We start from the raw sequence: 144179 nt of genomic DNA on the forward strand, positions 1-144179 counted from the left end.
CTCAGACAGCTACTGCCTCTAATGTAGAAAATATTGAATTGTGCAGGAGGAGAAAGTTGAAGCTGCATTTTCAGTTCTCATCAAGATTTATATTTACATAAATTTGGAAACAGGTTGAAATGCTAGTTGATAATAGATATGGTTGAGTACACATGCTTCCCACAACTTCTTTTCAGGACTTCACCAGATAATGCTGTATAAAAACTGAGAACTGTATTTGAAATTAAGGCTGCAATCCTATACACACTTAAAGAAGCATTCTGCATATCACGGAATTACTCAAAGATTTTATATGCAAACATATGTGAGAGCCAGCGTGGTGTAGTGGTTAGAGTGCTGGACTAGGACCAGGGAGACCCAGGTAAAATCCCCATTCACCCCTTGCTGGGTGGCTCTGGGCCAGTCACCTCTCTCTCAGCCTAACCTACTTCACAAGGTTGTTGTGAGGAGAAACCTAAGTATGTAGTACTGGGCTACTTGGAGGAAGAGCAGGATATGAAATAATAATAATATGTGGGTGTTTTTTTCCAATGGGACTTCAGTTCCCAGAAGTGTCCACTTGTGACTGGAGCATTAAGTGGACTTGCATGTGTTTGAATCTTGCCAGATCGTTGCTAGACAGTGTCTGTATTCATACCTGTCAACTAAAAAGTTAATTTAAAAAAACACCAAATATATTTTGAACAAATACTTTCCAAATGTCCACATATGACAGAGCAGGAATGAACTAGCCCTACTTCCACAGGAACTGTACTTAAATTATGGTGTGGTAATACAATCTCTGCTTGGACCATAGAGTGTCTTAAAACAACTAACTCTTTGGGGAAAATAGCAATGCTGTTCTGCCTCATCTCATGTAGCCCAGTGGCTCCTAGTAGTTGCTGGAAGGAAAACACAGGAAGTTCTGCATGTTCTCTCTCTCTCCTTCCCTAGCTCTGTCTCATACACATCACTCTTATCTATGAAAAAGGAAGCGGAACTACTTTCCTTGCTTATACTAACCATTTCTAGCCTGGTTTATAATTGTTTTTCTAAAGTAATCAGCCATTCTTTCTGATCTCCAGTCCTCTATCTCTACGTTTTTAAATGTTTGTTTGCCAAAGAGGGCAGTAACCCTGCCCTCACATAAGGACATTTTGTTTGAATGGAGAGAGGCAACTTGAACCTGTTTCTTCTTGCTTCCCTTTACTGCCCCCCAAAATGTCCCTGAGGGTCCCTCAAGCACATTTGGGGAGGATCAGCAGAAGGAGTGGGGTCAAGAAAAATAATCCCTTCCCATTGTGCGAATGAAATGTTCTTACAGAAGGGCAACATTATGTTGGATGCTGTCCAATACAGTAAATATAGAGAACTGTAGCCTAGAAGTCTTAGAACTGGATTGTGTCTCTCCCTCCCCCCACCCCCGGTATAAGTCTTAAGAACATTGGAGCATGTGAAGTATTATAAAGAATTGCAGTACATACATTATCTATATTACATTTGATTGGTTTGTTTTGAATAAAGGAGATAATACAGAGTTACAAACACGGTTTAGCAAATGCTATTTTTCAGATTAGATATATGGCATTGGAGAAGCTAAATCTTTTAAAGTTGTAGACATGCTTCTCTACAGTGCAATCAGTTAGGAAAAACTGGATATTGCATAAAACTACAAACAACTTCCTCTCCATTTACTTTTTCTTTCCTACAGTAGAGGCAAATTTGTAGTTAGTACTGAGTGGCACTTTGTTCCATTTACAAGGTTGCCATAAAGCATTTATGCAATAGGCTCATAGGTGGCCCTTGTACTTTTACATCTCCTTGCATATGGATGGAATTATCCTCTCATGCAACAAATCTGCAACAGTGCTATGTAAGCTAGTATTCTCAAAGTGGATAACTTGGTGCCAGTTCAAAATGAGAATCAGTATGTGATAGTTTTTCCTGTACTGCATTACAGACTGCAGGTGATACACATTTCACAGATGAATAAAAGCTTCCTACCCTCCCCCCCCCGTCGCTTTATTAAAATAACCCTGAAACATCAGAGAAAGGGCTAGGCTAAAATACTACTGTTGTCTGTTAGCATTATCTGACTTTTGCATAAGTATAACTTAAGTAGCACATTTTAACATAGAATCACTATATTACTTTAAGTGTGGCAATGTTTTTCATATATATCATTTGAGACAGGCTATCAGTAAGTACTGAACTAATGCAATACCATAAAAAGTCTTTAGTATGCTAACAGTATACTTTTAATAGGGGAGGAGGGATACCAGAGTTACCAGGGGTGGAGGCACCCCATGCACACACTTTCTCCATGTCTGAACAAAAGTTGAGCCAATCTTCTCAATATCAAGTGCATATTACCCATTAAACTTTGGGCTGGTTCAGACAATACAATCCTCAGCATATATGATTAGGGGTGGGATGCACCAAGAGCACACTCATCAGGACATCACCCATGGATGTCCCAATGCCATCCTGGCATGTCTCCATTGCATTGGTTGGGCGGTGGGGGGGTGTCCAAATGGCCCTTGTACACACACTCCAGATAGTTGTTTAAAGTAGTATTTGTAGCTTGTGTAAAAGGCCATCTGGATTAATAGAACCTACCTACCCCCACAATAAAAGGATGCCAGGAAGAGGACCCTGGGATATCCCAACAGGTGTGCTCTTGGTGCATCCCCTTCCTAATCACATGTATCACTCAAACTGGTCCAGTTTAAAAATCAACCAAGAGTAAAAGATTTCTTGAGCATTTGAGAAAGCTCAATGTCTAGCTCATATATTTGGCCTTAGCCTTATCTCAGATACTGAGAGAATAAAAGAAAGTGGAGGCTTCCAAATAAACCAAGTCCACAGAAGTCACTTGAATGTCTTAGCACTATCCCAAAATATTCTTGATGATCTGAAACAGCATTTGTAAAACTGTACAAGAAAATAAGGATGCAGCATTCAAGGACTGTGGAGTGGTAACTGCTACATTGTTCCTCTAGAACAGGGTTGCACAACTTTGGACCTCCAGCTGTTTTTAGATCTCCCATTATCACCAGTAGGAATGGGCTAAAACTGTCATTTGAGCACCTTTTGGGAGTGAGGAGAGCAGGTCCTGTTCTCCACTACCCCATACAGCTTCCTGCTGGGGCAGCGCATGTCCCAAGTATCCCCACCACCACCACAGCACCAGCATGCACATAGTGCCCACACTGATGTCATGTGCATGCTGGTGCCATGTAGGGCATCATCCAAGAAGCTTAGGGGCTGGAATACTCAATTGGCATGTTAGCAGCTTTGTCCAGGTTAGCAGCTTGTCCAAGATGCTTAGAACCTTATGCAACTCACCACTACTGCAGCAAAGTGATTTTATCTGTGAAGCATAGGGAAAGGCCAACTGCTACTTGAGAAGCACCTTGAAAACTAGGCATCCTAAGTGCCAGGTTGGGTATATCCATAGACTTGGTAAAATTTGAGACAAGACTTGACAGAGCTCTTGAGATGAATGTAGCTAAGAGCAAAGCTTTAGCAAGGTAATGAGCTAGTTTCCCCAAATGGCAGAATCAAATGTGCCCTGAAGTCTTGTCAGATCTCTTATATGGGTACTGATGGAATAAGTTTGTGTCCACTCTTAAAATGGAATTTAGACTAAGAATTTCACATCTGCAACCAGTGAGACCTTTTTAAAAGTTTGAGGAAATTAATTTAGTAGTGGATTTGTATTACCAAAATGGCACCATTGACCATCAGATATGAAGGCAAACACCCTATTACTACTATAACAAAGCAACTGAAATGAATGAGGGGCAATGGATCTGAGCTGCAAATTCAGTTCACTTAAGTATCCTCACACTGACCAATTGGCCTTTATTGGACACTCAAATATAATCAGAATTAGTTGGTTTTCCTGAATTAACTTAAGCTGTAATTGAATAAGTTTGATTATAAATCTCAATTGCTGTATTTTGTTTAGTTGCTATGTGTGTATATATGTAACAGAAGATATATAATGAACAAGTTCATAACTATAGCAATCTGTGTTTTCTTTAATTTTTTTCATCTCACTCCGAATGAGTTTTGTTTTGTGTGGCAGTATCAAGGCAGTGTGTGTGGCCTTCCTGATTCAACTTGAGCAGCATAGAAAATAAACTAAGCAGACATCAAAACTTGTGAGCACACACACGTCTTAGAGGGAAGACTGATAACAATTATCCCAAATTTGGAGAGATAGTGGGAAGTGAAAAGAAGTCCTCAGTAATAAAGTGAAGCTGAAGAGTTTCTTTCAAGACAAGCAAGGAACTTATACCTACTTTACCAGTAATTATTATTTTTACATTTATATCCCACTCTTCCTCCAAGGAGCCCAGAGCGGTGTACTACATACTTGAGTTTCTCTTTCACAACAACCCTGTGAAGTAGGTTAGGCTGAGAGAGAAGTGACTGGCCCAGAGTCACCCAGCTAGTTTCATGGCTGAATGGGGATTTGAACTCGGGTCTCCCCGGTCCTAGTCCAGCACTCTAACCACTACCCCACACTGACTCTACTAAATAAATTATTATTTTATTTTAGGGTACTGGGATTACCCTACAGTGAGAAAAGTTATTGCTCCAGAGCCTCTCCTTTTTTCACTGTCTTGGTGGTCCACATAGGATCTCAAGCCATTTAAGCAAGCCTGATATGTAGTGATAATGGAATGAACACATAACTTTTAGGTACCCTTGTTCGTCAGATCAAATTATAATCATGATTCTACTTCTCCCTTAATTCAGGGAGGGGTATTTGATATCACATTGAGATTTGGAGGTGTTCCAACCACTTTTGAGCACAGTTGAAGACTAGAGATAACTTTTTTTCTTATTCAACTCCAAGCTGAAAACAGGATTCTCAAGGGGACACCTGCAGTGACAGCACATTTGTGGATTCCTGGATCTGGGCCTACTACATCTATCCTTTGACATTTGTTAGTGTTTATTATAGAGACTAAGTGGTCTTGCCATGAATATTGGGTTTAATGTTCAATGAAGTCTGCACCTTTATATGTTGTGGGTTATAGTTGGGTAGGATTTGTAATCAAAAATATACTAAAGCAACATCTGTACTCTTTGTATACTGCATGCATGAGTAGCTATAGAAAAATTATTAAAGAAAGTATTATTTAATTTAAATATTCTATTACAAAAAACAAAGGCATATATGTAGTGGATCCTTACGAGAATTAACTTTGACATAATACAATGCCAAGATACAGTGTTACTGCAGAGGCTTTTGAGAACCTTCAGTTTTTACATATGCACCTCCTGAATGAGTTTAAAAATCTATTTTTACTTATAGAAAGGAAGATGTCCAATGGTCCTTTTACCAGTGTAGTCAAAAGGCTTTCACAAACACACACTATTAGTTTCCTATAACACTACATCTGATGTCATTTAGAAATGGTTTCTTCTAGAAAATTCTATGAATTGTAACTGAAATATACTATGAAGAATAACTAAAGAGTTAAAGTGTTCTTTTTTACTGGCAGTTCAAATATGATACGCTAGCCTTAAATCAGTGAACATATTCAGGCTGAAACTCATTTTTTCAAGGCACTTATGGACTCTCCCGTAATGATGATGAAAACGAGGACAAATTAGGACTGAAAGTTAAACAGTATATAATATAAAAATAACCTTTTGCTTGCAATTTACAAAATCTATTACAATCTTCATCTCTGCTATCTTGTAACTCTGGATGTGCGCCCAACATTTTTAAAAAAACAATTTATTAAAACATTAGGGCAAATAATTTACATAAGGTACACAAAAATTTGTCATGCAGAGATTTCTTACACCTTCTGTTAATACTTTGATTGCAGCTTTATCAAATTATATACCTGCTTGCCCTGTACATATACAAAATAAAGTGTACATGGTAATCAAATGTTAGCAAAAAAGTTGTCCATAAACTCAATTTGTCAAAGTTTCACCATATTAACATGTCTATAAACAGTGTGTAACAGGGTTAAAAGACATTAAGGCAATAATACTTGAAGTAACAAAATAAACCATATGCAATACTTTCTCCTAAGTGTAATAAGGCAGATTGGCCCCAGCAAAAAAATTAGATTGCAATACTAGAATCCACTGTCATGAATGTTTAAGGTTTGTGTGGATGTATAGCACGAGTGTACCATTGTGTAGTCATATCTACACTGTTAGTCCCCAAAAATGAGGGTGGAATACTATTGAACTGATTCAGTGGCACTTGAATATTCCAGTATAATCTATTGTCCATTTGTTCTTATATCATGTCCATTCTGAAGGGGGCTCTCTTGGTCCTCTTGGTTTTCCGCAGCGGGTACCAAAACCTAAAAAGGTCAAAAGTATATAACTGAATATAACTCTGTATATAACTGAAAAATGCAAAGGCTTAAAACCACTCCAGCAAACCCATTCATTTTCTAAGTGTCCTAGGGTGGGATCCAATTTACACAACATTTTAGGTTTAGGGACCATGGTACTTTTCAGACTGCTTTGGGCTAGAAGTAAAAGTGGAAAGAGAGGCCCAAGAGAAGCAACTTTCTCCATCTACCAACTGATCAAACACAGTTCAGAAAGCTTCTCATACAGCCATGAGAATGGTAAACTATGCTCTTTTTAAAAGTATTAAAGTATATTTCATGCTCTAGAGCACTAAGCCTTAAATTAAGAGTAACAATATATAGCTTGTAGTTATCGTGTAAAGTGTGGTTTTCTTCACTGTATATTTAATGTTATCTTTTCTCATGGAGAAAAATGGTCCTAAATTACTAGCTGTTGCAATTACTATATATAGTCTCTCTTCTGGTAGACAAGGGATAACACAAAGGGATAATAAACAAGGGATAATATGTACATTGTATTTATAATTCACCCTGAAGTTAATATCTATATCTCTACAATAAATACTTTTGACACTTCTATTAAATAATGTAATAGATAATAGGGATGTGCAAATCGATTTGAGTACAAATCGGCTTGTACCCAGATCTAGTTGATTCAGGTGACGAGACAGAACAAATCACCACTGTGGTCTATTGGCTAAATTCGGGTCCAAATCGAATTGTGCCAGTTTCCATTTGAATAGCTTCAAGATTCGGATTCCTCCTATGAATTTCCCCAGATTCTCAGCTTTCATTTTTTTAAAAAGGTTAAGCTCTAGCTTTTACATTGCTCTTGTAGAAATTGAGTTATGGAGCAAAATGTGTGGTGTCTATTTTTCAAGTGTTTGGATTGCTTGATGTCTAATAAGTTCCTCGTAATGAATCCCTATGAGGATTAGGTTTGTGACACACCTTTATTTCTATTCATTTTGACTGTCTTTGGACAGTGCCAGCTGTCAACTGTCATGTGTCAACTACACACACACCCCACCCACCTATAAGGCAGCAGGGTATTACTCAGTTTATGTTCTAGGATTTCCCCCCCAGGTATTTTCAAGAATCCCTATGAGGATTCATTACACACCAAAGAGTCTAATACACCTCAAAAATTCCTAAAATATAAACTGAGTACCCAGTGGCTTGTGGGGTAGTTGGCACATGAGATGCCACTAATTCCCCACCTGCAAAGCAGTGGGGTCAAAATGAACAGAAGAACCAAAGAATCTAAACACTACAAAAATTCCTAAAAATTAAATTAAGTACCCTATTGCCTTGAAATGGGGTTGGCACATGGCAGTTAGTAGTTGGCACTGTACAATGACAAAATGAACAGAAGAAATGAAGGTGTGCAATGAATCCCCATAGGGATTCATTATGAGGAAAAGTTATTAGACACCAAAGAATCTAACTATTTGAAAAAGTGACTGCACATTTTGCTCCATAACTCCACTTCTACAAGGGCTAGAGCTTAGCTTTATTTAAAAAATTAAAGCTGGGGATCCATGTTAGGGTCAAGATAGGGAGACTGAATACCCATTATTCCCTATGGCGGAGATCTAAAAAATCAGTTAAAAAAAATTTAAGAATCATCAACCAAGTGGCCCACTGCCTCGAAATTTGGGTGGCACCCATGGGGACCTACCACTACCCAAATGTGATGCCTCTAGGACCTTTATAAGTGGTCTAAAGCAATCCAAATAAAAAATGGGGTGATTCAGGGGGGACAAATTTGGACACAAAACAAATCTGGTGTGATTCAATTTGGGCACAAATCGAATCAAAAAAGTGATTTGTGCACATGCCTAATAAGTAGAGTAAATTGTTTACCAATTTCTGTAGTCTCAACTGGAACTCCTGGTACTGAATTTCTTTTAGCAGTGGGACTGGAAAGGGGAGGCTGAGGTATTGTTTCTATCTGTGATTTGTCTCCCTCAGGATGATCTGAAAAAATAACTCACTGTAAAATAGAGGGTTTCTGCAATTCTGAACATTTTGCTTAGGTTTTTAGTTTAATTTTCATAGTCCAACAAAAGGACCTGACATATAACAAAGAGCTTGGTTTCCCTATCAAGCCGAAATATACAATAATGTTGACAAATTGTATCATGCACTTTTGAAATACTTTAATAAAAATTTGAGAAGAAACAGTTCTACATAATTTTCAAAGAAAATGTTTGTTATATCTGTTTTGTGGTCTGAGTTCAAAAAGGACAATTGGCCTTGTGACTACTCATGTATTTTGAGAATGATAAAGTTTCAAGTTGGAATGCAAATAAAGATACCTTGAGCCTGCTGCATGGTATCCCTTCCAATCAATGCACAAAACTTCCAGCAAGCAAAGGCTTATAATTAATTCCCTGCCATGTTATGGCCATTTGCATGACATTTATTGTGGTGAAAAGGTACATACTTGCACAGAGGTCAATATGCACACTGTAGTGAATCACCTATGTACACAAGCAGCTTTGGATCAAGGCAATAATCTTTACAAGGCCTGAACAGTAAAATTCTGTTTAAATTTCAGTATACGGGAGCCATAAAGTCCAACAACAAAACATTGGGTGTAGAAGTCACTTTCATATTCTGACCCAGAAAATACCTTGCTACGTTATTCTGCTACATTATTCACAACATTGCAAGCCAGCATGCTCTGAATGGGACATAAGCCACAGCTCACTACTATTTGAAGACAAATATTTGTTGGAAGCCACAATAATAAGCAAAGTTGCTCTGCTTCTCAAGACTCCTTCCTTCCAGCAGAAGCAGGCTCCCCTTCTGGCAGTGGGCTGTTCTGAGCAGAGTCTCATAAGATATCTGGGGTATCATGGTCTGGTCCCATGCATGCGTGAAAGCACTTTCTACTTTCAGACTGGGGCAGAGGGGAGCTTTACCCATAACTTATTTAAGAAATTAAGATTTAAGGTTATTTTTTAACATTTAAGAATTTAAATCTTGTCTTAAGAGTTTAAGATTATTTAAGAAATGAATTGCTTACCAAGCTGTGCAGGCTCAGCAGTTTTCAATCCCTGTGAACATGAAATATTTCAAGAAGTTGATTCAAAGTACTTACTAATTTTTTTAGCTAGTTATGCCAGTTTAATGCCAATGGTAGGTAGCACAATAGACTGCACATGAAGATCCACATTCAAAACTAAGAAACGTGGAGGTAACTCTTCATCCACCTAATAAATGCTAAAATACACCTTGTAATGCAGTACAACCTTCTGTTACTTGCAAAAGAAGAGAGTTGTGTATACATTAAAATCATGTAATAAGAGAGAAATCTTTGGTTCCACCTTTGGCTTTTTGTCACTACATCTCACACATTTCTGCAGTCATGAGGTCTAGGTACTCAAAATCTGGGATTCTTCAGATGCCACTCAGAACTCATATTACATAAGGTAGCTTGGGCTACATGTAACCCATCAATGAGCTAGAACATGCCAGTGTATATGATCGACAATGAGTCATAATTGACTCATGAGTAGAATAATTTCAATTAGAAGTGAAATAGGGCAATCTGGAAAAGAGATGCTGTTCTCACACTACTATTTCCTCCTTACTACACTCAACCAAGGGTAGTACCCTCTACAATCAGTGTGCGGGGATAAGGTGGCTCATCAACAGGAGAAGCAATTCCTTCAGTATGCAAGACCTTCCTTCTATGCAAGCAATTTGGATTGGTTTCAGAAGCCAGCTGATTGCCAGGGAAGTTGCCAAAACAATGGCAACAGAGTTATGTCTACTAAGATGTTTTTTGATTAACCTTTTATTCATGGGGAACATCCCTCACTTTAGATACTCTACTATACAGAAATGAAAAGCTCAAGAGTGTATGTGCAGAAGTTCTATTCCCCAAAGAACAATAAAGTATGGTATAATTCTATTATTGTACTCTGTTGCTTTTTATTCAAACTCCTTCATACTTACTGGACACTTTATTTGTTCAGAAGTTTTCTGTTCCTGTAACAAACTCCATTCAGCAGATTGTGGAAGGATAACCGCTTTGGGCAAAGTTGTGACTGAAATTTAAATATATATATATGCAATAGGCATCCTGCTATATCCACCACAGTATAAATGTGAAACAGTTGTTCAAATTAACATTTAGGGAAGATTAATAGTTACAACATTTGCAGTATACAGGGTTGCAATACAGAGGCTGTGTTTTGGAGGCTCTCTTTTCCATTCTAAAAACCAGTATCTCTAGGCCTAGAAGAGTGAATGAGACAACTGTGCATTCAGACACAGTCCTGAATCAATGCAACACAACACTATAGTGGCCATACATATGGTTCTGTCCCACACTGCAGCACTGGAAACAAATTAGCTCAAGGATCCAGGGTAATTTAACTCTGATATATGGGATAACACATTACGGCTGTGGCTTACAGTATATGTAAACAAACTAAAATATATTTCATGAACATGTCCGAGTCATGAGTCTCATGCAGCTTGTAAAATGAAACTCACTCTGCTCACCTGCAAGAACAAGAGATTCTGGAGTTCTTTCTGGTAAGGGTGGAGAAGAATCTTCAGAAGCACCAGTATCTAAAGTCACACAAAATTATCAATATTGTTGAACCACTATAAACATGGTTGAATACCTGAACACTTAAATGATAAAGCGTTGTGCAAGGAGTACCTAGAACTAAGATTATAAAAATTTACAGTAGAATGTTTAATTGAACATTTCAGTTGAGAAAAAACATGCTGAAGATGTGACACATCTCTGCTGCAAAGCCTCAGACTTTCAGCTATCTCCCTTCCAATCACAGTGCTTTGAGGTAAGGGATGTAGAGCCAGAACTCCAGCCTTCTGTAAGTAATTCTTTAGAGGAGTGTTGGGAACCTACTGTTTAACAAGGGAAGATGCACCTGAATATTGTTGACCTCATCTGAATGTATACAATCAAAGCAAAAGTGTGAATTGGTTGTGGAGAAGGTTTGCCTGCTTTGAAACCCTGCCACTTCTGCATGAAATGGGAGTGGTATCAAGCCCTGAAAAGCTCAACATTCAACTCTAGGAGAGGTCTATCATGCCTGAAAGTTGTATCCTATTCTGATTTACAAAACATAATGCATCAAACCATTAGATCCAGGCCAATAGTTATTGAATGCACAGTTTGATAATCACGTGCGTCATACTGAATCTTATCATTCCAGTTGTGCACAGCCTAGTGCTCACCCTTAAGTAAGCTAACAGTTAGCTAATTATGAATGTGGCAGTTCAAGACTGCTTTTCTAGGAAAACGCACAGCGGCGGCAGTAACAGTAGCTGATGAAATGCTCTTACAGTATCAAAACCAGGCAGTTTCCAAAGCTTTGCTGACAGTATCTAGCATCTACTTTGGCACAGGGGCTTAATGCAAAGACTTCATTTCTAGCTTCCAGCTACATGTTGCACATGAAAATGATCATATGCAATTTTACAAGTCACTGCGAAGATATGCAGAATAAACACTAAGAGGCAGTAAGGTCAATGGGACAGTCAAGAGGAAAGTATGCATCGTATCTTTGTTGTGAATTACCTGAACTGGGGATAATTATGTCTTTCCAAAGTATTCTTGCTGCACAGGCTGGGTATATCCCATCACCAATGGCATTATTTTCACAGCCATTGTATATTCTCTTTAAATAGGACACAACCTCTTAGTATTTATCCTCATGAAGACCTGGGCAAATGCAAGAAGCTGCAGGCATGTTTTGTTGCTTTTTACATCCCCAAATCCAAACCTTTGGACACAACCATGAATTAGTTTGACACAGTACAATAACCTAATGGTAGAAGTTGTTCGGCTTGACCAGCTTGCTACAAATTAACCCATTAACATTTCAAGGACTGTTTTCTATATTTGATTCTGGTTTGCACTTCTCACCAACGTTAAGAGTTCCAGGAGAATTGGAAGACATTCTGTACCAACCGAGATGAGTAACCAGAACTAGGCTCTTCCAGTGGATGGTCCGCTGCCATTTTGACAAGAATTGCCACTGCAGGCTCCACAAGCCAGTCCTCCATAGAGAGAAGAATGCCAATCACTGCCCCAAGAAAAAGATGTGAAGGAATAGTGGTAGCTCCCTACTCAGGGGGACAGCTCTTATTAAAGATATTAAACAAAGCCCTGCTGGATCAGGCCCAAGGCCTATCGAGTCTAGCCCACCAGATGCCTCTGAGAAGCCCACAAGCAGGGGGTGAGGGCTTGCCCTCTCTCCTGCTGTTGCTCCCTTATATTTAGAGGCATTTTGCCTCCTAGGCTGAAGATATAACCCTCAGTCTAGTCTATCAGTGGATACTTGTCCTCCATTAATTTATCTAAGCCCTGCTTAATGCCATCCAGACTGGTGGCTGTCACCACATTTTGTGGCAGAGAATTCCATAGGTTAATTATCACTGTAGTTATTTAAAGGAAGAGAAAGCATAATCCTGGAAGTAAGCAACTGGCTATGAAGATGGTCAAATATTGAAAGTTTTGGATTCTTGCACCATGGCCTATGGTGCTCAAGTAAAGGAATGCTGGCAAGAGGGGGATTGCACTACATGAGGACAGAAAATAATGTGTTCTGTAAAAACCTCACTAACGACTTCAAGAACTGGTTCTATGGCCTCCCCAAACAGTTTCCCACCAGAAAAGGTGTAGGAAGTCATGTTAGACCTAGGGCTGGGTCTCACGATCCGTGAGACCCAGTTTGGGGAAGTGAGTGGGAAGAGCGGGCTAAGCCCTCTCTCCTCGCTCACAAGCGGGGAGGGAGCCCTGGGCAGCCAGATCGGCCACCCACACGATTGCCGGCTGCAAGACGGAGCCGGTGGAGGCTGGGGAGCTCAGGGGCCGCACAGCCCCCAGAAGCCCTAGTATGCCCTGCACGACCGTGCAGGGCATACTGGGGAGACCCCCAAGCTGGGAGGATGCTTCTAAGCCTTCCAGCTGGGGTCTACTCATGAGTAGCCATGGCGCGGAGCTGTGCCGCGGCTACTCACGAGCAGATAGCCCGGGTTTGCGGAGCGCTCGGGCTAAGGGGCGGGTAGCCCAGGCTAAGGGGCGGGCTACAGGAGCAGGTTAGCCGCTCCAGAACCACCGGGCTCAGCTGCGAGCCCAGTGGTTCTGATGACCCGCAAAAATTGGGCTAGGTTTTCCTAGCCCGATTTTTGTGAGTGTCAGAATAGCCCCCTAGACTTCTGATAGACTCTCTAATTTAACCAGAGGGACCTCCTGACAGGGACATCAGCAACAAGCACCCTTGCTGAGAATTGAAGAGAGTCCAAACTGGCATCGACCATGAAAGAAGAAGCCTTCATTAACTTGTTCAGACCTTGCTTCAACCTTGGGTGACCTTGTGATACAAGTTAGTAGTGTGCATGGTTTTGGTCTGGCGCAATGGAAAAGCCCTCCGGACCGGTCCGGAATTCCAGCGGTCCGGAGGTTCAGATGGGCGGGGGACTGTCACTTTAAGTGGGGGGTGGTGGTAGTACTTCCCCCCCACACACACCGCTCTTCCCCCTCCGGCGCTGGTGATTTAAAAAATCTTCTTGGGGCGGCAGAGTTCCTCCCTGCCGCCCCTGCCCCCATCGTCGTCCTAAGCTGGTTTCGATGAAGAGCTAGCGGCGCGCATGCGCTCTTTGTGGCACGCACGCGCCAGCGGCAGAGACGAGCGCACGCACCATGAAGGGCGCATGTGCGCCACTAGCTCTTCATCAAAACCAGCTTAGAAGGACAACAACGGGGGCAGGGGCGGCAGGGAGGAACTCTGCCGTCCCAAGGAGATTTTTAAAATCACCAGCGCCGGAGGGGGAAGAGCGGTGGGAGGGGGTGTAAGTACTCCCCCCCCCGCTTAGACAGTCCCCTCAGTGCCAGACCACACTTCTGTGGTTCCGTGCACATCCCTAATACAAGTTCAATCAGCTCCTTGGAGCTCCAATGTCCAAGGGTTGTCCTTGTGAGACCTGCATAGTATGGACTTACAACGCTTATCTTATTAATCCTGAAGAGGCTCATCCCATCCTTTTATAACACAATGCTACTAATCAGAGTGGCCATGGAGGTATCAATCAGAGGAACTTTTACTAACTCGAACACTTTGTGGCTAACCCCATAAAGATATTTAGTGCATATCCAAGGGTTGTTAGTTCCTGGTGCTTTCCACTCCTCCAGAAATACCTTTTTGAAGAATTTTGGGCATAGAATATGAAGAACTGACTCCTGGGTGGAAGGAAAAACCTCAGATTCACCCTCCACTGAAGCCAATTTTACAACTCTGCGTACAACTTTGCACAGCAGAACTGCAGTTCCTGTCTTAAAACTATGCCCCTCAGCCATCACTGATGTTGTTGGGCAGTGGTCTATCTCCCACAAAAGGCACACATCACCATCCTCACCAAGGACTGAAGTAAGGGGCACATATCTCCTACCTCAGAGGAGCTCTCAATGACGCCCTCTGAAATCAGAAGAGAAGCAGCACTTGCCAAAGGTAAGCCTTTGTCTCTCTGTCTGCCTGATCGCGCACTCACTCTAGTAGCAACAGAGCGCGAGGTTCTAGTTCCTTCACCTGTCTTGTTTCTTTTGGGACAGAGCAGCCTCTAAAGCTGCAGCATGAGCCTCTCTTGGGACAAAGGCAGCACAGGATCCGCAGGAGAACAGTTGATATCAGGGGCCTGGATGACATGCTCAAACGAAGGAAGAGACAGCTCAATCGCCCTTTCTCCTTTAAATAAAGGTGAAAATAAAGCCTGGAAAGGCAAAATAAGGTGAAAATAAAGCCTGGAAAGGCAAAATAAAAAACCAAAACAAAGGGTTTCCTAAAATAAGGCAATAAATGAAAGCTCAAAGAGCACTGACTACCAGGTGCCAGGAAGGGCAGAACTGGGAATCCAAGGATGGCTCCTAACCCCTGCAAAGGAGGGAGTAGCTGGATTCCTGTCTGTTTATTTAGCCCTGTCTAGGTGCAAGTAGAGAGGAGCAACCTGATGTCTGGATGCACTCTGACAAGCTGAGATTGGACACTTCAGGTAAGTACAATGTTCTGTTCTTGCACCATAGCCTATGGTACTCACATGAAGGACTTATGGAAAGAGGGGGATTGCACTACATGAGGACAGAAAATAATATGTTTCATGAAAACCTCACTAACCACTTCAAAAGGACTTTAAATAAATTTCTGATGCAAGGGAAACAAGAGCCCACACCAGATATAAAGGCAGGTATTAGTGCCAAGATATGTGACTAAGATAGAAACAAGATGGCAGAGGGTATGCTCATTCACAAGAAACAACAATAGAAAACCGTATGCCCATGGTCTATACATTATCATACAGAGTATGGGAACAAACAGGAAGAACCTGAAACCTAAACATGGCAAATTGGAACGATAGGTGTCACTGACACTTAGTGGGATGAGACTCGTGATTGGAATATAGTGCTTGGAAGGTATAATTTGACCAGAAGGAACAAACCCAAAGAGAAGTCCACTCAGAAATCCATGAATCTGACCATGGAAGTCCTTGACAAAAATGACTGGGTAAAAATAAAGGCAGAGAGATATAAAAGCAATACCATCATGGGAATTTAATATAGACCACCTGGCCATGCAAGTGACATGCATGATGCTTCCTTGTATCAGATCACCAAACTTTCAAAGAGGCAAATAAATTAGTATTCAGGACTTCAACTATCTGACATCTGCTGGATGTCTAACTCTGCCAAGAGTGGGAGGTCCTATACATTCTTGACCTGCCTTGCTGACCACTTCATCTTTCAGAAGGTGGAAGAAACAAAGGGGTCAGCTTTCCTGGATTTAATCTTTACCAAAAGCAAAAATGAGAATTTTAAAAGTGGCAGGAACTTTTAGAAGAAACCAGGTCATGCTGGAATTCATGACATCAAAGGGAGGGAAAACAGAGAAGTTTGACATGTATCCTGGATTTCAGAAAAGCTGGATTTTAATGAGTTCAGAGAAAAGTTGGACAGGATTCCAATGGCTAGAAATCCTAAAGTAGAAAAGAGACCAAGAGGGAAAGGGGATTTTGAAAAGCCGTATACTGAAGGCATGATCAATTTCTATGAGAAGGAAAAACAGGAGACCTCTAAAGAAACCAGTATGAATGCCAAAGAGCTCTCTGAAAAGCAAAAAGGGCATGTATAGGAAATGGAAAGAGGACAACCATGCAAGAGTACCCAAATTTTGTAGAGATAATGTCACAGCAAAGCTGCTTATCTCCTGTTTTGCATCTGTCCTCCTCAACAAGGGGAAGGTGGCCCAAACTGGCAATAGCTGCACTAAAGAAAAAGGATATTGTACCTGTTGAGGTAAAAAGATGAGAACACCTAGTTTCTTTAAATACATTTGTCTCCAGAGCCAGATAAGTTACATCTCAGGATACATTTGACGGAGCTTGCAGAGGTCCACTGCCTGTCATCTTTGAGAAATCTTGAAGAATGGGTGAGGTGCTAGAAGACTGGAAACGAGTAAATGTCACCATCAAGAAGAAAAGGCTGAAACCAGGAAGCTACAGACCAGTCAGCTTGACACCAATAACTAGCAAGATTCTAGAACAAATTATTCAGCAGACAGTGAGCATTTACAAAATAATGTGATGATTATTAGAAGCCAACATGGATTTGTCAAGAACAAATAATGCCAGAATGATCTTATCTTCATTTTTGACAGCATTACTAGTTTAGCATATCACGGAATCTACTAAACTATGCTACAGGTTTTAGCCCTATTCAGACATTACTGAAAAGATGCTGTACAGCATCTTTGCAGTAATCTCTGAATAAGGCTATAGTTTACCTTGACTTCAGCAAACTATTTGACAAATCTCCCATGATATCCTTGTTGACAAAATGGTAAAGTGTGAGCTAAATGTTACTGCTGTCAGGTGGATTCACAGTGGTTGAACAACCAAGTGGTTGAACAACCAAGTGGTTGAACAACCATACTCGGCAAGTGCTCCATGTCAACATGCAAGAAGGTATCAAGTGGATCCCCACAGGGATCTGTCCTGGGCCCTGAGCTGTTCAACATTTTTATAAATGACTTGGATGAGGAAGTAGAATGCTCATCAAATTGCAGATACAAAACAGTGTATATGTATGGCTAATACCTTAACACTAGGATTCCAAACAGGGGATACCTGAAAGCCTCCCAGGGGAAGACAGAGTCCTCCTGCCTCTCCACACTGCAGCCATGCTATCAGTTCCCAGTCTAAGGGTTGCCAGCTTGAATTCAATGTGTCCTCAGCAGTGTCCCTGATGCAGAAGCGGAAAGAGCAGAGTGAATGACCACCTGCAGCACAGCATTCCTCCAGTGGCTGTTGCTGGTGTCTTTTTTAGAATGTAAGCCCTTTGGGGATTGGGAACCCTTTATTAATTGATTGCTATGTAAACTGCTTTGGGAACTTTGGTTGAAAAGTGGTATATAGATATTCATCCTCCTCCTCTGCTCCTGGCTGGCTGGCTACATAAGAACATAAGAACAGCCCTGCTGGATCAGGCCCAAGGCCCATCTAGTCCAGCATCCCGTTTTGCACAATAGCCCACCAGATGCCGCTGGAAGCCACAGGCAGGAGTTGAGGGCATGCCCTCTCTCCTGTTGTTACTCCCCTGCAACTGGTACCCAGAGGCACCCGCCTCTGAGGCTGGAGGTGGCCTACAGCCCTCCGACTAGTAGCCGTCAATAGACCTCTCCTCCATGAAGTTATCCAAACCCCTCTTAAAGCAATCCAGGTTGTTGGCTGTCACCACATCTTGTGGAACAGAATTCCACAAGTTGATTATGCGTTGTGTGAAAAAGTACTTCCGTTTTCTGGTCCTAGATTTCCTGGCAATCAGTTTCATGGGATGACCCCTGGTTCTAGTGTTATGGGAGAGGGAGAAGAATTTCTCTCTATCCACTTTCTCCACACCATACATGATTTTATAGACCTCTATCATGTCTCCCCGCAGTCGTCTTTCTTCTAAACTAAATAGCCCCAGGTGTTGTAGCCTAGCCTCATAAGAAAGGTGCTCTAGGCCCTTGATCATCTTGGTTGCCCTTTTCTGTAACTTTTCCAGTTCTACAATGTCCTTTTTTAGATGTGGTGACCAGAACTGTACATGCTGAAGCTCAGCGTACCCTTCCCCTCAGTTTGACTGACAGGCTTCAGAAAAGTAGTGCTGAATACTCTCATTGAAATTAATAGGACAAGTAAGCTTATCTCATTAATTATAATAAGACTGCTTATGAGTAACTTAGTGTGGATGTGAACCAGTGCCTGTAGTAGCCTGTCTTCCTAACACTTAAATTTGTGTGTTTGTGTATGCATACATACACAAATTTAGATGTTACATTATGAGACAGGCTACTCCAGTAACTGACTTGCATCCAGATTAAGTTACTCATAAGCAGTCTTGTTGAAGTTAATGGGACAAGTAAACTTGTTTCATTAATTTGAATGGGAATACTCATGAGTAGCTTAGTCTAGATGTAAGCTAGTGACTGCAGTAGGCTGACTCATAATGTAACATTTAAGAGTGAGTGAATATCACAGAAATGCACTAAAAATCTTTATGGGGTATCTGAGCTCAAGGTTTGCCACAGAACAGGTACTCTTGTTAAAAAGTTGGGAACCCCTGCCTTAACACACGGCTATGAATCAGCACTCTTCTCTTTGTGAAAAAGCAGTGTTAGCCATACATCTATATACATACCTATGCACCCCTAAATACACAGAATCAAGCTACCATACAATCTTGGCAGGCTCAAACACTGGGCCAAAGCCAACAAAACAAGAGTTAACGGAGACCAGTTTAAAACCCTGCATTCAGGTTAGAGAAATAGAATGCGCCAATATAAGATATGGGAGAGGGAAACCTGGTTTGGCAAGAGTATCTGTGAAAACAATCAAGGCATTTTAGTGGACAAGATGCTACTGAACATGAGTCAATAGTTGATGCAGTTAAAAAGAGATTCCACTCTATTCTAATCTGAATAGGCCTCATTTGGAATAGTATGTTCAGTTCTGGGCATTGCATTTTAAGAAAGGCATTGGTAAACTAGAATGGATTCAGAGAGGAGAGCAGAGAAGATAAGCAGTCTAGAAACTGTTGGGACAAATGTACGGGCACATGTACCCCAACCTTAGACTTAAAGGTACCAACTCAGAAGTATGTGAGAAGTATGTGACTCTGGAATGCTCTCCCAGTGGCCATTCATTCCTCGGACTCCATCACAGTTTTTAGAAAGCTTGTAAAGACTTGGCTTTTTACCCGGGCTTTTACATAATCGTTTTTACTGCTGCTTCTGTGTGTTTTTATCTGTTGTATTGTTTTTATGCCTGTTTTTATACTTTTTAGCTTGATGTTTTATTGTCTTTTTCCTATATGTTTTAACTTTTGTAAACCACCTTTTATTGAAAGGTGGTATATAAATGCAAAAATAAAGAAATAAATAAATAAGTGGAATTGAGGCCTGTGTCTGATTTTATTTTATATTAAGAAATGAATTAATGCCTGGGCTCAGGGTGAATTGACACCCCAGATCTCAACTGGTCTGTGAGGGAAAAGGCGATCCAGCATTGTATTGTGAAATGGATACTCAAGGGAGTACAAAAGCCAGGCCAGAACAATCCAAATGCTAAAATGTGACTCACTACCAGATAATGTCTATGGAAGAGGACAGAGGCTGATCTCCCCTCTCCTGTTGCAAGAAGTCCATGTTAATCCTTGTCAATGATTGACTCAATTGCTCTCTACAGAAATTCAACATAGGTAGATGCAAACAAAGAAAACACCTATAGACTATAATTCTTACTTTACTAACACTTTAACACCTTTTTGGGACAAGGGAAGATGCCCATTTGCAGCTCAGAGATGCAGATTTGCTTTGGGCAATCTCCCCCTCCCCTTCTAAGCTCACAGTTTACAGAAGATGAGATTCAGATCTCTCTGGACTGGCCAATATCCTGAATAATTAAAAGACATTATCCAGAAGGTAACAGCATTGTCACCCCTTTTTGGGGACCCAGGAAAAGATGGGATTTGAATAGACTCTATGAGAGATCAAAGGAAAATATAGCTATAAAGAACAGGCTTACTGGACAGAGAGCTAGCAATCTTGTGCCTACATGCAAGACCTGCTAACAAGCAATCCCAGAGTTTGCTGCTAAGCCGCGGGGCAACAAGCAGGAACTCTGTCCATGGACAGGAGCTGTCTGTGACTTCTACTGCGCAGTGAGAAGTCAAGACTTCCCCAGACATGGTGCTCTGACTCTCAGCCGTGCTCTGAGCAAACTGCATGCTTGACCCAAAAGCTCCTGTCTCCAGCCAAAAGCCTCACTCCTTCAGCTGAAAGATCTACCTCTCAAAGCCTCTGATCCTGGTAATATGCTGCCCCTACAAGCCTTGGATCCCTTCATCCTTTCTCCTCCTCCTCCCCCTCCCTTTCCCTTTACTAATTCCTGATCTCCCCATACCATGCCAGCCCTCAGCCTTCCTTAACCCCCCCCTTTTTTCCATCTATATCTGAATTGTATTAGGCTCTAGGAAGATTTAATACACACACATATGTTAGTTAGGAACACTGGGTGAATATTGTTGCTGGCTAGGGTTGAAATACTGTTAGTAAAACTGATAGGATGTTCTGCTTTCTACTCAGCTGGATTGATGTTGTTATTCTTTTATACTCAATAAAGCCCATTGAATCATTTAGGATTGGCTTGATCTCCTTTCTTCCTTGCATCCAGATCCTACATGGTCACTATATAAAAGAACTTGGTCACTTGGTGACACTATGGGACAGGCCTAATTTTGTATGCTAGCTAATGAGCATATTTAGTATATAAATCAGGCCTGGACCATAACAAAACGGTCATGTGAGGAATGGCTGAAGAAGCTGGGAATATTTAGACTGGAAAAGAGAAAACAAAAAGGAGATATAACTGTCTTCAAATATATGAAAAGCTGTCACATAAGAGGAGCAGCAGCCTTGTTCTCTGTTGTTTCTGAGGGCAGAGACTAGAATGACTAGGTTGAAATCACAAGGAAGCATTTACAAACTGCAGGAGATTTTTTGACAGTGGAACTGCCTACCTCACACTGTAGTAGACTCCTTTGCTAGAGGCTCTGTTTTCAAACAGAGGTTTGATGGCCATCTGTCATGTACCAAGCAAAGAGTTGGACTAGGAGACCCCCAAGGTCCCTTCCAACTCTGAAATCCTACGATTCCATAGAAGCGTTTATGATACAGATGGCCTTCAGTATTCACGGCTTCATTTTCTACTATTTCAGCTATTTGCGGGCCACCTGTCTATATATACACCAATCTAGTTATCACCGGGGGCGCGGGGGTGCGTTATCATGTGGGGGGAAGTTCCGCTTATTTGTGGGTCTACCCCCTCCCCCAATGCCATAACCAAATTGTCCAAGCCACTCAAGTCTCCCTGTGCGCCAGCTGGAAAGGAAAGTGGGGAGAGTAGCCATTAAATCACTGGTGCACAGGGAGGATTAAAGAGGTCTTGCAAGTGGCTAGGTCATTAAGTGTCCCAGCCACTCGCACCACCATTTTGTGCGTTAGGTTAAACACTCCAATATCACAGATTCACCATTTGCTGGACATTCCTGGAACATATCCCCTGCGATATGAAGGACTTTCCTGTAGAGTTCAGCTTAATAGGGAGTTTCTAATTTTATCTTAGATATTTCCACGTGTACTTGGACCAATACCTGAGTTGATGCACACACTAGCTTTCCTCTAATATCTCTCTCCTAACAGATGTATTTGGAGACATCTTCATCAAGGGAATTAGTCTCAACAAACTACTTCTCACATTCACCTCAGGTCTTTAGAATGGCTCAGAGGTTGTTATAGTTGAAGGGAATGTCTTCAGTGTCTGTGAAAGTGATGCCATCAATGATTTATCCCATGCAGCAAAGGATCTTTGGAAAGATCTTCTGAAAACACGAGGCCCTTGGATACTGCAGGCTCATTTCTTGCAGCTTCACCCATTCGCAGGCAAGCTCCTTGCACACAAATCCACTCACTGTGTGGATAGTTTTGCTTATTTGAGGGGAGACTGCCACGTTGCCAATCCCCCAAAATTTTTGTGGGGGCCATCCCTACCTTCTCCACGTTTTTCAGCTGCCACCTCCTGCCTCTTCTTCCTTTTCCTCAGGCTGCCTCTCTGCCACCACACTTCTCAGCTACCGACTCCTTCCTCCCTGTTGCCTGTATGAGGAGATGAAAATGGGAACTGCCATCTACCTGCTCCTTGCTGTGACCACCAATGGCCATGCATTTGCCCGTGCAATAGAAGGAACAGCCATGGCCATTTTCCTCTCCCTGAGGAGATAACACTGTCCTAGCTACCCAATCTCCACTGTGAGTGCCAGTGGAGAAATGAAGACAGCAGCAGGAGGAAGGGACGAGAAAGAAAATGAGGCAGGAAGCAGCAGCTGAGAAGCACTAATGTTGCTTTTAACATTTATTTAGACTTTAAACCGCAGGAGTAGCCTGCCCAGAATGTAACCCCATTTTCAAGTTAGGTATTATATTCCAATATTGTGGTAGTTTCCTAGAACATAACCCCTGCAATAGTCAAAGGTCTCCTGTATTCCAGGTATTGTGGGTCTTACACAATTTAACTTTGTAAATTTAGTTAGGAGGCCCACTGATCTCAGTAGGGCATGCATCCTCGCTCTGGACTGATAGATTGTTAATCTCCTGGGCAATTTGCAAGCTTGCCCCTACGATTTTGAAATACATGCAATACTAGAAGTACAATTTCTTTTAAATTAATCCTTTGCATTATGTACAGGTTTTCACAGACACTTGCTGTTTGAAAAAACTATCCATTAAAATTCAATCTGGATGAAAATGTCATTTGACTTACAAGGGTGCTTAACTGAATATTAGCAAAACTTCATTAGTTACAACCTACTTTGGGGCAAGTACTAGCTATGACTAACTTCTAGATACTTAATGTGTGCATATGCATTATGCATAAACAATCCTTTAAAAATGTGTTCACGTTAAGAAGAAAAGGAGCCCAATGGAAGCCTCAATCACCATTCCAAACCAGACATAGAACCTGCATCGGTTAACAACAAGACATATTGTTAAATAGAGCAAAGTGTCAGCTAATTCTCAGTATTGTAGCAGTTTCTGAAGGTCAACCACAAGACAGGGAAGCCTACTACCATATTTAACCAAATACAAGACTAATTTTAAAACAAGCCCCTTAAAAACAGAGGTTGAATACAGGTTATACTACTATTTACCCAATAGCATATTTTGATTATAGATCTCACCCCTATTAACTTGAGAGAATGGCTACTTCTGGACCAAAAAGCCACCAGCTTGCTTACCTTATTACTTATGCACATGGATAAACTCACATTAGGAAAAACACATTCCTGAGTGAGTCCTAACCTAATATGAACCAGACCCATGGCACTTCTAAAATAGAAGAACAGAGGAGAGGAGAGGAGGGAGTATAGACTCAAGCTGCTAAAATTATTTACTTCACTACAGAACACATGGATCATCCTTTTTCAAATCATTTGAAGTATTAGAGCTGTGCAGTCACATCAGCCTGACAGATATGTTGGACCAAAATGCCTTCTGTCAGGTATTGTCAGCGAGAGTTCTGCAGCAACAGCAGGGAGCCTCTGAGAGCTGGAACTATCAAGCAGTTCCCTGCTGTTCTTTTTAGAGCTCCATTATTACCCCCCCCCCAAGAGTAACTCAAAAGGGGCCAGTAGGACTGCATAGTAGTCTTATCTGAAGCAATTAACTGGCAATACCTTTTTTAAAAAAGAACACCCCACCATGTAGATTAAAATCTAGTATAGCTTACCTTTTCCAGCTCTGGGACGCATTATGATCGGAGCATCGTGTCTTGCAATGGACATTGGCAATACTTTTCTAGCGGAAATGTTTTCTGTACTAGTGGCTGCAGAAACTGTGGCACTTGCAGTTGAAACACTAGACTTGCTTTGTGTCATGGACCCATCAGTGTTCCTTTCATCCGTATCAGAATCATCAGAATGCAGAGGATTTGTAAAACAAAGAGGTGCTCTAACTGAAAGTATGCCACTGTTATGTTGATGGTCTCCTGATTCGTTGGAAGAGGAATCTATTTGAGATGGTGAGTTTGGTACCACAGGCAGATTTTTAACATCTTGACATAAAATAGCAGATGTGTCCTCTGGTGGTGGCTGCAATACGGACTGTGAATGTTCAACTCCCTGTGTTGACCACATGGCATGTCCCTTTTCCTTGAGAGGCAAACAGTCTGGTCTTTGCAGAGCATCAGAACCTATCAGACACTGATGTCCTTCCAGTGAGGATATTACAGCTTTATTAAGTCCCTGCACATTGCATTCCATACAAGAGTTCCGTAAGGTATCTGTAGGTGCATCCCCTGAGCCTCGCTCCTGTGACTTAGAGGTCTTCTCCACTGCAGTATTTGAGCCAGTTTTAATCTTAATCGCATGTCCCCTATTCAAGAGAGTGTTCCCATCAAAGCTCCTTGGCCCCTCCTGAAGAGGTACCTTTTTAATTTCAAAACTCAAGTTGCGCTCCAACTTCTTTTCTGCACTTTCAGAGAGTTCATTCTTCCCTGCATGCTCTGTTGATTTATTGTAGTTTTCATTGAGGTCTGTTGGGTGTTCTGAAGAAACCATGTGCAAAACAGGCTTTGGGTGGTATCTATCATTGTCCTGCCACACAGTTGTGACAGTTGGATAGGCTGAAGGAGGTGATGGCGTTAAAATGGGTGGTACTGGATGAGGCTCTGGAGGCTGCAGAATTTCTTCTTTAACATCTCCTTCTACAAGGCAGCTAAAGAGAATTATTGTGTAAATACTCCAAAATTAAAGTTTATACATACTTATTAAACAAGTCACATAGCCAGAATTAACAGGAACTGGCAAGGAACTTCTATAGATTACAATACTAAACAGGAGTATTTTACCCATAACCATTATTTTAAACATGAACCAAAGGCCTTATATAGTTTTGCAAGTAACACCAAGAACTTTAACAGCAAGCACTCTTGCTTTTACATCAAGTATTTGAACAAAAAGGTCAAACCAGTAACACATGGAAAACATAACGTATTTTAAAATGGAATTATAGTGTTAATTTAGCCTTTGAGCAACCACTAGTGTGCTATTGTGTCTGGTTTACATTCTACAATAAATCTTATGGTGATTTAAATTTTTGTTTGGCAAGCAGTTAGCAGGAAAGCCATGCCCCCTTGTGGCAGCATTCAGGAAGCATGCATTGGAGGGGCAGGTGTGTCAAGCTCATACAGCAACATGGAGACTGCATCCCTTCTAGGACGATTCAGGAAACATCTAGATGAGATCCAGATGTCAGTCCTTTTCATATCAGCAGATCTAAAGCAGCCTTACAGAATCTTCTCAGCATGTTACCTTATAAGCTTTCTGCAGTATTTTTCACTGAGTCACAATGAATGTACACTTTCAATTATTCTTGTTAAAGAATGCAAACTAGAAAAATAACTGTAGCAGAACTGCACAAACCAGATCTACAAATCAAACGCTCAGCTCTAAAGGAAACTATGCTAAAACATGTATAATGAAGTTTATAAAATGCCTGTATTTTCAGATCTCCATGATAGTGATGAGGCATTACACTACAATTTACATGCTGTGTGACACAGCACACAGTGGTCAAAGAGTTAATTATATGCAAAACAATACTATATGTAATAGTACATAATGACTAATTTTGCCTATTTTCCTGTTTTCTCCCCATCCCTTTTTCCTTTTGTACCATGTATATTAGATTGTATGTCATCGGGGGAGTATGTCCCTGATGGTTCTGCTGGACCTCTCGGCAGCGTTCGATACCATCGACCATGGTATCCTTCTGGGCCGCCTCTCAAGTATGGGAATCGGAGGTACTGCGTTGCAGTGGTTCCGGTTCTTTCTTGGGGGCACGGTCTAGAAGGTAGTGCTGGGGACTACTGCTCAGCTCTGTGGCCGTTGGTCTCTGGGGTCCCACAGGGTTCGGTCTTGTCCCCCATGCTGTTTAACATCTACATGAAACCACTGGGAGAGGTCATCCGGGAACTTGGACTGAGTTGTCAGCAATATGCAGATGACACTCAGCTCTATCTCTCCTTGTCACCTGATCCTAGGGAGGCGGTGGATATCCTGAATCAAGGGCTGGGGGCCGTGATGGGTTGGATGTGGGGTAATAAACTGAAATTGAATCCGGACAAGACAGAGGTACTGTTGGTCAGTAGGAGAGCCAATCGGGATGAGGAGATTTTACTGGTTCTGGATGGGGTTGCACTCCCCTTGAAAAAGCAAGTACGCAGCTTGGGGGTACTACTGGGCCCAGTTCTGCTTTTGGAAGCTCAGGTGGAGGCGGTGGCCAGGGGTTCCTTTGCACGGCTTTGGCTAGTGCACCAGCTGTGTCCCTTTCTCGAGAAGGCAGATCTGGCCACAGTTATCCATGTCTTAGTCACGTCACGGCTGGATAACTGTAACACGCTCTACGTGGGGCTGCCCTTGAAGAATATCCGGAAACTGCAGCTAGTGCAAAATGCGGCAGCTAGAGTTTTATCTGGAGCTGCCCAGAGGGAGCACACATCACACCCATTCTGAAAGAGTTGCACTGGCTGCCAGTTCGTTTCCGGGTCCAATTCAAGGTGCTGATTCTGACCTTTAAAGCCCTTAACGGTTTGGGCCTGGGGTACCTGAGGGACCGCCTGCTCCCAAAGGTTGCTGACAATGAGGGAGGCTAGGTTGTCGTGCATTCAGGACAGGGTCTTCTCTGTTGCTGCCCCCAGACTCTGGAATGCTCTCCCAGTGAGCATCCGTTCCTCAGTCTCCATCACAGTTTTTAGAAAGCACGTCAAATCATGGCTTTTTACCCAAGCTTTTATATGATTGCCTCCACTGCTGCTTCTTGTATTTTGTATTGTTTTTATGCTTGTTTTTAAATTTTTTAAAATCAATTTGTTTTTATACTTTTTAGCTCAATATTTTAATGTGTCTTCTTTATAATCGTGTTTTTAAATTTTATTGTGAGCCGCCTTGGGATTTTCTTAATGAAAGGCGGGGTATAAATTTAACAATAAATAACATTTTAAAATAAATCATATTAAATAATAAAGTGCCTTGGGTGTACTGGCAGAAAGACAGTATATAAATGTAGTAATAAGCAAGGACTATGCCAAGTTCCATATTATTCATCTCTAAAAACAAACCAGACCCACAGAGGTAAATCCGTGGCAAATCACAGAGCATACACAGAGGGCAAAAGACTTGCCCAAAACCATCATATGTCTTCATGGCCAAGTTCCTCATGGTTTCCCACGTTCAAGAATCACACCATCCACAAGACTACAGCAGCAAATACAGTTATCAGAAACTAATGTTTTAAAATACTTTTGGTGCAAGGTGAATGAATTCATACTTTAAATATTTTGTACTCTGCAAGAGAAAGTTCAGTACTAAACAAAAACACACACCTTAGCTTAAAGACAGGATTGCCAATGCCTATTAGAAATACAGCAATCCATTACTCTTCTCTAAGAAAAAATATCAGGATTTTCAAACCTCAAAGTTTGGTTATTCAACTGAATGAATTAAAAGGCAGCTCTAATGGCTCAACAGGGAAATGACTTGCCTAGGGAGCAAGGAGTTGTTAGTTCAAATCCCTGCTGGTATGTTTCCCGAAATATGGGAAACTCCTATATTGGGCAGCAGAAATATAGTAAGGTGCTGAAAAGCATCTCATACTGCGCGGGATGAGACAATGGTAAACCTCTCCTGTATTCTACCATAAAAACCACATGGCTCTGTGGTCACCAGGAGTCGATACAGAATTGATGGCATGATCTTTCCTTTCCCCTTTTCACTAATATGACATTACATTTACCTAATGAAATACAACGAAGGATCCACATTAAGTTGGCAACAGTACCTAAACTTGTTTAACCATGTATGGGATAAGGCTATAATTTGATGAAATCAGAAGCAGAAGTATAGAAACGGATACAAAAAAAACAACTGAGGCATGATCAGAAATTAAGACTGCTATCCTAAGCACATTTATACTAACTCAAAATAACTTCAAGTCAACATGCTTAGGATCTGTTTGTAAATGTTTAAAAACTGGCTTCATACAAACTGTCAGTCAAATCAATTCCCAACTGATGCCAGAATACTTGTTATAATTAAACAATTATAATCTGTTTAATAATTATAAACACATTCATAATTTGTTATAAAACAAATTGTTTTATATGAGCAGCATCGCCATACTGGGGAAGCTGGAAACTGGGGCTCTACTCCCAGGAACTCCCACGCCTGGAGATCTGCATACAGCACCACGTCAGGCTGGACCCAGAAATTTTGAATGGGTTTCAGGATCCATGCCACAGTGCAATGTGGCATGCAAATGCTTTGGGTGGGGATGCTGTTGGCAGGCTTTGAAAGGCAGCATCCCAGCAGAGATCCCTTAGCTCCCAAGCTCTATCTTTTCCACAGATACATTGGGGTTTGTGCCACCCCTGGCTTACTCATGATCAAGGCCAATCACCAGGGTGAGTCTTGGGTCAGTTGCAAACCTTTTTCAAGGATCTAGCCACCTGACCCTCTCACGCCTGGCTCACTGGCCAGGCATGAGAGAGAATGGCCATGTTGTGGGGGGCGGACAGGACACCAAGACAACTCATGAGAAGGACCAATCCGGGGGGTGGGGAGAAGAGAGAAACGCCCGGGCAAATCATAACTGATTCAAGAGGACAATACATTCCTTTTCCCCAACACCACCTCCCTCATGAGAGTATCAGGTCATGGGGGCTCTGAAGAGAGCCATGTTGCTGTGTGCAGGTAAGTCTCAGGTCGGGCTATCCCGGAGACTGCTCTCCTTGTCTTGGGAACCACAGACAGGCTCTTGTGATACTGTGCTCCCCACTAGCACACCTGTCTATGTATACATGTACTGTCCCGGGGTTGCCTGAGAACGGGAGCTCAGTCCCTCTCCTGCCATACCTCACAAATGCAGATCTGCATATGGCGCACAGATGGAGCAGGACCCAGGATCGTGATTGGGTTTGAAGGTCCATCCGAGTGCCCCTCCTTCCCCTCCGGGCAATGACACATGGAATGACTAGATGTCCTCTGAGTGCAGGCAAAAGTCCGCACAGGGAAGGAGGGAGAGGATGTTTGGGGGGGGTTACATAAAGAAAAAGTGGGGCCCAGCCACTTCCCGGGCTGGGGTCAGGGGTTCACAAGCCTGGCTTACTCATGAGCAGGACCAGCAGGATAAGTATCGCTCCAGCTTCTGCGATGAGGATGGCTATCAAAGCCCACATGGACTACATCCGCTCACAAGAGTGTCAGGCCATGGGTGCTCTAAGTAATGCTGTGTTGCTTTATGTTGGAAAGTTGTGGGCAGGAGTACCCCAGAGCCTACTTTCCTGAACCTGTTGACGATGGCCAAGTTGCCTCGGAAACAAGGTGCCATGGCCATCTGCACCTGTGCACAGGTGTGGCCTCTGTACTCAACCCAGATGCACCAGGGCTGAGGGAGCAGAGGAAAGTGCCCTCTCCCACGATTCCTTGTGCCCGCTTATCTGTATACAGTGTACAGACAGAGTGAATGTGGTATATTTTGCTTTAAATTGTATTGCTCTCCCAGCACACCTGAAATGTATGAAAGGTATTTATGCAGTTTGTCATTGTGAAGAAGCATTCCTTTTACCCCAGACACTCTACTCGGCTGGACTGTTTTGACCCTGGTTATCTCTCCTCTTTTAGTTAATAAACTGCCTTGTCACTACTACGAACCTCTGTGTGCTGGACTCCCTGCTGCAACCAAGGACATTATATTACAGTGGATGTGGGATTTTTAAGTTTCCCATTGGCCCACTCCATGGCCCAGCTATGGCACATGGGGTGTGAGGATGTCTTCTGGGGTGCATGCAAGGCTTCAGAGGGATTTGGGGAGAGGGAAGTAGTGGGGATCCTCCCCCTCCCATGTTTTAACAAAGAAAGTTGGGGGCCCCACTTGGATTCCCTAGTGGTTAAGTGGGCTGGCTATTCTCGTGAGCTCACTGTACACAGGTGGGGATTTGCCCTTTTACAGGCAAAACCAGTCTCGTGAGACTGCCTGCCAACTCAGCAGTAAGCTGACTGATACAAGGAATTCACTTGTATCTGGATAGGCTGCTTTACTGGGGTCACCCTGCATGACATGCCCTCCTCCATCTGCATAGACCATTTTAACAAATGTGGGGTTTCCTCTCCCTTCCCACACTAAAAGCAGCATTCCATCCACTCTGGGCCCCCAAACCCCCGGGGAATTTGAGTTTGTGTGGTGCTTTTGGTGTGTGGGTCCACTTTGTGGGGGCAGCATTGCTATGGCTGGCAGAAGCAATGCTGGCATTGCATGACAGGGCCTTTACTGCCCTTTCCCTGCCGAGGGCAGCCGGAGCACTCTGAAAATACAGGATCATGCTTGGCACGCCCATTCAAGATCCTAGCCAATCACAGCCTCCCCAGTGATGTTTTGCCCACATAGAGCTGACCATAGAGGTGGTTGGGAGGCCGAGAAGAGGGACTCCCTCTCTTTCAACTGCAGTTTTGCTGGCCGTGGTTTGCTGAATGTCTGTTGTGTGAATTTGAGTTAGGAATTGTAACCTCACCCACAATTAACTGTGGTTATCCTGTACATATGAACCCGGCCAGAAAGGGTTCTGTTAGGGTTTCTTCCCTCCCACCCTCAGCAACCAAAATGCTTGGGATAAATTAATTGTTTCCCCTTCCTCCATGCAGACACAGGCACTCTGCTGCCAAGAAAAGGAGATATTCTCTAATTACGCCAATCAGACTTTCACACATATAGGCCTCTGCCTCAAATTCTCATCATATTTATTTATTTAGTGCATTTTTATGCCACCCTATACAAAAAAAATCCCTGGACGGTTCACAATATATTGTGTGCATGATCGATAGGAATACGGCATCACACAAAAACTGTTCCAGCCAGGTTAAGTAATTAGTCCTTAGTTTAAAATTCCAGTTTATGTAACATATAAGGCATTGGTTATCTGAAACACATTCACAAGAGTAAGAACAATAATATTTACCTGGGGCTCAAACTAAGAGATGCATTTCTAGCTTGTCTGCATGGAATCAAGCAAACCCATCTGAAATATCTAATCTTGACATCTCAGTTTAGTCATTAGGGGGCTCCTATAGCTTCAACAAAGCTAAACAAGGGATGGGGCATTGACCTCAGGACATGCAGCTAAGCACGTCCTGACTCTCAGGGACGTGGCTAACATTGCCAGTATAAGGAGCTGCAATACTACTGATACTCTAGACTCAAGAGAAAAAGAAGTACAGGTTACTCACCTGTAACCAATTATCTTGAAGTGATCTTTGTGCTTTCACACTAATGGGAGCTGCACTTGCAGTCAGTCCTTCGGGAAACTTCTCTAGCTTCTCAAGACAATCTGACTTTACCCTGAAATGGTCAATGTAACCATTAGAGAAGGGCAGTTGGATCCCTGGATTCTCAGTATGTGGACAACAGCTGCCCACAAAACAATTATCTGTGAACCAAGGTAAATGGTATCCGTCAAATTTCCATGAACCATCTGCAAAGGTAGGTGATAGCAAGAATGGTCAACTGCAGTGGGGTAAGCAGGTGGATCATATGAATGCACAAAAACCACTCAAAGAGAACTGGTTACAGGTAAGCTGTTGCTTTGTTGTGGTCCTCTGTGCATTCACAATAATGGGAGATTAGTTAGCTTACCTACATGGCAAAATACCTGTTTTTAATACCCCTCATCCAAAGTACACAGCTGCTGCTAATGCAACATTGAGAGCATAGCACTTAATAAAAGGTGATGCTGATGACAATATCACTTCACATATACTCTGCATGCAGTTTTCCAACAAACTGACTGCAGAAGACCCCACTGGTCTGGTGGAATGGATCTTGCTAATTTGCAACTCAGTAGGCTGTTCATTGCCTCAGACTAGAGTGAAGCCTTTGTTTCAAAGATCTCTTGCCTTTCTCAAGATTTCTCAAGGTAAGAAACAAGCAATGCTTTGTCAATCCCGAATTGTTTAGTCCTGTGTCCAGATAAAACACCAACATCCAGGGTATGGAGGCACCTGTCCAAGTAAGGTTCTAGATGAAGGAAAAAGGTAAGCAAAATAGTGTATTGATTTATGTGAGAAAATGGCAAAACCTTAGGTCAAAAAGATATGTCTAGTATCAAAAAAGACACCTTATCCTTGTGGAATATCATCAATGCTGAATCAAATGTAATGCTGAGAGCTCACAGATTCTCCAGGCTGATGTTATGGCAACCAAAAGCAAAATCTTCACACAAAGATGCTTGAAAGAGGCCATAGTCATGAGTTCAAATGGTTTTGACATAAGCCATGACAAGACCAAGGCAAGGTTTCAAGGTAGACTGGCTCTCTTATTGCTGGAAACAGATTAACACACTTCTCATGAATTTCTCACTGAAGGATGAGAGAATGTTGTATATAGCAGGATCTGTCAAAATAGCTGCCTCGTGGACTTTCAGAGACTGATAGAAATACTAGCAGTCTTCAGATTCGACATGTCTGATTTAGAGAGGTTCTTTTCAAAATTAACTTTATTCTTTACTCCCTAGACACAAACTCTTCCACCAACATACACAATCTTCTGGTGTATAGTTTCCTTCATGTAGAAGAGAATCTGACAGTAAGTCATTGTATTGACAGAGGCAGGTCTGGATCCTCTGCTGTCATGTTCCGGGTCTACATGGTGGTGCAGTATCCTGCCCTAATTCTGTGAAGAAGTCAAGGACCTTTGCGAGTCTCTTGTATTGTCCCCAGGACAACCATAAGTATAGTGGGAACCAACACAGCCCCAGCCACCAAGGAATAAGGATAATGCAGTTCATTTCCTGAGCCTTTATCCATGGTATCAACTGAAAGAGTGGCAACACACAGAAATGCACTAGCAGACCCGGTGCATAGCATCTGCGCCGCTAGTTTGTCTCTGCCCAGCCAGGCTCCGCCACTTTCTCTCCCCGCCACTTCTCTCCTCCCTTCGGCCTCAGTCCATTCCCCATCCTTCCCTGCTGCTTCCCCCCACTTCCGCCCCAGTCCATTCCCCGTCACTGCGGAAGTTCCCAGCACCGGCAGCTTTCCCTCCTTGTCCCCGACAGCACTTTATCTCCCCGCTGGGCTCCCTCCCTCCCATTTTCACCCGCCCACCCCCTCTGCCAGGGTGCACCGCTGCCGGGCTCCATCATGGGGCCGCCGGGCTCCATCATGGGGCCGCCGTACGCCGCAGCTATAATTTCTCCCTGTCACCTCCTCCTCCCACCTCATCGCCGCAGCCACCTCCCAGCCAGCAGTCTCCCCCTCTGGGCCCACCATTGGTCATGGCTTCAGCAGGGGTGTAGCTTGCTACATCCCCACGCATTCCCCCTTGACCGTCTACAGGAATTATTAATATAGATTCCCATCCATGGAATGAAGAATGTACCTCCAAGAATGATGGATTCATCTAGTGCCAGTCCTCTCCCTATCCTTGACCTTGCATTTGCATTTTGTGTTGACCTTGGCAGCAAACAGGTCTACTGTTAGAAACCTGCACTCCTAAAGTACTGGCACTAGATGAATCCAAAACCTTATTCAGACATTATGTTGTATAAGTATACTCCATACACTCAATGTGTTTGTGTGGATGATTGTACCTGTATTCATTTTTAAATGGGTACAGGCCCCTTGAGTGCATGGTAAAGATGGGAAGTGTACTGCATTGTTCAACATAATATGTGGATAACTTTACCTATACACATTGTATAAGTAATACTATACATGTTGTACGAGTGTTAAACACAATAGGGATCAAGAAAAGCTCATTTCATGAATTTGCAGAAGGAGCAGTTACCTACTGAGGCAGTCTGTCTGTACGTTGTCTATCACAGAGATAGGCAACCTTGACTCTACAGCTGCTGTTGAACTACAACTCCTATCATCCCCAGCTACAATTTACTATAGCCAGATATGGGAGTTGTAGCTCAACATCAACTGGAGAATCGAGGTTGCCTCCCCCAGTCTATTATCTGGATGTGACTAGCCATAGGAGTAATTCCATAGTAATTCCATTATCAGGAGTAACTAATTCCATATCAGGGTTTTCAGTTTGCAGAGAGATCTGGATACAGCCCCCAGTGCTTGTTTTTTTAATATAACTCATTGCTGTGGTATTGTCTGTAGTGATTCACACAGTCCTGTCTCTTAGCAAGGGCAGGAAAGATTCCATTGCCTGAGAGATTGCCAGCAACCAGACTGGCAGTTTATGTGGAGGTGGCCTTCTTTCTCTGACTATGCTCAACTGACCCTGTATCTCCAAACAATGGGCTCCCCAACCCCTTAGGCAGACATCTTATGTCATCTGTGACATCATTGGTTGACAGTTCAAATGGTACATCAGAGTACAGATGATGTGGTATGAGCCACCACCATAATGATGATACCATCACTGGAGAGATTCTATGTGATTTTTGACTGATGATCAAAGGCTGAAAGGATGCCAAAGTTGCATTGGTCTCATTCACAGACATGCAAGTGACGGCTGGACTGGATGCCATAAGACCTAAAATACAATGGACTGTCCTCACTCTGTTAGTTGGTTGATGTGGATCACTTTCTGGAGGCACACGTCCTTGCAGCTGCCTTGTGGTTGAATCCAAAAGCACTCTAGTGAACTGAAATGTGTTGATCAGAACCATCCTTTGCTAATACTTGCCACGCCCTCGATCTCCAACAGCAAGGAGGAAGGGGAAGCTGTCAACTTTCCAGGCGATGCAGGAGTGTCTGAGGGGCAGAGCCCGGCTGTCAGTATTCATGAAACAGCTGTGGATAATGACTCTGAGCAGGCACAACAACCTGAGGCAGCAGAAATCGTGAAAGACCAATCGGAAGAAGAGCTATGTAACCAACCCCCGCCGACACCCCCCCCCCCCAACAGCGGCATGTCACGAGATGCAGGGATCAATTAGAGACTCTTAGGAGAAGCAAACGCCTATTGCAGAGGGCTGATAAGCCTTAAATCCCTGCCAGCTGGGAGCTCTCGTGGCTTGCACTATATATCACGTCGTCAGTCGGCAACTCCCTGCTGAAAAACAACATTCGTCACTATATGTCAACAGCGTGCAGCCAAGTCCAGTCGAGACCCTGACAATACTCACTAATAGTTCTAATGGGTTACTGGTATGTGTAGAGGCATCCTCCAAACTATATTATTCTTCCGATACAGACTGAGGCACATCTACTCTCATTTTCTCCTATATGTGCATTTAGAGGGAGCAGTGCTGAGATCAATATCAATGGAAGCAATGCCAACAAAGACACTAACATCAGTACCAATATAGACATTACCATCTTCATAGAAGATAAAAATGTTGTCAGTGTCAACAGAAGATGGAATGTCAATGGTCCAGAACCTACAGCAATTGCAGCTCCAAAAATGTCTTCAGGTAATGTGCCCTGAATTGCTTCTCATACAGGGACCTTTCAAACAGCATCATGATAACTAGTAGGGTACAGTGAACAAAGGAAATGTTCGCTGTAGTAAGGCTCCCTTATAACTGATGCTGAAGAATACAGTTCCATGTATCCAGATTCACAGTCCACATGAGAAAACCATCACCACTCTGTATGGGGTTTCCAAGTCCCAGAGAGGCAGGGCTAATGAGTTTCTGTAGGATCAACCCAGATATTGAATTAATGAGGCTCAGTAAGGTGCAGAAAGACTGTGCACTTGAATGCCATCAGATCTCCATCTCTAGTCAATAGTTAATTCCAGGATATGGCTCAGCCAAACAAGCAAAGCCTGCATCAGAGAGACAGAAGGTGTTTTAGGAGTCTGAATACCTTCCTAGGGTCATAGAGAAGACAACAACTTGGGCTGCAATGAAGGCAATAACAAATGTAGCAACGTCAAAGGCAGTACTGGTGTAAATGTCGATGTTAAAGGCAGTGCTGGTTTCAGTCTAAATGTTGCTGTCAATGTCAAAAGGCACAGTTGAGGTAGATAACATGACAAATGATGGGACAATGACAACAATGACAAATGATGGGACTTGAAACAGTTCTGCTTCTTCCTTTCTTTTTAATGAGATATATCACAGTCATGAGACTGTTTAATTGTTGAGCCTTCCATCATCTCTCCACTGGACTGTCCTGCTACTGAGAACTTACATCCTTGCAAATCTAGCACATTCACTGCTGACATTATAGTCAAAGCAGAGACTGATCTTGAGCTGCTACAACATATTCCTTGGTAGTGTCAATGATGGAGGTGATACCAAGATTGATATTGAGACTGATGCCACTGATTAGGATATTGATGGGTTACTGCCAATGTCAAACACTGAAGGGAGAAGGAGTGCTAAACCATAAATAGCAGCCTGCAACCACAATTCTCAACTTTTACCAGTGTTGTTTATTTTTAAAGAAAACGTCAAACAAATCTTATATGAAATTCACTATGCGGCCTTCCCCCAAGTACAACCAACAAAAATCATGGCCATCCATAAAGAAGATTTTTCTTTACATGAACATGTTTTAAGAGTATTTTTAAAGTTCATAAAAATGAAATAAAGCAAAGCTCTATCCAGAGCTCTTCTAAAAGAATCACTTTCTAGATCAAGGCGTCTCCAAATGGAGTCAGTTCCCCCAGTGCTGCATCATGGTGGTTGGAAAGGCACTTGAAGAATCCAAGGCTCCAACTGCCCTTTTGTAGTAGTCACACTGGCTGCATGAAGGCAATGTTAGAACTTCCCAAGGAGCTAGAAGCGTTTCCCTAAGGATTGAATATGCAAATTCAACCCCTACTTTGGACACAGTGCTGTGACCAAACAGCACTATGCTGGAGGGAGCGCAATATAAATGAATGAATGAATGAATGAATGAATGAATGAATCAATCAATCAATCAATCAATCAATCAAATGTGTGGAGGGACCACAAGAAAGATCACACACACATAACCCTCCCTATGGTCTAAAGTTTACTGACAACTGCTTTAACACAACTTCTATCAGATGGGTTGATTTAAAGGAAAATCTATAATACTTTTAATGTAGCTTTTCCTACACACATCAAATGATGTGCAGTTAATTATAGAATGAATGCAAGGGCAGAAACATCCAAAATGAAATGGGATGGGATGAAGATAATGCTAAGTACATGGTTTGTTTAAAACTGAACAGATGACCCCAAGCTAGAACCATACCAGTATGCTGACAGAATTTGTTCTGAGAAATATATTCATCTGATCATGTACTGGTGGGTCCATATGAAATCACTTGCTGTGTGTGATAAGAGTTCCTTCCTTCAAGTAATGGTTAAAAATACCTGCGAGTTCGAGGTGGCTTTGGTGGAGGAGAATCTTGTTTCTCGAGGTCTCCAGAACTGACAGTATTCTCTGTGCTAACTTCATTCTGCCAAGAAGATTAAATCCCAAAGTTTTATTCAAAGATAAGAGCCACATCCACTGAAAACAAAACAAACACTAGAAACAAAATGAGGACGCAATACAACTTTAAAAATAAATAAATCTAAAGCCTTCTTACATATGATACTAACGAGCTTTTGTTATTTTCTATAACCTTTATAGGAAAGTAGTGCTGCTAAAATGTATGAACACTATAATTCCATGACATTTCCATTTTAGCAGGGATTTTTCTCTAGCATGTAGAAATCCAAGTTACTGCAGGTTAAAAAGCTGTACCACACTTATTTGAGATTCTCATCTGAATGGCATAATTTGAGTATTTCTCCAGTTAAATACTCATTCCATGAATGAATATACATTCATGTGAAGATATGTATTTAAAAGTTAATTCAAAACTGTATCAAACTTGTTTGAAGGAACCCAACCTTTGTAAGAGACTTTTCTGGAAAAAGTTTAACACTAGAATTTTTGTCAATTCAAGAAGAGGACATATCTCCCAATCTGTCCCTGTTTTCATAGTTCTAACTACAAGATTCACTGCAGATACTTTGAACCACCAGCTACTAAAATATTTTGGCCTGCTCAAGAAGAGTTTGAAGCACACTTTAGTAAGATGGATGCTTAACACTCCAGTACCATAAACTGCACTTTTGTAGCAATCCTGTAATGAAAGAATGGGAAAAAAGATGGAAGTACCATTAAAACAGCCTTCATTTCTCTGTAACATAACAGTATGCAACTGCCTTATACCATCAAACCATTGGTCCAGCTAGTCTAGTATTGTCTATACTGAGTGGCATCAGGATTTCAGACAATCATCTTTACCAGACTTACAGGGCAATGCCAGGGACTGGATCTGGGACCTTCTAAAAGGTCCCAGATCCAAAGCACAAGTTCTACCACTGAGCTATGGCCTTTATTAGAGATCACCATAGGCAAGCAAAAGCTGGCACATCATTATCTGGGCTACAATGCACCAAACATGGCAGAGCAAAGGGGCAAAAATTAGTAAGATTTGTAAGCCAACCAACAGATTTCGAATTTTCAAAGCACAAAGTCTGCTCTGTTCTGTACAGCTGATATCCTACAGATTATTTCATATACTTAAAATATTCTAGTACATGTTCAATATATTTAGTCATTTCCCCCAGCCATAAGGCGAGCTAGTGCTTAGAATACTGTACACAATATCACCAAAAATCTAATTAACACCTTTTATAAAAGTGACATGGAATTACGTAAAATGGTTCTCAGAAGATAGGACTATTTTTAAGATGTTTATGAAATAGTGGCAGACTATAAGCTTGACTTTAGTGAAAGAGCTGAGAAGAAGGCACCTCAACAAAGCGGTAGATCCTTTGGTGGATGACGAAAAACTGAGGGAAAGCTGTAGCAATGCTAAGATGGAGGGCGGAGCTACTGCCAAAATATAGCAGAGGAAAAGAGCTTTAGAAGGTTCATGACGGAGCTTCCACACAGGTGTGAAAACCACAAGTATGAACAACAGAGACCACGACAAAGAACTTGTTTTCCAGAAACTTTTTTTTTTAAAGGAAGAAACTGTTTGAAGACAACAAACTTGGGAGTTTGAGAGATGCATTCAAGGGAACTGATAGATGAGTTTGTGCAGAATGACTGTAGAACGAAGGGTAGGAAGTTGGAATTCCGTAATGTAAATCCAGGATCTTAAAACAGCTTAAAAGCTGTGATCTACTGAACCAGCCATGTATACCATTTAAGCTCAGCTAGCACAGTATATTGCTCTAGTGTTCAAATAGATTTGGGTTTTGCCATTGCAGAACTGCATTTAAGAAAGTGATTTTATTTAACTGTTCAAGAACAAAGGTTTATTCATGGTTCCTATATCTTCAGCTATATTCTTTGCATTAAAGTATCAATAAGCAGCCCAATCTATTTGAGATCATGTACCCAATTAATGAACACAATCCAAAGGCTACTGAATATGTGGATTAAGACATTGCCTTCTGGCAATCAAAAACTCCCAAGCATTTATAATGCATGTTGTGAAGCTGAGCTCATCCACTGCAAGGAAGAGCAGATGGTGGTCTTACAATGAAAACCACTTGCCTTTCTAAAGCAGACTGCCTTCAGTCAACTTATTGCCCATTTCAGTACAGAAAATGTTATTCTCTTGTATTTGGGTAGTTACACTTTGTCATTTGATGTAGAGGTTATTATGCAGCCCACTGGAGTCTGATCTAGTAATTTTCAAAAGCTGATTATGCACTTATCAACCAGAATGTGGCTTTATGAAAATACTGATCCTAAGACACTGCTCCAAGAAGAAAGCTCTATCCTGCTACGGCTGAGCTTTTGTAAAAACCAAAATAAAAGAGAGACCAGTTTTTAAAAACAAGGATGCAGCATTGTGCACATTCTTTGTTGGCACAGCCATATTCGGAAATGGTAAGGAATTCAAGTTTATTTCCTGCTAATGGAACTGTCAAGAAGATTTGGCACTGCAAGTGTATTCAACTTAAGCTTTAAAAAGCATTTATATTTACTAGAAGCCATGCTTCAAATAGTTTCCCTGATAAACATGCAGGAAATTAACTAGTATGAATGAATCTTTATTTCGATCACCGATCAGAAGCATAACAAGGCAAATGTTAATCAATACATACCAATAGGGAAGTGCATAGTCTGGCCAAATGCCAGTTGGTTGGGGGGTGGTGGTTTACCTTTAAGCAAGCGAGAGGGTGCTCTTCCCTCCCCCACCACGTTTTGCCCACTGTCGCTGTGACTAAAATCACTAGTGCGGGGTGGCAGCGTACCCACTTGCCGCCCCAGTCAGCACCAGATTGGAAGTGGCCAGTGTGCATGTGCATAACATGCATGCACACCAGCCACTTCCAGTCCGACGCTGACAAGAGTGTACGCTGTCGCCCTGCTCCAGCAATTTTGGTCACAGGCACGGCAGGGAAAATATGGCGGAGAGGAGAGCACCCTCCCTTCCTGCTTAAAAGGTAACACACCCTGTCACTGGTTCAGCCAAATATTGGACTTTCCGAACCGGTCCGGCAGTCCATAGAATGACCACCAAACTGGTTCATGCACATCCCTACATACCAAGCAACAAACACTGCTAACAAAGTAACATTTGCAGCAGATTAAAACCCACTCCCACTTCATTCTCTCTCTCTCTTCTGGTAAAACAACACATCTATCGGACTTTACTTGCTATTAAGCAGAACTTGGTGACATTTAGAGATATATCATTCAAATCCACTAAGAAGTAATTTGACCTCCCTGGAACATTTTTTTAAAATGGCAGCAAAAAATATAACTTAACAATACGCAAGCCATTATTTCTATACTACCTATTTGCATGGGCATCGACATTCAGCATACAGGATCTTCTTAAATCTTCTTCAAGCACAGCAGTGTGTAATGCATCGAAACAGGCTAATGAGAATGCTTTGCAATATTTTGGGGACAGTAATCATACCATGGCCAGCTTGGTGACAGAATCCTGATTTCCTAAATCAACTAATCTGCTTACATGACTCATAAGTTTGGCGTTCCATATCACACACCCGCTGTTTGGTCATTTACCTAGCTTTTCCATACCCCCTTGGTGCAATAAAATCTGGTGGAAATACCATAGAATTATAAACTCCTTTCTAATGAGCATCTCCAGGAAGACAGAAACCTATCTTTAAATGCCAAGGGGGCTAAACCAGCAGGCTGGAATTTCAGTAGCTAGTATATTTATAAGCTCCTGTTTGGAGTTAAAGTGGCAGACACACAAAACTGGTGGCAGGGGGAGAGAGAGAAGGAAAATACTTGCAGAGCATTTGAGAAGTCACTAATGATTTCAGTGTTTAAAAAACACTGAAACTAAACTTTCAGTCTAAGTGAAAGACTGACCGGTGATTGACCAGGAGAAAGATCTTGGGGCCATGTGGACAGCTCATTGAAAGTGTCCACTCAATGTGTGGCAGCTGTGAAAAAGGCCAATTCCATGCTAAGGATCATTAGGAAGGAGATTGAAAATAAAAATGGTAATATTATAATGCCCCTTTACAAAACTATGTTCTCTGCAATTCATGGGAAACTTGGGCAAGGGGGTTCTAGAATTAAGTTGCATGCTGGCCTCAAAATTACATCACCATGCCCATCGATGAGAACTTCTTTTCCCAGGAAGAAACCGTGTTCAGCAGCTACCCACCTCCTAGGCTGGAAATTCTCAGAAGCCTTTGTGGTGACTTTAAGCCAAATACTTTCAAGGTGAAGATTAATGCTTTGTCTGTTTGTGGTTACTTTGCCTGGATTATTCATTCACTCAAAACAGGGTATTGTGCAACATCCTTTTAGTTACTGCTGTCTTGAAATGAGATGTGTGTAAGAAATTTGAGGAAGCCCTAATAAAACAGGACAGACTAGAACAGGGCTCCTCAGCGTCGGCCCTCCTGTAGATGTTGGCCTATAATTCCCATAATCCCTGGCTACTGGCCACTGTGGCTGGGGAATCAGGGGAGTTGTAGTCCAAGAACTGCTGGGGGGCCTAGGTTGAGCAGGTCTGGGCTAGAATGTGCTCCTCAACTATACTTGGGACAGAGGGCACTTTGTGACTTTAAGAGGGCATTACGCCAATTCAGACTACTATAATTTATCGGACAGTTTCCAATTGAGAATTGGTATCAAGATTACTTCACTTTTGTAAGGGAAATTTTCAGCCTTATTGTTATCATCAACTGAATTTTAGAGTACAAACCAAGGCATAGTTCGAAAGAGCCAAGTAATTATCGATTCATCTCTCAAAACATACGCAATGTCAAGACCTAGGTCTACTAATATAGACACCTCTGTCTATATATTTCATAACTGAAAAGTCTGTTTCAGAGCACACTCACTTATAATCTAGTAGTGTGGTCCAAATGCTAGAGTTTTATTTACCATGAATCATGCTAATATCAAAGTCAATTGTCACAATAGTCCTTATTTCTCATCACACAAAAACTCCATGGGACAGGATCCAAAGAGTCATGATCTGTAAACTGCACACACAGAGAGCGCTTTCTGCCTTCTTCCCATTGCAGGCCCTCATGGTGCTCAAAGAGCTATTTGAGGAAGTCAAGGACCTCCACAGTAGGATTCACCATGGTGTGAAGGGATGCAGGCAGAAGTGAAAAATCTGTGCCATACCCTCAGTCCTAGTGTACATGTAGAAGCACTTTCTGATCACAAACCATAAAGTGAGCCAAATATTGCGTCTTGACCATGCCCACAAATGCTGAAAGCTTCCAAAGAGCAATTACGGGCAAACTACACATTGCATTAAATGAGTAATTTGGCTCATCATCTGCCCTCCCTCACAAACCATAAACAGTACTCATGGCAGGGGGAGCAAGAATTGAGACTTTGGTGCACAGTGAGTGGATGTTTAAGCTTTTTCCATTGTGCTGCAGTTCTCATGAACATCCGCCCACCCCTGAAGCGGCTTTTAGCTTCAGGTAGGAAGCTTCCATTTGTATCAATGGAAGCTTCCCTCCAGGGGTTCACAGCAGCTTGTGGGCGGGGGGGGGCATTTTTGTAAGGACCGCAATGTGATGGGCAAGACCTAAGAACCCCTACTCACACACTGCAGTCCTAATCCTCCCCATCATCAGGAAGAAATAGAAAGTCAGACCATACATTTTATACAATGTGTAGTTTAGCCCTAAAGGATAGAAAAACAAAGGTGTTTAACTGATCCACTGAGAAACCAAGCCCAAGTGACAACAAAATTTCATATGAACAAGCATAAATTCTAATATTGTTTCTTTGTATTGCTAAAGTCAGTCAAACACAACAAAAGGATTTCAATTTCATGGAAATACATATGTTCAAGAAAAGAGAGACACACACATACCAGTCCATCTGCAATTTTCCAGTTTGCACAACTCTCATACTTTTGTAGCTGCTTTTCAAACAATTGTGCTATGGCTCGATGAACGAGTTCATACTGCTCCTGCGTGTGCATGATGAAGATTAAAAGTTAACATCCAGATATATAAATTGTTTTAGACTGGATATGTAAACAGATTTCTGCACTGAAGGCAATTACCTTAGTCTGTACTGCAGAATGTCTTTGCGTTCTCATTTCTTGTATTAAACTAAACACATTGAACTCTTCTGGAATTTTCTGTGATAGAAAATGAGAACTTAAGAGCAATCCTGCTAAATCAAACCAAAGACAGATCTAGTCCAACATCCTGTTTCCCCACAGTGGTCAACAATATGCTTCTGAGAAGCCTATAAGCATGAGATGAAAGCATATCCTACTCCTACCATTGTTACCCTGAAACTAGTATTTAGAGGCATACTGTCTCTGAACTAAGGTAGCATGTAACCATTATGATCCAAGGAAGCAGCAGAAGATGTTACTTGGAAATAATGTCTTTTAAATAGCAGCTAAAAAGCCACAAAATGTTTGAATTTTCCTTATGTGCAGATATAAAATGTATCTATTGAAACTGTGTTTCAGCATCAGAAATGTGAAAAATATCAGTAAAGTTTGAAGGGGAAATAAATGTGAGGAGGTACTGCCTAAGCTAAAGGTCATTTTCAAATTATTATGCACATGCAGTATAACTCCATCACCCCCCTATAAAACTCTGCTTTAATCACTGGCATAAGATGACCTAGTTTTGCAGCATTTAGATTGCTATAAATCCTCCTTACCCCAGCTTTCAACAAATTCCATGTGTAATCTATGGCACAGATGGCTCCTGTTCTTCCACACCCTGCACTATAGAAAAATAAAAATCAAATAAAAATAAACACAGTTACTGAAAAGTAGATTTAAAACATCACATTCTGTCGAATATATTGAACACCTGAAAGCAGTTTGCGCTACTCTTTATAAAAGTTATTTTACAGTTGCCATTTAAGCTATTTGGAATTACTGTCACTACTTAGTCAAACAAGTTCCTCAGTAAACAAGTTCCTGTTTAATAAGTAAGTTTATGTTGTCATGGCAAAGCATAAGTTTCCAGTCAACAAAATTTGCTGGCACAGTCACCTATTCTAAATAAAGTACATACAACAAATCCCAATTAGTCTGCTTAATTGGCTGTTTGTGACTGTATTTAATTTCACCCAGTAGTTGAACAAAACACATTTGATAGAAACAGCTTCAATATATAATGTTCCTAATGTTTTCCAAGGCACCACTAGCACAAGCCTATATTTAGTTACATTTGACAAGCTTAAAACTCTCAGTTCTAGAACTGTCTAGGAACAGAAGTAATGTTTTTCTTTCCATTATCATGAAGTTGCATCTGACACATTTAGTTTGTGCCTCACAACTAGCATTTGCATGCTCTCGCATGCACACCCTCTCATCCCTTTCTTCTCTCAAGATAGTGGACTCAATCTTCCATTTGAAGTACTTAAAATGTGCTTAACTGCATCCATGTCCAAAACTTGATGCAATATGACAAAAGAGGGAAGAAACGAAAGTACCAAAATAGCCAGAATTGGCTTCTCTGGTAGCTGTAATTAGCTATTAGCTTACAAAGAATAGTTGCACCAATTCAGTGGATTTGCATAATTCCAAGACAGAGGCTCTGATAATGGAGGAAGAGCAGGACAACACCTTGGAAGATAGATAAGATGAAACTTCTGTCCAGATCACCTGAAGGAAGCTTTGTAGCTTTTTAATGAGGTTCCAGCTTTTGAACTAGAAAGCTTGTGGAGCATTTAGCAGTGACAAATGATATAAAAAACCACTTGCCTATTGCAACATAATTCATATGATTCTGCAAATACAAAGTATGTTAATATGTGAATCTTTAATGTTATACAGCATATAATAAAAAGTCAAACAAATCCACGGTCTATGCATTTACACTCATGTGAAATACATCTGATAAAGCTGTGCTGCTTTATCATCAATTCATCAAAGAATTTGAAGACTCCCTACACTGTATTTAACTCACCAGCTGATAGCATTAGTAATCGTAAAGTTATATATGCAACCAAGTATAAAAAAGCATCAACTGCCATGAAATCCTTTCTAGGTTACCACATCTGAACTTCTGCAATAACCTTTACAATAGAAAATTTAATTTGTACCTGCAATGTATGCAAATAGGAACATCTTCATGCTCCTGGTATTCTCTCATTAAACTGATCATGTCCAGAATGGAATCAAAAGATGAAGGAACATCATGGTCAGGCCAATTCACATAATGAAACTGATATACCCTACGGGTTTCCTAAAAGGGAAAAAAGAGGCAGCATTATACATCCGAGGAACCAATTTTTAAAAAGAACAGCTGCAGGCAACAAAGTAATCCTCCATCAGTGCAAGCTTCTTCCATGGATAAAAAGGAGTTTTCAACCGAGAGTCTGGATACTGCCCACCATATTTTGAGAACAAACCAGGTACTCAGACAGACAGGATAAATGTGCTGTAAATAAAATACTACTAAAACTTAAAAAAAGAGAGAGAGAGACGTGAAGTCACTGTAATAATATGGGAGTTGTTTCACATTGCTCACCACAGAGAGCCATGTCCATGGTTATGTTTCAAGTAGCAATCACACAATTGATAAAGTGTAGCCTACAAATCTATTGTTCTTGTCCTAGGATTTTTACACATTCTTATTTTAACATATTTTTATACCACCCCAAACTTACATCTCTGGGCAGTTTTTTCACTTGTAATGTTTAAGTGTACCAACTCTAGAACCAACTACTAAATTAACAGTATAATTCTTTTAAGAAGTTAACACCAGGATGAAGGCACTGAAACATTAGCTAAGTTTGTTTTACTTAAAATTTAAGACACAAGTGTGCCAATGTTCCCCAAGCATTGGGAAGACACAAATACAATCCTTTAAGTCTTTTCAAATATGTTTCAGCTCATGCTTGCCAATCTAGACTTTTATGCAGGATATCCCGAGAATACTTCAAGAATGGTGATGCAAGACAAGAGAATCATCAGATTACAGACCAATAACATACAGGAAACACTCGGATCCTGAAAAAGCATGAAATTTAGTACCAGATGTGAAATTTAGCTTTCCAGAATCACAGTTCTAATTTTAAAGAGGTGAAACCATGCATGCAAAACTATGCAAGATAGTTAACTAAACTCTGTTAACAAAAACAGCATGTTCGCCCAAATACAAAAGCATGGCTGACTTTTTTAAAAGCTGAAAACCCAAACAAAACTAAAGGCAGTCTAGAAGGGAAATAGAGTGCCTTGTAGTGCATCAAAAAGCACTGTTTTAAATCACACTAATTAGCAACAAAATGAGTAGCATCCAAAAGTCAAGATTAGTCAGTAGCAGACAGATGGCATAAAAGAAAGAAATGGAATTCCTCAACAACAGTAAGTCATCACAGTAGTTGTCTATTATAGACACAATCCCAGTTTTGCAAATAATTATGCAATGAATGTCTAGCCCTACAGCTTGCTCACTAGTCCTTTCTGCTTGCCAATGCTTTTTGTCCCCCCACTGCCACCACAAACTTCATTCTGGTTGCCTGCCTCAAAACTATAATGGCTGCCTAAACCTTTGCTCAGTTTTTAGTATGCCAGGCAGAAGCCACAGCTCTTTGCCCTGGTTAAGAACTAATACATGAGACCATCCTAATCACCAATCCTAGCCCTGCCTGGACAGAAAAGTAGGACAGTCCTGTGCTGCTCCTTTCAGCCACAGGAAATAGAGCAGCACTGTGATCATGCTCTCTCCCTCTGAATCATAAATGTAGCACAGGACTATCCCTTCTAGGGATGTGCCCAAACCAGTTTGACACCTCCTTAGGGAAGCGCCAAACCAGCTTGGGCACCCTAATTCAAACCAGTTCAGTGGGATGGGGATCAGTTCCTTTTACAAGCAAGTAAGCAGGTGCTTACCTGCTCCTCATCCACCCCACTGCTTTTAAGGGCGTGGTGCCCACTTTCCACAAGGCTGCAACACTGCTCCCAGCATCAGCATGCACATGGCCAACACGCGTGGACAGCAGCCGATGCGTGCAGACACCATGCACAGGCTGCTGGGAGCAATACTGCAGCTGCACGCAGCTTTTTGGAAAGCCAGCACCACACCCAGAAAAGCAGTGGAGGAGCAGGTGGTAAGGACCTGCTTATCTGCTTTTTAAATAAAACAATTCCCGTCTCACCCGTGGCGGCCCAAGCTGGTTTGGGAACATCTCTAATCTCTTCCTTGGAAAGGAATACAATGGAGCTGTAATACCGTGCTAGCTGTAACAGCATGAAGAGAATGTGGTTGGACAGATGACTGCATGAGAAGATGATGACAAAGTACAATTTGCTAGTCAGTTGCTTCCAGGGTGGCAACAGGGACTCATATCTGAAGTACCCAAGGTTGTATCCCAAGCTAAACATGCATGACTTAAAAAAAAAAGATTTGAGAGTTATCTTAAATTGATAGTAATTCCAAAATAGGCATAGTAATTTGGTAAAGGTAAAGTGTGCCGTCGAGTCAGTGTTTGGTACACGGAAGAAATTAGTATTAAAAATGGATTATGTTTTAGTTTGACTAAAGAACAGAACTTTCATCTACTTACATTCTGAAATTCAAGTAACAGAGTTCTAATATAGTAGTCTGTTCTGGCTTGTTCAGCTTCCTAAATAAAAAGGAAATATTTGTTAACAGACTAGAACTTCATAAAATCCTAGTTTAGCAGAGATAGTAGTACTGCATTCACTTATTCATATACATCGTAGAAGTGGCAGAAATCAAAATCCCTCCCTTCATAGGAATGTGGAAAATGAATCTGAAAATGGTTGGCTTGCTTTAACTAAAAGCTAAATAGAACTGTTTCATGTCATATAGCCTCAGTGGAGACATAACAAAGTTATGGCTAAGGCCAACCAATAAGTGATACACAATACACTCGCACTGCCACCAAGATAGGGTAGCCCTCACCTGCAGGCTATAGTTCCTTGAAGACAATTGACTGGGTTCAAGCAACCACAAATGGAAGCAGTTCCACAATTCCATAACTGCTTGTGCAAGAGCTTGGCAAAAATTCACACAGAGTCATAGGAGGTAGTTTCTATAACAGTTATCATACTTCTGACTGTGCAAGCTCTTTACACAAGAGGAAAATCTTGTTAGAGAGCTTTGAGGGAAGATTTGTTTTTCTACCCCAGCTGCAGCAGAAGTTCACAGGTAAGGACAGAAGTATCTCTCCAGGTGAGAGAATGAAATCTGAGACTATCAAAGGTAGCAAAAGAAGTCAGGGAACAGACATCCCCAGAGATTCGGGGGACTATTCCAAAGTCTGGAGGAAATAACCAACAAGCTCCTGTCCTGCATGCACAATCATAGCACCTCTCTCAATGTTGGCACATGGAGCAGAGTCTCCTCTAATGACTTTGTTGCAGGGCCCAGCTTTGTTCTATGATCACTGCCCAATTCATTCAAGTTTTACTATTCATTTTCTATCACAACCCTTAAAATCCCTTCATAATCTGCAGACTTCTGTACACTCTGTTTTGCTTCACTTTTTAAAAACTACATTAAGACCACTTAAAGACTGTAGTTCAAGCACCTTCCACCAATTAATAAAATAGTGCCATAGCAGTGCTAACATATTGTTACCAATATGGCAACTGTTCTCTATAATTTGTCTAATCATAATACTCTGCAAACAGGTTGAGGCTTTATTCACTGTATGCTTGCCTAGTTAAAGTGCTCAGGTTCTGCAGGATACACCTACTGGTGCAATCAGCTTTGTACTACAAATTTCTGCCATATAGAAAACATAAATTAATCCCCTGTATCTAACTTCTGTTTATATTATCAATTTATAATATAAATTGATAATATAACCAACTTGTATCAATTGGTTCAACCTACTATTTTTCACAATTGACAACTAGATAACAATCTTTGGCAGAAAATGTCTGGCAAAACAGAACATTATATAAGTACTACATAACATTATTGTCTTATCTTTGGAGAGGTTAAAGTCATTATACAAGGGATGAAAGGCATTATACAGGGATGAAACAGTATGTATTTTTCTATATATCACATACAAGACTCTAGCACTTAAAAAGGGACTGTGCCAACATATTGCTGTTAACCAGCAGCATATTAGAATACTAAAACAGAAAGTCAATTGCATGTTTTGTACAATGTAACCATTATTTATGTCAAGTAGAACCTGGATTCTTTTAAATGTATTTTAATGTACTTTAATACAAGTTAATTTTTCTGTGTTCAAGAAAAAAATTAAAAATAGTATTAAAATAGCTTTCAAGGGTACACTATCTAACTACAGGCAGCAGTTACTGACCACATGCTGCGATCAAGTAAATTGCAGTCATTTGCAAAACATATTTAGGAAGTAGATAATTTTATGGCCTCAAAGGAGCTTCCACCAAAGCACTTGTAAGGAAAAGAACTTGTAAGGAAAAGAAGTAAGGAAAAGAAGTAAGGAAAAGAAGCACAAAGATCCAGAAGTACATTTTGATGACAACAGTTTGATGACTCTGCAAACAGATTAAATTATTTAAATAAATTTTCTCATTAGAGTTATTTGTAAATAGAAGTCCTGGGTTGGTTAGGATGCCAATGCGCTTTACAGAAATGCCCATTTATGTTTATAGCTCCTTCAAAATTTAATTATTATTTTCCTTTGTAATCACTATCCCTTGTACTTTAATTTGCCAGAATGTAAGACACTAACAGGGACCTGTTTTTTTGTTTGTTTTTAATTTGTACAGCTCAGTGTTAGGCCCTTTGTATACAGGATGATGTACAAAACAAGACATACTGGCTAATTTTAAATCAAAATTTTATATCTGAATTTGCCAGTCATGTAATTAATTTCTTCAACATACAGCATTTAGATATTTCCATTTATATTGCTTTCTACATTTCCTCAGCACTATAGGAATTCAAAGTGAAATGAGTATTTGTTCAAAGTTGGAACTGAAAGTTTTGATTTGTTTAAAACTTTTATTGTAACATTGTGTTTAAAGTTTATTATAAGCCACTCATAAAATACTTACACAAGAAATATGAAATGGTCCAAAATAAACACCTTCTTCCCCATACAGAGGCCAGTAACGTTCACATTTTTTCTGTTAGCAAAAAGACAATTTTAAAATTTACGCATAAATTTATTAATGATTACACATATAGGGGTGTATTTCAAAGCATAAATGTCTACTTTTTAGAATGCATTTTTTATTTCGGTCATTGACCAAACAAAAAAACACAACACAATAGATAAGTAGTAACCTCCCGCAATCATGATTCTGCCAGTACTTTCTTACAAAACACCATTTACAATATAACAAGATATAGTACAGTCGACACTCATGATTTTACCAAGTGCTTCCTTACACAGCTTGCAATGTGGCAAAATTTTGCCACCTTGGTGGAAACATTAATATCATTGTCTGACAAGAGGAGACACACATAAAAGGCCTATGGCCTACCTGGGAATCTAGACAAAATAGGTGACAAAAGTGCTAGCCGAATATCTCTATAAAATAAACAGTGAAGCAACATACAATCAATTGTCTCAACCACTCCTGACTGACACGGGCATAACATTTGAGCAAAAGGAATACCGAGATAGCGACCCTCTAAGAGAGCTGAGGGCAGCACATTCAAGCATGCCAAGGCAAATGCCCTTCTCAATATGGCAAGAACAAGCACATGTAAATATTTAGCTGGTCTAGGAGGGTGAGTTGCATTACCTAAGAAAGGCAAGTGTCTGAATCAGGTCCTGTCTTCCTGAATCACTGTGTCCAAAATCCACTGCCTAATTATCTCCTCGGCTTTTAAGATCCATAAGGAGACCAACATGGGGATACTTAGCCCATAACTTTTTTATTTCCTCTCAACTCCTTTCCATGTAGATGCAAAGTTGTCCTTCAGGACCAGAGGTGTGAAGCCTGCTTGATCAAGATTTTATTTCAAATAATAAGATATCTTTGAAACCCAGACATGTGCTTCAATTGGTACTAACCCCAGTTCCAGCCTTAAAGTTGTGTTGGGCGTCCCTCTTGGCACCCCAAGGATTGTTCGAATAAATTTGGTTTGTACCAACTCAACTCTTTGAGGCCAAAGTCCATGCACAGCTCTTATACGGAGTGCAGCTGGGCATATACCCTAATTTCTCTAAATTAGAAGCAGTTCGATCTAATTTCCTGGAAAATATATTTCAGGTCCCCAGCTGCGTTCCTAGAGCAGTTCTACAGCTGGAAGCAGGATTGCTCAAAATAGAGGCTAAGGCTTGGATTATTATTTTTGAATTATGGCTTAGGCTGATTTTCCATCCCATTGGTGCTAAATGACATACTGTGTTTCCCCGAAAATAAGACAGTGTCTTATATTAATTTTAGCCCCAAAAAATGCACTAGGGCAATTAGCAGTACATCAGAAATTACTGCTAGGTCTTACTTTCGGGGAAACAGGGTATATCACTCAAGGTGGGAAAGGGGGTGGAGGAAAGGCTATATTATTACAGTTTTTCTCCCACCGCACTGCTAACCCTGGGTTATGAAAACGCCAGACTCAAAATAAGGAAAAGAATTTATGATATGGAGTGGCAATTGATCAGGGCTCCATTCTGGTTGGTGTCTTTTGGAGCAATCAAATTCTGAGCTTTACCCCTGCCAACTATTTAAACCAGCTAACAGTCCCAAAGTACCACAGAGCCCTGACATTGGCCCAATGCAATGCCTTGTGCTCAGCTGTGATGGAAGGGAGATTTCAAAGAATTCCATATGGAGAGCGTATTTGCCCCTGTGGCTCTGGTGAGATTGAAACGGCTCATATACTCTTGTACTGTCACTATTACTGTGATATTCGGCATAAGCTCATCTCTTCAGATATTAGCTCATATCCAGGCTGAACTGATTCCTTTTACCTAAATTTCCTCTTGATAGATCAGAATGACTCCTGATCCTATAATGTGGCTAAGTTCTCCCTCACAACTAGCAAAATTCATTTAGCGCTAATTAAGAACTAAATATTATAACGCCTATATGTATGTTGCCTCCACTCGCTGGATATGTCGCTGCCAGTATAGTATAGAATACAACATGGTATGAGATTTAACTCTGCTCTGTATTAATTACATAATTCTGCTGTCCTGCTACCTTTATACTCTGTGTCATTCTGTTATTAGTGTTGACTAACTGTTATACATAGTTTTATGTTCATGGTTTTAACTTCTAGCTTCTACTTATTCTAAGTAATTTTATAGATACTTTTTATTATTTTGTAGGAGTAGATTGAACCGTTTATGTCTACTTTGCTGTTATGCTGGTCAAAGACTGAAATAAAGATTATGCTATGCTATAATTGCTCAGGTGGGCTCCATATAGAAGTTGGGCTAAAATTTTCCCTTTGAAGACTTGAATTGCAGTGGGGACGTAACAACCTCCATTGTCTATTTTTTAATCTTGTCAGGTTAGTGATCTGTCTCTGAAGGTCTCAATTTCCTTTCTGGGTTTTTAGATGCATTTGGCAGAATCCAGACAATGATAGTCATGACTAAACACCACTAAAATAAGTGGGGCAAGTTAGTCATGATTATGTTCCCATTTATTAGTCATGACAATCTGGATCCTGCCCATTATTTTTAGGACTATGACTATGACACTTCATAGTCACCTAATGGCACAATGAGGAAGCAACCTGCCTAGAGAGCAGGAGGCTGTCCATTTGAATCCCCACTGTGTGTTTCCCAGAATATGGGAAATTCCTATATTGGGCAGCAGTGATATAAGAAGGTGCTGAAAAGCATCATCTCATACTGCGTGGGGAAGGTGATGATAAACCACTGCTGTATTCTACCAAGAAAACCACATGGCTCTGTGGTTGTCAGGAGTCAACACCGATTTGACGGCACAACCTTTCCTTTCCTATGAAGCATCATGGCAAATATTGTTTCATCCCAATGCCAACAAATTTGCTTGGAGACGTCCCCCAAGCCTGTGAGCTTGAACTCTTCCCGCCCTCATGCAAACCTCAAAATACAGAATACTATTACTTCTGCTGGAGTTAGAAACAAACCAAGATCAGTCATGATATATTAATTGACCAGCCTTATTCTATCCAACTTATTTGAATAAATAAAATCAGAATTCCACTTAACACTGGGTTTAGATCCTTGTTTATTTCAAGGAAGCCGGTTAAACTGATGGTTCAGATGTCATGACTGATCTTGGTTTCTTTCTAATCACCATCTGAAGCAGGATTCTTTCTTAGATTTGCACAAGCAGGAGGGGAGGTAGGTGGATACATGCAGAATCAAGATTTAATCATGGTTCCACAAGACATCTGAACCAGCACTAAGAGTTTAGGTTCATCTGTGTTCTTTCTTAAAGCATGGCAAAGGCCATAAATAAGCCAGTTCTATTTCATACATACCCTTCCCATTTCAAACTCTCGACAAGCCATTACAATTATCTGAGGGGAAAAAGATACAGTTATAAAGTTTCCAAAATGCTTGTGCTCTTAAATCTTTGCCCAAGTGCACCCTCAATATATTGATTAACCACTACTGAAAGAGTAAAATGGCCTGCATGCTATATATTTTTCCAGAGCCTAACTTAACATCTAGATCTGCAGCTTCAAATATTCTTTATTATGGTGAATATACAAACACACTTTACTTTTCAACAACAAAAAAGTTCTCAAAGTCATTTACATAGAAAAAGAAATGATGGTTAAGAGAATGATGGTTAAATGTAAGAGAACAGCCTCTTTAAATAGATGCCTCTTTGCTCAGTTAGCAGGGATAAATGTACGATATAAAACGTGTTGATTCGCAGCCATCAGCAGCATAACTGTATACTGTGTACCATGAGCAACAGCCTCTAATCAGGGGTGAGGGATTGGGGGCGGGGTTGAAGCCCATATACCCAAGTATGAAGACAAAGATGTCATCATCCAAGTGAAAGTCAATTTTGCTCATAAATGCACTTTCCTACTGAAGATCCCCATGCCATATCCTATAACATTCTGGGGGAACCTCCAACACTTATGAGTAGCTTTTGCCGGGGGGAGCTCATGGGGCTGCAACAGGAAATGGGAGGTGGAATATATCCATTCCACAAGCAGAACTCTGCTCACAGAAGGCAGGATCCAAAATATATAGTGCTCATAATGTTGAATACCACTTATACTTCCTAAAACTGATCGCTAAAAACCAAAGCACTGTAAATTGTGAAGTTATGCAACCAGCTGGAATCTAACAGAACATATATTGCAAGAATCATGAAGTTTCAAATGTGACAACCTGCAGTGGGTCCAGTCATCAATCGAGGATGGGACTTTTTGCTTGCTTGCTTGCTCAGGTTAATAGCAGAAGGGGCTTGAAGTGCAACAAAGATCCACCACCACCCACTGAAGTCAATCATTGTTTCTTAACCATATTTTGCACTGTGATTTTAACAGCTGGAAAATCTGTTACAGTGCTAGCTTCACTGCGCAAAGACTCTTTAGCTAGACCAGGGTTTCTTAACCTTGAGCCCCCAGATGTTGGACTACAACTCCCATCATCCCCAGACATGGCCTTTGTGGCTGAGGATGATTGGAGTTGTAGTCCAACAACATCTGGGGGCCCAAGGTTAAGAAACCCTGAGCTAGACAAATGATTGCTGGCACAAAAGACAAACATCTGATCAGCATGATTGTGTTCATCCAGCACCTGATGTTCCAAAAGCCCTCAGGATCCTAAAGGCACAGGAGCAAACAGGCTCAGGGAACACAGATAGATGTATTCACACATGCTAGTGCAGCTAGTTTTAGGAGTGGCCCGACAGTGAACTGACTACTTATATACTCTTGGAAATTTAGCTCACTTCTCACTGGAAGTTTTGATATAATAGCAATAGCGTGAGTCAGCAGAAGCCAAGTCCAAACGTGCTGCTAATATCCTTCTCTGAAAGTATCTGAGGGCAGCTGGTTAAGTAGTGATACATACTATCATTAAGTTCAATCACTGTGAAGCAGCTATTACACAAAGTGCTCACAACACAAAATGAAATTGTTACTGATACTTACCACAACATTGTACTCCCATATCATTCTCCAGAAGTCTATTACCGTATTTGCAAGTGGTCCCTGGGTAGCTACATACGCTTTTGGTCCATGAACTCCCTATAATGTCAACATGCAACTGAATTCAATAACAGATTTGTTATGAGGCTACTGCCACATTGTATAAACACATTTTATTTTATCCATAAAGGTTCCAAGGCTTTTACTACTATGAATGTGTTTGTAAATGTTAATATTTTCAAAACAAAGGACAAACTATGGAAAAATATGACTCCATTCACAGAAACTGATAAGTTTTTTTTAAAAAAAGATTACAGATTGTATTCTTATAACTTTGTACTATAGAACAGCAGCAAATTCCAATCAAAATGAAAGCTTCACAGGCAGTAGCAGTGAGCATAAGAACCTGTTACGCATTCTTAACCTTGCTATGCATTTGGGGTGCAAAATGTACATCAAGTTCTCTCTAACTTGTGGCTCTTTATACATCTGCAGGAAGAGAGACCAAATGATCATTTGTCTCAGATGCCCCTACTATTGAACACCCACCCCAACCAGAATTTCATGAGAAGGCTACATTTACATCCCAGCAAGTGGAGTAGAGCAAGAGAAAAACACACTGTGCATTAGTTGGGAGGGCGGCATCTAAACTACCCAAATCATAATAGCTATTGTATGCTGAAACACCAGCTAAGGGAGTATTACTCTCAATATTCTTTTCCATCTTTAGCAAGAAAAAGTCATGATACTCATGCATTCTACTACACAGTACAGAAATTACCACTGGGGTAATACTACCACAGAATTGCTGCATCCCTTACTGTAATATTTTTAACACTAAACTGACATTATCAAATATATTTGTTTTTTATTTTTGGAGTTCAATCCCAGAGACAGGTTTAAAAAGTGCTTTTTCTGAGCACAGGAAGGTTAGCAATAGCACCATCTAGTGCATTTCAGAAATGAAGATTAAGTGCTCAGTTAATGTGCAGTTCAAGTGAATAAAAGGTACAACTACAACCACACACAATATATAAACTGAGAAACAATATACCAAAGTCATGCAAATAAATAGAATCCGCACACATACAATGGGCCAATATACAATGGGTTCAACATCAACCAAACTCTACAGGATATTTCGAGTGCTCGTAATGAATTCAATGGAGGCACATCCAATCTCCGACGTGCATAAGAATCTCAGAACATCTCTTCTCCTCCCAATGGCTGACCCATTTCAGTAAATTTAGGGTGTGTTTGTGTAAACATATATACACACACGGGCCACAAATAGTCTAGTGAACATTTATGCACAATCCAAATTTATCAAAGACATGGACCATTCTCACTGTGAATATCACATGAAGTTACCTGCCACATGGATCAGTGGGCCTTTCTTGCAAGCCACTGACCAATGTATTTGCAAATGGCATCTGGCGGTCATATGAAGACCATGACATATACTCATAATCAGAGGTGCACTTAGGTAATTTTGGAGCCTGGACCTAAAGGCCTGTGGAGGCTCTCCTCCTCCTCTGGAGGCCCCCCTCCTGTTGAAAGCAGTGTTCCGTCTACTCTAAGCCATGCGAGCGCATGTGCGCGCACTCAAATGTTTTTAGATGTCGGCTCCATTAAATTTAGATACCACACAGGTTTAATCAGGAAGGCCCACTCTGAATGCATGTGCACACATACTACCTTGATACTGCTGCCCAGAACAAAATTTATTCCGCATACAGATGAAAAAAATAAGAGAACACACTGGCTGCAAGTTAAGCAGCATCCCCCTACATACACAAAAACATACTATATTTGTCACAGTCATTCCCATCACATATTTTTATTTCCCACTCCCCCCTCTGTCTCTAAAGCACCTGGCACAGGTCATAATCACACTCGGCTGCCCAGCACAGTGCAGGCCAGCAGTGACCACACCACCCAGTACAGTCTAAAGAGGATTTGGGGGGCCCCAGGTTGTGTGGAGGCCCTGGACTTCAGCCCCAAAGTCCAGAGGCAAAAGCACCACTGCTCATAATTACAGTATGATCTGGAGGAGAAGGAGGAGTTGTACAACTTTACTACCAACACAATATATGCTTTGAGTCAATTCATTACAAGTATGAAATATTTTATATGCAATGTGGTTAAATTGTGACTCTCTCTTACTGGGATAATAGCAGAAGTCCTTCACTTTATTTATGTTATCTTGATATATTGTGTCAGTTTAAACACTGTCTATTATATTATTTTAATTAGAGGCATTGCTTTCTCTATTCCTGTTAGTTATTGTGGTTTATTAGTGTGCGGATTCCTTATTCATGTCCTAGTGGCATAATAATCTCTTTCCTCCTATTTTGCAATCAGGTTTATTACAATCACACAATATCCAGCACCAATTTGGTCCTAGAGGAAGAAAAATATGATTTAGAAGTGTTTATTAGGAATAAAAGTGAAGTCAACACATACCTTAATAAAATTTGCATTGATGTAGTCTGAATCTTGTGGGGGAGTTTTTAAAGTAAGTTTAACTCTGCTGTGATCAACTAAAAAAAGACAGCAATTTTAGGAAAAGTTACTTTTGAGAGAATACCTGTCAGCACATAAAGTTGCACAATTCTAAAAACCAAACAATTAAAAACTTTCTTTTAAAGATATTTTAAAAGCAAGTAGACTTAAGTTTACTATAAGAGGAGACAATTTGCCAATACCTACAATCTGTCTCAAGCCATTCAAAGAGATGGTTCATGAATAGGCTTACAAATTACTACAGCAATATGACTAACCCAATCTTTATCTAGGAATATAGGAAGCTGCTTTATACTGAGTGAGACCATTGGTTCATCTAGCTCAGTATCGTCTACACCAGGGATTCTCAACGTGTGGGTCCCCAGATGTAATTGGACTTCAACTCCCATAATTCCCAACCAAAGGCCACTGGGCCCGGGGATTATGGGAATTGAAGTCCAATAACATCTGGGGACCCACACGTTGAGAAACCCTGGTCTACACAGACTGGCAGCAGTTTCTCCAAGGTTGCAGGCAGGAGTCTCTCTCAGCCCTATCTGGAGATGCCAGAGAGGGAACTTGAAACCTTCTACATGCAAGCATACATATGCTTTTCCCATCTAGAAATCAGGTAGTCTGAACAAGAAAGAGGTAGGGACAGCTGGAGTTACATGAATGTAGCAAATGAATTGGATTATACAGGAAATGACCTTATACCAAGTCAGATACTGTAACTGGTCTTCTAGCAGCTATCTACTGCCCACTGACTGGTAGCAGCTCTCCAGATGGGTCTTTCCCAGTCCTACCGGGAGAAGCCTGGGATTGAACGTGGGCCCTTCTGCTTGCCAAGCAGATGCTCTTCCACTGAACTACAGTTAATCCCTGTATCTATTCACTGCCCTCACTCAGGAGAAGCACACGTTTAAACAATTTACTTCTGAACCAACAAGGTTAGGATTCCACAGATTTCAATGGGACTTACCCCTATAAATTGTGTTTAGGGTTGCAATTGTAGCACAATAAAAAAGTCTGACACACAGACAATGAGTGAAAATACAGCCAATAGTGAAAACTTTCATATGATACAGAAGAAACCATACAAAAAGCAAGTGTAAAAAGGGGATAGGCAGCTACATAGCTCAAAGTGGCATATATAATGGAGAAGAGCAGCAGAGAGAGAAAGGGCTCTCTCCCCAATATGAGGCATCATATTAAAGGCAGTTTTTAAAAAGACAGTCACCACTAGGTAAAATTGTGTCATTACCAAGTTGCTACAATAGATTATGGTTCACTGATCATACTTTTCAACTCTGTGTACTTCATGAATACAGCTAATTTTCAAATATACAGATTATCTTGTTGGTAGTACCATAGTACTGACACATAGATAATGCAATAATGAGATAAGATAATCATTTCTTTCACTGCTATCCAGGCACTAGACTAGTCTATCCTAAGAGAATTCTATGGTCATTTCTAAAATAGCATGCTCTCCATATTTTCTGTTTATTACACTACAGGACAACATTATATTTCCTAAGGGGTTGTGTATGTTAAAGCTGAAGTTACTAAAGTAGTCCTTGTTAGAAGTCTGGGGTACACAGAAAGATCATGGGTTTTATGATACAGTAGTACCATAGCACTGCCAAGCATTTAAGTGTTTTAAAGCAAATTAATCCTTAATTTAAAGGATTAAATAAAGATAATTTCCAGGCTGGGGTGAGGGGAGCACTCTCTCTTCCGATATACCTGTCAAAATGCTCCAGAACAGATGTTAATATAAAACACAAGATAAGTTTACATAAAATGTGATCAAGCGGCAAGTGTATACACTAACCCTAGAAAACATTCCCATCCAAGAGCTAATGGGTAACTTCAACACAAAAACAAGTATGTCTCAGGCTGATCAGTGAAGGCAAGAAGAATTGTAATAACCCAGCTCTCCAGTTTACATTAGATCTCCTTACATAAAATTAATTTCTATGTTCATTGGTAACTCAAGCAACATCACAGGGATGTATTAAAAGCTAATTTGTTCTACAGAAGTAGAATCTCTGAATTATATGGCTTAGCAGACTTAGTTTTTTCCAGAAACATTTCATCAGTAGCCAATACTTGCTGTTCAATGTGCAAGTGTAATGCTGAAGGTGACCATCGCTAATGGTCACATTCTGGGACATTCCTATAGTAATCTACAAAACTCCATTTATTGTTGTTTCTTAAAGATCTCAATTCTTATGAACAAGATGAACATTCTGTATCTTGAAGAGTCAAAGTTGTCTTGTAGGCACATTTTGACAATACTCGTTTCAAGCCAGGTTGCTAGCATTACAGGTTATTAGAAACATGCCTTTCTCCCTTATATAGAAATAAGCTGTGTTTTGGAGACAGATTTCCCATAAAGCCTTACCTTCAAAGTAACAGACAATCTGATTAAATCAAGATGACAATCCAGGTCTTGACAAACATTTGCCAAGCAAACCTACACATTTCCAATAAAACAACAGGACTGCATAGCACCACTGAGACAGACACATTAGGACATCTAGCAAGAAAAGCTATGCACTGCTATCATTTAGTGCTGCCACTAAAAAGTTAGCTTAACCAGCAATTTTATGTCTGATGTCTCTCTGGTATCAGGTTGTAACTCTCTTTTGGTGCTCGGATTACTATTAACCATCTTCACTTCTAAGTAAGTTGACCTCAGGAGCCATAAACTCAGAGAGCAGAACAAAGCTTAGGAGCTGAGACTTGGCCAAAAAAACTCAAATCGATGACCTGCTTTTAATAAGGGTGAAATTAAGCCACATATTTTAATACATTACCCCATTTTCCCCAACAAATATATTAGAAACCTATATTGACAGACCAGGTTTTCAGAACTGGTATCTATACAAAAGGAAATTTTTGTTGATCCCCTAGCAAGTTCAGTCTAACACTATAGAAGAAGTTAAATATTTAGAAAAGTTTTACATTTTACAATTTTGTACAACAAGCAAGTGACCAGAATCAGTACCTTTGACTTCATTCCAGATTCTGCCTGGTTCTTCCCCAGTAAGATTCAAGCTTTTTATTTTTAAAAAATGGTATTTTGAAAAATGGTATCTACGTTGAGTCAGAAAGGCTTTTTCTACACTGAGTTGGAAGTCAAAGACATTAACAGATTCTTAGCCTTGGAAAAAGTTTTTAAATAGATACTGGGAAGCTGACACATATACAAAGAAACATTCACTTAGGCAGATGAAGCATTTTAAAAATACCCTTTTCATCAAGTAATTACTGTCTAATTTACCTATTCAAGAGAGTGTAAATGTTAACTGGCAAGATATCTTAATAAATGTTATTAAAGCATCTGTTGAAAAGAAGAGTCAGACTTACATGGCAGGATATCCTTGTATCTGTTCTTTTTCACATTTTCTTCTTTTTCTCCAGTAACTGTTGGATAGATCTTTTCTGTTCTATACTTGGTTGATAGCCTCCTCAGTCTCTGCAATTAAAATGTTCTGGTTTAATTAATTTATTTATTTATTATTACTTTTTGCAGCTCTAAGTACTTCAGCAAAATAGAGTTGGTATGAACACAAGTTTAGCTATTCTTTTACACCACCATTACCCTGTACAATTACTCTTAAACTCAAGATCATGTCCAGCAATGGAGCCAATTATATCACTGAAATACTAGCCAAAATCCCGATTTCTCATCACACCGGAAGAGGGTGGGGTGGTACACAGGGGTTCCCAAACAAATTCTACTCAGTTCAGAGCAGAAACTATCCCTTGGAACCACATAGAGTACAGTCATTGCTTTATGGTTATCTTCCAATTGCCAGTACAGAGCAGTTAATGTGTCAATTGAAGCTGCTGTGGGGCTAAATAAAGTGTAAAAAGCATCAAGCACAAACATACAAAGGCTGGTTTTTTGTTTTAAATGGTAATCTCCTGGTGGTGACTAGGAAAGAGGTGCTTGAGGGGGAAACCGCAGGAAACGTCGATGCTGAGGGCGTATGTGATATTACACATCTGTGTATGTGATATGTGTATGTGATATTACACATCTTTTAAGTCTAGGGAAACCATCCACATGTTCTTTTCCAGGATGGTCATAGTGGTCGGTACCGAGAGCATTCAGAACCTTTTGTAGACCAAATGTTTGCTCAGGGCCCTGAGATCTAGTAAAGGCCGCACACCATCTGGTTTTGGTACAAGAAAGCATCAGGAATAGAACCCGGGTCTGTCGGGTTGGGCAACTTTCTTGATCGCATCCTTTTCCAGGAGCGCAGCGACCTCTTGATCCAACTCTGGGTTACAAGGAGTCACCACAATCCCTGACACCAGCCATTCCCCGCAAAACTCCAGAGCATAGCCCAAACGTAGAATTGTGAGGACCCACTGGTCCGTAGTCACTTTGTCCCAGCTCAACAAGAATGAGGCCAGGCAAGAACTGAAGCCTCCCAAGTCATTGCTTCTTCTGGGGGATATTCGGGCATTGTTTTTGAAAGGCTGGTTTACTGGGCTGGCCACCCAACTTGTATTTTGGTTGGAATCTGCTGCCATGAAAGGACCATTCCAAAGGCAACAGTTGCTGGGAAGGGGCCTTCCATGGTTGATAAGGAGACCACTTGGCAGTTCTCTGCGTTTTGCTAGCCGGTGAAGCATATGATGTGGAGCGCGCTGTGCTCCTCAACTTCTGAACCTTATGGAGCATATCATCAGTCTTTTCAGAGAAGAGGCTAGAGCCTTTGAAGGGCAGGTCCTTGACCCTAGCCCAGGCCTCGTAATGCAGTCCCGATGAACACGAACAAGCATGTCGGCGGAGAGCAATGGATGTGGCCATCACATTAGCCATGTATTCTACCGAATGCCGGGTCGAATAAAGTTCTTGTTTGGCCACCTGAATGTCTTTGCGGGCAAACTATTTGGCCGGATCCCTCTTGTCCTGTGGGAGGAGATCAAGAAAGGGACTCACCTTCTCCCACAAAAAAGTGGTCATATTGGGCATTATAAGCCTGATAATTGGCCACCCTCAAACGTAGGGCTGAGGCGGAGTAGAGTCACCTCCCAAAAGAGTCCAAATTTCTGCCCTCTTTGTCACTTGGTGCCGACTGGCTGTGACCTCTGATCCTTTGCAGCGACGCCTCCACGATGATCGGATTCAAAGTGGGATGGTTTTTCAAAAAGGATGTGTCGTCATTCAGTTGCACCCTGTAGACATTTTCTAGATGCCTATTAGGCTGGAAAAGTGTCGTTGGCTTTTTCCAGTGACCCTGGGTAACTTAACAATGCCGGGTTCAGGGGCAAAGCGGCTGTTATCTTGGCCTCAGAATCAATAAGGCTGAACAACGGGATGTTGTTCTTAAACAAAAGATGTCAACTATGGGCTGTGCGCTCAAATATTTTTCTCAAAAGCAGAGACTGAACAGGTGCTCTCCCAAGGCAGGACACTGTAGGGGGAAGGAGGGTACCCATGACTGACTCGATTGAACCTAAAAGTCTTATCTATGGGAGGGACAATGTCCTTGATTCCTTGGCTTATCCAACTGTCTGTTCAGAAGGGGAAAACTGCATTCCAGTCTCAGTGCTCCCAAGCTCTCTCTATTCTGGCACCTTCTGTGTATGCACAAGAGCAGTGACTGTCAGAGTGTTATTATTCAAGTCCCTTGCAATGACCCCGGGGACACTTAGGAGAAAACTGGCCATGACAGAGGAATGCACTCAAGTGGAGGTTTCCTCATCAGTAGAAAGAATGATACAATCATTACAGACAGCCAATATTCAATCAGGGGTGCACTTGGGGTGTCATGGGACAGGCAGGCATGGCAACAATATCCAATTCTGACTCTTTGCTACATCTGCATCTAAATCAATTCAAGCGATATTCATAGTGAAACATGATGCTTTTACACACAATCAATTCCTTCCATGAGTATTGGTCTTTGTTCCAGATAACACTTTGGTACCCAATCTTTATCGATTCATTGCCTCTTGATTAATTAATGCTATAAGTACATGGACCTTAAGTGAAGAGATTCCTATCTCTGTCAAACAAACTGCAAATATACTAAGTGTTTAGAGACAGCACTGCTTCAGTGGCTTGCAATCTTATTGCTATTAAGTTTCTCTCCAGGAGCTTCTTTTGTTAAATTGTATCTCTAAAGAGAGTTTTCCATTCCAAATTTACAAATACATGAGCACAGTAGCCAGTAAGCTTCCCTATCGTAACTCATCATAGGTATTTCTCCCCATTTCCAACTTCAAAATCTGTGCCAGTAAACCCAACAATGAGGTTCAATAGGCGCCTACCTATTTTACCTGATAACCTAGCCCAGCAATGTTCATTACCTATCATCAGAAGCTGTTATAATACAGGTCACAGGAACACAGGAAACTGCCATATACTGAGTCAGACCATTGGTCTATCTAGCTCAGTATTGTCTTCACAGACTGGCAGTGGCTTCTCCAAGGTTGCAGGCAGGAATCTCTCTCAGCCCTATCTTGGAGTCGGACGTAAACACCCCCCCCCCCGATTACCTGATGTGCCTTGTAATCCCCCACCCCCGAGTTATAGTACTACCTGCATATACTTCATAACTTGTGTGTTTCCAAATCCTTGTGTGTAAATCTTTGTAGATATATCATGTACAAACAACCACTTTGTATATAATTGTGCTTTGGCAACGTACTGTATGCTTTGGAAGTTTGTTGGTTCAATTTAAAAAAAAAATCTTGTCCTATCTTGGAGAAGCCAGGGAGGGAACATGAAACCTGCTCTTCCCAGAGCGGCTTCATCCCCTGAGGGGAATATCTTGCAGTGCTCACACATCAAGTCTCCCATTCATATGCAACCAGGGCAGACCCTGCTTAGCTATGGGGACAAGTCATGCTTGCTACCACAAGACCAGCTCTCCTCTCCCAAACCAGTTCTCCTCTCCTTACAAATGCTAACTAATAGGACCAGGTTTTGCACATTTTATGATCAAATGTTTTAAGAGGGCATATTAGACAGTATTTTGCTTTTTCACAAACCTGCTCTTTAGACTAATCCTTCAGTTTAGTTAGAACATATTTTCTGTACAGCTTAGAAGCAACATTCTATAAATTAACTGGCTGACAGCTGAAAAGGGAACCCCAATTTTATCTTTTAAAAACAAGTAAGAACTAATATGACTACCTTCCTTTCACTATCCCTACAACTGAACTAAATTTGGTCTAAATCAATTAAGCAGTTCACAAGTTTGCCTCAAACATTCATGCATCCGCCATCTTGAATTGGGGTAGATGACATCATCCACCCAATCAGACCTTGTTGCAAGGACTTTTTGTTGTATTCCAGGTACCTGTGTTGCTTTTCTTCTACCAAACTGCTGAAGCTGCTAGCTTCAGCTGGTTCTAGCTGCCGAGTTCCTGCCAGAAGGGCTGGCTGGCTGCTCACCCCACCTCCTCCTCTTGGACTACAGGTGAAACTCGGAAAATTAGAATATCGTGTAAAAGTCCATTAATTTCAGTAATGCAAATTAAAAGGTGAAACTGATATATGAGACAGACGCATTACATGCAAAGCGAGATAAGTCAAGCCTTAATTTGTTATAATTGTGATGATCATGGCGTACAGCTCATGAAAACCCCAAATCCACAATCTCAGAAAATTAGAATATTACATGGAACCAAGAAGACAAGGATTGAAGAAAAGAACAATATCGGACCTCTGAAAAGTATACAGTATACTGTGCTTGATTGGCCAGCAAACTCGCCTGACCTGACCCCATAGAGAATCTATGGGGCATTGCCAAGAGAAGGATGAGAGACATGAGACCAAACAATGCAGAATTGCTGAAGGCCGCTAATGAAGCATCCTGGTCTTCCATAATACCTCATCAGTGCCACAGGCTGATAGCATCCATGCCACGCCGCATTGAGGCAGTAATTGCTGCAAAAGGGGCCCAAACCAAGTACTGAATACATATGCATGCTTATACTTTTCAGAGGTCCGATATTGTTCTATTCTTCAATCCTTGTCTTCTTGGTTCCATGTAATATTCTAATTTTCTGAGATTGTGGATTTAGGGTTTTCATGAGCTGTACGCCATGATCATCACAATTATAACAAATTAAGGCTTGACTTATCTCGCTTTGCATGTAATGCGTCTGTCTCATATATCAGTTTCACCTTTTAATTTGCATTACTGAAATTAATGGACTTTTGCATGATATTCTAATTTTCCGAGTTTCACCTGTACTTAAGGCAGCTGCAGCCAAAGACAGAGCTGCCAAAGGGGGCCAGCCTTGGATGGTGGGACTGAGGGCATTAACATTGTTTTGAAAGAGTTGCCTAGTCTTGGGACTACCTCTCTGTTTGGCTGAGGGATGTATCTTAGCTTATTAGGGGATGGAGAGGTGAGGAGAGGTGAGGAGTGTGGTTCCTCAGAAGGAGGCAGCTATTTCAGTGATGGTGGGGCACAGAAAGAGAAAGAGCATTGGCAGGTCAGCAGGTCGTTACAGGGGAAGGGAGAACAATATAATATGGTTTCCCCTTCCAGCTGCCATGTCATCTCTTTGACCTTGAACCTCACTTTGCTCCTTTGCAATGCCAGATCAGTCCAGAATGAACTAGAAATTGTCCATGATCTGATTGTGGATGAGGTGCCAATCTGGCGTGCATTACAGAGACCTGGCGAGGCTAGTGGCCCAGTCTGGTCCCAGCTTCTCCCTACAGGATACTGTTGTAGAGCAGGTGAGAGCCCAAAGAATGGCAGTGCTAGCAACAGATAACGTTTACCTACATCAACGAGTGTAAAGCTCTGGCCGTCACACAGGAGGCATTTCCACCTGCATATTAACTCCTCTGGCCAGTAAAGCAATTAGGAGTGAAGCATGCAGAATATACATGACTGAACATCCTACAGTGGATTTATTTATTGATTTATTGTTGAATTTATACAATAAATTCATTGTATTCTTTCGTTAAAAATAACCCCAAGGCAGTTTACAAAAGTTAAAAGCCATACAATAAAATGACAGTAAAAACAATTAAGCTAAAAATAGAAAACAAATCTAATTTAAAAACTACAAAATACATGCATAAAAACTATAAATGGATACGAACACATAGAAGCAGCAATAGAAACAGTCATGTAAAAGCCTGGATAAAAAGCCAAGATTTAAGAAGCTTTCTAAAAACTGTGATGGAGTCCGAGGAGCAAATGGCCACCGGGAGAGCATTCCAAAGTCTTGAGGCAGCAACAGACAAGGCCCTGTCCCGAGTGCACTACAGCTGAGCCTCCTTCATTGTCGGCACCCGGAGCAGAGCCCCCTCAGATGACCTCAGATTTATGACTTGTGGGCCACACCCCACAAGTCATTTCTCTCAGAGTTAAGGGCCTTAAGTACAGCCTTCCCATATCTGCCCCACTACAATATTTCTCAAACCTTCCTTTACAAGAGACAAGACTCAGGCTGCTCAGCAATTATTATTTTTTTAAGTACATGCCAAATACTAGGCAGACTGAGGTGCATAGAAGCTGCATCAATCTGAATGTCCATGAATAAGCTGTGGTGGAAACAGTTCCAGAACCAGTTCCACATAAAAGAAATTGCTAGATCTCAAAAGGAAATAGTCATGAAAAGAGAGTATGACCACACCATTGCTTAATGCTGAGAGATTAAGAGTCTTCTCAAGAAGAGATTCAAAAAAACCACCACCCATAACAAATGCTCTGGTCTAAATACAAGAACTATACTACACTATGACAAGCTGGCAGCAGTGGTCCCTCTAACTTTTTTCATCCACGTGAGGAATGAGTTTTGTTCTGGGTGGCAGTATTGAGTGTGTGCACACGTCCATTGAGAATGGGGCCTTCCTGATTCAACCTGAGCGGGATCTAAAATGAACTGAGTGAACATCCAAAAACTTGTGAGCGCACGCACATCTTACAGGGAACAGTGGCTGGCTGTGGCGCTTCTGGACTAGAGGCATCAACATTTTAGATAAGCAGCAAAGGGCAAGTAAGATTACTAAACCTGCTGTGGCAAGTACATTCACCACTACTCATGCATCAGTACCCCAATCACCACCACCGATACCAAGGCCACTACGCTCCACCTCAGCATCCCTTTCCTTAGAGAGATCTCCACAGCAATTAGTTACTGGGGCCATAGCTGAGTACATGGATATTCTTCAGTCAATGTTAGGGGTGTGCAATTCGGGTATTCGGTGATTCGGTTCGGGACCTGAACCGAATCACCCCTGTTCTGTTTTATGCCCGAATATGGGCCACCCGAATCACCCTTGATTTGGTTCGGATTTAATCCGAATACGAATCGATTCAGGGGGGAAGGGGGCCCAGGGGCAAAATTTTGGGGTGGGGTGGTAGTGCCCAATGGGTGGAGTCTACCACCCCAATTTCAGGGGGATTGGGCAAAGGGCTGATTTTTGGGGAATTTTTGAAGTTTTAGTGACTTTGGGGCAGTTCGGGGGCATAGCATGGGATCTGGGCAAAAGGAGTGGGGTGGGGTGGTAGTCCCTAATGGGTGCAGGCTACCACCCCAATTTCAGGGGGATTGGGCAAAGGGCTGATTTTTGGGAAATTTCTGAAGTTTTCATGTCTTTGGGGCAGATTGGGGCCTGGGGCAGAATAGTGAGGTGGGGTGGTAGTGCCTAATGGGTGGAGGCTACCACCCCAATTTCAGGGGGATTGGACAAAGGGCTGATTTTTTGAGAATTTTTGAAGTTTTAGTGACTTTGGGGCAGTTTGGGGGCAGAAAGTGGATCTGCCCCAAAGGAGTAGGGTGGGTTGGTAGATAGTGCCTAATGGGTGGAGGCTACCACCCGTCCCCAATTTCAGAGTGATTGGGCAGAGGGGTGAATTTTGGTGACTCATTCTATCATAGCAAATGAGATTTTTTTCAATTAAACAACTCTCATGACCCCACTTTCACTTTTTCACACTCTCAATTACTATGAATATGAGGAAGTAATCAATTTAGCACACTTCACCTTATGAAGACAAACCTCAGAAATTCACCAAAATTCACCCCTCTGCCCAATCACTCTGAAATTGGGGATGGGTGGTAGCCTCCACCCATTAGGCACTATCTACCAACCCACCCCACTCCTTTGGGGCAGATCCACTTTCTGCCCCCAAGTCACTAAAACTTCAAAAATTCTCAAAAAATCAGCCCTTTGTCCAATCCCCCTGAGATTGGGGTGGTAGCCTCCACCCATTAGGCTCTACCACCCCACCCCACTATTCTGCCCCAGGCCCCACTTTCTGCCCCAATCTGCCCCAAAGACATGAAAACTTCAGAAATTTCCCAAAAATCAGCCCTTTGCCCAATCCCCCTGAAATTGGGGTGGTAGCCTGCACCCATTAGGCACTACCACCCCACCCCACTCTTTTTGCCCAGATCCCATGCTATGCCCCCGAACTGCCCCAAAGTCACTAAAACTTCAAAAAATCCCCCAAAATCAACCATGAACTGAATCACCCGAATTTTTCGGGCCCAAAATTCGGGTGATTCGGCTAGGGCCCGAAAAATATCGGGGGACATCGGGGGTGATTCGGTTCGGCCCCGAATCACCTGAAATTGCTCATTTCGGGTACAGATCGTTCTGTGCCCGAATTTTTTTGCACATCCCTAGTCAATGTCTTACAAACCCATGGCCATACAAGCTACCGCCAAGAAACATATTAAATCCACATCCAGGAAGCCTGTTTCTGCTTTTTTCTGCTGCCACTAGCAGCGATTTGTCCAATATATAAGGTCATCCTCCATGCACCCTGATAAAGCATGGACACCCAATGGAGGTGCAACTACAGGATATAAAGGGCAAAAGCTCTGAGGCAATCATGAACTCTTAGGTACAAGGTGGTTGTGCTTTCGGAGGAGATCCATCCAGAACCATCCAGCATAACCAAACAACTAATAAGGTCACTGGGGAAATTTAAGGAACTCATAGAAGAGATTAATGCACCAATTGATGCTCCCCACCCCCAGTTTTGAGTCACCTTAAGTGGTACAGAGCAAGGAAATGCTTGACTAACAAGCAGAAGGTTGCCAGTTCAAATCTCCGCTGGTATGTTTCCCAGACTAAGGGAAACACCTATATCGGGCAACAGTGATATAGGAAGATGCTGAAAGGCATAATCTCATACTGCGCAGGAGGAGGCAATGGTAAACCCCTCCTGTATACTACCAAAGACAACCACAGGGCTCTGTGGGCTCCAGGAGTCAAAATCAACTTGGTGGCACACTTTATCCCCAGTTTGGGGTCTGGTACCACATTCAAATTATTTTCAGATATCCCTGCATGCTTGATATAACCAATCAGTGAAGAATCTCATTTGACTGAGGGCTATCATCTTTCCTCAACTCATGTGGACAACAGAGTAGGGCTAGTTACTGCTGGATGTCATCCCAACAGAAGAGTATTGGAGGGTACCAGAGTTAGCAAAGATCTCTGTCTCATATGTACTTCCAAACCTCAAAGTAGAACTATTTTCTACGTTATAGTCTAAGTTTCCAAGACAAGGAAAGGTTTGTGGTACTGCACATTTATTTAATCCCTACCTTATGGGCAAGCATTTGCACCAAGACCCCAATGTTTAGAAAGATGGACCAGCTTAGAGAGATAATCAGGCTGGCCCTGAACTGCAAAATTTGTCCAAGGGAAACTTCTTGAAGGGGACAAAGGGGTGCTCACTGATATCCCCTTACTAATGCTAAGCAGGTAGCACAGCTGAAAAAACAAAAAACCCAATAAGAAACCATTAGCTAAAAATTATGTTGCAGAGACTGCTAAAACGTGTGAAGACAAGTAGTAAAGACCAAAGCACACTTAATGCAGAGAAAAAAATCAAGTTATGAATCCACCCAATTAGTTTTGATTTTGACTTGCACTGTAAATGCAAGTGAAAAACCAAAGTGAAAGTGTTTGTCCCATTTAGGACTGCAAACAAAAGCAAACTAAACCTGAGAAGCTTTGGTTTCATTTCCAGCCCATAGCACATACAGAGCAATATCATTTATTTTGTTGAAATGGGAAGATTTAATTGGAAGTGTTCATATGTAAAATACTGCTGTGTGTTGCCTTTAAACTTTTGAAAGGATTCCACTAAAGGTAATTTCTATATAAAGCTTTGCATTTTTTAATAAGAGGACATTCTAGCAGAACTTGAAAGCTTTAAAATTAACTGATCATCAGGCACCTGCCCTGTTAAACTTAAATGAAATTACTGAACAAAAATATAGAAACTGGCTCCATTCCAGAAGACTGAAAGGTAGCCAATATAACAATGGCTATGAAAAGATCCAGGAAATTACAAGCATGTTACCTTCATTCTGTCCCAAATAAATTGCTAGAAAGCATAATTAAAGATAAATTACACAAACAAGCTTTGCTGAAAGAGAATCAGCATGGCTTCTGCAGATATAAACCCTACCTCACTAACCTTTTAGAATTCCTTGAACTTGTCAACAAGCATATGGATAGAGAGGATCCAGTTGACACTGGACTTTCAAAAAGCTTTTGACAGAGCCCCTCACCAAAGGCTCTGGAGAAAAACAGCAGTCATGGGATAAAAGAACATAGAAGTAGCTTGCCTAGGGAGAAAGAGGTTGCTGGTTCGAATCCCCACTGGTATGTTTCCCAGACTATAGGAAACACCTATATCAGGCAGCAGCAATATGAGAAGGTGCTGAAAGGCATCATCTCATACTGCCCGGGAGATGACAACAGTAAACCCTTCCTTTATTCTACCAAAAGAAAACCACATGGCTCTGTGGTCACCACGAGTCGACACCGACTCGACTGCACAACTTTAACTGATTAAAGAGCAAGCAGAAAGTAGGAATAAATGGACGTTTTTCACAACTGAGGGAAATTAGAAGTAGGGTCCCTCAGATCTGTACTGGGACTGGAGCTTTTCAACTTGCTAATAAATGATCTGAAGTTAGGGAGATGGCCAGGTTTACAATTGTAACTGATTTCAAAGAGCTCCAAAACTGAGCAACTGGGAAACAAAAGGACAAATATGATTCAGTGTAAAGTGACACATACTGTGGCAAAGAACTCCAACTTAATATACACTCTAATGAGGTCTGAGCTGTCTGTGACTAACCAGGAAAAAGATCTTGAGGTTGTGGTGGAAACGCCAACCCAGCGTGCAGCAGCTGTGAAAAGGGAACATTTCATGCTTGGGTTGATTTGGAAAGGGATTGAAAATAGAACTGCTAATATTATAATACCCTTGTACAAATCTATGCGACGGCCACATTTTGGAAGACTGTGCACGGTTTTGGTTACTGCATCTCAAATAAATAAATAAATAAAGCTACAAAGCTGGAAAGGATGCAGAAGAGTACAGCCAAGATTATCCAAGTGCTGGAGCACCTTCCTTATGAGGAAGGCCTACAGCGTTGGGGATTTTTCGTTAGGGGAAAAGGCGATAAAGGGGAGATAACATCGAGACATAAAATTATGCATGGTATGGAGAAAGTGGATCAAGAAAAGTTTCTCTCTCTCTGAATCAGGAGTCATCCAATGATACTGACTGGCAGGGGATTTAGGGTGGACAAAAGAAGTACTACTTCACCCTCTGCATGATTCATCTATGGAATTTGTTTCCACGGGATAAGGTGATACCTAATAACTTAGATGGCTTTAAAGGGGATTAAACATCTTCATGGAGGAGAAGTCTATCTACAGCTACTGGTCTTGATGGTTGTATGGTTCCTCCAGGTTCAGAGACAGTATGCCTTAGAATAACAGTCGCAGGTGGGCAAGAGGGAACGCATTCATTTCCAGCTTGTGGGCTTCCCAGAGGCATCTGGTTGGCCACAGGATGCTGGACTAGCCTTAGTCTGATCCAACTGGACTCTTATGTTTGAATATGCAACTGAAACCATATTAAGATGTGCTTTCTTGAGTTTCTTTCTTGAGCTTCTTTCTAATCCAAATTAGTTCAAATACTTTTGATTATTGGAAACACTTTTGAGATAGCATATACAGTACATTGACACAAGATTTTGTTTTGTTTACTATCTATCTATAAATCAAATTAACATAAGAAATAGGATAGGACTACAAAAATCATTTGTAGGCATAATCTGAAAACATGGTCAGCTTGCTGGACATAGTGTTTTTCTCCCAGGTCACCACATCAAACTATAGTTACTGTGCAAGAGTAAAAGCCTTGTTTCAGGCCTTGACAAGTTTTCTTCTGATGTAGGAGCCAGTTCAAAAAATTTTCTTTCCAGCTCCCTACTTAATTTCAACCCCTTTCTCTACTTGTTCTCCCCACCCCCTACAACTGCTTTTGGCTGCAAAAGACAAAAATATGCAGGGTGGTACAATGTGCCACCTAATGGCGCAGCAGGGAAATAACTTGCCTAGCAAGCAAGAGGTTGCCGGTTCGAATCCCCACTGGTATGTTTCCCAGACTATGAGAAACACCTATATCAGCAGTGATATAGGAAGATGCTGAAAGGCATAATCTTATACTGCACAGGAGGTGGCAATGGTAAACCCCTCCTGTATTCTGCCAAAGACAACCACATGGCTCTGTGGTCGCCAGGAGTCAATACTGACTCAACGGCACAACTTTAATTAATTTACAATGCACTAGACAAAGTGGATTTTGAAGGATTTCATGCAGAATTCTTGAGGATGAAGGGACTGAGAAGAGAGGGGCAAGGATGTTCTATGAGAAAGCAGCTTGATTTATGAAGGGTGCTCTTGGGCAGTGAAACATTTGTTTTAGTGGTCAAACAATTGTTGACCAAAGAATTTAAAAATATATGTTTTACAGAAGTCGTTTTGTACATGCATCCGGAGCAATATTGCTCCCTAGAGGTGAGGTATAAATATTTTAAATAAATGACTTTGCTGCTATAGTTAAAAGCCCCCCTGGGGGGAGCACAAACCTATGTATTTTTACTTAGAAATAAGACCCATTAGATTCAAGAGGGCTTACTCTTAGATAAGGCTGCAATCTTATCAAATACCCATTGGGGCTAGTGAATCAGATGCCTGAAGCAGCACTTACTCTGGTGCAATCCATGTATATGAGATTGAGCCCTCCAGCCCTCTGCCACCCCAACCCAGAGAGGAGAGCTGGTCTTGTGGTAGCAAGCATGACTTGTCTCCTTAGCTAAACAGGGTCCACCCTGGTTGCATATGAATGGGAGACTTGATGTGTGAGCACTATTAGATATTCCCCTTAGGGGATGGAGCTGCTCTGGGAAGAGCATCTAGGTTCCAAGTTCACTCTCTGGCATCTCCATGATGGGGCTAAGAGAGACACCTGCCTGCAACCTTGGAGAAGCCGCTGTCAGTCTGTGTAGACAATACTGAGCTAGACAGACCAATGGTCCAACTCAGTATATAACCGCTCCTTATGTTCCATTTATTTTCTATGCGCTAGGAGAGTAGGAATAAAGCAGAAAAGCTGCTTTGCTCTTGCCAGCTAAGCATGTCTCCCTGTTCATGGAGTCTAGCCATCTGCAGGTAGGAATGGACCGCATGCAGTGGAACAGTAGATACCAAATAGGCAAGCAGAAGTGAAGTAGGCTTGGAATTTCCCCTTTCTTCACATCACTTCTCTACCTGTGGAGGGAGATCATCCCCACCATTCCTCCTGTTGAGTCGCCTTTTCCCTGTGCTGATCTAAGCCAGTCCAGCGCCTCACTCTCTACCACTTCAAAATATCAGATGTGTTCCCTACTCTGTTGTCACTTCATTTAATGGTTTTTATCTGGGTGCCATAGTTACATTTTTAGGTGAATTTGTGAGCTGGTGATCACATTTGTCAAGATCTGACATCCATTTAAAAGTTAACACACAAAAATTACAGCACTGTCAGACACCAGAACATAGCATCTTTAAAAAGGTAAATTGTTGGACTATGATTTTATTCTTATATGCAGCTTACATAGCCTTTCCTTTACAAATTTAAAGTAAATGCTCTCTTCCCCCCACAAAACCCAAATTCAAAGCTAGCTCCATAAGAACCTACTAAATACATGATTAGTATTTGTACACATTTACTTTTTCTTGTTTTTCCCAACACACTTTACAGAAAGGTGAAACAGCATCTTTACAAACTGAAAGCTACTGGAAACAAGAAGCCTGGATTAATTTCTAGTACTTATTTTGTCAATTGTTGCATAAAGAAGTTTTCCTTTGAATTATAACTGAGCAAGCTCTTACTACCTCCAAACACTAGCTGACAAAAATCCACAATAATGACTAAAGAGTTTATTTCATGTAATCCCCTGCAATTCATTTGAGTAGTTGGTACCTAAAGAGGGGCTTTAAGCCTGCCATGCTCTAGCAGACATCAGGGATTGTTCTAAAAACAACAGATGCCTCATGGGAAAAGATATATATGGAGAATGCTCTAATTTTTACTCACCCTCCAGTCTGTATTGGTGTGGGAATTTATATATTAGATAAAGCAATTCAGCTATTTAAGGTGCGATGAGGTTGAAAAGCTTAACCAAGATCAAACCTTGCTTCAACTGAGAGTTGTTTAAGAGACCAAAGGATCATTCTGCAGTTCAGTCTAGCAGCTCTCACCATCACCAATACTCTTACAGGAACACTTAACCAGGATTTGACCACCATCTTATTAGTACCAAGTGATGTACTGGTTTCATCTGCCTTCCCAATAGGTTGGAATTCTTTTCCGTTTGTACAGAAGAATTAATGATGCCATGTGGGATGTACCTGAGGACATGCTTTAATAAAGCTTCCCATTCCCCCCTACTCTCTCCCTGCCATCCCAAACAGAGCCAGCTACACCAAACTGAGTCAACTTTTTCCTGTGTAGTCCTAAAAAGGCAAAGGAAAAACTCTTTCCTTTGCAAAGTCCTCAAAGGTATCATCTCATACTATGCGTATGATGGTAAACCTATGGTAAACCTCTCCTGTATTCTACCAAAGACAACCACAGGGCTCTGTGGTTACCAGGAATCAACACAATGGCACATTTTACCTTTACACTTGTTTTTCAGTTCTAGGAATACTAGAATGCAATTCAGGAATTACGTTTTTCAGAAACATGTCAGCATTCATATGTAGCATTTGAAAAGCTGGGGAGCAGAGGCTGAGAGGGAGTGGCTTCCCTGAAGTTATGTAGCGAGTTCACAGCAGAGGTGAGATTCAAATCAGTCAAGGTCCGATTCAAAGCTCAGTCCCTTAGCCACTGCGTTACAGCAACGTTCAAGTACATATGCACAAGTGCATCACCACTTTTTCTTCTTGAAGTATTGCCAGACAAGGTTAAGTGCACATTAAACTAATTCCTCTAGTGAGCATTTATTTGGAGAAATATCCTAATCCTTTCTACCTCCTACTTCCATACTGTCCAGAAAAAGGCGTTTTATACGAACATCTTCCGTGACCTGTTAAGAAGAGTATGTTAAGTGAACATGGTTGAACAAGGTTCAGTCCAAGTCAGCATGGTCCCCACCAGGCTCTCTCCCTCCTGGAACTATCTCCAACAGAATTCACTCCCTGGGAGAACAGCCTAGACAGTCAGCCAGAGAAGCCATGGGCACCGTAGAGATCTGATAGCAGCCTTTAAGCAGAGAAAACCCACCCTGCATGTGAAGACGGCAGCAACAATTAAGTGGGGTTAAAAACTGCCCCTAGCTTGCTCTCCTCCCTCCCTCCCTGCCATTTTCACCCAACCACCTGCCTCCTCTGCCAGGGCCCGCTGCCTCCTCCTCACCCAGCCATCCACCTCCTCCTCCTCAAGCATCAGTTCCCCTCAATTGCCTCCTCCTCTGCCTCACCACCATGGCTGTTCCCACCACCACCATCTCTTCGCCCCCAAGAAAGGAGCTCTCAGCAAGCTCCCTGCCTCTTCCTGCCACTCCGCCATGCACACATCTTGCCCTGCTTGCTTTCGCCTGAAGGGCGGAAAATTCAAACAGACATCAGACGTCAGAAGAAGAACTAAAGGGAGACTCTTGAGAAAGACTGCTAGTGATCGCAAAAACAACAAAACGGAGGTCAGAGATGTTATCCGAATTACAAAGCTTCATTTCTGAAATGGGGTTGTTTCGATCTGGCTACAAAACTCTTCGTTGTAGCATTTTCCATTTTCGGTAGGTGTACAAAATGTCTGAAAGTGCCATTCTTGGACACAAACCGTTTTGTAGCCGAATCGAAATGCACATCCCTAGCCTCTACCCTACAAATTAGTTATTTACCCATCACTGCACAGAACAGCACAAAACGTCACTTGATCCTCCATTCTGTCATGTTCCTTCTGGTTGAGGCAGAGGAGAAATAGCTTGAAACATCCCAATAAACTAAGGGATGTAAGCAGGGAAAAGGGAAAATCAAGCAGGGGAGGAGGAGGATACTGGCAACAAAGAAAAGAGTATGACAGAATGGGCTGATATAGATGTTATTTGCATCCTAATATAAAATGACTTATTGCTCATTGTTTAAGACATTTGACTTAATTTAGAAGAGAGGATCTTGTAGAGCAAGAATTTGTAACTTTACAGTAAATTACAGGGGGCAAAGCACTGTCTTGTAAATTGTTTTACTATGCTTTTGTTGTGTCTTGGTTTTTAAGCTATTGGCTGGCCCTCTTCCTGGACCGAAGGGAACTATTTAATTGGACTCTTCACATTTATAGGAAGGATATATAGCATTGCTAAAAGCTGTAATCAGTTACAATTTCTTTAAAGCCATTCATTGTTTCACAATAATGTCAACTTGTTTAAACAAGTATTAAATGCTGGTTATTACAATCAACAAATTAGTCATGATGAATTTCCATTAAAGTTGATAGAACTTAAGTTAGTGAAAACTAATCTGCCTCTGTCATCTCAATGGTGTTTACTCTTGACTAAGTTAAGATGCTGCCCATTATCTTTTTTATTGTCCATGCTTCAAAAATACTTGACTGATATTTGACTAAATCTTCCACCAACAATTACATATATGCACAGGTCACCTATGAAAACATGTCATTGCTCATATTAATCTTTCTTTATTACTGCCTATCTCAATCATTACTACAGAAGGGACTCTAAATACCCCTCTCTCTCTGTGGCACAACAGTCTGACCTAGCAATGAAGCTTTACTGCAAAGCTAAATACATCAGTGTATTAAGTTATCATTGAGGTCAAAATAGCTTGACCAGTAGCATGAGCAATAAATGAAAACCTTTACTACAAACACACACACATACAAAATTCTCTCTTAACTGGACAAAACATGGTAAAAATGTTCCCCCTTCCTGTTTAGCCTATTGCTAGGAGCCAAGGAATGTACTTTCTACAAAAGGCCTATTTGTGATAGAGCTCAATAGCGTTTGAACAAGTAATCAAAAAAGAAGCTTGTACAAGACTTCGACTTTATAACCCTCAAACTAGTTTAATACTGAACATTAAAGAGAAATGCCATGCTGTAATAGTTCACATTAGGAATATATGTCTAATCCTAGCCAACTATAGTCAATCCAATCGCATGTAAGTTTCAACTGGAGGCCAATTCTGTTTTCATAACAGAAATAGAAGAGCTTTACATAATGAAGCCCTTGTTAAAAAATAAAAAATAAAAATAAAACCCACACCCAACTATTGTGGGGGAAAGAACCCTCAGGATAGTTTGAGAACATGTCTGATTACCCAGAGAAAGAGGAAGCCTGGAAATGGCTCCACATTCAGTACTAACCAGATTTGACAATTTCACAGTATCTTTTAAAACTGTATAGGGACTCGTCTTTTGTTTTCCAGAAATCCATTCCTCAGAATGGAAGAGTTCAATTCTTCTCTCAGCCACTGGAGCTTGAGTACATTTTTTATCATTAGACAATCCCACCCTTTCTGCGGCTGTTCAGAAGAACATCTTTTGGGAGAAAAACACAGAGAACTCTATTTCCCTCAACTGTCTAGTTATTCCTATTTAACCTCCATTGACAAACCACAATGCTCTATGAAGCAGTTTTTTTCTTCATAGGAAAAAAAAAAAAACTGTTACTCTACAAATCAAGCACAGTATCCTGCCATTTCCAAAGTACTCCCAGAAGCTTTTGCATAAGCAGAGTTCCACATTTCTGCTTGCCACCCTCAGCCGGGCAAGTGTGATAAGAGAAACCACAGCCTCTCTCTTCAGCTCATATAGTGCTTCCTCAGGGACAAAGACAAAGCAAGGCAGCCTGTCCCTTTTCTATTTTGCTGTTATGCTGGTCAAAAACTAAAATAAAGTCTATGCTATGCCTGTCCCCTGCCCGTATACCATGCAGAAGGAGAGAGCAGGACAGTTGATCCAGCGTATCCAACAGACAAGCTGGAAATTAGGGTTCCTTAATGACAGCAGGGATCTCAGTCAGAGTTCTGAGCACTGAAAGATCTTGCTGGTGTCACAGAACTCCCTCCGGCAATGCCCAGCAGAGGGCACACTGGCTCCAACATATATGTTGGACCAATTCAACTGCACAGCCCTACCCATCTTAGGAATCAAGTTGTTTTGCAATATGTTACAAACAATTCTTTAAGATCTCAGAATTTTCTCATGACAAGGTAATCAACACAGAACAGTCAATACAGAACAGTTCTCAATACAGAATCAATATCGATGGCTGAAATCCATCAAGGGATTTACATACAAACTACCATCATTTTCCTAGGTTTCCTCTTTCAGTAGCTTGAACAACCAACCTCTCCCTCAACTACTTTTTAAAATGCAGTCTTTAAAAAGCAGCTGGAGCTCTCTGTCCCTCTGGATTGGGACTTGGGGGCACCATGATACCATTCTCCAGTTCGACCTTGGGAGGTCGTACCTAGAAGGTAGTGCTAGGGAATGCCTGCTCTACCCTAGTCATTGGCCTATGAGGTGCCACAGGGGTCTATTCTGTCCCACATGTTCTACAAGAAACCACTGGGATAGGTCATCCATAGGTATGGGCTGCTGTGTCTTCAATATGCTGATGACACCCAGCTCCATCTATCAGTTTAAGTCAGCTAATACCAGGGAAGAGGTAGATGAACTGAACCAATGCCTGCAAGCTGTTCCAGACTGGATGGGGACAAGAACAAACCAACAATCCAGATAATATGGAAGTACTCTGGATTGGTAAAACTGTTTATCCAAGTGATGAGGTTAATCTGGTCCTGGATGGGGTCATACTCCCGCTAAAAAGAAGACAACATTCACAGCTTGAGGGTGTTTCGGGACCAGACACTGTCCTTAGAGGTACAGGTGGCAGAAGTACAGCAGCGTACATAGCTTTTACCAGCTATGGCTAGACACCAGCTCTGATCCTACTTCAAGAAGTCAGACCTAACCTCAGTAACTTATGCCCCGGTGACATCCAGATTGGATTACTGCAATGCACTCTACATGGGGCTGCCCTTGAAGACTATACAGAAGACCTATACAGACTATTCAGCTGGCCCAGAATGCTGCTGCAAAGATGCTTGTGGGTGCTAGTCACTTTTTGAGTATTACAGCCATCCTACGGCAGTTTCACTGGCTGCCAGTTTGCTTCCAGCCAGATTCAAGGTGCTGGTTTTGACCTTGAAAGCCCTTCATGGCTTGGGGCCAGGCTACCTGTCAGACTGCATTCACCCATATGAATCTGCCAGGGTCCTTGGCTCATCATTTCGAGCCCTGCTCATGGCCCTGTAATTGAATGAGATTTGGTTGGTGGGGTCAAGAAACAGGAACGTTTTAGTTATGGCCCCTCAGTTCCGGAATGCATCTCCCAAATGAGCTTCACCATGCGTCCTCCCTCCCTCAGGGTTTAAAAACAAAAACAAAAAAACCAACAACTTAAAACCTACTTGTTTAGAGATGTGTTTACATGTGTTTTACTACAGCATGATGAATTTTTAAGTTCAATTGGTTTAATAATTTTTTATTCTGCATGGTTTGTTTTACAGTTTTAAATTTTATATTACTTTGATTTTACTGTTGTGAGCCTCCCCAAGCAGTATTTTACTGAAAGGGCAGGACATCAGTATGTTAAAAAAGTAAAGTCTGGTGGGGCCTGAGGCAGGTTATGCTCCTGCCTCAGCTTCGGGCCCCAGCTTCCAAAGGAGGCTAGATTCTAATCTTTAGTGTTACTAGCAAGAAAGGTTCAAATTAAATGCCCCCCCACCTTTTAAACTCTTTTAGATTGCAGAAATAGACACACATTTCTTGTTTGTTGTATTTTGGAAGCTTTGCTGAAGACTGCTTTGAGTGTTTAACATTCTCAATACATCAAATGCAGATTATTTGTTTTTAAAAGTGTGTATACTCTGTTGCAGACTTGGTTTCAAAAAAAGTCCAAATTCCACATCAATGGAATGTGTCATTACCATGGAATTCCACTGACCATTATAACAGTGGTGCTTGGAAATTTTTGTCTACTCTCTCATCCTAAAGTTTAAAATTTGTTTCAAAATAAAAAGAGTGGAGCAAGTCATAGTAACAGTAGTAGCTGTAACTGCAGTAGAAGAAGCAGCAACTCAGAAAACAGAGGCAGTTTATTAACATCTAAGCATTTTACTATTCCTCCCCCATGTTGCTTTAGTCAAAAAATTGTCTTTAAAATACTAATCACTGTACTATTTTCGCTTGGATCAATGACTGTAATTTGTTGTTTGCAAGAGAGAAGATACTTTAACCAAAAGATTTAAGAAATGATAGCATTCCAAAATGCTAGGGTTCACCCACACCCTGAAGTAACACAGGTGCCAACTCAAAATGAGGATCGCAATCCAGTGAAGAGAAGAGAGCACTAAGTTTTGCTGCATTCTTGCTACAGATTGCCAGTATAAACATACTTCTATAAAAATGAAAACTGACCCATAGTGTTAAGATATAAAATGGAAAGGGTCTCCCTTGGTCTACTCAAGTTATATGGTCTGAAATCCTGGAAAGCTATGGCCAGTCAGCACAGACAATACTTGAGTAGACGTACCAATGGTCTAGCTTGGTATAAGGTAACTTCATATATGTTCAAGAGGCTTCAGAGAGATTGCTGTTTTATGACTCATTGTGGAAACAGCCCTAGATTCATGCCAGCTATTTTAAATGCTCTGAAAGAGCATGACATGAAAGAGTCATGTCAAGATTATACTGAAATATCAAGAAACCTTTGATTAAAAATTAGAGTTAGGGTGCTTGTCATTTTCACTCACGCTCTACAAAGTGTGGAAATTGCAAGTTACACTGGTCACCTTAATTTCTGTGTTATCTAAGTGGTAAAGAGCCTTTGTACATTCTCATATATTATACTGGCTCTACGCATGGACTTGGTCTTTCAGTTCCCTATTGGGCTAGAGAGGGATGCACCAACAAGCGGAACAAGTAGAAATACTGCTTCTATTTCTGTGTTCACTCCCCACCAATCCAGTTTTGGTCCGAGGCAAGAGTTCAGTGCAGGCTGTTGCTGAATGGGTGTGTGTGTTGGGGAAAGGAATCAATCTCAGTCACACACCAGTACCTATAGAATGTCACATTCTTTAGATTTCTGAAACTCAGCAACATCTTATATCCAAATGTGATATTGTGTTTCAATAAAAACTCAGTTGCCTCCTTGCTGTGGCAATAGCTTCTCCCCATTTCCTGCGAGTAAAAGATCCCCCTCACTGCTACTGCATGAGTGTTTTTAAAAACCAGGGCTAGATCAACAGATCTGCAGGATATGCTGGAAGGCTACTTTTAAGGTAATGAGTACATTTAATATTGATTGTTCCTCCTCTTCCTACATCCTGATCTTGCAAGGCAATACTAATCCCCCCCCCACTTTCATTCAAAATGTATGTTGGCAGGTTTGGCTTTTTTAAAGCCAAACTTTGGGTTACGGCCCATTTGACCCACGAGTATACCCCTTAGGTTCTGGCAACCAAAATGCCAACATAGGAAGCCAAGTATAACTGATTAACAAGATTTTTCTTGTTGATAGAATCTGATGAATTTCTCTATGTTGCTATATGAAAAACTGAGCTCTGTGCCACAGAGCTTCCCATCCCAGAAAAGGGGGGGGGGAAATAAGTGCAGATTTGCACTGATGTCCTCCCAAGACTAATTAAAGAAAAAGAAAATTTCAAAGAAGAACACTGCTGTTGGGAACATCGGTTGGCACAAAATATGGAGTGGTTTTCTTTTGTGATGTTGTGCTCACTAGCCTTTTCAGACCTGGCGATCACAAAGGTTCTTGCTGGACTGCTGCAGAAATGAAGCCCTGTGTCTGCTAAGTACAAAAAGTGAAGAGTCTCTTGCCTACAGCAAGAGACCTGGAGAGTTAGCGGAGGGGAAGCCCAGTATTGTGAAGAGCTCCTAGATGGGAATTTGGGGGGAGTAGGGGGAGGAGGAGAACAGGAACGAATTTGTCCAAGGGAAAGAGTCTGTTTTCTAATTATGCTGTGGTACAGTTGCTAGGAAAGTGAAGACAGTGTTCAGTTTCTAGGAAGATGTACAGAACTCAGGCTTGCATAAGAGCAATGCCATTTGTTTCAAGTGTTTATACCCTACCCCTCCAGCACACTACTGCTTGGGGCAGCTCACAAACTTAAAACAAATAAAACATACATATTAAATAGACTTAAAACAAAAGATCCAGATCAAAACCAAAATTTTAAGATATACAATTAGAAAGTTAAAGCCTATCAGATATGAGCTGCAGATAAACATTTAAACCGCTCTTTAACTGGATGGGTTTTAGCTTTAAAAAAAAAATCCAGAGCGGGAGCACAACAGGGCTCTTCCAGGAGGGTATTCCAAAGCCTATGTGCCACAACTGAAAACACTCTTACTAGTCTCCATCCATCCTTCTTAATTTTGCTCAGGGAGGGCTAGGCTGTACTGTTTGTACACTGATTTTTCTGAAAGCATTCTGTGTACTCTCAGATTTTTAGTCTGTTTTCACTGGTTAACAAAAATTAGTAATTTGCTACTAAGCCCAGGCATAAATTACTGGTCTCAGGGGGACAGTGTTGAGGGCATAACTGGGGAACAGTTTGATGCATGTGTTTAGAGACAGCAAAGCTGGTATTTATGAACCGTTCATGATTAGGCATCTGATTGGTGTATTTCCTGCATACCTACTAGGGTGTTTGGTGTAAGATCTGCTTGATGAAGACCTTAATAACTCGGGAACATTTTCCAAAGACTATCAGTTCCTAAATGCTTTCTGTTTTGGTGTTCTGTTCTGACCTCACCAATTTCTGTTTTGGTGTGGTATCTCAGAGGAAGATACTGACTAACTTTCAGAACTGACACAGCCTCTTTGGCTATATAGTTAGGGTGTGTACTTGAGATACTTTCATTGCTTCAAGCATCTCACATTAGAGTCTTATGTCCAGGAGACAGGCTACTTTTGTTCTGTTATAAACAGAATGAAATCAGCTAGACAGTCGCTAACCAGAAGGTGACTTGAAGCATCTCTCAAAGCAAGAACAAAGAATTGCTTGTGTTACTGAAATTGTTAGTATCTTTTTATAGATATGTACTGTAGAAGATATTCTACCTTCAGGGTTAAAATTCTAACTCAACATCTTTATAGTCTATATGCACAACCTACAGTTCAGTAACATCACCATTCTTTGGCTTAGTATTTACAACTCTCTGATAACTTATGGGGAAAATATGTTTTCCAGCTCATAGTGTTGGTATAGTCTTTAGTATTGCTTCTACTTATTGTGAAAAGCAGAGGAGAAAGACACGGGCAGTTCTAGACAGTGATCTCTTCCTACTGAGGACTCCCTGTGTTTCCATTCAGAGATTCCTGTTATCCTAGTAGGTTTTAAACAACTGCTGCTTGGGTGAAAAAGTCCCACTCAGTGACTTAACATCTGCTACTGAGGTTGCTTGGCAACAACTTTAAGGAGGCTATATCTTCCGGGCTCTTCACAGCCTCTAGAAGACAGCTGCAGGACCATCTGAAGACTGAGGTGAGGACTTCAGTCAGCTTTGTTATTTTTCTTTCGTCTATGCCCCCGCCCCCAAGTCATACCTTTACAAGTTTTCTAAGACTTTATAAGCCACCTTGGGTACCAATATTAGTAGAAAGGTAGATCATACTTTTAAATAAATGTATACACACACACCCCAAGTAGCCAGTAGAAAAAGCTTTCCTATTCTGCTAGGAATATTCCCATTACTGCTGCAAAAGTAGGGTGCAAACAACCCTCACTTCTGCCCTTAGTAACAAACACCACCATAATAAAAGTTTTAAAAGATCAGCTCCTGCTACACAGCTGCATTCTTGATTTCTTTGATTATTTGACTGCAGGCAACTGACCAGCTTTGTGAACTCTGGGTTCAACTGCATACATCCAAGAGAGAAGAAAGGAAAGTTACTGCAAGTAAAAATCAATGTGGAAAAGAGGATAGGACAACAGTTCATGAACTGGATAGTCGTCGCCGCCCCCCACCCTGCCCATGCTAGTGTTTGTAAAGTCATGCCAAGCATACTACATAACTCCAAGAAAAAGGTTTCCTGCATGACAGACCTGAATGTTGAAATTGTCATTCATTCTCTCACTTAACTAACACACACACACACACCCCTTTGGATTAAGTGCTCAAGAATCTGGAGAAATAACCAGATTGGAAACAATAACTTATTTGTACTGCTTTCTACAGAGGACCTGATGTTTTCAAAGGCAGTGTCGCCATTCAGAAGAACAAATCTTGGGAAATCATTCAATTGCATGGTGTTGAATGCAGCCACCTACAAGAGACTTCAAACATGTACATACAATTGGATGTCTACTAAATGCTGTTTTTATCTCTGTTCTCCTTTAAAATCAGCTGCCAGAATGGATATTGCTTTAACCTAACAAGTCTGCAACAGCTAAAGACTATTTCACCTGTCTTAGTTTTACATTTGTTTGACCTTTTTATTCAGTCATTGCTCCAAACTCAGCAGTCATGAAAGGTTTCTCCCCTCCCCACCCCTATAAATTGGGTCAGTAAACTTCACAGATTAGTGGGAATTTGAACCCAGACTACGGATGTGAAGGCCCAGAAAAACAGTCCTCACTGTTTTTTCCACCCAAGGCAAAAGATGGAAAATTTTCAAAATGAAGACTTCTAAAATATTTTCTCAGACCTTACAAGCATTTGTACCTGTTTTGGGGCATTTCTTCATTTATGTTGCATGTGTGCTTGTGTTACAAGGTAGTTCTGAAGCCCTGTGGGAGAGTCACTCTCTGCCTGACAGAGAAGAAAGGATTGGGAAGGGAAGAAAGGATGCTACAGGCATGGTCAGGCTTACTCAAGAATAATCCTTCGCACTTCTTCTTGCCCATTCTGCTCTATCTATCCACTTAGCTTTCCCAATATGTCTCCCCCTCCCCCACTTCCCTGCGAGCTCACCTTCCATCACTCAAGAGATCTTCCACTTGCAACAGAATCCAATGACTGGCTTCCATTGCTGATGTCAGACTAGTGGCAAGAAGTATCAGCTTCATCATCCAAACAGTTATGCTCTGCATGGCTATGCCAGCACTTGCTTCCCTTAGTTTTTAATGGGGCAGGAAAACCTTAATAAATTTGGAACCACTGCTTTGAAACATCACCAAATCAAAAATAGCACTCCTCCTAGAAAAGTCTGTCACAGTACATCAGTAATTTTGTCCAAAATTTGCAACCAATTTGTGCTATGCATTCATGGGAGGAGAGGTGATCTTGTGGTCAAGGTAAAGTTGTGCCGTCGAATTAGTATCGGCTCCTGGCGACCACAGAGCCACATGGTTTTCTTTGGTAAAATACAGGAGAGGTTTACTATTGCCATCTCCCACTCAGTATGAGATAATGCCTTTCAGCATCTTCCTATATCGCTACTACCCAATATAAGTGTTTCCCATAGACTGGGAAACATACCAGCGGGGATTTGAACTGGCAACCTCTAGCTTGCTAGTCAAGACATTTCCCCGCTGCACCATTAGGTGGCTTTTTTAATGACAGGTTTTCAGATGGCCTAAATCTGGCATGGGGAGGAAGACTTCACACTGACTTTTAATATAGAACCAGACAGTCTGATACACGTGCTTGTTGCCTTTGACCAACATGAGCATAAGCCTAGTGATAATTAAAGTGTCCAGTTGGAGAAAAAAATCAATACAGAGTTCAGGCTGAACTTAAACGAGGCTGAAACAATGAGCTTCAGGAAACAGATTTGTCTCAGTCCAAAAGGTTTATGCCAAGTCAAAGTCAGCAAGACTACGAATTCAGTCAAGAAAGGAGGTCCTTTGCAGTTGATTGATTCACTTGAGTAATTCCTTCCTACCACAATTCTTTCCTTGTAACTTCAAGTCAATAATACTAATTGCAGTTATGTTCATAATAGTAACAGCTGTATCATTTAAGTGGTATTCTAGCTCAAGATGCTGGGCAGTGAATGGCACATCCAAGGTGCTGACATCATGAAAGCAGCAGCATCAAGACACCAATCCATCCTGAGCACAAGAGTAGAAATTCAAGAAGTCCTAGCAGAGAGGATGGCCAGGCAAAGATAACACATATTGTGGAGTTGCTCCCCTTGATCACAAGGAGAAGGCAAGTACTACCCAATTTCTACACCTTTCTTGGAAGAGAGCTTAAAAGAAACATTGGTAGACTTACCGTGAAGGGTTCTTTTTCTGGTATGGGGAGGGCATCCGTGAATGATGGGTCGTCAATCACTGCATGCTCCGAGACAGGGCCAATGAAAAACGAGCAACACATCTACTCCCTGGTATCTGCCCCCTGTCACCCAGTTCTGGTCATTCGGAGCGTAGGGAGTAAAAACCACGGTATGCTGACTCCTTAGATTTATTCATTTATTTATTTTTCAACTCACTAGGAGAACGTATTAAAACCTAAACTTTTAACCGGAACCTGGACCCCAGAAAATGGAAATGAAGATAGATAAAGACAGAGGTGTATAGCCGCAGATGAGAATAGAAGGGAAAAGTCGGAGTAATAAAGGGATACCATCTTCTAGCGCCCTAGGAGTTGCTCCACCACCCCATGAACCTCCCTTCCGCATCCGCGGGTGGGCCGGATGCCCTCCCCATACCAGAAAAAGAACCCTTCACGGTAAGTCTACCAATGTTTCTTTTTCCTGGTTATGGGGAGGGCATCCGTGAATGATGGGACATACCCAAGCTCAGCTCAGAGAGGGTGGGAAGCGGATGATCAAACAACCCTTTGTAAAATTGTACGGGCAGCCGCTGCCTGGGGCTCATAAAAGGACGGAATTTTATAATGTTTGACAAATGGAGATTCCGACGACCAGGTGGCCGCCTTACAAATTTGATCCAGGGGCACCCTGGCGGAAAATGCTGCTGAAGTAGCCGCACTCCTGGTAGAGTGTGCTGTGACGTTCCGAGGGGCCGGCAACTGCAAGGACTCATACGCCAATGCGATAGCACCTCTCAGCCAGCGTCCCAAGCATTCCTTAGAAGCCCTGGAGCCCAAGGTGGAAGGCAGGAAGGAGACAAAAAGGGAATCTGACTTTCTAAAGTCCCGTGTCCTTTTAATATAGACCCTGAGGGCCCTCCGCACATCCAAGGTGTGCCAGGCCTTTTCCTTAGGATGTGTTGGCCTCGGACAAAAGGACGGTAACACTATGTCTTGACTGCGATGAAAAATGGAATTCACCTTCGGTAAGAAGGTAGGATCTAGTCTTAAAACTACTGCTTCCTTCTGAAAAATGCAAAGCTCATCTCTAATTGAAAGGGCTGCGAGCTCTGAGACTCGCCTGGTGGATGTAATAGCGACTAAGAACAAAGTCTTGAAAGACAGAAGTTTTAAAGATATTGAGCGCAATGGCTCGAAAGGGGCTCTTGTTAGTGCCCTAAGAACCTTATTTAAATCCCAGGTGGGAAACCTGTGGATTGGCGGGGGAAAGAGGTTGACCGCCCCCCTCAGAAACCTGCGAATGTCCGGATGTAGCTGGGAGGATTCGCCCCAAGAAATGTTTAGCACGGAAGCTAATGCGGAGATTTGGCGGCGCAGAGTACCTGGACGGAGACCCTGTTCTACTCCCGCCTGTAGGAAACCCAATACGTCCCGGACACCTGCTTTTAAAGGCTCAACTCCAGACCTACGCGCCCAGGAGCAGAAAACCGACCACGTCATCTGGTAGATCTTTGTCGTGGAGGGACGACGAGCTGCCAGAATGATGTCCTGGACTCGGATGGAGTAGCCCTTTTCAATCAGCCTCTGGCGCTCAACCTCCAGGCGTGGAGGCAGAGCCAATCCGGGTCTGGGTGATAATTGGGACCCTGGTTTAACAGGTCCTGCCTCAGCGGGAGAGGCCACGGTTTTTGGGTGGATAGAGACAGTAGGTCGGAAAACCATGGTCTCCTCGGCCAGAAAGGGGCTATCAGGACTACCTCTGCCTTTTCGACTATCAGTTTCCTGATTACTGCCCCCAGGATCGTCATGGGGGGAAAGGCGTACAGAAGCCCTTTTGGCCACCTGGAGACCAGGGCGTCCACTTGTTCTGCTTGGCGGCAGAGGTGTCTTGAATAAAATCTCGGGACCTTTGCGTTTTGGGGAGAGGCAAACATGTCTGCTACCGGCTGGCCCCATTTTTGCGTTAACGTCTCGAATACATCCTGATGGAGGGACCATTCCGAAGGATCCAGGAACTGCCGGCTCAGCCAGTCCGCTTGGCAGTTTAGGACCCCTGAAAGATGCTCCGCTTGCACTGATCTGAGGTGTTTTTCCACCCAAAGGAACAGGCGATTCGTCTCCCTCATGAGAGACCTGGACCGAGTACCGCCTTGATGATTTATGTGCGCCTTGGTGGTAATATTGTCGGTCCGCACAAGGACGTGTCGGTCCTCCAGAAGGTACCGGAACTGCCAGAACGCCAGACGGACTGCCTTCAACTCCAGCCAGTTGATATTGTGCTTCAGGTCGTCTGCTGTCCACCTGCCCTGAGCCTGGTGAGAGCTGCAATGAGCCCCCCAACCGGTGAGACTGGCATCTGTTGTCACTATGACCCTTTCCGGCGTGTCCAACTGAAGACCCCGTTGCAGGGCCGCAGAAGTCCACCAGTTGAAGGAGTCCCGAACCTTGTGAGGGAGCTTTACCCACCTGTTCTTCCTTTCTATAATGGCTTCCTGATATGGGAGAATCAGCCACTGTAGAGGCCTGGAATGCCACCTCGCCCACGGCACGCATTCCAGGCAGGCGATCATTAAACCCAGAATGCGAGCCAAGTGCATCAAGGCAACTCTTGATGAATGCAGACAGGGAGAAAGAGCCTGATGAATTTTTTCCCTCCTCTCTGCCGGAAGCCTGACCAACGCCTTCCTTGTATCGAAGAGAGCCCCTAGGTGTACCAGTCTTTGGGAGGGAAAAAGATGGCTCTTGCTGACATTGAGCACAAACCCATGGTCCTGCAGGACCTGAACCGAAAGGTGCACGTCCCTTGTTGCTTGAATGTGTGAAGCTGAACGAATCAGAATGTCGTCGAGATACGGGTATGCGTGTACACCTCGTACCCTGAGGTGAGCGATGACTGACACCATCAGTTTTGTAAAAACCCTTGGCGCCGACGACAGGCCAAACGGAAGGGCCCTGTACTGGAACAGCTGGTGACCGTATGCAAATCTCAGAAAACGACGAGAGGACGGGTGAATCGGTACGTGCAGGTATGCTTCTGACAGATCCAGGGAGGCAAGCCAATCCCCTGGCTGTATGGCCGACTTGATGGTGCGGAAAGACTCCATGCGGAAATGCCGCCTTCGCACGTACCGATTCAGCCTTTTTAGGTCCAGAATCGCCCTCCAGGAATCGTCCTTTTTTGGGACGAGGAAGAGAAGTGAAAACACACCATCTGACCCTTGGGACGCCGGAACAGGTTCTATGGCCTGGATCTTCAGCAAATGGCTGATGGCCTCTGACATAAGTAATCGCTTTTGGGGATTCTTGGATACTGGTGTTTGGAAAAAGGAGTCGGGGGGAAAAGAAAGAAAGTCTATGACATAACCCTGGGAAACTGTATTTAACACCCACTGATCTGAAGTGGTGTTCCTCCATACATGTGCGAAGGCCAGCAACCTGCCTCCGACCGGTAAGGAGTCATTGCTTACGGTTCCGGTGTTCCTGAGAAGTTCCATAGAACCCCGTCTTACGGCCTGATCCTCTGGTTTTGGTATTCCAGGATTGGCGCCAAGGGTGTCTGTACTGAGATCCCCGGAACTCTCTGTCTCTGAAGCCGTCTCGGACTCCGGCTGAACCAGGGCGGTTGAAGGATCTGTAGGGGCGAAAGGAATACTGAAAACCCGAGCCCGTCCGAAAGGATCTCCTAACATCCCCACGCCCCACAGGCATCGCCTTTTTCTTGTCACGCGTCTCTACTAGAACCGGCTCCAACGCTTCCCCGAACAATTTTGCCCCACGGAAAGGAGTAGCCGCCAATGTGGATTTTGACTTAGAATCGACTCTCCAATGTCGCAGCCATAGCCCCCTTCTAACCGCCACACTAGCAGCCATTGATCTGGACGCATGCTGCAAGCAGTCCAGACTAGAGTCAGCCATAAGGGCAGATGCCCTGGCAATCTTGTTCAGACCCTGTCTGAGTTTTTTATTTTCAGGGGGAACAAGTTTGGCCAATTCCTTGGTCCACAATATGGTGGCCCTTGCGAACACAGAGTTAGTGGCTGCCGCTCTAATAACGGTCGCCGAGGCCTCATGACTTTTCTTCAGGAGATGATCCGTTTTCTTTTCTTCCGGAGACCTGAGGAACTCCTCGCCCTCCTTGTTAACCAAAGCGCCAGTCACCAGTTGAGCCACTGGGGCATCGACGACAGGAACTGCCAACAGAGACATAACATCAGATGGTAAATTGTACAGCTTTTTAGGAAAATAGAGAGCGGGTTTAGAGGCCACTGGCACCCCCCATTCTGCCAACATTACTTCCTTAAATAAAGCAGGGAAGGGGACCGTGGCCTGACAGGAGGACGTGGATGGAAAAACCTCCTGATCCAACCCAGGCGTAGGGTTAGGGGACGTTTCCTTAGATACGTCCTTAATAGCCCTCTTGGCTTTGGCCAGAAGCACTTCAAACTCAGTCATAGCAAATAACCTAGTTGTAGAGGGTTTGTCCGTGGGCGTCTGTTCGTCTGAGAGTTCACCCTCTTCCTTGTCAGAGGTGGCTGAACTCGAACCCGAGCCTGTCGCGTCTGGAAAATGCTGGGCAGCCTGTGGGCACGATAGGGAGATATCTGCCTGCCCTGTTGGCTGGGTCACTCCCCTGGCCTCTGGATTAGGGATGATCTCTGTGCCCTTGCGCTGTACTCGCGCAGTGTTTGCATCCAGGCGTGAGCGTTTGGTTAAACTGACAGCCTGCCCCCGAATGTCCTCCTCCTCAGATGAAGACAGGTCAAAGGGACCTTGTTGCCTGCGTTTTCTTAATTCTCTGGCCAGCCAGACCCGTTCCCCCACCGGGATAGCTTGCCTGACCGGGCTGGACCCAGGGGAAGACGAAAAGGACGGCCGACGGCCCTTACGTTGCGAGGCAGGAGGAGCCAAAGTGATCGAATGCCCGGTAAGCCCCTGAGAAGCGCCTGTCTGCTGGGGCGCGCCTGCCTGCTCCAAGAGGGGGGAAACCACTGCCCTGCAATGTCGCTCTATGAATGAGCTTAACCAGGAGAGCTCCTTAGATGACAAAGGCTCTCCGTTAGGGCCGACAGCGGGTAGGGAAATTCCCCCCGCCCCGTCATTTCCCGATAAGGCTGCCTTGAACTCCCCGCCTGTGCCCATAGCGGCATTCCGGGGATCGCCGGAGGCTTTTGCCGGAGAGACGCTCACATCTGCTCGGTTTTTTCCTCCCTCAACGGCCGTTTCAGTAGCCGCCATTTCAGTCAATAAGGCAGACTGCCCGGGCAAAACGGTAGGTAAAGGAGCGGTTAAAATGGCGGGCGCAGTTTCGGCGGGAATGAGAGAGGTCGCCTTCTCCCGCTGCTGGCTCCTAACGGCTCGTATCTGAAGCCTTACACTGAGAGGAGCTTTTTTGGAGTCGCCCTTTTTTGCCTTCTTCTTCCTCTTAGCGCCATCAGCGTCTTTAAGGTGCTTAGATTTCTTAAGTGCCTTTAAGGGCTTAGTCAATACCGCTCGTGGTTGCCCGGCACCATTTCTCTCTACCTCAATCGGTTTTGAGAGTTCAGAATCATTGAAATGATTTCCGCCGTCCCCTGCTCCCGAAGGAACATTAGGGATATCTCTGGGAGTATCAGACAGAGGACCCTCCGATAAAGAGCCCTTTAACATGTCTCCCATGTGAGCTAATTCCATTATAAGCGCCAAAACACAACAGGGGAAATACGAATCCAAACGAAGACAAACACTAAGGAACACAACCACAAGCAGACACAGGTAAAAACTCACAAGACCGGCACAAAAGGAGGCAACTCCTTTCCCCCCCTTGCACACAGAGAAAAAAATAGCTAAAGGAGGGACCAGATAGGAGTCAGCAATAGATCTGTCCCGGAGCGAAGACAGGACCAGAACTGGGTGACAGGGGGCAGATACCAGGGAGTAGATGTGTTGCTCGTTTTTCATTGGCCCTGTCTCGGAGCATGCAGTGATTGACGACCCATCATTCACGGATGCCCTCCCCATAACCAGGAAAAACCTTTAATTAGCTGACAACTGCACCCAATACCTAGTTTCAAGTGAACAAGCCCTATATCCAATCAAACCAGTTATGAAGGTAGAATGCCAGCAGGAGAGGGAGTGCTTCACAGTGTATTACACTGAGTGTTGGATTTATGACTATCTGCCTAAGGGGCCGAAGTCCTGGGTGTGTGATTGGTACAAGGAGCTCCTGGCTCTTGGGGAATAAGTTTGTTCCCTTGAAGCCAAGGTGGCTGACCCACAGAAGCTCAGGAAGGCAGAGAGGTATATAGATGAGACCCTCAGGGATGTGATAGAGGCATCCCACTCCCAGGTTGACAGCTGCTCTGCTGCCATGGAGAATGAAGGTCTCAGGGAAGGATGACATCAGTCTGAGGAAGAGGGAAACACTCCCTTAACAGGGAACCCTTCCTTGGGCGATGCATCCAGATCCTCTCGCACAGAGGAAACTCCTCTAGGGGGTGGGGTCTCCTAGTAGTAGGTGACTTGATCATTAGGGCCACAGAGAGATGGGTCTTTGACCCGCGTGTAGACCACACAGTGACTTGCCTACCTGGTGCGAAGGTTGCAGACATCACACAATGTCTAGATAGGCTTTTAGTCAGTGCTAAGGAGGAATCAGCTGCCATGGTGCACATCAGCACCAACTATGTTGGAAAATGCAGTTGGGAGGTACTGGAAGCCAGTTAGGCTGCTAAATTCCATACTGAATTCCAGGACTCCCAGGGTAGCATTCTCTGAAGTGCTACCTGTTCCATGCACAGGATCAGCTGAGGGGTCTCAATGCATGGATGAGCTGGTGGTGCCGGGAGGAGGGGTTTAGATTTGTTAGGCACTGGGATACATTTTGGGGCCAAGTGAAGCCTCTACAAAACGAATGGGTTCCACTTGAACCAAGATGGAACCACACTGCTGGCACTTAAAATCAAAAAGGTCACAGAGCAGATTTTAAAATGACACAAGGGGGGGATTGCCGACAAGAACTGGGTGGTACCTGGTCCAGCAAGCAAAATCCCTTAAGGTGTGAGGGTGCAAATGTTTCAGATAAACCAGAATGGAACAGAGTAGAATCAAAGGTAGATCAGAAGGAAACACATGACAGCTGGTCAAAAAACTCAAATGATAAGAGGAGACAGTACATGCCAATGCCAGGTAAGAGAATCTGCATATAGGTGTCTTTAATACCTAGGCTGCTCAACTTTGGCCCTCCTGCAGATGTTGCCCTACAATTCCCATAATCCCTGGCTATGGGCCACTGTGGTTGGGGATTATGGGAGTTGTAGTTCAAAAACAGCTGAAGGGTCGACATTGAGCAGCCCTGCATTATACCAATGCCAGAAGCCTCCAAATGAAGATGGGAGAGCTGGAGTGCTTCATCACTAATGAAAAAATAGATATAGTGGACATAATGGAAACCCGGTAGAATGGTGAGAACCAGTGTGACACTTATTCCTGGATACAAACTCTACAGAAGGGACATTGGGGGGGGAGGATTGGGGATGGAGTAGCACAGTATATTAAAAAAGGGATGGAATCCAACAAACTAGAAAACCTAGGAGGACCAGAATCCTCCACGGAATAGTTATGGGTGACAATACAAGGACTGAAAGCAAATGTTATTAGGGACGTGCTATCGCCCTCCGGATCAAAACACTGAGAGTGACCTGAAGCTGGAGAAGCAAATAAGAGAGACAGAGCAGTAATAATTTTTAATTTTTAAATTTTAATGTGTATTTTACCTTTTTATGAATTTTAAATGTTTTATATTTTATATTATGTTTTAATTCTGTGTACCGCCTAGAGATTTTGATGTTGGGCAGTATATTAATTCAATGAATGAATGAATGAATGAATGAATGAATGAATGAATAATAATGGGCTACTTCAATTACCCACACATAGACTGGGTACATTTACATTCAGGTTGTGAAAAAAGAGGCCAAATTTCTAGAATTTTCTATAAATTTTCTAGTGCTACTCCGTCCCGATCCACTTCCCTCCCACCCCACCCACTGTCCTTTCTGTAGAGTTTGTATCCAGGAATAAGTGTCGCACTGGTTCTCACCATTCCACAGGTTTCCATTACGTCCACTATATCTATTTTTTCATTAGTGATGAAGCACTCCAGCTCTCCCGTCTTCATTTGGAGGTTTCTGGCATTGATATAAAGCAGGGCTGCTCAACGTCGACCCTCCAGCTGGTTTTGAACTACAAAATTTCTAGATGTGCTAAATGACTGTGCCTTTGAACAGTTAGTTACGGAACCAACCAGAGAGTCCTTGGACTTAATCCTGAGTGGTGCCCAGGATCTGTTGCGAGATGTAAGAGTTGTGGAACCATTGGGAAACCGTGGCCATAATATGATCCAATTCAGCTTATATGTGAGTGCAGCATTACCAAGGAAGTCCAACACTAATGCGTTTGGACTTCGGAAGAGGAAGCTTCTCAAAAATGAGGCAACTGGTAAAAAGGAAACTGAAAGGGAAAGTCAGGAGGGTCAAATCACTTCAGAAAGCATGGAACCTATTTAAAATCACAATAATAGGGACTCAGAATGTATACCAAAAAGGACGCCAGCATGACTAACAAGTAGTGTCAGAGAAGCTATAAAAAGGGAAGAAGACTTCATTCAGAAAAGGGAAGGCCTGCCCAAATGAATAGAAAGGAATGTACACTCTGGCAAAAAGAAATGCAATGAGTCAATAAGGGATACAAAAAGAGTTTGAGGAACATATCACTTGAAGTGTCAAGGGGAACAACAAAAACGTCTTTAAATGTATCAGCAGCAGAAAACATGCCAGAGAGGTGTCGGACCCTTAGATGATGAGGGTGAGAAAGGGATTATTGAGGATAAGGAGACTGCAGAGAAACTGAATGAGTTCTTTGTGTCTGTCTTCACAGCTGAGAACAGTGACCACATACTCTCTCCGAAACTGAGCTTCTCAGGCTTGGAGGCTGAAGAACTGGGCCAATTTGAGATGACAAGAGAGGATGTTCTACACTGTCTTGAGAAACCAAAAATTAACAAATTGCCAGGGCCATATGGCATCCACACAAGAGTTCTGAAGGAACTCAAATGTGAAATTCTGATTTCCTAGCAAAAATATGCAACTTGTCTCTACAGTCAGGCTCTGTACCAGAGAACTAGAAAGGAGTTAATCGAATTCAGATTTCCAAAAGGGATCCATCCAGAGGGGAATCTGGGAAATTACAGGCCGGTTGCCAGGTAAATAGATGGAAAGAATAGTTAAGAACAAAATTGTTAAATATATAGAACAGGCCTTGCTGAAGGAGAACCAGAATGGCAAGAGCAAGTCTTGCCTCGCTAAGCTTTTGGAGTTACCAACGGGCATGTGGATAAAGGTGATCCAGTTGACATAGTATATTTGGACTTCCAAAAAGCTTTTGACAAAGTTCCCCACCATAAGCTCTTGAGTAAACTTAGCAGTCATAGGATAAGGGGACAGGTTCATGTGTGGATTAGTAACTGGTTGAAGGACAGGAAACAGAAGGTAGGAATAAATGGACAGTTTTCACAATGGAGGGAAAAAGTGAGGTTCCCCAGAGATCTGTACTGGGACCAATGCTCTTTAACTTGTTCATAAATGATCTAGAAGTTCAGGTAACCAGCAGACAATTTTGCAGATGAAACTAAAATATTTAGGGTAGTGAAATCCAAAATTGATTGTGAGGAGCTCCAAAAGGATCTCTACAAACTGGGGGAGTGGGCAACAGAATGGCAAGAGTGGTTCAGTGTGAGCAAGTATAAAGTGATGCATACTAGGGCAAAAAAAAAAACCCAACTTCACAAGTACGCTTATGGGATCTGAGCTGTCAGTGACTGACCAGGAGATAAATCTTGGGGGTCGTAGTCAACAGCTCATTGAATGTGTCAACTCAGTGCACAGCAGCAGCGGAAAAAGCAACTTCCACACTAGGGATCATTAGGAAGGGGATTGAAAGTAAGCATGCTAGTATTATAATGCCCTTATACAAATTAGTGGTGTGCACGGAACCACGTGGCGCGGTCCGGCACTGAGGGGGGGTCTACCTTTAAGGGCGGGGGGTAGAACTTACCCCTCCCGCCGCTCTTCTCCCTCCGGCGCTGCAATTTAGGTTGAAGTTTTTGGGGCGGCAGCGTTCCTCCCTGCCGTCCCTGCCCCCGTCATTGCCCGGACGTCTCAGTAATATGATCACGCATGTGCGCGTCACAGCATGCGCACACCTGTCGCCGCTGTGCGCGCACACACCGCTTACATCACACGCAGCGTGCGTGTAACGTAGGCGGCGCGCGCACAGTGGCGGCAGGCAGGCGCGCGCGCTGCAACGTACACATGCGTGATCATATTACTGAGACATCCGGGCAATGACGGGGGCAGGGACGGCAGGGAGGAACGCTGCCGCCCCAAAAACTTCGACCTAAATTGCAGAGCTGGAGGGGGAAGAGTGGCGGGAGGGGTAAGTGCTACCCCCTGCCCTTAAAGGTAGACCCCCCCCTCAGTGCTAGACCGCTGGACCGGTCCGGTTCCAAACCGGTTCGGAGGCCTCCAACATGGCCTCCGAACCGGTTCATGCACATCCCTAATACAAATCTATGGTACAGCCACATTTGGAGTATTGCTTACAGTTCTGGTCACTGTATCTTAGGGATGATACTGTAGAACTGGGAACGGTGCAGAAGAGGGCAACCAAGATGATCAGGGGCCTAGAGCACCTTTCTTATGAGGCAAGGCTACAACACCTGGGGCTATTTAGTTTAGAAGAAAGATGACTGCGGGGAGACATGATAGAGGTCTATAAAATCATGCACGGTGTGGAGAAAGTGGATAGAGAGAAATTCTTCTCCCTCTCACATAACACTAGGACCAGGGGTCATCCCATGAAATTGATTGCCATTAAATTTAGGATTAGCAAACGGAAGTACTTTTTCACACAACGCATAATCAACTTGTAGAATTCTCTGCCACAAGATGTGGTGAGAGCCAACAACCTGGATGGCTTTAAGAGGAGTTTGGATAACTTCATGGAGTAGAGGTCTATCAATGGCTACTAGTCTGAGAGCTATAGGCCACCTCCAGCCTCAAAGGCAGGATGCCTCTGAGTAGCAGTTGCAGGGGAGTAACAGCAGGAGAGAAGGCATGCCTTCAACTCCTGCCTGTAGGCTTCCAGTGGCATCTGGTGGGCCACTGTGTGAAACAGGATGCTGGACTAGATGGGCCTTGGGCCTGATCCAGCAGGGCTGTTCTTATAATCGTTTACTGTGTAATTAGTTCCACAGATCAGACAGAAAATGGTATTTAATGTCTTTGCAATCTTTTCTGTTTGTAGACATGCTAGTCATATAACACTTTTCAAGTCTGATCCACTTTAATGCTTGGGAAGAATCAAACATTTGATCCTGCTATCTATAATTCTTCCACGGCTGTTACCAGTTTGGGCTGAAGTTTAAGGAATCAGTATCTCTGTGAACAACTTTCCAACTCAACTGCATTGTAAAGTATTGATGGTATATTCACTTACCACTTTATTTGGATAAATCTGCAGTACACTCTTATCAGTATATCAGGAATTGTGAATTTCTGGCCAAACAGTTACTACAGTACTTCACATTTAGGAGAAGCACTGAGCCTTGTAGAGATGCAGACGACAAAAATTCATCAGGGGCATGTCTAGCGAGTGACTAGGGAAGCTGAGCTGTTGAATTTCTGCCCGGATGGATCTTTCCCCAGTCCAGTTTCCAACTGAAAGCACATGGCAAAGTATGGATACATGGAGTTTCATTTCCAAAGCCAGCATAATATATGACCTTACAGCATATATAGCATGGAAGCCAAGATGAATACCTTAATGTACAGTTTCTACCCTTTTTATAACACAAGTGAAATTTTAAAGCATCTTAACCCAAAAAGCTTTGGATTACCGTGTTTCCAGGCTTTTAAACAAGGAAAATCTGATTTGCCCTGCAGAATAGTGTCACAGCATTATAGTACTCACAAAGGTCATGAAACACCACTATACAGCCTCCATATTCAAAGGCAGCCATTTATGATGCTATAACCATGGCTTTTCTTTTTTTTTCCCCTTCTGGTCTATGAATTGTAATAAACTGATTGATCAATCCTTTTTAAAGTGGTGATTCTCTTTATTTAGCAAGGGAAAGCAACTGGCCCTATCCTTCCCCAGCACAGCATCCTTCCAGTGGCTCTTGGTGCCAGTGTTCTTTAATTTTCTTCATCTGTGTACAGAATGAGTTTTGTTCTGGGCGGCAGGATTAAGGCAGTGTGTGAGCACATGCATTCAGAATGGGACTTTTCTGACTGAACTTGAGCGGGATCTAAAATTAACTAAGCAGACATAGTACACATGTGACCATGTGCACACACACATGTCTTAGAAGGAACACTGGTTCGTGTCTATCTTATGTTTCTTTTTTAGGATTGTAAGCCATTTAATTTATTTATTTAGCTATCTATGTAAATTGCTTTGGAAACTTTTTTTGAAAAGCGGTATGTAAGTATTCATCATATTCATATTGATGTTCAAGTCTGTCACCACCTTGTGTGCCAGCACAAGTGTCATCACCTACTGCCACCTCATGTGCCCTCAAGTCTTGCCACAACCACATATGCACTCATAAACGCAAAATGCACTGCCTTGTGTGCCCCTCACTGTGTGTACCTCATTGTCCCCTGCCACCTTGTCACCACCTCCCATGGTCTTGCAAGGTCCTCACAGTGGAGAAAGAAGCCTGTAACTGGAAAATGAGGCAGAAGGGAATGTTTCAGCCCTTCTAAAAGCTTCCAAGATCTCTTGCACAGGGATCCAAATGCCAATCTTGACAGCAGGTTATCTGAACTGGCTGAAACTTTGCCACTGCAACGAAAGAGAAACTGCCTGGTGGTGTGTGATTTCTTAACCTCTATCTATTTCATCATTCCTTTTGTTATACAAGTTTGTTGAAAGACAGAATAATTATCTAGCATTTTATATTAAGAATAATGTGCTACAATAAATGTGGTTAACCCCAATTGTTTTCACCAACACAAGTTAAACTCAGCCCAACTGTACAGAATTTCACAGATTTCATTTCAATATACAAGCCAGCTGAGGTGGTTAGTACCATCTGGGAGCATGAATGCCCACTGTGATTCTACTATACCCCTAGAGATGGAAAATAGGTGGAAGCATTACAATGTGTTCAGCATACTGTGCTTTTAATTTTTTATTTTATTTTTTTAACACTTATATCCCACTCTTCCTCTGAGCAGCTCAGAGCAATGTGCATTGTTGTTTTTATCCTCACAACAACCCTGTGTGGTAGATTCGGACTCAGGTCTTCCCAGTCCTAGTCCAACACTCTAACCACTATGCTATGCTGGATCTCTTATTGTCCCGACCAACTGGACTATAGCAGACACAATGGTGTTTTAAAAGCTTTTAAGACACAAAAACGACTATAAGATTTTATCAATGTCAGAGGAATGGAAGTGACATTTGGCAGGAAAGTCCTCCAAATATTGCTCCATGTGCAACAATGTATTCATTGCTACCCTGTTAGGGTAGGCTTTCCTCTGTGCAAAGATGACTACAATTTTTACAGGATAAGAAGCACTGCTTTTTGCAGAATGTGCAACAACAATGCTATCACCTATTTTCCCTCTCTTGGGGGGTAGACATTGCCAAAAGTCACTATGAGCAATCATTCCCCAAGATGGTACAAACGGCCAAAATCTGTGGACCTGGTTCATGCACTATTTCACACGTTTTTATTAGAGCATAACAATGAGTCAAACATGAAAACTGTACCAAGGTGGGCAGTGTATGATCAACACATAGCTCACGGAACTTCTGTGTGTCATGGCAATAACCCAGAAGACTCCATGCGCCTAGCAGGACTCTTGCTCTTTTAGAACATGCAAACATGTCATTACATGCTGTTTTTGAAACTCAAGGGAGCACTTCCACTTTGGTTAAACAAGAAAAAAAAACAACCAAACACAATTTTATCTATTAAAAGTGATGTGGGAAAAATGTTTGTGGCAGTCTTCCCCGATCAAGAATAGACTTTTCTATTATTAGATTTTACTTTAACTTTAACAGAGAGCTGTGAGAAACAGTCATTCACTTTTTCATTAAGCTGCCTCAGGCTTAGGCTGATTAGGTTGCTAGAGCTATGTAAAACACAAATCCTACTGCTGAAAAATATTTGGTGTCCATTTGGACTAAGCACTTAATTGGGTGGGCAGCACATCATAACACAAATAGCCCAAATACTATTCCTGTGGTGCTTGTTTCCAGCATTATAGCACACATTTGCTCATTTCCCCAGTCTTATCCGCATTTGCTCCAGCTCTCAAGAGTCACACTGCACAATCACTTATTCATTTGCTCCTTCCCAACTGAATGTCATCACTGGGATATGCCCCCCACTGTTGGCCTTTTCTGAAGCAGGACACTACAATTGCCCTCGCTGAAATACTGTAGCTGCCGCCACCTCCCAATTGAGGGTATGTTCTTGAACACTCCCCCTTGATGGCCATGGCAGCATTCCTCTAGCTAAATTCTGCTAGTTTCAGCTCAATCTATCATCATTCCATGAGTTTCTACTGTCCTCTTGTATCCACACTGGACCTTTTTCTGTAGAATTACCCCTCTTCAACCATGACCTAACAATTTCAAGATTACACTACTTTCTCTCCCCACTGTATTCTGTATCTTGCTCCTTCTGTGACCTGCAGTCTATCTTGCCTTTCGCTTCAGTCCATTCATCAAGAGACTGCAATTTCCAGTTTAGTCTTATCCCTATTCTCAATACCACTGAGCCACCAAGCTGTTCTCTGGTCTGTAGCCCTGGCTTACTCACTCCATTCACATTCCCAGGTTGCAGAGTGCCTTTCAAGGAAATCAAAAGACCTGGCCAACTTGGCTCATTTTAAATGCATCTTTTCCTTTTCAGCTGGCCAAGTAATGTTATTACACCACCTGATTCCACCCCCATTCCAACAATCCCCAGAGATTTTTCTCTAGCCTTGCTGTTCTACTAAAGTCTGCTTTTCTGACCTCACTTTCTTACACTGATAAATTAAAGCTACCTCCCTCACCCATCCTATCTCCATAGTCCTGACTTTCCTTCCTTAGTACCTCTTGCTGAAATCGCTCTCTGCCATCTTGATCTAGAGCCTCTACTTGCCCCCTTGATTTCAACTTGCTCATTATTATTCCTTTCTCTCCATTATTTCACTGCTGTATCCTGCTCTTCAGACTCCTTTCCTCCTGCATTCAGAGCCTGCCACTATCTTCCCAGATAAATCCACTTGTGATCCTCCTTCAACCTTTACTGACTAATCTCACCTCTTCCTTTTGCCTCTCCAAGTCCTTGTTCACCACTGCAATATTAACATGCTTGCCTCCAACTCCTTGCGTTGCTCTTACCACAACCACCACCGATGCATTCTCTGGCTTCCCATCAGTTGTGCTGTATCCAGCACAACCTCCTTGTCCTTACGTCTAAGATATCCACTGCCTTACACCATCCAGACATTGGACACTTGTGTCTAATTATACACTGAACTATGACCTTCTTGCCTCCAACTCTACCACCCTCTGCCCAAAGTCCCCCTGCTCCCTAAAACAACTCTGCTCTTTCTCTCTGCCTGCCACCTATACACAGTACTCCAATAAGTGGTGCCACTCCTCTCCATTACTTCAAATTCCTGCTTCAAATTTATGTTTCCCCATTTTCTTCTAAGTGGTTATTTTATCAAATTATACATCAGCTTAATGATTCTGTGGTATACCCACCCTCCCATTCCCAGTTACTATCCAACCCACAACCAAATACAAATACAAAGCAAAGAGAAAAACAGTTACATATTGCACTTAAGTACTAGGTGCTGCTGGAGGAGACAGGTAGAAGGAACCTGCCTTATCTTGTGTGGCCTTCTCCTCTTAATCCATATCCCCAATGTTAACCAAGCGTTAACTTGGTTATATAACAGCATTTGTCCATGTTACTCTCTCCTTAACCTTGTGTGTGACCCTTGGTTTTCCCACTGCATTTTAGATTGTGATATCCTAGGAAGCAGGGAGCTGTCTGTTATCTATGAAATTTCATACCATCATGAATTACACTGATCACACTAGGGGTGTGGAAGGACCGCAGCTCGAGCTACAGTCTGAATTCAGACCGGTCCACAGTCTGGTGAACCAGTTTGACCAAACATAGAACTGGTGCATGGGGTGGGTGGGGGTGAGCAGCAGCTTTAAAAGTAAAACCGCAGATCCTTACCAGCATGATCACTGCTCCAGGCAGCTTCCTGCTGCTGTGGCGCTCCACCCAGCAGCCCACACACAGCAGTGATGCGGCTCTAGAGTGGCCAGGTGAGCAACAGAGCTGCACCATCATCACGTGCAAGCTGCTAAGAGCAGCGCTGCAGCAGCAGGAAGCTGCCTGGAGTGGCGATCGCACCGGCAAGGACTTGCGGCTTTCCTTTTAAAGATGCCACTCACGGCCCACCCCCACAGCGGTGCCTCAAATCACCAGACTGGTTTGAGGTCCGGCTGAACTGATTCACCAGACCACAGACCAGGACAAGATACCTATAGGTTTGTGAATCCTGAGTACAGACTTATGAAGTACCCCAAGGAGGCAGAGGGAGCAGCACGTAGAAAACTGAGAGCTTTAAATAGCTTTGCTTCAATCTTGTTATTAAAACCTACATTCTCTGCATGCATGATCACATACACATGTGAAAATGCCCACTAAAATAGGAATGAGAAAAAGACAGCAGACAATAGATCAACTTGCACCAAGCAGTATATAGGAAATTAAAAGAATAAGAAGAAATATATCTAAGTCAATTTGATGTGAAGCTAAAGGGGGAACCAGAGCCAACCCAAGCAGAAGCAAATTAGGAAACAGCTAGGGTACCAGGTTTCCCAAGGCACTCAGCTCAGCTGTGTAAGTGTCTTGGAAAAAATCACTGTCAACATTTTTGGAGGTGGTGCAAGGGCAGCATAACAGCTCATTGGCTGGACTGATATCCCCTGCATTCCAGACAACAAGATCAGAAAGCTTCTGATATCCATCAGTTGCCCAGGCATAGTCATAGATGCAAAGCTAAGAGAAGTCGAGAAACTTTAAAAATGAAGATGATAAAATAGTAAACCAGCCAACCCTTGATCACTCCATGTGCTATTGTTATGTTCTTGATCTAAAACAAAAAGAGCATAAAAATTCACTTAGGACAATAAAAAATCTGGAGCCAATCCAGACTTGAGGATACCCACAGAAAAAGACAAGCTGCAGAGAGGTGGTTGAGAACCAACCACAGCAGTATAACAAGGACATGTGTGCAATTATATAAACAAAAGCATGAACAATCGTTTGAGCAGGGAGTACAAAGAGGGATGGGCTGATTTTGGAGATATTGAGAGGAAAACAGAAGCAGCATGACACAGTGGGGAAAGAAAATGCTACCAAGTCAGAGATATCATCAGTATGGCATGTCTCAGATTAGAGCAGAGACAGCATCTCCAGCTGTGCCAAGACTGCAGTAATGGGAAGATTTGGCTGGAAATCTGTGGCTTAGGAGTGCCACGTTTACCATGGTCAACTTCAAATGAAGTGTGACATCCTTGGAAAGATATTGGCAAGATATTGGCTACATAGATTGAGATGCTGGAAAGTCACCTTGATATCTGGCAGATGCTCTGGCAATTATGAGAATCTCTATGTGAGTATGGAGAGGAGAGCTGGTCTTGTGGTAGTAATAGCAATAGCACTTACATTTATATACCGCTCTATAGCTGGAAGCTCTCTAAGCAGTTTACAATGATTTAGCATATTGCCCCCCAACATTCTGGGTACTCATTTTACCGACCTCGGAAGGATGGAAGGCTGAGTCAACCTTGAGCCCCTTGGTCAGGATCGAACTTGCAACCTTCTGGTTACAGGGCGGCAGTTTTACCACTGCGCCACCAGGGGCTCTTTTTTTCATGACTTGTCCCCATAGCTAAGCAGGGTCTGCCCTGGTTGCATCTGAATGGGAGACTTGATGTGTGAGCACTGCAAGATATTCCCCTCAGGGGATGAAGCTGCTCTGGGAAGAGCAGAAGGTTTCAAGTTCCCTCCCTGGCATCTCCAAGATAGGGCTGAGAGAGATTCCTGCCTGCAACCTTGGAAAAGCTGCTGACAGTTTGTGAAGACAATACTGAGCTGATACTGATAGACCAATGGTCTGACTCAGTATATGACAGTTTCCTATGTTTCCTAAAGAAGAAATAGGGGACCAAGAAATTATACCTAAGAGACTCTGACAGGGAGTAACCAAGGTGATGGAAAAGCCTAAAGGGAGAACAGAAGAGGTCAGAAGAGCACATCTCACAAGCCCTTGGGAAAAGTTATTCAGTTACAGTTTCAACAGTGTGAGAGGCAGCAGGCACATCAAGGACAATCAGAACTAAAGACTATTCCATTTGGTCAAAGAACCCTATACAGCGTAAAGACAATCCAACCATTTCCTTAATCTCATTTTCACACCTAAAAATCCAAAAGCTTTGATATATTAGATGGTGTAGTATAAAGGTGTCATTTTACATGGAGTGGCAATTCACTTAGATGAACAGTCTTGATTTCAACATATACAGTATTCACTGACCATTTTAAGCAAGAGTGTTATATTGCAGTAGCTTTAGCAAAACAAATATCAATACCAATAAAACAAATATCAGGTACAAGCAAGGCATTGGCAAATTGGAACACAGGAAGCTGCCATATACTGAGTCAGACCATAGGTCCATCTCGTTCAGTATTGTCTACATAGACTGGCAGTGGCTTCTCCAAGGCTGCAGGCAGGAATCTCTCTCAGGAGATGGACCTATGGAGATGCCAAGGAAAGAACTTGGAACTTGCTCTTCCCAGAGCAGTTCCATCCCTTAAGGGGAATATCTTACAGTGCTCGCACTTCTAGTCACCCTTTCATATGCAACCAGGGCAGACCCTGCTTAGCTAAGGGGACAAGTTATGCTTGCTACCACAACACCAACTCTCTTCTCTCTTGCTACCTACTATTTTTAGAACTTTCATTCCTTATTGCAGTATGACAGAAGTAGTACTAACAACAGGCTAAGAACCCTTTCCCAAGATCATGAGAATTATAGTGAGCGCAGCAAGATAGAACACAGATAAATTCCTCTGTATTCTAGCAAGTTTTTGTAGAACAGTAGAGTAGCATTATGAATCAGTTGCCATTTCCAATATCTATTTCTTCTATAAGGCCAAAGAACAATAGTTAAAAACAAGAACTGCAGTTTTCATGTTTAACAACACCACAGACACTAATAGCTGAACCTGATTTCACATTCTCAGCTTTAAAAAAAAATCCTCCCAAGCTTTAGGGAGCCTTGAAGAATGTACATCAGGGTAGCCAAGGGAAGCTAAACAAGAAAGATTCCATCTCTTTTAGCATCCCTTTCCATTTATTTCATGAACAATACAATCCTTTCAGCCAAGAGACCCATTCCTCTTTCCCATACCTCCCCATCCAGGATGAGGAAACCACTTCCTAAAGTCCACTTCCTCTTCCATGCCTCAGACCTGAAACAACTTTCAACATCCCCTTGTTCTTTTGCAATATCCTATAGCCTCCTCCCTGTATTTCAGACAATCCTCGATTAGACACTTGCATCAGAATTTCTGTGTGCCAAGCTCTTAAACAGAAGGAAGGCTTGCCCTGTAGGGCAATATGGACTCAAGGAGCACATTATTTTCCAGCTGGTTAACCCCAATGCCCTTCTCTGCTATCTAAAGCCTTTCTTCTATAGCAAGCACTTTATAGCAATGTACATTACTATCAAAACTGTTGTTATTCATCAGCGAGGCCTGAAGTATGGAATGCAAAAACGCTCTCCTTCAAAAACATGGAGCTGTAATGAAACATTTGGATAAATATGGTTAAAGCCGATAGCCTGTACACATAAAGAGAAAAGTCTACAAGGGATGTCTAAGCAAGCAATGTGGTTGGATTAAAAAAAATGAAGAAACGAGCTAACAATTATCAAGGAAGAAAGAAAGATAAGAAGTGGTGTTGGGGCTCGTGTTGACCACCACCCCACCTAAAAAAACCTAGAAGAGATTTGCAGCAGGTGACTGGGATAGAAACTATGATGGGTAACAAAGATAGCAACTGAAAAAAATGCAGTATCTTAGTAGCCATAACATATCAATTCAAACACAAAAATAATAAACCGACAACATATCTTTTCTACATACCTAGGCTAAATTTTTACCCAAATAGTGGGGGGAAGACAGAAAGCAGAGGAGAAAGGAGAGAGAAAAGAACAGACACACCATGCTTAGTTGCTGATGCCCTGAATTCTTACGGAACCAGAGCATTTAGGCTTTTTAATTTTTATTTCTGGAGAGGAGAAATAAAATCTCACACACAATGACAATATCATCTTTCATGCAAAGGACACCACTCAATAAAACATGTACACACCCACAGAAAAGCCGAGGGAGACATTCAGATTAGAAGCATTTGTGAAAGGAAAGGGAAAAGGATGCAGCCCTTCCTTTCACTACCCCCCCGCTCCACTTCCTTCACACGCAGCCGGGGGGGGGGGGGGAGAGGCGGGCACCTTCGTTCCAGCAGGATGGAGATACTGAGCGGGTTCAATAGCGGCGCCCGTCAAGGACCCCGCTCGCCAATTTCCGCTCAGAGCTTTCCCCCAAATAAGGGCAGAATCCATTCTCCCCCACCCCGGGCACAGACGGACACACAGAGCCCCAAACCAAGGCATACCATGAAGTCGGTGGCGAAGTTGTCCTCCCCATTGTGGTCAGTGTCCTTCATGGCCTGGACTCGCTGGATGAATTTCCTCAAGATCTCCTCTTGCTCCATCCTCCTCTGCCGCTGCCTCCCTTCCCTTCCACTCCCTCCTCCCCTCTGTGGAGCGGGAGAGACCCAGCCTGAGGAGCCTCCCCGCAAACCGGCTTTCTTGCCGCCGCCGCCGCCCTGGCCCTCTTCCTTCAGCTCCCCCCGCACACAGCTCCCCCACAGCACACAACAACTTCCCCGCTACCGCTCAGCGCTGCTCGGCCGCCCGCTCCATTCTCCTCCCCTTCGAGCCGCCTGCCTGCCCGCCCGTCCGCCTGCCCCTCCCTCTCCAACGCAGCAGCCGCCGCCAGCACCGAACGGGGGAAGCCGACGAGCCGCCCCGCCCCGTTCTCCAGCGCAGGAGCAGTACATCCGCTGCCTTCAACGTGTTGATCTGCCCCGCCCGAACATGCTTCCCCGCCATTGGCGTCTCCTATAACCACGATACGATTGGTGTAGTTTCTCGTCACTCAGTCCGCCGGTCCCTCCTTCCCTCTCTTCTCTTCTCTTCCTACCTCCGGAGAAACTTCCTTTTCCCACCCCTAAATTATTCCCTAGTAGTGGATAAGATCTTCCCCATGCTTGATAAATAGAACTCTGGGACTTACCAGTGCGGTTGGGTAGGGGAAGGGAAGAAATACATTTAAAAAACAAACAAACCCGGCTGCCTGTTTTGGAGAAGAAGAAAGCAAAAGGCGACCCTGACTTCATATGCTAGATCACATCACAATGTTTTGATTTTGTGCATGGGGAGGTTATAGGTATTCTCGCAGAAGCCACTTGCCAAATTCTTAAGATCTGTATCAGAGAGAGAGGTGAACCTAGGTAATTCTGGAGCCTAGACCTAAAGGTCTTTGGAAGCCCCTCTCCCCTGCAAGTGAAGTTAAGCATTATCCCCCTACACACATACATACTGCAGTATTTTTAACACGTGGGTTCTTGGGGGCACAAACAGCAACTGAGCTCACAAGAATGTAATAATATAAAGCAGGTTTATTTATGCAAATATGCATTAGCAGAAACATTGCAACAGGCAACTCAACATATTCCTATCCCACATATTTCTTTCCTTACTCCCCCTCACCATCTTGTCTCTAAAGTATCCGGAACAGGTCATAATCACACGGCCGGCACAGTGCGGGCCAGCAGCAACCACATCACCCAGGACAGACTAAAGAGGATTTGGTGGGGGCCAAGGGTTGTGGAGGCTCTGGACTTTGGCCCAGAAGTCCAGGGGTAAGAGTGCCTCTGATTTACAGCTGATTCCTAACCATATTTGCTCATAAATAAGTCCTATTGGTTTTAATGCCCCTTTTAGCAGCTGATCAAACCATGTCCTTCTTGGAATCTTTATCCCTTCCTTTCAAGTGTATAAGCACTTGCTTATGCCTTAGTCACTCTTTAAAGAACGATTCGTATCTATACCACAATGTAGCTAATGCTTTTAATTTAAGCACAATCATGCTTTTGGAATGGTGATAAAGTATAATGTAGATTATTGCATATGTAAGCTGGATCCCTGTCCCCAAAGGGCTCACAATCTAAAAAGAAGCATAAGCCAGACACCAGCAACAGTCACTGGAGGGGTACTGTGCTGGGGGTGGAGAGGGCCAGTTGCTCTCCCCCTGCTAAATAAAGAGAATCACCATGTTAAAAAAGTGCCTCTTTGCCCAGTTAGCAGCAGCAAAGTAGGACTGGAATACATAAATAGGACTGGAATCTGTTCACTTTAAACAATTCTAGAACCACAGTTCTTAAGAAATTACTTCAAAAAATACAATTATAGTGGTTACTTACTACAGACGTTGACCCTACCAGCTTGCATCATTAAGGACACACTTCTAATGAGCCGAGACAGGGCAGCAGTTGCCAAGTCCAAACGACTGACAAAAGTGCTGGAGGCTGCCTCTGTGGACAAACCTCTGGCCTCCTTGTCCCACAACCCCCACCTCAACCTTTGTGTGTTATGAAACTGCTGCTGCCCTTCCTAAGTTCCTGTTCCTCTCTCCCTGCTACATTTCACCCTGTCTTTCCAAAAGGCAAAGTGTGAGGCAGGAAGTGATGAAACACACTCTTCCTACAGCTCTGGCTTCTGCCAGCCTCTGATGTTTGAACAGGCAGAGAGCAGGATGTGGCCAGGAAGAGGAGCAGGAGCAGTGGCTGCTACCCTTCCCCCACCCCACTGCCCAAGTAGGGGATAGATAGTGGGGTTCATTTTTGCTTGCAAGACTTTTGAAAGAGTGGGCATAGAGTTCCCAGTTTGATGCTTGCAATGCTTTGCAGTGATTCCATGCAAGAAGGCAGGTGGCTGGCAACTCTCCCTCTCCCCATGGAGTCTAAATCAGAAGCTTCCAATCCAGGTGCAGAGCCAGCCAAGCAACGGCCTGGGTCCAGCCCCACCCGGCAGCCCTTCTGACAATGTCCTGTGCATGTGATGTCATGTGCACGGGGCGTGCCTGCAGATAAATCCTCTCCCCGCACAGGAGCTAGCACACGCCCATCCTTTTCAGGCAGCATTTGGAGGTGGCCTCATTGAGACGCATCGTGCCTCTGAGGCTGGAGGTGGCCATAGCCACCAGACTACTAGCCATTGATAAACCTGCCCTCCATTAATTTGTCTAAGCCCCCTTTAAAGCCATCAAAGGTGGTGGCCATCACTACATCCCATGGCAAATAATTCCATAGATTAATTATGTGGTGGTGTACATTGGCCAGGTGGCCTGTTGGCCTTTGTGCTAGCCAACACTGGCTGTCTACACGGCTTCACTGAACTCCATGAGATTTGCTTCCAAATTAATATGTATAGGATCTTGCTGCGTATGTTGGATTTGCAAAAGCTGGTAGAATATGTGTTGCAACTTCCTTCAATTAACAACTGCACTGACTTCAATTTATGTAGAAAATAGAAATCTTGTCAGTAAAGCTGTGTGTATTCTGTGAGTCTGTACCAGACTCAAACCATTTCTACCCCAAAAGATGGCTATCTTTCATGACTGTAAAACAATGTTTTAAACTGCATGAGTAATGTCCACTGACGAATCCGAAAACTGTGTCACCTTATCATAGGGCTGGGCTTCCAATGATAAGGTGACAGAGTTTATATTTCAGCAAAAAAATCCCGAATACCACCCTCAGTACCTAGTCTCCTGCTATGAAGGCTCTGCCTCTCTTCCTCCTGACTACCTTGGTTTTCTCCAAAATACAGGTGGCAGTAGTTATTTGTGGGGTTCCATTCTGGCCTACAACCGTGGATAAGGAAACCACAGAGAATGAAATCTTTAGTCAATGGGAATTGGGTGGTTAGGTTCCAGAGGTTAGGTTTTCGGTGAAAAATCACCTCCCCCACCCCACCCCCCAAAACCAGGGTGGAAGCAGAAATAAGGACTCTACCTTGGCCAGCTCAGCTCAGCTCTCCCACTATCCTGATCCTCCAGAAATGCATAATCATGATGTTTCCTCACCCCACAGTTGAAGTGCAGCACTTTGCAACACAGGCCCTTGGCAAATTCTTGGCAACTTAGCCAAAGAAGCAGCACAAAATTAAACCCATTTCAAGGAAGCACACAGAGGGGAGTGTGTGAAAATCAAGGAGTGAGAGGAGAATCAATTTTCAATGGATAATTAGAACAAAATTTTAATTTTAATTGCAATTTAAACTAAATCATACAGTACTGTAATTATTAAAATTAATGTTTAATTTGAATTTTTAAATTTAAAAAACCATCAATCTTAAAATTAAATTGATAAAAGTGATAACTGACATCTTACAAGGGCAGCACAATGCTGCGAGAGGCTCAAGGAAATGGCTCTAAGAAGCTCCATAGGAATGGCTCAAAAAAGGCTCCCAATGGTTCCTAAAGCCATTGGGAGCTCCTAAAGCCTAAAGGTCACCCAAGGCTGCCAAATGGTACCCAACATGGCTTTTAGAAGCACAAAAAAAATCTAAATATACAGACCAAAGCAAGAACAACAACTATTTATATACCACTTTTCAACAAAAGTTTCCACAGTGGTTTACATAGAGAAATAATAAATAAATAAGATGAATAAATAATAAATACATAGATAAATAATAAAGAAAGCACTCCACCGTCCTCCTCCAAACTCCTCTTACCATGAGTATGTGTAGCAAGAGCATGGCCATGTAAGGGCACAACTGCACTGCCGGAAATCGTGGAAGTGTGAAACCATGTATCGCAGATACCAGGTATATATTGCCCGGCCATGGATATGCAAAACCGTGAGTGCTGAAACCACAGATAATGAGGGAGACCTGAACTCAAAGGCAGGAGCTGCTTTTCTATAATTAGCTGAAGGGTTTGGACCATGCTGATATCATTAAAAGCAGTTTCTAGTGCTTGTGAAGCCTCAATAACTCAGATATAAACTGTATTAGTAATTTGAACGGGTTATGATTTTGTAAATTTTGAAATTTCTTGAATTTTCTTATTAATGCTATTAATTGTTATTAATTATTAATCTGGTCTGTGACCACAATAAACTTACTAGTCAAATATAATTTTTCTTGGTTTAGCTAAAAAATTTATTGGGGTAGCTAAAAAGCCCTAATTATTTTGTTAGGGGTGAAAGAGTCTTCTTCGGAGGTCCTGCTCCAAGTGCTCCTTCATACTGTAGGTGGCTACTATGGACTTTTTGGCGGTGGCACCTTGTCTATGGAATAGCCTCCCCAAAGAGGTTCACTGGGCACCATTGCTATGTGCTTTTAGATGTCAGGTAGGGATGTGCACAGATCTGGTTTGGAGGCCCTTTATGGGCCTCTGAACCGGTTCGAAGGACTGGCGGTTCCGCCGGTTCAACAGCAGGGGGTGTCTAACCTTAAGAGCAGGGGAGAGTGCACTTACCCCTCCCATTGCTTTTCTCCTGCTGGCATCCGTTTTAATCCAAGCCCATTGGGGTGGCAGCATACCTCCCTTCCACCCCATTGCCCCCATTGTCCGGCTATGACCGGAAGTCTCCGATGCACTGGTGCGCACCGGCACATCAAAGACGTCCAGTCATATCCGGACAATGGGGACAACAGGGTGGCAGAGAGGTACACTGCTGCCCCGGTGGGCTTAGATTAAAATGGACGTTGGCAGGGGGAAGTGGTGGGAGGGGTAAGTGCACCCTCCCCCGCTCTTAAAGCAGCACCCCCACCACCTTCGCCACTGTTATGTAAACATCCCTAATATCAGGTGAAGACTTTCTTGTTCACCCAGCCTTTAAATTTTTTTAAATGTTTTGAAACATATTTATGTATTTTATTGTAGTTTTTTTGTTTTTAATGGGCTTATAATTGTATGTTTTATTCCATTGTTGTTTCTCTGTGAGCCACTCAGAGAGCAATGTTATGGGGTGGCCAATAAGTCAATTTCTAGTTTATAAATGGAGTTATTTATTTATTTATTTATTTTTATTTTTGAGAGAGTGAGCAAGGCACTATGCACAGTCTTAAAGGCAATCTTTATTAATGCTGAATTAATAAAGTAGGACGCTTGTCTTACCTAGCTAACAGCTGTGAGAAGAGCCCTAATATTTGCATGCAGAATGTCCGAGGGGGTTCAGTCATTGGCATATCCAGGTAAGGCTATGATAACACTCCTGTTTGGAACCACTGCCAGTCAGCATTGATAATACTGTCTCAGGACAGGAACTTCTCTGTTGTTGTCCCCAGACTCTGGAATGCTCTCCCAGTGAATGCTGGCTCTGTGACAGTTGTAGCTGCTTTAAAAAAACACAACAAAACTAAAGACCTTTTTATTTTCTCAGGCTTTTACTTCCTAGAGGCTGCCAGGTTTCTCAGCTTTCTTGCATTTGTTTATTTCTTGGGGTTTTTTGTTTGAATGTTTAATGGATTTTAAGGGTTTAAATCTAACTTCTACGGAATTTTATTGTATTTGAACTTCCGTGAACCACCTTGAGATGCATTATGGAAGGCGGTATAAAAACTGAACAATAAATAAATGAATAAAAATAATACTGACCAAGATAGGCCAATGGTCTGATTCAGTATAAAACAGACTTGTATGGAATTGGTGTTCTTTATAGAGACAAAAAAGAATACTCAGTATTTATATGGAGTTTTAGGTTGTTACAGCACTTCACATACATTTTCTCAGTAACTCTTATTACAACCATTTGAGGTAAAGGTAATGTAAAGTGTGCCGTCAAGTCGATTTTGACTCCTGGCACCCACAGAGCCCTGTGGTTTTCTTTTGGTAGAATACAGGAAGGGTTTACCATTGCCGCCTCCCGCACAGTATGAGATGATGCCTTTCAGCATCTTCCTCTATCACAGCTACCCAATATAGTATCAGTGGGGATTCAAACCGGCAACCTTTCTGCTTGTTAGTCAAGCATTTCTCCGCTGCACCACTTAAGCATTATTATCCCAATTCTGTATTGCAGATGGGGGTGGGTGGGAAATACATCTAATACATGCCAGCCCACACTCTTGGCTGACAGAGGACAACATTACCTTTTGAATCTTTAATACAGGGGAAAGTCCCCTCTTCACTGTATCTTGTCTTTGCTATATTTAGAATACAGGAACAAAAAAACCACTAGTCTAGAATTCAGACATTCTGGCTCATAGTTCAAATCCTTAGCCCTTACACTACAACAACTCACATGTACATTCCAGCCAAGCCTCAGGCTGGGACAGTTTCTCCCAGTGTATAGGCAGATGAACAGATAGTAAGTGGAGAAACAAGGTTTTGGAAAAACAACAACAATCCTGGAGTCTCACCAACTTTATGCTTCACTAGCTATCACTGTTCAAATATTTCTGAAAAATAGTAATGAAATGTATAATGGCAAGTATTTGTATATAGTTAATATTGCTTGCCTTGTCATCCTGATCCCAGAGTTTGAAAAACCTTGCTATATAATTTTGCTATAATTTGGGCATATGCAGCCCAGCTACAGGCTGATCCTATCTATATTTACTTGGAAGTAAGCCTGCAATCCTAAACATAAGCTCAATTGAAAACAATGGAACTTACTTCTGAATAACATGCTTAGGCTTATGCTGTAAGCCCCACTGAATTTTGTCAGGATTTCTTCCCAGTAAGTACATACAGAATTTCAGATCTAATATCTTATCAAACAATAATATACAGTACAGAACTCTAGAAAAAACTAACGTACATGCTGAAAAAGAGATGCTGTGAAGCCTTGGCCATTTGCAACCTTTTGTATCAGTCTTGTTCTCACATGTAACAATATTACACCACACTAAGACAAGCAAATTGGCATCCAGATTTCTTTGTCTGAAAACACAATAGCTCAGTTGTGTCATAATGTCTATTTGAGAAGTGGAAGGAAATACACCCTGACTTCCAAAACAGCCGGGTGACATGATGGTGGGTGATGCAAAATTGTTTAATGTAAACAGGAAATGGAACCAGGATGTAAACTGGACACAGCTTCCCTGTCCAGAAATTTCAATTAAAAATAAACATGTTGATGAAAAGGCTGAACAAGACTACTTCTGCATGGGGGGAAAGTAATGTAATAAAGTCTTATTGTTCACACATGCAATAAACAATACAGTTCAAACCCAGTTGTTGTGTTAAATAAAACCCACATAGGACAAGCTTATAATATTCTAATTATACAAAAGAGTTGCTGTTCAGATTGTTAACCACAAAATACAGCAAAATAAATGCATAAATAACAATAACAGAAGGGTTATTAGTTCAGTACCTTCTCTTGGTAGGTCTAGATCTAGATGTATCCCTGAGTTCTTCTGACTACTAAACTGTTGACAGGAATCAACTGTATTATTATTTGTATTTTTATTATTTATTTGATTTCTACAGGTATACCGCCCTTCCAGAAATGCTCAGGGTGGTTTACACAGAGAAATAATAAATAAATAAGCTGGATTCCTGTCCCCAAAGGGCTCACAATCTAAAAAGAAGCATAAGACAGACACCAGCAACAGTCACTGGAGGTACTGTGCTGGGAGTGGAGAGGGCCAGTTACTCTTTCCCTGCTAAATAAAAAGAATCACCACAAAAGGTGCCTCTTTGCCAAGTTAGCAGAGGTAACTGTCCTTCTCCTCCACAAAAAGCCCACTATGATTGACGGTAAGAACTTGTGCCTGACTTAAATACACAAACAGTAGTTCTAACATTAGTGCTGCAAACTCTGGTTTCAGTGTTTTTTTAATTATGTACTTCTCACCACATTTACCATAGCACATATCACTGAACAGAAATCTAGCACACTGCACAGTTGTGACTGAAACACCCTGCTTCCTGCTCATCATTTGCAAAGGAAAGCCCTACCTACAGGGTAGCTAGGAGCACGACACTCCTCCTAGTCATTGTTACAGGCAGGGATTTTTTCATCTCCAATGTAATGCATGCTGCCCAATGTATTGGGTTCCCAAGTTTGCTGGACAATTGATGAGTGCTTCGAGTATATCCATCTCTGCTATCAAATGCCTAATGCACTGAAAGACTTGCTTGTAGAGAATGCAGGAGATCTCAGCACACCACAAAGTGTAGCAGAAGAAGAGTCCTAGGACATGTGTTGATATCACCAGCATATACTTAATGGGCAAGAATAGAGTGTGGCTGTTCAGCGCAGTAGTGGGTCTTTTCCTTTCAATGGTTCAAGTAGCAGGGAGGGAAGGAACCCACACCAAATACTTAGCACAGTGATATATATTCATGATCAGAAGCAGCTTAATTGGGCAGATGGTTCTGAGTGGTATAAATAACAGTTGCTGCTTCATAATAGCTCATTACAATGTTATACCATGAGTTATCATATTAGCTAGCACTAACAACTACAGCCATTAACCGAAATTCTGTTGCTGAGGAAGTGAGTGAGGAACTGTTATGATTAACCCAGAATGTATTTCTCTGACTCATGGAGAGGCCATGATTCTGACTCATTAACAGTCCAATCCCATGAACATTGACTGAGAAATAAGTAAGTTTCACAGAGTTTGATGGGGCTTGTTTCCAAGTAGTGTGTGGTTGCACCCAGAAAGTGACAGATATCCCAGATGTGGATGTTTCTGCTCTTAGGGCAATCTGCAGCACTCATAATCCCACCAATCACTACTAGGATTTGACACCATCCTCTAAATCTGGGTAGGCAACCTTGGCTCTGTTGCTGAACTACAACTCCCATCATACCCAGCCACAGTTTATTGCTGGAGAGACAAGATCTAAATGCTGATAATTTGACTCATACCCTCTGTTATCACTGGAGTTACCAATCTGACAGGGCTGTGCAGAGGAATGCTGAGGGTCTGTGACTAGAATGTTCCTCAATCTTCACTTTGCAAGAGTCACCACCACCACCACCCGGTTTAGCATAGCATTAGATCATTAGAATTTTAGTAAGTTAATCTTATTCTGTTTTCAAGGTACAAGAAAACAAAATGTAGACTAGAAGAGGTTCAAAATTATATGCCTCAGGGTCAGTTTTGAAATAGCCCACTCAGAGGCACTCTTACCCCTGGACTTCCGGGCTGAAGTCCAGGGTCTCCACAGCCCCTGGGCCCCCCAAGTCCCTTTTAGTCAGTCCTGCATGGTGTGGTCACCTGGCCAAGCATGATGATGCTTAATTGCAGGAGCAGGGGGCCTTCAAAGGCCTTAAGGCTCCAGGCTCCAAAATTACCTAGATGCACCTCTGAGCCCACTGTGGTGTGTCCTTGTGAAGTATGAGCCATTTGTACGTTATCTGGTTTATATATGCATATTCAAAAAAATATTATACAGCTCCTGATCAAGTCATGCTTAATCCATCTACATTCATAATCATCCATCCATCCACATTCACACTTCTGGGTTAGGCTTTGGAGTTAAACATTACCAGATTTCATATTCATATTGAAATGTTCCATAACTGAAATGACCATATTAAGCAAGCCACATTATAGGTACATTCCTGATTAAATTTGCTCTGACTCTTTAAGCTCTCACAAGGATCTGTACACTATGAATGATTATGTGAACTAAATGAACAACATCACATGATATAGGAACTAGGCTTCTAATATTTTGAATAGTGACAGATATTGAATCACAGCTTACAAATTCAGCAGAATTTGTTTTCAGTGTCAGAACTTGACCATGTAACATACTGGAGCTATTCACACAACTGTTTGGGAGGCAGGAGGAAGGCTGCGAAACCTTGCCTTCCCCCTAGACAATCCTTCAAATGTTACTGGGAGCATGAACCGCACTCCCAGATGAGCAGTGCTGCACCACATACCAAGTGTGAGATTCCCCCATTGAGAGATTCCCCCGTCAGTGCTCTAGGTGCCTGTCTCTGTGTCTGCATGCAGCCCGAGGAGACACACAATCCCAGTAGCTGGTTTAAGGGAGCCCTCACTCCCTTAACCTCGGCTAAGAGCCAGACTCAGTAGTGTAGGGAGGCCAGCAGCAGCCCTGGTTCAGCCCGTCGCCAATGGCCCCCTAGCAATGCCCCCTGAGTCTGATGTCAGATGTCAGTGTTAAAGGCAGGGAGAGCCGCTCCTGGCTGCATTGTGAACACGGCACTGGCTGGATTTTGCTCTCAAATGGGGCATGCTGCCCCGTTTGCAAGCAAAACCACACTCCCTGCGACTGACGTCAGGCACAGGGGGCATGGCTGGCGCATGACACGTGGCCCCTGAGCACGGCGGCCTGGGTTCTTTGAACCTGTTCATGCTATGGTGGCTCCGCTCCTTGGCCGGGCTTAAAAGTGAGGTTTGCCAGGATCAGTTCAGTTCCTGGTGCTCCACACAAGCAGCCTAGCCCAGGTTAGGCTGCCCTAGCCTGGGCTAGGCTGCTTGTGAGAACAGCTTCATAAAGTAATAATAAACAAAAAGGTTCTTCTGGGCACATCTAGAGGCAGTTCCCATGATCAGTGGCATCCACCTGGAGAGGGTTAGACGAGCCGTCAGTCTGCTCCGGGCGGCTGCAGCGGCCGCCCACACAACTGCCGACTCCGTCATGGAGCCTGCGGGGGCATGGGAGTTCGGGGACCATGTGGCCGCCGGAAGCTCCAGCATGCCCTGAGTGAGCGTGCAGGGCATGCTGGAGAGACCCCCCGAGCCAGTAGGCTGCTTTTCAGCCTCCCTGTCGGGGGTCTCCTCGTGAGTTGCTGTGGCACAGAGCCGCCCCATGGCAACACACAATATAAAAAACGCTCGCTCTGCAAACCTGGTTTAAGGGCAGGGGTAGTTTTGCGGGTTACCCACTTAAGAACCACCAGGCTCGCAGCCGAGCCAGGTGGTTCTCATGATGAGAGAAAATCGGGCTAGCCTCCGCTAGCCTGAATTTCACCCATCATGTGAATAGCCTTGCAGAGTACACTCCGCTCTTCTGCACTGAATAGCCACAGTCAGTCTCAAACATCTGGACTATAGGCAAGACACATAAGGAGATGGTGGCTTCCAGGAAAATGGAAGCCCAAAATTATCCACCACCAATGAGAAGTATTAACTTAGCCTTTTAGCTTGTCAAAACATTTACAGTTATACTCCAGCTCCAAGCCATATCCAAGGAACATGGATCACAATGAACCAGTTGAAGCTCTCTCATGCACCCCTGCTAACTGAGCAAAGAGGTACCTTTTAAAAGTGGGGTTTCTCTTTATTCAACAGGGGGAGAGCAACTGGCTCTATCCATCACCAGCACAGCATCCCTCCAATGGCTGTTGCTGGTGTCTACCTTTTGTTTCTTTTTTAGATTGTCCCTCTTTGGGGACAGGGAGCCATTTTATTTGTTTGCTTGTATTATATCTATGTAAACTGCTTTGGAAACTTTTGTTGAAAAGCAGCATATAGATATTCATCGTATTCGTATTTGTATAAAGAAGAGCAGAATGCGAACTTCCAGGGAGCTGATGATTATTCCTTTAAATAATGCCATCTGTGTACATGGTGCTTTTGTTTACAAATAAAAAAGACAGGTCCCTGCCCCAGGAATCTTACAAACTACATTTCAGTGGTAAAGAAGGCAACAAAGAGAGAGCAGGACAGGGAGAGCCCAAGAAATCAGAGGATGAAAGTTACATGCACAGACGGAGAGAATTAATTTCAAGTGGTGATGCTCAAGGATAAACCAGACAAATAAGAGGAGAGCTGTTAACTGGATCCCTGTTTCTCCCCCTCCCCCACCTAAAATCAGTCATAGGAGCACCATGGGATTATGGACAAAGTGTAGGGAGGAGGAAGTTACCTCCCCATTATTTCCCTTATAGGAATGGGCTCTCCTCACCCACCTCAAACTGCTGTTTGTCCCGTGAGACAAAACCTATCAGTATTTATGTGATACCCGGTGCATACTCCTGTGGGGCAAAACAGAAACATCAAGAGGCAATTTCAATTGAGAAATGATGTGGAGAAAAAGGCTATGCTTGCTTTACTGAGCTGCAGCCCCAGTTCAAATCGGGAACCCCTGTAGTCGCTTTTAACTGGAAAATAAAGCAAAAGAATGGGTCATGGATCTCCCATCGTTTTCTTCTCTAGTTTGACCTGAGACTATATGCTCTTTTTTCCACCATGGGACAGCACCTAGATACTAGTTCTTCTTGTTTTCTGAGAGTCATAATCACAGAAACCCCTTTCAGAAACCTTTTAGCTGGATTTTTCAAACGATTTGCAGAAATAAATACAGGTAGGTACATTCAGAACATAATTGCAAATGAATATTTTCTAGTCTTCTTTCACCAGCCCCAAGATTATAAGGCTGAGGCAGAATATAATTGGAAATATGGTCATAAAGATAGGGTGGGATGAGGCAATAAAGAGCTTTAATTGTTAAGATACATTTAGATGGCTCAAGAGATCATGACATTGCACACAGTGCAAGGAAAGACAAACATAACCTACTAATCCTTGTCAAACTGAACTGCAAGAAAATACCTAAGGATACAATTGAATGCACATTTTAAGGTAAAGTGTGCCATCAAGTTGATTTAGACTCCTGGAGGCTTTACACACAGGACTTCTGCCCCGAATCTCCTTCAGAAGAGAGTGTGTGTGTTCACACACCAGCCAAACTTACCTCGAAGTCCCTTCAAAATTTTTGGACCCACTCCACACCCAAACTGAGCTTTGTGATGCAAATTCTAGCTTATTTTGACATATGTCCGGGTTTTTTAAACGCTGTTTTTAAGCTACCTTTTCTGAAAATGCCAGAGCAAATGGGAGAGGCACTGATGTACAATCATTAGCATGATAAGAGGCATACTCTCTTCAGAAATGCAGCTTTATTTCTGCAGGAGCTCTCTCTCCACCCCCCATTGGCTAGCAGGAAAACACGGAGCATGCCATGTGAACTTGCAGAAACAAAACCCGAGAGCAGAGGGGAGGGGCTGCTCCCTCAATGCCATGATTGTGATTCAACATGGCTTCACTCAACATTTACCCCACAGCATGAAGCCATGTGCGAATAACTCCCTGGCGCCCACAGAGCCCTGTGGTTTTCTTTTGGTAGAATACAGGAGGGGTTTACCATTGCCTCCTCCAACGCAGTATGAGATGATGGCTTTCAGCATCTTCCTATAACGTAAATCTACTTAGTAGTAAATTCATTAATACTCATTAAATCCAGTGCAATTTTCTTCCAAGTTACAATATATTGGAATGGGCTGTAAGTCACCCAAATCCTAAGAGATAATTAGTGAGGGTGAACCCATCAATGAAGACAATACACTGTTCAGTCTAAGCACCAGATAATTGAGGATGATGGTCAACATTCCATGCAGTGGGTGTTAGTGACCTGCCGGGCTGCTGTGCAATGTGAAAGGCAGCCCTGGTAGTGTTGCGGAGGCAGCAGATTGCGCAATGAGCTTAAAAAGAGCACAGACGCTTGCATCGGAAGTAGTACAATACAAGCACCAGTGCACTGTTTTAGGTCACTGCGCAACTTCCCCCTTCCACAAAACAACTGGGGCTGCCTTTCACATCGTGCGGCAGGCCCCTAACATAGATGCTTTGCAGAATGTTGGCTGACGTCTCTGTTTCTGTCCATGGATATCTCCAGTGTTTAATACATATAAAAAGACAAACTTGCACATTTAACAAAAAACAAAATCATATAAGTAACTAAAAGATGTGATTAGGAACGAATGATAGACTTCTGTTCCACTCCACTGAAAACGGTTTTAAATTTCATTACATCATTCCCACACCTCTCCCACCACCGCAATGGTCACTGAGATACTATTCCAGGATTTCAGCCCCTCACAGCCTGATCATATGCATTGTCCAATCTATCTATCTATCTATCTATCTATCTATCTATCTATCTATCTATCTATCTATCTATCCATCCATTCATTCTTTCTTTCATAATTAAAATAAAATAAAATAATAAATGATGATAATGATAATATACACATGAGAGAGAGAGAGCATGGGATTGCAAACATGAAGGTCTTAACATTCATCTTGGTTTTTAATATACATTTATTCATAGACACATTACAACAAAATAATTGTATATGTTTCATTTGTGTTGAAACAGATCATTCCCATTCTGCATGTTTGCAACCTACCACATCTGCACAGAACACGAAGGTAATGCTCCATTGGAAGCAGAGGTCTGAGAAGTGTTTCACTGTGGGTTTCTCTGTGCAAAAAGTGGCTGTGGGTTGGAGAGTTGCAAAGGAAAAGTAGCATGTGGGAGCAAGGGAAAAGCAACATTCCATGTACAAAATACATGGAAGAGATCTAGTTTGCCGGTATTCTATAGAAGGGTGAGCAGACTATCCATTGACCTGACCAATGCCAGGTGATGCCACCTTGTATCTGCTGATGTTGGGATTACTGCAGAGAATACTGGACTAGGTCAACCCTGATCTAATCCTGCAAGACACTTCTTATGTTCTTAAGCAAGAATTCATACTCAGGATTACTTAGCATGGGCTAAATGTGCCTTAATTTTATAAGAGATCCAGAGTATGCATTTAAAAGATTTGTTAGGGGTTTTTTGTGTGTGTGTTTTTGGTTTTTTAAGTAGATCATGCATGAGTGGTCTCTCATGAGATATCTCAGTGATAGTAGCTGCAAATGGGTGAATTGAAACCCATTAGTTGGTTATGTTCCTTTATAGAGAAGTTAGATTCTAGGATAGTCTTCTATTTGACATGTGTATATGCAGGAAATCTTGGCTATAACTGTGAGGGAGTTCTCAACAATTAATTCCCCATTTTGCAGTCTGAACTGATACAATTCAGCAACAGATTTATCATGCTAGTCAGGTGATCATGTGCATCAAGTTGACATGTCTAAGGAAATAATTGGAAATATCAGGAGTAAAAAAAATAACACTTAGTTGGATGTTAGGGGCAAAGCGTTGGTCTTGTTGGCAAGAGTTGGCAAGCATGAATTGTCCCCTTTGCTAAGCAGGGTCCACCTTGGTTTGCATTTGGATGGGTGATTACAAGGTCATTCACATGATGGCTGGGGAGGGCTGGAGGGGAAGGCAGGATCATACCTACTTTCCCTCACATGACCTCCATTACTGCCTGGCGTCACCACGCATGCATCCATATAATTGGCACAGCAGAAAGTGTTGTGCCAATCCGGAGGTAGGTTGGTGTCTGGGCTAGCAATCCGGGCTAGCACTGCCCTACCTAGGTAGGACTGGCCATGAGAATTACCTCCACATGTGAGTGCTGTAAGATATTTCCCTTAGAGGTTAGTGCCATAGCTCAGTGGAAGAGCATCTGCATGCTTCAGGGAGAGATTCTTGCCTGAAACCTTGGAGAGCCACTGCCAGTCATTGTAGACAATACTGAGCTAGATAGACCAATGGTCTGATTGGAGACCATAAGGCAGCTTCCTATGATCCTAGGAAACTATGGTACTTATACAAATTACTTATTGACTTATTGAAGTAATTCATACCAATATCTAGGATGGGAGTAGTGAACAGAGAAAGGACGTATTGCTCAGAATCTGCTTATTTTGTTTTAAAACATTATACATTATTGTAAATCTTCAAGCAGTTTTGCTGGAATAAAAGTGATCATCAGATTGTTGGGTCAAGGTGACTGATATGTAACTCTTCCAATCCATTCTGAAAAGTTCACTATAAACATTGTGAATGAACTGGCTGTATAATTTGCTAATGCATGTTTCATTATATTTCTTTGCAGCTAAGGAAGCAACATTGACCAGCTGACTCTCATCTTGACCTCACGATTAAGGAACCTTACATATACACAAGTCACATGTTAAGAACAAGGCTATCCTAGAATCTGTCCTTACAGTGCTTGAATTCCAGAAGAGCAGGCAGAGAGAGGACCCAGTCCACTTCACTTTTTTGATAGCCCCCATACTACTCTTTTTAAGAGGCTTCAGTGCATTGTGATTAGTCTAAAATTGGGAGAGTTCAATGGGTAGGCTTTGTAGTTTTAATGAAGTGCTTCTTACACCTTCCTCAATAATGCGAGCACCATAAACCTGATATGTTACTTATATGTGCAGGGTATATTTTCTATGAAAGCATATAACCAACTAACAGGTCTCCATCCACTACTTTGGAATTACTGTCACTGAGAGATCTCATTCTTGAATGGGCTCCTTAAAAACAAACCTAGAAACCCTGTGGTCCACTACTTATGTATTAACAATAAAGGCATAAATAATGGATATTAAATAATCTTGGGTAGCACATGAGTCACAAACCATTGCATATGGAATTACATTTCATGAATAAATCTTGTTTCCATAAGCTTTTGCTGGAGTAAAATCACATGGTGCTAGATGCATGATCAATAGGGATCTGTCTCCCTACATGTGACTTTTTACATATCTGTCATCTAGTTCAAGGACCAGCATGGAAACTTCATCCGTCAGTGCCATCTGGATACTTGATATTCTCCGGAGAGGTTTCTGCCTATAGATCAATGAACCAATTATTCTCATCCATAAATGTAGCTTGTGAATCCATCACAGAGAATTTCATCTCATATCATAAGCACAGCAAAGTTAACAGAGAAAGGCACAGTAGCATATTAACTTTGTTTCAGTAGACTGTTCTGGAGATCCAGTTGAAAGGAAATTATTCATGTAAAAAGAGACAGAGAGGTCATACATATGACTTCTTTTCCCAGGGCTGAGGACCGCTGCTACCCTGATCTCTGCACCATGATCGCAGATGAGCACCACTGCGGTGAGCAATGAAGCAACAGAGAGACCAGGGGAAGACCACCAGGCCTCCAGAAAGCCCACAATGCACTGCACTGCTCACGTGATCCATTGAAGGCATTTTAGAGGCTGGGGTGCTCCTTCCCCCAGTCTCTATGGTAGCTTGAGCTGCCGGCAGCCTAAACGAGGCTCCCACACGACTGAAGGGACTGACTGTGCAGCCACACAACCTCTTACTTCAGTAAAAGCCAGTGCGGCGGGGGGGACGACCCCAGGCTACTCAGCAGGGGAAGTCCAGGATTGGCCCTGATCCCAGAGCTTCATATGAGCAGCATGCCCTGGTAGGGCTGCTTCTGTGAACAGCCTCAGAGAGAGATAACTTGTACCAATACACTGCAGACTGTGTCCTTCAAGGGGATTGGAAAGTATGCAGCATGCTGCTGGGGTGTGTGTGTGTGTGTTTTTACAATGTCATGTGACCAAATATGAGTTATGCCTTTTGCTACACTCAAAATCACATCACATGTCACAAAATGTTGCTTCCTTTACTGGAAAGAAATATTGAAACATGCACTAGGAAACATTACAATCAGATTGTTCACAATGTTCATGTTACAATATTAATCAGTAATAGAACTAGGAGACTGGAGGAGAAACACAAGTAAACAACTTCTGAACGTAACTGTATTATACTGCAAGTGACCATCTTGTTCCAGCAAAACTGCTTAACGATTTACAGTGCTTCTGTAAACAGTCTCAGAGAGAGAGATGAATTATTTTAATTTGTTTTAAAACCAGATCTGAGCAATATTCCCTCTATTTTGTCCATTACATTACATGATATTATATTACATTATTACAGATTTAGAAAAGTATTCATCATCCTGGATATTATGTACAAATTACATATTAATACATGCAAAACAGGACCCATTTTATATCACGCTTCCATCCCAGTAATTGGTGTTTTGCTTTCCGTAACACCAAACTGAAGGTTTCCTTATCTGTAGTCCTTGACACGGGCACCACCCCTTTGGGACTGCATGTAGGCAGCCACTCACAGCATGCCCATCTCTGGGCTGTAAATGCACACTCCTAGTGTGGAGGATGGGAATGGCTTTCTTTAAAGGAAGCATAGCCCCATATTTCCCCAGTGACAGTATGAGGCTATGCTTCCTATAAAGAAGCCCCCATCCATACTGGAAGCATGCAGTACTGCACCAAGATAATCATGCTGTGTGACTACCTCTGTGCAGTCCCTACTAGGAGATGCAGTCTTTCCTCCATAGAGCTCTATGGGGAAAGCACTTGATATTTCCCAGTACTTCCCATGCACATTCCCCACATGTCTTCACAACCACTGCTGGGGCAATAGAGAACTCTGTTTCCCATAAAGGAGGGCCCTTCAAACAGGAAGTATGCAATACGCATGGAGATGTGCATACTGTGAGTAGCTGCACCGTTCCAAAAGGATGGTGTGCATTGTTCAGTTTAGATGTCCTAAGGACAGCCCTATCAGACAGTCATGTGAGTCAGTTTTTCTGCTGTACAGTAACAGAGCCCAATTACTGGTCCTGCAGGACCCTGACCCTGTTTGTCTTATTCTCCCACAGGAATCCACAAGGTGTGGCTGTAAAGGGCAGCTCCCAGGACTGGAGCCAGGCACTCCGCCATCCCTGAACCACTTCTTTCCTGATGTATTCCCTGCATCAGCAAGCAGTTACTGAAGAGCACAAGGTTTGGTTCCAACCTCTCTGGGGAGTCCAGTTCTGTGTCAAACTCTTGCCGTTGGGAGCAAAGCAGAGAGTACTGGTGATAAGACCGGGTAGGAAGAACCTAAGATCCAGCCCTTTGATGACTCTGTGCCACTGCAACCCTCCCCCTCACCACACACACACACACACACACACACACACACCAGGAGAAAGCAGAGGAATCCAAACTAGCCACCACTGTGACCCAAGGACAGAGCCTTCATCCTACAACTTGGAGGAGGATCCTGAGGACCCCACCCCCACCCTTGGGAGAAGCTGCCCCCTCCCCCATTACCAGAGCCAGTGCCCTAAAAATCAAGCAAGGACTTTTAAAGACACAGAGCCTTCCTTAGGAAAGGGGTGGAGCCAATTCCCTCTACCTGGGCGGCAGCCAGGCTCGGACTGGCTCACCGAGCAGCAAGGCATTTTCCTGGTGCACCCTTGCCTGGTGCACCCTCCTGCACTCGCTGGGCTCTCCCTGTGCCAGCTGCCCAGCTCCCCTTTCCCCCTCTCCCTGTCCGGAGAGCCCCACCTCCTCTCCTTCTGATTGGTCATGAGAAGTAGGCTCAGACTGCCCTTAGGGCAACAGGGCATATTCCCGGTGCGCCCCACCTGCCCCACCCCACCTGCTGCACCCCACCCCACCCAGTGTGCCCCGCCCCACCCCTGCGCCCCAACTCCCACCCTTAATTACCCATTCTGCTTAAAACCTGCCCCCTCCCCACATATATTCCACCACCCTCTCAATGCCCCCAGTCCGGCCCTGGCGGCAGCCATAAGAACTGGCAGTCTGCTACAGGAAGCAGCATTCCATTACAGTATTATGCAGCTCCTGTGTTTCTGCTCCTGTGTTTCTGGGTTTCTGCTGTGGTTGTAACTGAGGTACTAATTCTCTGTACTTGGAGCAGTCCGGTTAATGGCATTCTGACATCCCTTTCTTGGTGTAGACTGCTCCAAGCCCTTAGGCTTAGCCTAGAACAGGATATTCATGGGGACCATCTCTGGGAGTCCAGGTTTAGGTCCACAGGGCTATTCAATGTGCAGTTCATCTTTTTTGCTGAGCCCTAGGCAACAGCAGCTGCTGTTGGTGATCAGGATTTGCCTGGACCTTTCCCCTCAGAATCTGAGTCCTGGTTGTCACTCCAAGTCAGGGCCATTACAATCCCCATTCCATCTCTCCTTCCTCATATCCTTTCATAACTCCCCCTCTCAGCTCCACCACTACGACTGACATGGGTTGTACCTGTAATCCCCATTACAGTTCCTTTGCCTAGTATTTAATGAAGAATGAAAGTGACGTTACCACGCAATGAGGAAGTGTCATTATAACGCACTGCAGCAAGCTGGCGACAGGAGTGGCAGGGGGAGGCAGTGAGGAGGGCAAGTGGGCAGGTGGCTGGGGTGGAGAGTGCCCACCTGATTGTTTGCCTGCCTGCTTGCTGGCTCCGACAGTGCGTGCACCTACCCATGGCGTGGTGGGAGCCCGCAGGTGTCACATATGACCCAGTCCGCCAACACCCCTTCCTGCTTGGTGCTCTAGGCGACTGCTTAGTTCGCCTAGCGCCGGGCTGACCCTGAGCCTAGATTAGTATGGTCTCCATTCTTTTACACAAAGATATGCTAGGAAGAAATGTAGTACTACACATGTTCTCTATTAGACAAAGAATCACATTAATATCCAAATTAGGTTTATAACCATCACAAAACCTGGAAATGTCTAGAAACCTAGAAACCTCTCATCATTTAAGAGTGTGTGTGTGTGTGTGTGTGTGTGTGTGTGTATATATATATATATATATATATATATATATATATATATATATATATTCCCTGAACAATTTGATTAAGCGACTCAGCACTAGGAACCTAATCATGTAATGCACTTTTCAAGCAGTATAGGGAGGCCTGCCATTGCTGGACAGATCTGGGTCACTCATTGCCAAACCCCATTAACAAAATTTGAGAAATCAGACTACTGTAGTTCTGGATTAACCATGATATGAGAATCCTCAGATTACAGTGAAATCACCCCAAAGTAAGACCATTCTATTTTGATTATTTGGAACAATCCAGTGTGAAAAACATGTCCATCTTCTTTCCTGCCCTGGATTTCTTTAAACCCCTGCAAATTAGAACATATGGCTGCTCCTTTGTCATAAAATCAGGGAAGCAATGACCATGTTCCAAGCCTGAAGCAAACTGGTTGCTCAGGAGAATGAGCAATATAATGTTTTCCACTGCAGATAATTTTAGCAACAGTGCAATGTGGGGAGGAGAGGAATGAGAAGCCACCTTTGGGACAGTGCATATATAATGCTCCTTATAAATTAAGCATGGTTAAGGGGCTAGGAGCGAGCAATAGTATTGTATGCTCCTTCTTCCAGCCTTTCTTCTCTGTGATATGAATGTCCCCCACCCTTTCTCTGACATCTTTAACCATGGTTCAGTACACCAACCTAGGATAAACTAAGCAGAGTTCCCATCTTAATCAAGATCTCATCTTTTAAATCATGGTTTGAAGTGGGTTTGCAAATGCTGCTTAAGATATTAGCCATTGTTAAGGCTACAGACATAATCCTAAAGGGTGCAGAAAATGTACAAGTGAGAAGGGAAAGACTGGGGGAGATTGTGTATGATCCCATGGTCTCTCCTGATATATATATTTATTATATTTTGTTGTTGTTGTTGTTATTTCAGGGTGCTCTATATGCATTAATAGAAATACAAGGAAGTATCAACAGATGAGAAGCTGCAGTTTAAATGTTGTTATATAACAGTACTGGAAAATGGTGATCACATCCTGTAATGAGATCTTGAAGTAGATTCATTCAGCTGTTTTTAAAAAGTATTTTCCTTATAATGTTGCTGTAATATTCCATGTGCAGATTATTGCACTGATGGCTAATCTATCTGTTTTTAATTTTGTCTGGTTCTGTAAAGATTCAGCCTGAAAAGAACCCTGTGCGCGAACACATACAGATACTCTATACTAACCTGTCCCTCATACTGACCTACTTGTGACCTCAGTTGCTCACAGGGACCGACCTTTGAAGGCTGAGAAGGAATTCATTGTCTCTGTTAGCCTTTTCTAAGCATCTCCTGAGTATAAACCATCAATCATGGCAAATTATGCTAGCCCTTGATTGCTTGCTAAGTTGCTGGATGTACATTTATGCCCATTACAAGCCAATCTATCCTATTCTCTTCTGAATTAACATTGAATAAGAAATAAGGCTGATAGCAGCTTTTAAAGGTCAGAATGCCTGTTGAAAAATATTTGTCATGTTTTTCATCAGTCTGTTTCAGAACAAAAACACTACATGCCTCTTCCTATTATCCAATGTGCAACTGATAATAAAATTGTAGGGATCACCAGAAGTGTTATTTGATAATGAACTCGCTTTATAAGTTGGTACATTCAAATAGCATTTGTGCATCAAATATATATATCCGGTGGTATACAAATATGATAGACTAGTATTTTAAAGCCCGTTATGATAACGAGTGCTAGCTTTCTCTCACGCCTTTAAGTGTTGTTGGTTTTTTTAACCTTTCTGAGGCTGGGACCGGGGGCGGAGCGGAGGCCGTAGAAATCAATTTTAAAAATGCTGCCACGGCCGACGCCACCAACCTACCACCCTCCCTCCCAACTGCCGAGTCCACCTTACCCCAGCCCGTGTCAGTCGGGCAAAGATAGTCCTTAATTTCAGAGGCAGAGAGGAGCTTGCAAATAGAGCTCCTCTCTGTGCAAAGGCTCTGCCGGAACTGGCAGTATGGACGTAAAGGACGCAGTAGGCGTCCTTTACTAGGGGGGAAGTAGTGCCTAATTATGAATTCTGAACCTGTTAACCTTGCAGCTATTGTATATGTAACCATGTGCCAAATTTATAACATGATGGGATGGGGCCAGTCTGAGAAGAGCACCTGCCTGCTTGCATTAAGAAGGTTCCAAGTTCTCTCCCTGGCCTCTTCAAGATAGGGCTGAGAGACTCCTACCCAGAGGCGTATCTAGGGAAAATAGCGCCTAGGGCAAACACTGAAATTGCACCCCCTGCCCAAACATCTGACACCCATTTTTTTCAGATAACTTTACCATAATATCAGCTGAAAAATATAAGTCAAGCTCGTTAATCTTTTAATATTTCAAAAACTATTTAGTAGTGGATGTAGCCAGACAAAAAAATGATGGAAAACTACACATTTCAGTATGCGGGCACTCATGAAATTCCCAAATATTATGTGGAGGTGTACTTGGAAAACTAAACAGAAGTGCCTGTCTAATTCTCTACTATGCATTGTAGCATCACTATTACATAAGTTTTAAAATTAAATGGAGAATTGGACTTTTCCCAGATACTCTGAAAATAATTAAAGGATATGCAGAGTAAACTGTGTCACTGCTTGGAATATATTCTAGTATTTCAAAAAGACAGTTAAAATGAGAGAAAGAGAACAAGAAACTCCCAGTGGGCCTTTATACTAAGGATTTCACACTGATTCAAAGACAAACTCACCATTAATAGCCATATTATTAAGACATCACATTTAACTCACTTATCACAAGAAGCAAAGTAAGAGCAAATGAATACAATCCTAGCTCATAAGCTTCAGCTCAGTATTCACAAGCCCTGATTCTCTGTACATAGTGCCAATCTGAATATGTGTACAGTGTCTTAGATGATATTAATTTCTTTTTTAAAAAATTACCTGTAGCCCCTTCAGGGGGCTTTCTAAAGGCCCCAGGGGGGTCTGCAAAGGTTCCCCCTCCCTCCGCTGGCCTCTAGGGCCTCGCAGGGACCATTTGAGCATGTGCGGTGGCCATTTTTAAAAATAATCTTTTTTAAAAAAAATGGTCACTGAAAATAAAATGGCCACCGTGCATGCTCAAATGGCCTCTGCAAATAAGCCTCCGCAAATGGCCTCTGCAAATGGCCTCTGCAAATAAATCTCCCTGGCATGGCCCAGGGCCTCACAGAGGCCATTTGAGCACGCATGGTGGCCATTTTGTTTTCAGCAGCCTTTAAAAAAAAAATCTTTTAATCTTACAAAATGGCACCCCCCTTCAAGTGGCGCCCAGGGCACGTGCCCTGCCTGACCCACCCTACATACGCCCCTGCTCCTACCTGTAACCTTGGAGAACCTACTGCCAGTCTGTGTAGACAATACTGAGATAGGTGGACCAATGGTCTGACTCAGTATCAGGGGTGAAACTATGATAGGGCAAGGGGAGGCAGCTGTCTAGGGGCCCCATCCTCTGGGGGCCCCTCCAGAGACATGTCACGTGCCTCCCCTGCCCAGCGCCTGCCGCAGCTCCTTCTTGATTGAATCATTAAAAAAAAAAATCTGCTTGTTCGTGCGAGCACCATATTTCCTTGTCCTCCCTCCCTCTCACCCTTTTGCCTTGTCGGCTCCTCCTCCTTCCCCATCCATTGGCTGATCAAGAAAGGGAGGCACATGACTGGGAGGGTTGGCTCAGCTGCTGCCTGGAACACACGCTGCCGCTGAGCAAGGAAGAGGAGGTTATTATTGCCTGCAGCTACCAGGCTAGCTAGCCTAGAAGAAGAATCTTCTAAAAAATTCAGTTCTGTTCTAAGTTACTTTAAAAGACCTGGAGATGGAGGAGCCGTGGCAGGACTTGGAGGAGCCCTCAGGTTAGCTTTGAGAGTGTTTGCTGTTGCCCATTGGGCATTGATGGGGCATTATGGCCTGCTTCTGCCCCTGCCCGCCCACCCATGCAGCCACCATGACGCAGGTCTGGACATAGCCCTGGTCGCTGGCTTTATTTATTTTTAATCACAACGCTCCCCCTCCCCCGTTAGGAAAGCAGAAGCCTGATGGCCTGCTTCCCGCCCTCCTCCCGCCTGCCCGCGTGGCCACCATGCTGCGTTGCATGTCTGGGCATGGCCTGCCCCGGGTTGCTTTATTTAACCCATCCTGGGTTGCTTTATTTTTAATCACGCTTTACCATTGAATGTAGTTTAAGCCTAAGGCACCATAAGGCACTGGAAACAGCTTATGCAACAAGGACGAGGGAGGAGAGCGGGGCAGGGGAGAGAAAGGCCAAGGAGCACACACCACCCCGAATCTCCCTGCAGAACATTTGGCACACTCATGGGTTGTACCCTGCTAGGCTAGCGAAGCCTAACCCCGGCCACCCCTAGCTCCCCTCAAAAGCATGCATCTTCCCCCACCCACACACATTTTTTTGTTTACAGCCCAAACAGATCTCCTTGCAACAGCAACAAAAACTAAACTAAAATAAGGTTAGCAATTATTGCACAGTGCATTTGAAATCTTGGGGAAAGATATAACAGATCTGCTGCATTGCAATTGATCTCTCCCCATCATGTGGTTTTGCAGGTCTTAAAAGCAAGCGGAAGGCAGTGACGGGGGGGGGGGATTTTCAAATCTTGTCTCTGGGCCCACTCCAACCTTGTTATGCCCCTGCTCAGTATATGGTAGCTTCCTATGTTCCTAAGCTTAAACCTACTCAGCATATTAATCTGTATTCACTGGGTACACTTTATTTATAATATGTACATACTGATATTTATTAACACTTGGGTTCCTGAGCTGAACCCAAGTGGACACTTAAAGTGAATCCAGTCATATGACACTTTAATTTTTTAATCTAACATTACAATTCACAATAGAAGAGGAGAAATAATATACAAGCTTTCCTAGCTTTCCTATGGCACTTCCAAATGTTCAGGAGCAGGTCAAGCCATTTTCTTTCTTCTCCAGTTAAAAGACCTCAGCGGGCAGGCCTGGGAAAGACCCCTGTCTGAGATCTCGCAGAGATGTTGCCAGTCAAAACAGACAGGGGATAGATAGGCCAAATGTGATTTCCAGTCATGAACAGGATCAAAGTATCAATATACAATTATAATTTTACTTAGCTTGCAATAGATTCAGCTATTGGCTGTGGATAAACCATAGAACCTGGAGAGGTTGGACTAGTTTTCAACCTCTCTTTTAAGGGAAAAAGCATGAAGTGTGGAGGCAGGGGGCAGGGAGAGAGAGAGAGAGAGAGAATGAAAGAAAGAGAGAGCACCAATTAGCAAAGACGAAAAGACTAGGAATTGCTACAGGGAATAGAAGCTAAATCTGCAGCAATTAGTGTCAATGCATAAATATAGAGTGAGTTATGCATGTTTTATTTTTGTTTCTTAAAACAGATTTCCTTTGAAGCATGATGTTTTTAAACACACACACACACACACACACACACCACCCTGTGCAAGGCCCAAGATGTTACCACATGATGACAGATCATCTGTTTAGATTTGTCTTGCACCACCGATAACACTAACATTAAAGTAACATTGTTGGTATAGAGCTTTTGTAATGTAGCAGGAACGAGATATATATTTAAACTTCTGCCATGCCATAAGGACATGGTCAAAGCTGCTGCAAGTTATATTCTGTGGTGCTCATTTCAAACACTGTAATCAGGTCTTAAAGATAGCTTTTTGCATTCCACGCCCACGCTTTAACCACAGTAAAAAGAAAAAGGAGAGCTGAGGAAGGACGCTTGTTAAAGTTAGTGAGTGGTGGGGGAGACGACAACAATAAAAGCTATGATAAAAATATTTTCAAAATACTCGGAATGCAAATGAAATTTCAATACATGGCAATAGTTAGAAAATCAAACAAAAATATTTGTATAATCTAAAAGACTAAGCAGTATAGCTGTATCCAATTTTAATTTAAATGTTGAAACAACTCCCCATCTTAACTGTACTGTGCCTATGTAATAACGTGGCAAGTGTGAGCCAGATGTTAAATTATTTCAGTAGATTTCAACTGAAGGCTCATAATGACCTTCATCATTTGAAAACCACATCCACCATGCAGGTGTTTGTCTCCATGTTACTATTACTACTGCTAACTGGGCAAAGAGGCACCTTTTACCGTGGTGATTCTCTTTATTTAGCAGGGGGAGAGAAACTGGCTCTATCCACCCCCAGCACAGTACCTCCAGTGACTGTTGCTGGTGTCTATCTGATGTTTCTTATTAGATTGTGAGCCCTTTGGGGACAGGGAGCCATCTTATTTCTTTATTATTTCTCTGTGTAAACCGCCCTGAGCCATTTGGAAGGGCGGTATAGAAATTGAATTATTATTATTATTATTATTATTAATAATAATAATATTAAGTGTCAATATTTCTACATGGGTTTCACTGGGTCAAGAAATAAAAGGAAGACGAGGAGAGGAGCAAAGGAGCTGCAGGGGGATTAACAGGGCAGCAGACTGAGAAGAAATAGAAGAGACAGCCCCCTTTCTCTCACCTGAACTCCTAACCTACTGTATAGCCCTTGTTACACAATGCGGCTAGACCTTTTGTATAGTGGCCCCTTCTCCTTGTTGGCCATTTGCTGATAGGTCTTCATCTTTTCTCTTGGTCAATGCCAGTCATTTAGGGCTTGAAGCAAATTGAGACTTTAGAGGTCAAGCCAGTGATGAGGGGGGTGCTTGATTACCTAGAACAGCAAAGAGCCTTCTTGCATCTTTTAAACACTAAGATATTGATTGCAGCATAACTTTTTGTGCATCAGAGCCCACTTTGACAGATAAAGGGTTATTCTGATGACAAATATTTATATATATCTACATAGGCACAGAAGCATGCCAGTATGCTTGTTCACTCACACACATATACATATGTCAACTATATACACATTGCTTTCTCTCTGTCTCTCTCTCTACACACACACACATTCTGCCTGATACTTTAGTGCTATTCAGACACTGGGCCGGTTTAAGTGATCATCCACTGGCACAGACAATCAGGGGACATGCTGAGTATACCTACCTTCCAGGAGTATACTACCTTCCCTCACACAAGTAACTACTTGTCCACGCTCTGCCACGTGCCCACATGATTGGTGCGGTGGAGCTGGTCTGAAGCGAATCTGAAGTTCTCCACTATCCCACAATGTAGTGCGTGGGGAGCGGAGAGGCTGCTTGCATCAATGGATCGGTTTCCTGGCTGCTCTGTAGGTGGCACTCTATGGTTACAAGGAAGCTGGGCTGCAGGGAGATGCTGCACACAGCCCCAATCGCACATATGATTGGGCTGTTGAGGTAAGATGGGACTTTGTCCCTCTTACCTTAGTTAAAGGTGGGGTAAAGGAACAGTGTAGCCCTGCTCTGGAGCAGCAGGGTAAGAGCTGGTCCTGTGGCTCCACGCAAGCCTTGCTACCCAGGTTTTCCTGCTCCTACCCTGTTGTTGCTGGTCATGAGGACAACTTTAATGGAGACTAATCCTTAAGAGAAACTTAAGCAACACAGTGAGCTACTAGCCAAGTTAGCTTAATGCAACCTCCAGAGGCAATATCTGATCCAGGAGATGCCTGATTCAGGGAACATACCATAGAAAGAGCATTATAATAATATTGCATCGTATTCTGCTCTATTCTCAAAGTTTTGCAAATGGGTGCTGTAGCTTAGCCTGACCTACAGGTGAGAAAAAGCCATGGGGGCAAGGGATCTCCTACACAGGCCAACAGCCAACAAGCAGGAGGAAAGTCATGCAAGGGTGCCAACCCACAACAGGCTATCCAACTATGGACCCTCACCACACCTTTGTTTGCAAAGACTGCAAAATATTTCCATGCTTCTCTTTTGGATAATATTGCTGTCAATTGTAAAGGAGATTAGCTACAATGATTTCTTTCATCTCATCTTTTTAAATTGTATATGTATCTGGTAGTTGTAAAAGCTTTTAGACATACACAATAACACTTGATTGATTGATTGATTCAACATCCTTATGATGGATTCACTGTCACAATAAGAATCAGGTATGAAAGAGATATTAAGCACTTGTTTATGTAAGATTGGTGGTCCTTCATAGAGTATTTGAATAATATAATTATGTACAGTCATGTGTGCATTTGTATGTGATGATAACATAGATATTATTAGCAAATTGTGTCATCAATATTGTGAGCAATGGGTGTGTGTGTGCGCGAGAGAGATCAGGTTTGCCTGAAGTGTGATATTAACCACTCTTCGTGACTATGCTTTGCTCAAAGTGAGGGAAATGAGCTTGGATTGGCACAAATTGGTATACAACTATGCTTAACCATAAAGTACCAGGGAAAGTTCATCATGATATGAGTTTATTGGAATGTAGAGTAGCTTGAAACAAAAGCATACAGATACATGCCTTGAAAACAAGGCAAATAACAACAAAGAGTTGTTCTTATGGAGGGGTAATCAGAGTACACAGAATGAGAAAGGGGTAATTAAAGTAATTAAGTAGAAATAGCACCCAGCAAACTAGCTAACGACAGTCTTCCAATAAGGGGTTAGCAGACTCTCTGGTAAGGGCTTAGGTTGCCCCTAGCACACATCTACCATGTCGTAGCACTAAGGAAGGGGGGACAGGCTTTGGGTGAAACTTTAGAAGAGTTAGAACAAAGGTGTTTTCCATATCTACCTATCTTCTTGTCAGATCCTTCTCTCTGTGGGTGCATGAGTGAGGTAGTGGGGGCAAAATGGCCAGCATCCCCACAGTCTAGGAGTCCAGCAATCCAGTGCTGCAAGGAGAGGCAATAATAGGAGAACTTCTTATAATCCAAAACATAGCTGGAGGGCATGATTCGAATAAATAATAATGATGAAGATGATGATTTGGTGGGGAGTAAAGTATTTTGGATACTTTTTTCATATAAAACAGGGACTAAAGTACTGAATTTAGAATATTTGTTCCTTCCATATCAGGTGTGATTCTTTATTGATTATACATCCTGTGAGTTATCTCTCAGATGTTTTCTTTAAACAGATAACTTCTCAGCAGGTACTTTGCTACAAATAGTGATCTGAATAGAAATGGGAGGGGGAGATTTCTCTCAGGCATTACTCATCTGAAACTACTCAGAAACAAGTGTATCCTTGGGTCTTATCTGTGGAGGCTTGTTAGGAGGGAAGAAAGCCTGTATTACACTACCTTTTGCCAATTTTGTGTGCTGGGCTCATTTGCCCAGATTCTCTGCATCTGCTCAGATGCAATCAAAGTGCCATATCCCAGTCCCTTTACAGTTGTGTTAATGACCTGGGGGCACCCAGAAACACCTAATTAGCACCACCTGTAGTCTCAGGAAAGCAGCAAGCTGAAGCTTTGCTTGCATGTAGGCTAAAATGACTGAGCTTCTTGTCTGGGGATGCCTTGAGATGCACCCAAAATGGTGAATGGAGCAAGCTTGACAACGTGTATGTGACACTTTTTGAAATGTTATAAATGTAAAATGCTCTCTTTTCTCCTTAACTAGTATACAAATAAGCTAAGTTGATTTGTAGAAATAGAATGCATAATGTTGCTATGTTTCTTGTTGCATTCATTCTGTAAACTGAAATAAGAGATTATAAGGGCCATTAGGCATTAGTGTCCCATTTTTGAACTCCATGTTTAAAAATAAAAATGATGTGATTAGATATGCAAACTTGTATTGTGATCACAATAGACTTTTGATGTCCTTGATTGTTTTGTACTGCTTAGTAGTAGGAAATTCTCAAGGCAGAAGGCATAGCATCAGATACTTTATGAGAAGTCATTACTATAGAGATCTAGTGGTTTTGTAATATTTGTTACAGACAAAACCAAAACTGAAGAAACAGCTTCGCATGCACCCTTCCAAGATGGCTGCTTCTTTTCTTCCACTGGCTACATTCAAATTGCCAAACTATTTCCTTCAGCATTCATCCAAACTGAAGGGATATTTTGAGTGCCAGTAGCCAGCAAAGGCTATTAAGCATGCACTTTCAGCTAGTGAGCTGTACAGAAGCCTTCAGAAAAGGTTACCTTGCATATCCAAAAATATTCTGGTTGCCCTAGTTCTGTGTCATCATTAGTATGATGAATGGTTTAATTGCTAGTAATTTGCAAGGCTGAAATATAGCAACTGTCTTTTGTTATGTTTTAATTTTTTCAAAAAAATCTATATAAATATCAATTGTTCTAAATTAAAAAGAAGGCAATTTTTTCAGCTGCCGATCATATTTCTTCACAGGTTATTAGCAACCTTTGCAAAATGTTGCAATTTTGTGAATATCAAAAGCATTCCCCCCCAATTAAGGTGAAAACTGAGATTGAAGTTGCGAGCAAGGCTGAGGAGACTGAGGCCGAGGATAGTTGAATATCTCAATTCTGAATTACACTGAATGGTCTTAATGAGGCTGCCTCTGGAAGGGTAAACCCAAGAAAATGTCTTCTTAAGCATCTATACAGTCAGTAGATATTCAAAAAACATTGATCAACCCCAGTGGGAGCTAGTCTGTGGAAAAAACAAGGAACTTAAGAGATGGGAAGTAAACTGAACAAAAGAAAAGAAAATGTACTGTTTCTATGGTCTTTTTTATTTCTATTGCTCTTATTTAAAGTGGATTCTAGTAATTGTTTACTTTATGGATATGTTTGTCAGACTACTTTTCAAAATGATAATTTCTAATGGTGGGATTTCTCAGGCCCAACTATATATTACATACAAATGTGTTTAATAGTGGCATAATAATAATAATAATGTAATAAAAATAATCCCAGTGGTAATTGGTGCCCTGGGTGCAGTTCCAAAAGACCTCGAAGAGCACCTCAACACCATAGGGGCCGAAGAAATCAACATCAGCCAATTACAAAGAGCAGCTTTACTGGGAACAGCCTATATTCTGCGACGATATCTATAACAACTGACAATAAAATTCTGGCATCCCAGGTCCTTGGGAAGGACTCGATGTCTGGATAAAACAAATCAGTCAATAACACCTGTCTGACTGTGTAAACAAGAAATAATAATAATATTAATAATAATTAATTAAATTATGGGACAATCCAATAGATTATAATAAAAAAGCAGGCTGGATGAAAGAGGTCAAAAAATGTAACCAACAAATGCAAGATCTAATAATAACATCAAATAATCTAATAATCTAATAATAACACCAGAATTAATAAGTGAAAGAGCAAAGAAAATTAAAAATTGGACTGCTCCAGGCTACGATGAACTGCATGGCTTTTGGCTTAAACACCTAACAAGCCTTCATAAACAACTATCCAAACAGTTCAATCACATTTTGCAAGGAGGTGATGTTGAACAATGGCTAACAACTGGGAAAACTCATCTCATCATGAAAGACCCAGCAAAAGGTGCAGTTCCAAGTAATTATAGACCGATAACCTGTCTGCCAACCATGTTCAAATTATTAACTGGAATAATAGGAGATGAAGTCATGCAACACTTATTTACTAACAAACAGCTTCCAGTTGAACAGAGAGGAAATTGCCCGAACACCAGAGGCACAAAAGACCAGCTGCTGATTGACAAGATGATTTTAGAAAATTGCAAGAGAAGAAAAACAAATCTAAATGTTGCATGGAAATGTTGCAAGAAAGCCTTCGATTCATTGCCTCGCACATGGATACTAAAATGTTTAGAAACAACTGGTGTCAGCAAAAACATTCAGATATTTATTTTACAAAAGCAATGAGCATGTGGAGTACACAGTTAACAATCAATGGTGAGACACTTGGACAGGTTAGCATTAGAAGAGGCATTTTCCAAGGGGACTCACTATCCCCTCTGTTGTTAGTAATCGCCATGACCCCACTTTCACAAAAACTAAACAAAACAGGCCTCGGATACCAAACATCTAAAACATCAAGTAATATCAACCATCTGCTGTACATGGACGATCTGAAGTTGTATGGAAAGTCCCAGTCAGAAATTGAATCACTGCTAAACACTGTCCGTATATTCAGTAGCGATGTAGCAATGGAGTTTGGACTAGACAAGTGTGCTGCATTAATAATGAACAGAGGGGAAATAACAAAAACAGAAGGAATAGAACTGCCCAATGGAAGCAAGAACAAGAACCTGGAAGAGAAAGAACCTTACAAATACTTGGGCATTCTCCAGGCTGATAACATTGCACACACTGAAGTTAAAAGAAAGAAAAAAGAGAAGCACCCTCGCCCCACTGCCTCTGCACTTTTGATTACTTCCACAGGAAATGCCTTTTTCTCATCTTATAGGTATAATCAGGATAACACATTACACACATTTGCATATACATGTGTTTGGTCCTCAATAGTTTGGTTAATGTCCCTGTTGTCAGTTTCAGGGGACAGTTCACGCAGTAACATGATTTTTAGTGTTTGTTTATACAATCACGTATGTTACTTTTTAAAATCTCGTCATTATCATCCCAGGTCTGATATCCTGACTGCATGATCAAGGAGTTTCAAGAGCTTCAGCCATGCCTTACTGCTGACTGTCTTTGGCCATCTAGCTATCTCTGTCTGTAACCTGCTGCACACATACTTCTGGCATATGGGCTGTCACAAAGAATCAAAATGTTATGAGTGCAGCTCCACATGGTTAGTTGTTTGACCCGTTGGCACATGGTTGTGGTGTGGTTGTGCTGATGTGATTTATATGACTAGCAAATCCCCTGCAACCTTCTTCACACAAACAGCTAACCATAGAGAGTAACAAAAACTAGCTGAACCCGCACAGAGCATCTGTGTGCAAGTACTTGATTGTTCCCCTTAGTCCTGCCACAGCCTCCTTACCCCAGAGACCTCCCCACCCTCATCTGAGCCCTGCTCCTGCTCGTCCTCTTCCATCTGTTGCTTCCAACATGCCATTCCCACAACTCTGGCATCATCCATGTATCATTCAGCCCCTTGCTCCTACTCCAGCAGCCTCCAAATTTCTCTTCCTCCTCCTTTTTTAAGATCTCCGAACTCTGCATTTGCTCTTCCTTCCCCTTAGTGTTTTCTTACATTTGTTTTCTTTCTTTTTCTCGCCCCTTTATCTTTTCCCTTCTTTCTTACTCTCCGCCCCTTTCTTTCTCTCTCCCTCCACCCCTCACTCTTCCCTTCTTTCTTTTTCCCTCTTTCTCTCTTCCCTTTCTCTTTCTTCCCCTGTGGGTTGTCTCGCAAGCCTCTGTGCACAGGAGCTGGCTGCTCTCCTTAGCCCCCAAGGTGCTGCTTAGAAATGCTGCAGTTGCAAAGGTCCCCTCTGAGTACACAGGGGCTTGTGTTGGTGTAAGTGCTGAGAGACAGAGATTCAGAAGGCGGTTGGTGTGGTGGCATTCTCAGCTCCACTGCTCTCCTGTAGCCCCAGTAATCCCTGCTCCCTTGAGTGTGAGGGAGGGCCATGTGCTTTTGTTTTGGGGCCTCACTGCCACCGTTCAGTCTGAGGAGAGTCAGCACAGACACATACCTCTGCTTATCACCCGCGCTGCTGCTCTCACTCCCTTGAGTGTGGCTTTTGTTTTGTTTTTGTGTGTGTCCCCCACCCCCACCAGTTTCTTCCTGACTTCTTGCCCAGCTCCAGCTTTTCCCCTTCTCTGTAGACTATGGAGAAGCTCACTGACTGCTCTCCTGAAGCCCCAGTAATCCCGCCCCCTCTCTTGAGTGTGCAGGAAGGCCATGTGCTTTTGTTTTGGAGTCTCAGTGCTGCCAGACCTGTCATTGCAGCAGCAGGCAGACCAACAGAAGGAGCTTTTGCTACCTCTAGTGCTCCCTTTTTCTCAGCCCCCTTTCTTTGTGCCCCCTTGCTTTCTTTGTGGCCCCTCCACTGCTTTCTTTTCTCTCCCTGCCTGTTTGCCTGCCTGTCTGTTGGCCTACGCTGCCACCGCCGCTTTCCTTTCCTCCTCCCAGCATTTCGCTTGCAAACTCTCACAAGAGCTGCCACGCATGGGATTAACCACAAGTATGCCTTAGCTATATATATACATACACACACACACACACACACACACACACACACACACACACACACCCCACCATGATGTATGAAGCAGGCCTTTATTTTTCTATGGGAGTGTGAACTCCATAAATAATGTGGTGTAAAAATGTGTTATAATCACTGCAGTGCGAATTTCAGAGGAGGCTCTTGCTCAGAGTTAGCCAGCCGTGTCCTCTTTCCTGAGTCCCAAGATGGTTGGAAGCTGGCTGTGATTACTCAGATGGGATACAGAGAAATAAATTCTGCATCTGCTCAGAGAAATCCTCTTATTGTACAGATCTGTATGGAAAACCAAGTTTGAAGCTGCCCCAGCTCAAATTAAACTAAGTTATAAATGCATCAGGCTTTCTTCCAGAGTCATGAATTCATAGGACCTGATAGATCTGGTATTATTACGTTAATTGATGTGTCCCTAGTGAGATGTGTATCCAATGTATTCTCACAAAGCGTGTATGTATGCAGAAAAGAGAGTGATCATTCCATGTTGGCAAAGAGTCAAATAACATAATGCAAGGAGTGGTCTTCATATATTTATATGTGATTTATTTTAGAAACAAGGCTGTCCAACAACTTCCCCAACAAACTGCTCAGTGCTAACAGTCCACAATAAATCTTCTGTTAGCAAGGAAGTAAGAAAAGAGCTTTCCCCTGTGTGCGTTGTACCATCCAAATGAGCTA

At 42.6% G+C, this 144179-nt stretch overlaps 1 protein-coding gene across 5 annotated transcripts; it reads right to left on the minus strand.

Annotated features, from left to right (window-relative positions):
* Nucleotides 1-5616: 5616 nt before the first annotated feature.
* Nucleotides 5617-109288, minus strand: PTPN12 (protein tyrosine phosphatase non-receptor type 12). 5 transcript variants are annotated; one of them, XM_053256440.1, is made up of 18 exons: nucleotides 108802-109288; nucleotides 61785-61893; nucleotides 58368-58444; nucleotides 55905-56000; nucleotides 54267-54305; nucleotides 50888-50959; nucleotides 48430-48489; nucleotides 45964-46106; nucleotides 44569-44635; nucleotides 43952-44029; nucleotides 43757-43855; nucleotides 37782-37867; nucleotides 24207-25192; nucleotides 10863-10931; nucleotides 10311-10402; nucleotides 9376-9406; nucleotides 8208-8321; nucleotides 5617-6326 (listed from the first exon to the last, which is right to left on the minus strand). In XM_053256440.1, exons 1-18 carry the CDS (start codon nucleotides 108898-108900, stop codon nucleotides 6265-6267), a joined length of 2379 nt encoding a protein of 792 aa, XP_053112415.1. In that variant the 5' UTR covers nucleotides 108901-109288; the 3' UTR covers nucleotides 5617-6264. The 5 variants fall into 5 exon arrangements, 3 of the variants coding, with proteins under 3 accessions (XP_053112415.1, XP_053112412.1, XP_053112414.1); XM_053256437.1 differs by lacking the exon at nucleotides 108802-109288 and adding an exon at nucleotides 91453-91819; XM_053256439.1 differs by lacking the exons at nucleotides 8208-8321; nucleotides 108802-109288 and adding an exon at nucleotides 91453-91820.
* Nucleotides 109289-144179: the final 34891 nt, after the last annotated feature.

The sequence above is a fragment of the Hemicordylus capensis genome, chromosome 5 (genome assembly GCF_027244095.1).
Source record: "Hemicordylus capensis ecotype Gifberg chromosome 5, rHemCap1.1.pri, whole genome shotgun sequence".
Taxonomy (NCBI): domain Eukaryota; kingdom Metazoa; phylum Chordata; class Lepidosauria; order Squamata; family Cordylidae; genus Hemicordylus; species Hemicordylus capensis.

Bases quoted from the DNA above. Each gene is read 5' to 3' on its own strand.
- PTPN12 (XM_053256437.1), bottom strand. From the start codon at position 91,674: ATGTTAGGAGATCCTTTCGGACGGGCTCGGGTTTTCAGTATTCCTTTC. The intron at 44,636-45,963 runs GTACAAATTAAA...ATTTTTCTATAG, and splicing joins CCTATTTGCATACATTGCAG to TGCAGGGTGTGGAAGAACAG. The intron at 10,932-24,206 runs GTAAGCTATACT...GTGTGACTTTAG, and splicing joins GCGTCCCAGAGCTGGAAAAG to ATACTGGTGCTTCTGAAGAT.